The 144,179-nt window shown below is 41.3% G+C and overlaps 1 protein-coding gene and 1 non-coding gene across 8 annotated transcripts; both read right to left on the bottom strand.

Annotated features, from left to right (window-relative positions):
- Positions 1-366: 366 nt before the first annotated feature.
- Positions 367-120,760, bottom strand: CALD1 (caldesmon 1). 7 transcript variants are annotated; one of them, XM_032305844.1, is made up of 14 exons: positions 120,671-120,760; positions 100,012-100,121; positions 40,724-40,870; positions 35,791-36,736; positions 34,451-34,525; positions 29,012-29,154; positions 21,532-21,796; positions 18,852-18,992; positions 13,714-13,757; positions 13,527-13,605; positions 11,121-11,258; positions 10,574-10,669; positions 5,342-5,422; positions 367-2,803 (listed from the first exon to the last, which is right to left on the bottom strand). In XM_032305844.1, exons 2-14 carry the CDS (start codon positions 100,080-100,082, stop codon positions 2,795-2,797), a joined length of 2,235 nt encoding a protein of 744 aa, XP_032161735.1. In that variant the 5' UTR covers positions 100,083-100,121; positions 120,671-120,760; the 3' UTR covers positions 367-2,794. The 7 variants fall into 7 exon arrangements, with proteins under 7 accessions (XP_032161735.1, XP_032161737.1, XP_032161734.1 ...); XM_032305846.1 differs by lacking the exon at positions 120,671-120,760 and adding an exon at positions 100,824-101,094; XM_032305843.1 differs by lacking the exons at positions 100,012-100,121; positions 120,671-120,760 and adding an exon at positions 73,099-73,391 and having other exon boundaries at positions 367-2,800.
- LOC116569752 lies at positions 47,253-47,359 on the bottom strand. Its single transcript, XR_004277179.1, has one exon. It is a non-coding gene; the product is annotated as a U6 spliceosomal RNA (small nuclear RNA).
- Positions 120,761-144,179: the final 23,419 nt, after the last annotated feature.

Genomic DNA, 144,179 nt, shown 5'->3' on the forward strand with positions numbered 1-144,179 from the left:
CATGTTTGATGAGTGGTCCATATCAGAGCAATTTTTGTTAGAAATTGCCAGTAATAAGAATAATTTAAAAAATATGAAATGGCTTTTCTTCTTAAAAAAGAGTGAAACCATAAATAAAATCTTTAAAAAAAAAAAAAGGGCGCCTGGGTGGCTTGGTGGGTTAAGCTTCTGCCTTTGGCTCAGGTCATGATCTCAGGGTTCTGGGATCAAGTCCCGCATCAGGCTCCATGCTCAGCAGGGAACCTGCTTCCCCTGCCTCTTCTCTCTCTCTGCCTACTTGTGATCTCTCTCTGTCAAGTAAATAAATAAAATCTTTAAAAAAAAAAAAAAAGAAGAGTGAAACCAATACTCAATCTGAAATACAAATTTTGCTATGCCACCATCTTTATTAAAACAGATATAACTCTTATTTGTAATCAATACAGTGCATAAAAAATAAGCAAGTCAGAGACATTGGAGGAATTCCATTTATTGTGGATGCATTTTCACAATATATATTTATTGCAGCGATCAATTATCAGTGAAAAATATCAAGTGTTTATAAAATTTTTAGGAATGGCAGATTCACAGAACATGCTAGTCACCTTGCAGTCTTACCTCTTAAAGATAACAGAGAATTATAATCAGACAAGTAAACAAGGAATTTATTTTTTAAAAGATTAAATCCAAACTTAACAAAATTCTACCCTAAAACTTATTCCATCCAATATTGGAATGAAAGTCAGGATCGATACAGTCTCTTCTCAACTTTAGACTTTTTAGGAAAAAAAAAATAATAGTGATCAGGAGAAACTCTTAGTCAGAAATACAACAAAGCAACATTGCTTCACCATGGGCCTTAATTCAAACTCTGATCCATTTCACTCGAATTACGGGAGTGAATGCTAAAATCAGGAACTACGTGCGAATTCTAGTTCACTTTATCATAGACTCATGTCTACTCTGTCATGGATAGATGACCAGTGCAGTCCTCGTGGCTTTCCTTCCTTTGGTCCAGGTGTGCTAAAGCTAGAGGATTCAACAATTCTTTACTGATTTATGAGGAAAATAGACTCTAGAAGGCAGTGGTCACTCTGCATGCCAGCCTTGCCCTGGCTAGCTCTTCTAGGGCAGTACTGTAGATTAGAAAAGAGTCATCTGAGAGTCTCCCTTAATGTGGTAGGAGTTGAGACTAAGAAAATTTTGGTTAAGTCAAATGAGGTATAAGTTTATAGAATTAAACTACATGTATATTTCTATGCTAGAACATACTGCAAGACACTGGAAGACTCTTTTATCATCTATTGTGGAGAATAGATGAGCACTAGTAAGCTAAAATAAGACGTGATATCTAGATTGTGTGTGCAAAATGTAAAAATGACAAGTCAATAGACTCTTGGGGGAAAAGGCAGGACTAAGTTACATTTTTTTTTTTGAAAATTCAACATGTTGTCAGCTACAAGTACCAATGACTAATAAAAGTAGAAAAGTTTAATTTAAAATATGTTTCGGTCTATGAAGAACGGAAATACTGTCATGACTCCTAAATACTGGCTTTTGCTCACTTTTCTTCTCTGCCTCCAAACATTAGCCGAAGTTGGTCTTAGGATACCCACATGTGGAATTCCAATCTGTACGATTTTGTGACAAAAATGCTGGTCTTCAAATTTTGGAGATGGAAGAGACCTCATTTATCATCTAAGCCAACCTACTGTGGACTTGATTTTAAGAAGAGAATAGAGTTCTGAGCAAGCTTTGTGTTTGACCGAGACGGTAGCTTTAGGACAAATTCCCACCGGACTTCAAGATTGTTTTTAATTATAAACTAAATACTATGTTTTATAGAAAATGTCAACTAATTTTGACACTTTTCTCTTTTCTTCTTACAGGTTATCGGGCATTGGAAACATATCAATACCTATTCTGCCATGTATCTATTGGCAAATATGAAATATTAATATAATAGTGTGATTTTTAATTTTTAAAAAGCTGTGATATTGGCTAGTTACAAGGACATACTGCTAAATATAATAGTCTAGCACATAAAAAAGCTTTCTACCATTAGTGTGTTTGTATACGTGTATGCACATACATACATGATCGGGTCATCTAAAATGTGGTTCGCTATCACTACCAAAGAAATCCACAAAGCAACCAACCTAACGAATCAGTACCAATGTCACCTAACATCATTATCCAATTTAGATACTCATCAGCATGAAAAAAGCAATACCTGAACAGTACATCTTTTTTTGTTTGTTTGTTTTAAGACAATCATGATTGCAGTATCTCAAATCTGAAACGGGTTACTTTCAGAGACTGTTACAATTGCCTAGAATAAGATAATTTCTTCCATGCTTTATGCTAAAGTGCAGAAACAACATGACTTCTGTATTTAAAATAAAAACCAAACCAAACCAAACCAAACCACTAGGATTTGTTTTTCTGGACACTGCACACATTTCTCAGGCAATTTTCAATGTGAGGCTCCTTTAGCTGACTTCCGGTGTGGCTGGTGTCACTGCTCAGACAGAGTTAGGCTGATCAGTAGGCAAGTCTCTATTTCACAGCATGGGTTTCTTTAGAAACAGGCTCCTGTGCAAAGGCAGTACTTTTACCATGAACATCTCTAGACTGTGATTATTAAATATAGTGATAATATACATGGGTTTACTGGGATAATGAAAAATAAAACAAGAGGAAATGAACTCAATTTAGTAAATCAACATAAATATAAAACAGAGCAAACTAGCCCTCTCCAACTGAGCTGGTCCAGCATCTTGAGCGGCTACTTTGGGTTCTTTCTTGAACTCTCTCAAACCTGCTAAGAGAAGAGAGCTTTAAATCCGCAGGTCATGGCGTTTCAGCCAGATGTTTTGTGTCATAAGAAGAAAAAAAAAATAATTGAAATACGGCAGGAATAAATATTTAAGAAGGGGAGGATTATTGTTGGTATTCTGTTCAAATATGTTCCTTATCTTCTCGTCTCCCTCTTTTCTGCTGATTTTACCCCTTCCTTTTTCCTTTCCTTTTCCCTCTTTCTTTCTCTCTCCCCCTTCTTTCTTTTCTCTTTGTTTCTTTCTTCTTTATATTCCCCCTTCCCCATCTTGGTCTTTAGCCTTGCTTGTGGTGTTCACAGTCAAGGAACATTTAAAAAACAAAAAACAAAAAACAAAACAAAAGACCTCCACTCGAAGGGCCAGGAATCCCTAGTGCGCTTTCCAAAACAGGCAAACATGGCGAGTGGCTCAGTCTTGGCCACATCAAGGACAATGACGAAATGGAATGTGCTTATCTTTAGTTTTCTCCTATTTTTTTTTTTTGGGGGGGGGGTTTAATTTCTTCCCTCCTATTCTTACACCCGGATCCTTGAAACTTATCTGGCCCACACTCTTATTTGTATACCATTTCTACAACTAACTGCTAGAATTCCTCGCTGATGTATTCACAAGCCTTGGTGTTGTGAATCTGCATTTCCGAGGAATGACGGCCAGACGTGTAGTGAGTCTGACATCTTGCAGCAGAGTTGCTGCCTGCTCTGCTACCTTGTAAACTCAGTTCTGGGCCTCATGGCTGTATTATTATTACTGTACAGAGAGTTCTGTGGTATGACCGAGGACGAGGGGGTGGTACTTGTGGAGACTACCCCGTCACCTTCCCACCTTGTATCACCACACAGCCCAGTTCCAAGGAGCACCAGTCATGTTGCGATGAACATGAGTGGTGTTCTTTGGAGTGTTACCATTCCAGATCGTCTCTGTACTCCACTTCCCAGAACCCTGGCTCAGAGGAATGTTTTCCTGAGAGGCTCTATGAAACCTGTGCGGACGGGCTAGGACAGCTGGCACCTTCCACTCAGAAAGCAGACTATATACACATTCAACTGCCATTTTCAAGAGGTCGGAGATGGATGCTAGAGGGGCCATGATGGCTTAGGCCAACAAAAGTACATTCTTTGTCTTCAAAAAGAAACAATAAACAATCCCCTTACCCTTCCTCCACCAGGAGAAAATCGTGCAAGGAACTTTCAAGATTTCTATTTTCTGCTAACTATGCAATCCTCCAACGAAAGGGCCATGCATAGTGGTTAAGATCGTAGGCTCAGACCGGACGGCCAGAGTTTGGATGCAGGCTTTGCTAACTTATTGTTGGGTCGTTGGGGAAAGTTCATGTCCCTGTGCTTTGCTTCCCTCAGCTCTAGACAAGGGTGAAAGTAAGACCACTTCACAGGGTGGTTGGAAGGTCAAAGGAGATAATGTAGCTTAAGAAGGTGGAACAGTTCCTTGCATAGGGCGGATATAGTGGTTTGTAGTGGTGATAATTATTACCAGGTACTTTAATATATTTAGAAAAGTTATTTAAAAATCACCTTAAATAGAGAGACTGGGCCATTGGATTTTGCTGGAATGTAGAGCAATCAGTAACTAATCAAGACGGAAGAGCACATTAGGCAGCTGTGCCAGACTGAGGAACATGTCAAAGTAGGAAAGGGCAAGTGATTCCCTGACTTCACGGACCTGTAGAGAACCTCTGGTTGCCTTTGAGGTGTTCCCCAGCCCTGGGTTTGCTTGAAAAGTGCTTCTAAATCGACCTGTAAGCAGACTGCTCTAATCCTGCTTATGGTTGCTCTCTGATCTCTCTCTCTCTTCAATTTTCCCTCTGTTAAAGGAAAAAACTGGGCTTATTGCTTGAAGTGGGGAAGGGCTACAATCAGAAGCTGAATTAGCTCCTTGGACAACAGACAGTCCTATTTTCAGTTGGAGTATCATTTAGATATTGTCTAGAGCCTCCTTTATGACGAAATGAGCATACCCATTGATGGGAAGACCAAAAAAAGACAAATCCAAGCACTCTTAGCCATTGGTTTTCTTAGGGTAGCAAGTTTTGTCTGACTTTTAAATATTATTTTAATTTTTTCCCCACAGCAACCTTGGGTCCTAGACTCCTGACAATGTAATGGGTCTAGAAAGCAGCTTTGGGGCCACTCAGGGAGACCGATGTTTCCCCCCTAGGTGATGGTCACGGTCCAAGCCTGGACCGTGTAAGGAAGTATAGAGCATGCTTATTTGTACCATACTACCTCTGTGGTTAACACTCCTACCACGATGGTGCTTCTAGAATGTCTTATTGTGGACCACTCCACAGGTCCGGACTATTTATGTCGCATGACTGACAAGCCGACAATGCAGCAGGCTCTGTGAGCTTTACTTCTCACTGTACCACATGCAACTTTTCAGAAGCTGATGGTCACCTAGACAAGGCTCTGTGGATCAGCGATATTTCTCATTTGACCCTGAGACATCATACTGCACGATACAGCAGGAAAAGAACCTATGAAAAGCAAATCTTCCCAGGAGATTACCTTAGTGGGAGAAGTGACCTTATCCACAGATTGCTTTTCCCAGAGGTTCCGCTTGCCAGATACGTCTCCTGGCCTCAAATCCTAATGATGAAAAAGAAGAAGTTGTTGATAGGTGGCCATTTATATTTTCTGGCCAGCTCTAAATAAATCCCCACTTCTGTAGTTTGTCTGAATTAATTTCTTATTTAATACACTTTATCCTGGTGATTCGAAATGGATGGAATCAAAAGGATCATTAGCCACTGTTTGTTTTTATATAGACCTTGGTCTATGTTATGATAGGAGAATGGGCTGGAATGATCCAGCCTCCACCGAGGGCTTCCTGTTTATTGATCAGTAGAATTGGAATATAAGCACATTTAAAATAATGCAGCCTATTTTCAACTTTTCATGCTCTTAGAAGTGAATAGAATGTAAGTTAGTTTTAACTCTTTTGGGGTTGGATAAGCAGGTCACCTCTTGCAGATCAGCCTTCTTTCAGCATTCTGGTGGATTCCCTACACCTTTAGGACTTCAGTGCAGACCAGCCTGACTTCCAAACGCCAACACTCCCTTTCTTGGCCTGGGGTCTTTCTCTGGGCACCGATGCCCACTCTGCCCACCCAGGAGGTAGGCTGGAAGTTCAGAGAGTTAACACCCCCAGGGGCAGTCCTCAATTCCTCACTGGTGAGATTTGGTGCAAGAGTATTTCTCAGGCTCACGCACGCCTCAGGTGGGAAAACTGGGAAGTGTGTGTTCTATGGTGGTTTCCAGGGTGCCTCAGTGGGATTAAGCTTTGATAGCCCATGTGGTGACTTTAAATAGCATTACTGGCTTCCTTCTTTGCCCTGACTCACTTCCTATAGTGTTTTCTTTGCTTCCCAAGTAAAGTATTTGCATTCAAATTACTATCTTAGAGTCTGGCCCTGGGCAGCTCAACTAACTGCACTTCCGTCAGACTAAAATCATGTTGTTTCCTAAGGAGCAAATGGGCAGTTCGGAAGGACAGTAGTACAAGCTAGCCCACAAAACGAAACATGTACCACAGGGTATACCCGTAAGAGAAGGTGAGTTGATGATATGTGTGAGAGCATGCGGAAATCTTGGGAAGAAAACACTGAAATAATGATTGGCAACAGTCACATAGCTTTGATTCATTATTTACTACCTCAGAATGAATCCGGTTTGGAAAGGGATCCAAATTTCTGTTTCCATGTACTTTTCTTCCAGCATTTGCTTATACTAGTACTTGGCAAAGGTGGTTTGTAGAAAATAAATGTGTTTTACTGAAATAGTAATGTTTATTTTGGCAAAACCTTTTCTCATTAGGAAGGCAAAGCTAATAACGATTGCGTTTATCCACAGACACTGGTCTAAATGGACAGTTTTGATAGATACTATTGAAATCTTGACACTGAAAATTCACTGGGTAAATGGTACCAAGTGAAGCATTTCAGATTTACCTTAATCTTACTGAGTTTCTAGATTTCTGTTGTGGCCTGGATTCCTGATATTCCATTAGAGAGTTACACCTATTTAACTTGGAACCAGAAGCAACACATCAGGTTGTTTTTGAAGAATTCCACTACATTTGCCAATGTAGGTAGAAGCTGCCAAACTGTCTGGACGACTGTTTTAAAATTTGGGAAACTATAATTAGGAACATACTAATGGAAGCTCTGGAAAGTGGCTATTATTACTTTATTTATTTGATTCATATAAAACAATTATTATTCTTTCACATGAATGTTCTTTTACTGAAGAAAGTGAATTGTAGTTCCCTTAAATCCTGACTATTAACCTTTTGAGAGCACTTGCAGAGTTTAAAGAGTCCATCTCAAGAAAATATGAACATCCAGGTGGTAAGCTGGCATGTTAAATCAAAGGGGAAATATAAATGCAATTACCTGGCCAGACTACATTCTAGAGAAAGACCCACTCCAGAAGAAGAGGGAGAAATGAAGTCAGGAGAAGCAGGTTTCCAGTCAACCAGAGATCAGAGAATGAAGAAGAGAATTCAGCTGAGAAAGACATTGTTGGGACTTTTTAAACAAAAAGAAAGACAAATTAGCACTTAATTGCTGTATATAACATGCAGGTTAGACACAACGAACAGTCAAGCCAGATAAAGACGACATACTCAGAACTGAATTCTAGTTATAAAGTTATACCAAAATCCTATAAATTCTGCCCACAAATAGCAGGAGGTGTCCCAGTAAAGAATCAGGTATAGATAGTGTTTAATTCTGAGTAAGTTAATTTTCAGACACCCTAAAAATACTGGTTGACAAACTACTTTGAACACCTTTGATTTTTAGCATATATGAAAATTACTATGTAACTCGTGGTAAAGGGTCGTTTTTCTCTTCGGGGAGTTGTAGAACAGAACTCTAATCCTGTGGATTGCTCCTTCCCTGCTTGAGGCTTCACTGGGTGAGGACTGTTTTGGGAAAGAATTTTCCTCTGATTTTTTTTCCTTAGTGGACATATGCCGCACACTTGCCAAAACAAACCCAGGCTTTCCCCTCCACTCGTGTATACCAAGGACTATAAAAAAGGAGCTGAGGATAAATCACCTCTGATTCCAAATCAGAAGGCCCCTTTGGGGGTCCCCAATGGCTGCTATCTTTAGGTAATCCTCTGACATCCTGGGCTGGGCTCAGAGTCCCAAGGGTGTCAAACTTAGATGCCTAGACGAAGGGCCAGGCTAGAAACATAAATGCCCAAAGAGACCTGATATAAGAAACTCCAAAAAAAAAAAAAAAAAAGTTGGGGCACCTGGGTGGCTCAGTGGGTTAAAGCCTCTGCCTTCAGTTTAGGTCATGATCCCAGGGTCCTGGGATTGAGCCTTGCATCGGGCTCTCTGCCCAGCGGGGAGCCTCCTTTCTCTCTCTCTCTGCCTGCCTCCCTGCCTGCTTGTGATCACTGTCAAATAAATAAATAAAATCTTTTTTTTTAAAAAAAGAGGGAATCAACAAATTCAAGACTGTATACCTCTGCACCTCAATACTGTGTTCAAATTACAATTTTAAAAAGGGAAATAAAGCAGCTCAAACAACCTAGATCTTAGCCCACCAGTGTGAGAACCCCCTGGATAAAACTTGAACAAGTTCCTTGCTTGATCTGTCTATGCTGCTCTCCCAGACTTAATGTTTTCCTGACAAGTTTTATGCAAGATTTCATCTCTTTTCTGCTAGATCCATTCTGTCTCTGAGTTACCATCTTGCCCTTGCTGGGCTGCAAGTCATGTCCTCTCCCAAAGAGACTACCATGTTGCTTATTCAGACTTCAACATGGCACCAGGTGCACTACACCTGGGATGTGCACAAAGCTTAAATCTGCTTACCAAGCACATTCAAACAAGCCGTTATTGACAACAAATTACATTTGTTTTCTTCCAGTCTGACCTTCATCTAGGAAGTCACATTAGTCTACCAAATCCAATGAGACATGGGAAAAAAGATATCACCCCAATCTATACTAATTGATGCATTTCCTTCCTTTCCTCTCCATCCTCTCGGAGATGGTCTGCAAATTGCTTACTAAATCACAGGTAAGGCAGGCAATGGTTTTGTAATTTCCCTGTAATACCTTTTGGTCCTTCCAGAAAATCTGCACAGTTATTATACCTGTTGTAGTAATAACTAAGTTAAATCTCTTAACACTCCCATTAGGACAACATGGATGAAGATAACTTATCAGTTATGGTACTGTTAAAAGAGTAAGGTCAAGTCCTACACCAAACACAGGGGTATAATATGGTTTAGAAATGAGTGAGATTGCCAAACTGTAAATGTGAAAAAGTAACCATCTCGTCTAGTGATGTGCTATACTCATCAAAGAAGAAAAAACATATACCTTTCTCTCTTTAGCCTTTCTATCTCGTGAGACCTTCAGGGGGTCTACGAACTTGCTCAATTAGTATCACATGTGTATTTGAGGGGAGAGTGCCCTTTGATTTCACTGGGTTTTCAAAAGGGCCCAAAATTCAGAAAAGTTAATAATCACTCGTCTGTACACACAAAACTTATATAAGTTACCATTAAAAAAAAGTAATTCCTACTCTTTATGTCACCTTTGGTGCTTGGGAAATTTGAGGCACTAAAGAGAATATACCTTTTGGGTATGATCCCTTGCCTAAACTGTCTCCAGTTACAGACCCCTCTTTCCGTATCTACTTGGATGGGGGAAAGATTTTTTTTCCAATATATTGACTTTTCAGTTTTAACTTGGGTTTACATTAGTTTTATACCTCCCGTGAGCCCTAGTGCAAACAATCTCAGGCTGAAAATTACTTGATTACAAGGAGTTGTACCCATGAAACGTATGGAAATATTTCCATTTTTTCTTTTTAAGTTGGAAAAGTGATAAACTTTACTGACTACTTTGGAGATTAAATGTGGAGTCAATGAATGCAATTAAATGCTCAACAATGCAGAGGCCAGTGATTGAGAAGGTTTTTCTTCTACCTCTGGTTTGGAGTGGTTATACCAATAGAGGCTCTGCTCCCTTGGGCACAACAAAGGTATAAAAGCAACTTAACAGAGAAAGCCCACTAATATATAGTAGGGAGCTTAATAAGGTTTTTGGTTATAATGATAAATGTAAGGCAATTATCACAGACATTCAGTGAAAAATTTAAAAGAACATTTTTATAGTAAGATAGCCACACTTAAGAAGAAAATGTTAGATTTCCAAAAATAACATTCATAACCAGTTTTTATAGTTTCCAGTTTTACTGCCTGTTTTTTTTTTTTTTTTAATGGCTTTCCTTTGGAGGTGTTGACAATAAAATTATAGCAATTATTTCAACAACTGCCCAATAACTGTATTTTTGTGTTAAGTTACAGAAATTAGGCAAATTAGAAAATATGGGTTCAAAATAGCCAACATACACATTCTTTTGGGAATAACTCTAGGAGTGCCCTTGACTGAGAAGCGGCCAAGATAATTCGCCATTTTTACTTTCAAATTCCTAACTGCGATTTATAGAATGGAAGCTAAGCCAACAGACTAGTTAAGAGTGTAAACTGTGGATGCTTCAAGCTCTGGCGAGTTGCCCCGCTCAGGGTGCTGAGGTGACTGTGGCACCATTCTACCCTCTGCGCTGGACTGCTCGCATTCTGAGCCTCTCCTCGTTTGTTGTTCGGGGTGGCAGCAAAGGAGAGAAGCACCTGTCTTTCCCAGGAAAACAGACCTTATGCTGCTGGAAACTGAGATCAAAACACTTCAGAAAAACCCAGAGCTACTTACAGACGGTTTGGGAGCGGGTGACTTATTTCCATCTGGGGTTTTGGTTAGCCATTCATTGATGCGGCTGGAAACCCCCACCTTCAAGCCAGCAGTCTCCTACAAAGTCAATAATCCAATATTACAGAAAAAAAAATAAACCTTACTTGGAAAAAAACCTTTGAAGTAACCTCAAAAATACTACTAGGTATTTCTTCACATAACCATTATGTGACACTAATCAATTATTGATCTCTATCTTTAATATTTTGAGCAAACTAAATCTTAAACTTGATATTTAAAGACAATGTTATCTGGTTTTCTTTTCCCTGCGCCTCACCCCACCCCCACTCCCAGGGGTTGATGATTAATTTCAGGCACTTCATTTAGAATACCGTGGTCAGAGCACAGGACACAGTCTAGCCTCCTGAACACATTGTCTCTGAGAGAATTAACATCTTCTTCACTGCTTTTTATAATTAAGCAGTATGATTCTTTAAAAAAAAAAAAAGGAAAAAAGAAAACAAAAAATCCAGCCTCTCAAATTAAAAGACCCAAATCGTCTACTGACCTTATTCGGTGTGCCTGACACAGTGGGGGATGAAAACACATTCCCTTTCTCCCACATGCTCTTGATGTTGCGGACACCTTCAGCAGGAACGGGAAGATCCGAGGCCGCTGGCTTCAGAGGTTTGGCGGTTTTTGTTCCCTGGAATGTGTGAACTATCTTTAGGGTTCGTGCTGAGAAGTCTGTTCATAAGATTCTGGTGAGCTTGTCTTCTTCAACATGATCATTTAAAATTTGTGGTGACAGTAAAAAAAAAAAAAAATCACCTTCTCCAAAAATTCTGTTGTGAAACTACATTCTGATGACACATATGCCTCAAATAAACCAGAGGACCTACGTCAGAGGGTCTTCCAAAAATGAAATGATGCCTCCTCCTGGGACACCGCTGATAGCGAAGGTGGTATTTCATGTTGTTTCCTTAACAGGTAAGGGCTGTGTGTGTGCAGGGCACTGTGCTAGGCTCTGGGGATACAGAGCTGCTCAAGACAGTCTGCTGTGTGAACAACAGTAACTAGTTATACAAGTATTTATCTCTTAATGTGGAAAGTGCTACGAAAGAGAAATGTAGTATGTAAAGCTCTCCCAGAGGGCAGCCGTGAGGGGAATAACAGTTTAAGGCAGCAAAGATGGCCCCTCTGAAGAAGTGACATTTATTTATTTATTTATTTATTTTTAAAGATTTTATTTATTTATTTGACACAGAGAAATCACAAGTAGATGGAGAGGCAGGCAGAGAAAGAGAGAGAGAGGGAAGCAGGCTCCCCGCTGAGCAGAGAGCCCGATGCAGGACTCGATCCCAGGACCCCGAGATCATGACCTGAGCCGAAGGCAGCGGCTTAACCCACTGAGCCACCCAGGCGCCCAAGAAGTGACATTTAAAGAGAGATGCTACAGAAGGTTTGGAAGTGGCTATGTGAGGAGTGTCATTCCATGTAGAGGGAAGGGCATATACAAAGGACCAAAGGCAGGGACATGTTGAAAAATGGAGATCTGTGTATGGAGAATGTACCAGAAACAGGGAAGAACAATGTAAAAATGGAAGGTGTGCATTCACAGTATGTTTTCAGCAGCAGCGATGGGCATTCCCAGAAGCCTACAGTTTCTCTGGTGGTCCTGCTCTGTGGCCCATGGCATGTGCTGGCAAGGGGGCCAACCAGGGTGAGGCGTACGTACCATCAGTGGCCGCACGTAAGAAAATCTCCCAGGACTGTGTAAGTTCTGAAGCCACAGTCTCGGCTTTCCTATTAAAGCTCTGATCAATTCAACCACAGGAAATAACTATCTGCAATTTGTCTTATATTTTTCTGGACACTTAGTCTTGTGAAAAATCACCTCTTCAGTACTAGGACTTGATTATTCATTTGATAAATCATCCAGACCTCTCTCTTTCTTATTCCCTCTTATCATTTGTTTGTGAACTATTTTATAGGTATCTCTACTCTGCACAAAGGAGAGGAGAAAAATCAAACCAAACGGATCCAATTACTTTATAGCAGGTGTTCTGATACACATTGGGAGGGTAAAACCATTGACTAAAACTACAAAAGGAGAAAAAAACACATCTTCTTCAATGGCCCTGTACCAAGTGCTTTGGTACTTGGAAATATACTCTATTTCCAAATCATGTAGACCCCCCTTTCTGTGGGAATGGGTTGGAAAAAAGTTGGAACAGAAAGAAGCATAAAACTATGGTCTTTCAAGCACATTGATGATGATTAAACCTAGTCTATTGCCTTTATATTAACTTATACTACTACTTTTATTTGATAATAAAAGTTTTTATAGATTAAAAAAGGATTAAGCACAGTTGGAACTGTTTAAACTACATATGGAAATACATTTTAAAAATAATTAAGGAGGGGCGCCTGGGTGGCTCAGTGGGTTAAAAATAATTAAGGATATTGAAGATATACTTATGCCCATACAAGTAACATAGTTCAGTACCAAGGAGCCCGTTCATTAAATGAGTAACAGCTTCATTAAAGAATATTCTGGCTGTGGGGCACCTGGGTGGTTCAGTGGGTTAAGCCTCTGCCTTCGGCTCAGGTTATGATCTCAGGGTCCCGGGATCGAGCCCCGCATCAGGCTCTCTGCTCAGCAGGGAGCCTGCTTCCCCCCTCTCTCTGCTTGCCTCTGGGTGATCTCTCTCTCACTGTGTCAAACAAATAAATAAAATCTTAAAAAAAAAAAAAAAGGAATATTCCGGCTGAAAGTAGAAAACAATTCAGTTAAAATCTTCTATAATTTATCTTTATCACTGCTCTTTTTTGTAACTAGTTTGAAGTATAATGAAGCATCACTAATATTCCAACACAGTGATGTGGTTACTGGACCTGATTACTGTCCTAGGCCTCTCTGGTCATCCACCCACACAGTCTGTCTCTGCCCATGACACTAAGGCCACCTCACCTCAATCGCACTGGTGTACTGCTCCAGTCTGCTGTCAATCTTGGAGACGACTGCTGCTTGATGAGTTGATTTGATGCCACTGTTATGTGAATAAACACACACACATATACACATAAAAATACAAGAGAGAATCTTTCCATATATACAACAGCTGATAATTCTCAACTGAATAATCAACCATATTTACCTTTTTTGTACAGATTTATTCAAAAATTCCGCTCGCTCTTCTATCTAGGAATTGAAAAAAAGAAAGACCCAGTGAATATTTGCAGCTTATAAACAACGTTTCTCAGCCCATGCGCCTTGGGAAGTAAAAGCACCAGAGAGTGTATAGGGTAACAGTAATAATAAAACTACTTACGAGGTATTTGAGAGTGAGATTTGGAGGGGACCAATGGTAGCCGATAGAGAAAGTGTGGGGAAATACAAAGTTCTGGAGCCAAATTAAAGACCAGACAGAAATGGAATAAAAATGCCTCTGAAACAAGGTCACAACCATTTTTTCCAAAAGCACATGCCGTTACCCTTTATGACATATTTATATGAGTATAGATATACCATGGTATTTGATTAACAAAAATTTCCCACAGCATTTTAACTATGTATTTAGTGTGCAATAGGATCGGATGAGCAAGATAACGAGGAACTGTGAACTCTTCCCCTCCTGCTTAGCCTGGCTTCCTAACTGACAGCAGGGAGCCAACGGCTGAATTTAATTGGCCTTGAACATGGAAGATGGGGATGGGAGGAGACTGAGATCTGGGGCACGACTCCTCAAGGCTGACGTCTCCCATGAAACCCCCATTAGCCCAAGTGGGAATGGCTGAAAAAAGCCCAGAAAAACTGATGGGTATATATGAAATGGTAGTCTTTAATAGAAACCCTTTTCTCTTTAAAGCTAGGAACTTCTGGGTGCCTGGGTGGCTCAGTGGGTTAAGCCTCTGCTTTCAGCTCAGGTCATGATCTCAGGGATCCCTGAGTAATTATAACCAAAGCAATAAAGTGCCATTTGTATTTGCTAAAAATTATGATTCCAGGGGTGCCTGGGTGGCTCAGTGGGTTAAAGCCTCTGCCTTCGACTCAGATCATGGTCTCAGGGTCCTGGGATCGAGCCCCGAATTGGGCTCTCTGCTCAGCAGGGAGCCTGCTCCACCTCCCCTCTGCCTGCCTCTCTGCCTACTTGTGATCTCTGTCTGTCAAATAAATAAAATCTTAAAAAAAAAAAAAAAAGCTAGGAAATTCCTTCTACTAAAACTAAAGCTACTAAATCAAACATGGTATTTCACTAAAACTGTATGAATCGAATCAGATGTTCTATGTAAGTCAGCAAGTATCTGTTGACTCCTCTGGATACCCAATGTCAGGGGAGAAATAGCCTCTGTCACTTATCACCTACCAAAATCAGCAAATACTAAAACCTCTGCAAATGACTGCCTGTGCCAAAGCACACACGTGCCCAAGGGGTCCATTTTTTGCCCTGTTCAGGGCAGCCAAGGAATCTACCAGACTTCAGACACTCCAGGCTGCTGTGGTTTAGTGTCCCCTAGAGTCTTCTGAGATGGTAGTGGCTCTTTCTGGCCTGGACTGTCCTGGGACTCATGGACTTTTTAGTAAACACAGTTAAGGTTTTTTGGAAAAATGCTTCACTCCTAATATCAGTTGAGTGACATCTTTAAAGATGTTAGTGGGGGCATTTCATTCTTTTCAATGATTTCTCACAATGATAAATGCAAACTCATTAAAAATAAAACTTCATACAAAAAAGTCTTATCAGTAGCCCTGAGTTTATGGGATGCAAATTGTGTTAAAAATTTTCTTCTGATTTTAATATAACTTAGATCTGCACTTCTGGAGAAAAAGTTCCCAGCTGAGTAAGGTGAAATACATTGAAACCATGCAATGCGCTGCCATTTTTTAATATTATCCATCCATCCATCCATCCATCCATCCATCCATCCATCCTTTAATGCTGACAGCGAGTCAGCTAAACTAACCAATAAGTTACATACTGAGCACTCACTCTATAAAGTTGAACACTCAGCAGTGTGTAAGACAGTGTCCCATTCTTTAAGAAGAACACAATGACTAGGGGAGACTAGTAGAAACAAACAAACAAAATACTTCACACTCAATGACAGGTACCATAGTAAAGAGAAGAAGAAAATAAGGCTTTGGGAGAAGTAAGTCTGTGGGGTCAGTGGAGAAGAGAAGTTTTTCAGTAGTTTGGATTCTGAGCTGAGGTTTTTAGTTTCTAGCTTACACAGGTTCATCAATGAGTTTATGGAAGTTGCGGGGGAGAGAAGTGCATGAGTTACAGTAAACAGGACATTTGGGACAGAGCATGGAGATTTGGGGAGCAGGGCAGGGGGGATGGAGGAATGAAACGCACAGGGGAAGGAGAGAGGCATGAGGAAGGGGCGGCAGAGGTGAGCCTTGGTTTTTGTAGCACTGCCGGCATCCTTCCAACTCTGGGATGAGCCTGCTAACCTTGCCTATCCCATTAATTCAAATGACAGAGATTCTCCAACTCTGACATTTCCTTTTGTACCTATGACATCAAACACAGCTTGACTTCATCATCACATTTTGTCAGGTCTCACCGTCCATTACTGATGCATTCCTATTGGGACATCCTTAACTTCAACTAGATAATGTAACAAGGTGTACTGAATTTATACACTAAACAAAGTTCCGTAAAAGGACTTTAACGAGAGCAATCGGTTCTTCCGCAGACCAAGAGGTGGCAGTGTTGTCTCGATAAAACTGAAGGGAAAGCCCGCATGCTATTCATTTTAGAAAATTGGCTCTCTCCTACTCTACACCCCTTCTACCACCGAAATATGAAAACAACAATAATAAAAACCCAATTTTAAATTTAATTCACTTAAAATTTGCTCTGCGTATGTTTTATGTAAGAAAAACCATTCACTGCTAACAAAATTTTAACTGTGAGAAACCAGATTCAGAGTTTCCCAGACAAGGAATAGGAGTCATGAGAACTTAACAAAATACATGAGTTGATAATACTTTGAGGTCAAATAGCAAATGTTTTCCCTCGCACTGGCATTCTACAATCTTAACTTATGACCACTTATAAAAGTCGCAGGGCCAAGAGTATCAACAACTGTAGGAATTCAATCATAGAATATGAAACTGAGCTCCAAAACCAGAGCCACAGCAAATTCTTCAAGGCACATACTATGGAAAAAAAGCAATAGGCTGCCTGTGCCTGAAAGCATGTCTCTGTTATATAGGAATTAAACAGTTTTTGTTTCTTTTTAACATAAATAATTTGCTCACACATGCTTCTCTAGCAGAGGGAATAGATGAATGGCTTCCCAGGAATGCTGGATGAAATGGGAAGCCAGGAATCTGGCTTAGGGAAAGACCAGAGAAGTTAGTTAAGTTGAATAATTTAGTAGCGAGGAGCTATTTGGAGAAGGAAACGATGAAGGGCTGTAGTTTCTCCTGAAAAGAACAGCAACTAGAAGCTTAGATGACTCTGGCTTTCTTCATGTTATCAAGCCTGTACAAAGAAAGTTTAGCTTGAGTGAGATGTCAAGGAGGGTAGAGAGAGAGAACACAGCTTTCTTTGATTATGGATGAGCCAGAAACACAAGGACCCAGGCTGAGAACAGAACTCTGGTAACTGCATGGAGATAACCTGAATCGCGTGGGGTTTTTGTTTTTTGCTTTTGTGTTTTGCTTTGCTTGTTTTGTTGTTGTTGCTGCTGCCTTTCTGCTCTTTCTTCTACAGCAGGGTCTGCAAACTATGGCCCATGTGCCTATGGGCCTTAGGCAGGCCATAGTTTTCACATAGCTCTCAAGCTAAGAATGAGTTTTATATTTTAAACGGCTTAAAAATCCAAAAAAGAACATTTGGAGACATAGGAAAACTATGAAATCCAAATTTCAGTGTCCAACCATAAACCTCACCCACTCCATAAAGCTTCTTTCTACTCATTGCGCTCTGCTCTGAGATGTCACTGCCTACCAAGTCTGCAGTCGGTTACCTGGTTATTCTTGGGATTCCCCTGACTGTGGTAACGCCTTGGGGGCAAAGACCTTGCTTTGCACTTCTCTCCTTCATAGTACATAGCCACCATTAGGTATGTTATAAATATCAAATATGAAACAATAAAATCCCCCTGTGGCTTAGTTCCGATTCTCCTGGGAGCAGATCTTGAGAAGAGAGGGTTCGAGTATAAGGAGTTTATGTGGGAGGCATCAGACTATGACTGGGACCCAGATGATCATAAAGACTAAGCAGAGCTCCTTAAGGATCAAACACGCTGATTTTCCTGTGAAACAGGTAGTAACTGTAAAATGTAAGTAACTGGGTTTTGTTCACTTTAGTGGGCCACATGAGATGACCTCACACACACAATTATAGACACACACACGTATATTTAAGCAGCTGGAGCCTGGCCATGATTCTCTACTGGTTTTACCCATCATCCACACTTGGTAGCTTTGCTAGTTTGATGGAAAATGAGGGAGAAATAAAAGTGTTAAAAGCTCCAATCTCTGAAGATTCATTCATTTATTTATGCATTCAGCAATCATTCAGCAAATATTTCTTGACTATCTTCACTGTGCCAGGTGCTCAATGAATGTTCATTCTCAAAAAACCCCCCCACATATTTAAAAATAATGGCATTTAGTACAAATAACAGATAGTGCTTTCTTGCTTCTGTTCTCTTTTCTCTGCATGCCAACCCTCCCCTCAAGTCCTTGACTGGGCTCCCTCCTGCTCGTCCTCTCTTCTCTTGCCAGCACTTCCCTCTTCCATCAGTTAGGAGCGGACTCCTCGAAGGCAGTGCCGGGACCAAACTCATCCTGGCAAAGGATCCCCAAGTTACATTTCATCTCCTCCCGGGATAACAGCTTTCAGATATGACCAGTACCGTTTCCAGCTGCCCTACTTTTAATAATGACAAATTAAAAGTGAATGGCTAGTATGAAAAGTGGCTCAAACCTTTATAGTATAGTTGCCCACTTTATAAACTTTTAATGTTTCCATTTTCAACAGCTTGAAGGGATGAGGCATCTGGAGGGCATGGGTCACTGAAATCTAGAGATAATCGTCGAATGTCACTTTAATGCTTACCAAAGCATCTAACAAACAACAGATACAAAGCTCTCTGCTTTATTTCTCTCCTCCCTACATGCTACAAAGAAGAGCTCTGAAAAGGCTGAAAGGAGCAAAAAGCTAAATGAAGCAAAGGCTTTGAACGATGACTAAGTCAGGAACGGGCTAAAATCCAGTTTTCATCACATTATAACGGAGGTGTTACAAGAAAACTTCATGGGAATAAGAAATACCTTGAGAGATGAACCTTTAGGAGTGAAACACTTGAATGGCTTCTTGTCATCTGATAAGCTGTCTTCGGGCATCTTCTGACGTTTCTCGGCAGCTTCTGCCCGTCGCCTTTCAATCTCTTCCTTTAGCCTCCTCTTCTCTTCCTGACGGAGAAAGAACACATAACAAGGACATCAGTATGAGCTTCAAGCCAGAAGGTAGGAGGGCCAGAGGGCAGAAAGCACTAGTCCCAGAGGAAAACGAGCTGGGTTCTGGACTGGATGCCACCCCTTCCTCAAGGGCAGTGGCCAGAGGTTAAGCCTGAGCTGGCAAGTCCAACTGCCTGACTCACACTCTGGTGTGGCCACTTCCCAACTGTGTGACCTTGGCCCCTTCACTTCTCTGCTCATGTACCTCAGTTTATCATCCGTGAAATGAGGCTATGGTAGCTGTCATGAGGCTAAATGAGAAAACCCATGTAAAATGCCAGGCCTCGTGCTCAGCATGAAGCTGATCGTTGTCGTTACCATCCGGTCACGTCATTTAACACTGATCTTCCGTTTCTGTGTACGTAAAAGGGAGGTAAATGTCCCTTCTCCTACCTTGCTAGGAGAGTTGTGAAAGTTGTGAAGGCAAATGAGATAGCTGATGTGCAAAGTTATATAAATCTAAGTTCTTAGAGTCACCAAATTATGTAAGAGATAATTTTATGGTTGTCCCTGCCTCAACTGAGATTATTTTAGATGGTTGGACAAACCTGAAAATATGTAGACACTGCACCACAGAAGTCAGAGATGTTCACAGTGTGTCTCAGTAACCCCTTTGTACCTTCCTTCTGGTCTACGATACTCTCCCCGTCTTCTCTCTCAGGCCAAACATTCAGAGCACTGATCAAGTCACACATCCTCTATGAATGATGGACTGAGAGATGTGTGTGTCTTTTGTAGTTTTCAAACTATATATCCTTAAACAGAGACTGGATGTTCATCTGGCAGAATGATTCTCTGTCTTATGGGCTGAATGTCTGTGCCCACCCCCATTCATCTAATTAAAGTCCTAGCTCTCAAAGTGATGGTTTTAGGAGTTGAGGCCTTTGGAAGGTGATTAGATCATGAGAGTAAAGTCTTCATGAATGGCACTAGTGCCCTTATTAAGGAGAACCCAGAGAGCTCTCTTCCGCCTTCTGCCAAGCGAGGATACGATGGGAAGACTGCTATGAACTGGGAAATGGGGTCTCACCAGGCACAGAATTTGCTGGCCTTGATCTCCAACTCCCCAACTTCCAAAACAGTGAGAAATAAACTTCTGTTATTTATAAGCCACCGAGTCTATAGGAATTTGTTATTGTGGCTCTGCTGACTAATGACTGTTTGGTAGGAGGTTAGATCAAATCATCTCCTAGGTCCAATCCAATTCTAAGAGTCAGTGTTTCTCTTCTGCCTTCATTGATACTCTGCTCCTCTAAATAACAATAACAATGATAACAATAATTATAATTACCAGGCACCATGAACACAATGATCTATTTAATCCTGGCATCAGTGCTGTAAGTAGACATTATTCCACAGGTAAAGAAGTTTTAGCTGATCTTAGTTCAGTAATTGCTGAGGTCCCAACTTGCAGATGGCAAAGGATCCTGGCCCAGGTATGTTTGATTCAAAGGCACTATCATCCCAAGCACTTCCCAACCAAAGGCAACTGGCTCAATGAGAGCTGGAGTTGGAAGAGATCTTGGAATAATTTATCCAAACTTTCTGCAGTGGTCAGCCAATTTTCACAGAGGATCCACGTCAGAAAGCCATCGGAAGTCTTTCTGCATAGTTCAAATCATGGAAGGTCACTATCTCCTAAGACCAAAGGGAACAGCTCTAAGCTGATTTGGAGAATTAAGGTCCAGTACTGATTCTATCACTTACTAGTCAAGTGACTCACAGAAGTCACTCAAATAATCTGATTCTCTTTTTTTTGGTCTACAAAGTGAGGATAATAATACACCTCAGGATAAAAGGAAAGAATGCACCTTGTAAAGCTGTAGTTGGTTAAGTGCTTTTTCAGTGTTCAAACTTTGTCTTCTTGTAACTTTATCTGTTGTTTTTAGTTCTGTCTTAAAAGATGGAATACATTCATCTGTTCATCATTCCTGGGCTCCTGCTACATGCCTGGCACTGTGTTGGCTCCTGGGTTTACAGTAATGGACAAAGCAGATACTGCCCCTGCTTGTGATGACCTCATTTTCTGACTCTTCCATTAAAAAAAGAAAAGCTATTTTAAAAAATCTCCCTATCAAAACTCTCCAAATATCAGAAAACAACTATCATGTGACTCCCGGTTCTTATAACTACTCTGCAGACTTCATCTTTCTCTGCTTCCTGTTCTTTATTGAGAGACAATATAGGGCATGGGTTAAGGCAAATGGGACCATGAAAAAATGACTAATCCACTCTGTGCCTCAATCTCCTCATCTGAAAAATGGGATAACACTACCCACATCAGAAAGTTATAAATGGATGTAAAGTGCTACAGATGAAGGTTTTAGAACTGTGCCCAGTGCATGGTTAGCCTTATTATTCTTCAAATATATTTGTAAGAGTCCATGCTCAAAAGAGCAGGAGCATTCCACCACGAAAAAAATTATTCCCTGGGCTCGAAGGGTCACCAGACATGGACTGGGGGCCCAGGGCAGGCAGGCTGTGCCCTCCTTACCTCCTCTCTGACTTTTCTCTCTGCTTCCTCCTGCTTCCGCTTCTGCTCTTCCTCCTCTAGGACCTTCCTTCGCTCCTCCCGCTTTTTCTTCAGCTCCTCCAGCTCCTGGGCTGCTTCTTGCTGCTTCTGTTTGAGCTTCTCGAACTCCTCGCTCTCGGTTTCCCCGCGGCGACGGCGAAGTTCCTCCAGGCGCTTGCCGGCCTCCACCTGCGAAGCGACTTCGGCCTCCTTGGCCTCGCCAGCCCTTGCTCCCACTCCGGGGCGGCTGTCCGGAAATGCAGAGCCGGGTGACAACCATTAGTCTGGCAGCCTCCCCCAGGGAAGGACTTTGGTCTGCACGCTTTGCACCCCCCACCCAAAAGAAATCTCTATTCCCCCTCATCACACAGTGGGTCTTCACACCAGCCCAAGGGGTCCAGGAGTCTGCCGGCAACCTCAAGGTCTGAATCTGATCCCTCTCTGCCAATTACCCTTGGTTTCCTAGCTGGACAACCAGGCAAACAGACATGGTCAGTGGCAAAATGGTACATGGAAAATGGACAGAAGAGTGCCACCGCTATGGAAAACAGCAGGGAGGTTCCTCAAAAAATTAACAGTGAAAGCACCATATGCACCGGCAACCCCACTTCTGTGTCTATATCCCAGAGAACTGAAAGCAGGATCTTGAGAAGATATTTGTGCACCCTTGTTCCAAGCAGCGTCATTCACAACAGTGGAGAGGTGGAAGCAACCCCAATACCCATCAACAAATGAACAAGTGAACAGAAAGCAGTTCATACATACAGTGTACTATTATGCAGCCTTAAAAAGGAAGGCGATCTGTCACATGGATGAACCTTGAGGATATTACGCTACTTGAAATAAACCCATCCCCAAAAGACAAATCCTGCCTAACGCCGCGTACATGAGTTATCTCAAGTAGTCAGTTCAGGGAAACAAAGCAGAATGGTGGTTACCAGTGGCTGTGGGGAGGGGAGGGGGGGAGTTATCTCATGGGTATAGAGGGTCAGGTTTGCAAGATGACAAAGTTCTGGAGATGTTTCACAACAATGTGATGCACTTCACACTACTGAGTTGTACACTTAAAAATGGCGAAGATAGTAAACTTTATGTGTTTTACCACAATTAAAGAAAAATCCATGATAAATGCACGATACGAAGTGGAAAAACCAGGCAAGTAATATTTGTTCTATTTACCTCCTGGGCTATTCTTTGGATCCCACATATTAAATAATTGTTGACATTTATTATCATAAATACTAGTTATTACTGGCAAGGAAGGCATGTAATGCAAAACAGTGCTATTAGACTGAGTTCTAAAATCTAGGTGTGACCTCCTCTGCCATAAGTTACTGGTTAATTTGGATCTCCCTAGAATCATGGATCAGAACGGAAGACTTGCAGGCTCAGGCGCAGGTGACAAGAAAAGATGGCTGAAACTAGGGCAGGCACCGAAAAAAATCTACTTATCCATTTCTTGAACTTGACTCTGGCTGCCGATTTCTGGAGATGAAATTACTCTTTGCCTCTTGAATAAGAGCTGTAAGTACAGTAATACGTGTCCTTTCTTACACAGCTGTTCCAAGAAAGTTCGTAATGACAGCACTACCTTATGGCTTCAATTTGTGTGGTCTAACATGACAGGAATATTCCTAATTGTGACTTAAAATTACTAAATTAGCCGTGATGTGGTATAGTTAGGGCTGTTACTTATGCTTTATAGGCCCTTTTCACATCATTATCTCATGTAATAGTCTCAATAACTAGGGAGTTAGCCGATTAGGTTAATACTACCACCTGGGTGGCTCAGTCATTAAGCGGCTGCCTTCAGCTCAGGTCATGATACCAGGGTCCTGGGATCAAGCCCTGCCTCGGGCTCCCTGCTCAGTCCCTCTCCCACTCCGCCTGCTTATGTTCCTTCTCTGTGTCTCTTTCTATCAAATATATAAATAAAATCTTTTTAAAAAATACTGCCATTTTACAAATTAGGAATCAATGTGTGAGAGAGAAAACAGTCTGGCCCAACTTTTTTTTTTTTTAAGATTTTGTTTATTTATTTGACAGAGATCACAAGCAGGCAGAGAGGCAGGCAGAGAGAGGGGGAGAAGCAGGCTCCCTGCTGAGCAGAGAGCCCGATGCAGGACTCGATCTCAGAACCTGAGATCATGACCTGAGCCGAAGGCAGAGGCTTTAACCCACTGAGCCACCCAGGCGCCCCTGGCCCAACTTTTGGTAGCAAGAAAGTGGTAGAGCCACAATTAGATTCCAGTGTTTCTCTATTAAGTACACACTTCTTGCCATTGGACTATAATTCTATCAGGAGTTAAATATGGTTTGTCATAAAAATAAAAAATCAACCAAATCAAGCATGTTAGCCTCTAGGACTCACCTCCTACACTGACGACTAGAGAGTTTGGGAGGATGTTTCCTACCTGTAAGTCTCTAGAATCTATACAGTCTAGGCCTGACTACCTTCCATGCTCCAGTGGAAGCAATGCTTCATCAGATGGCAGAGCTTATCAAACAGCAAGAAAATGGGTACTTTTTTATAAGTTACAAATAAAATTGAAATTAGGGGTGCCTGGGTGGCTCAGTTGGTTAGATGTCTGACTCTTGATTTCTGCTCGGCTTAGAATCTCAGGATTGAAAATCGCGTCCCATGTTGGGCTCTGTCCTGGGCGTGAACCCCACTTAAGATTTTCTCTCTCTCTCTGCCCCTCTGACCCTTCTCTCCTCTCTCCCTCTCTTAAAAAAATAACATAAAAAAAAGAAAAGAGATCACCCTTAAAAAAAAAAAAAAAGAAAACTTGCGAATAAGGAATCTCCAGAGGGATTTTACTGTAGAATTGGGAACATGTTAAGAGACAAAACACTATCCCAGGGGTCCTTATGTTAAAATTTCACTTCAGAACTGGCATTCTTAGTGTTTTTACATAAATCATATAAAGAGAGGAGAGAGGTCATTAGCACCTACTGACCCTGAGCTCCTTTAATTAAATTTGCTATCTACTAGAATTATCACATTGGTAATTGTCTTCAAAACACGTTGCTGGGGTGCCTGGGTGGCTCAGAGGGTTAAGCCGCTGCCTTTGGCTCGGTCATGATCTCAGGGTCCTGGGATCGAGTCCCACATCGGGCTCTCTGCTCAGCAGGGAGCCTGCTTCCCTCTCTCTCTCTCTCTGGCTGCCTGTCTACTTGTGATTTCTCTCTGTCAAATTAATAAATAAATCTTTAAAAAAAACACGTTGCTATTGACACAACTGCAGCAGAGCACTGCGTTGTCACTGGAGCAAAATTCCTGTCGGCTGGATCCTCCTGGCCTTTTAGGAGAATTTAGTGGTGTTCTCAAAAGTATACCTAGTTACAGACAGTCCTTATCTAAGAAACAAGGATGTAGCTTGCCAGCTGCTTAAGTACTCATTAACAAGCAGTGAGGTCAAGCTTAACTAGCTCTGAACACAGGTAGCCCATCCCTAACACTTTGTCTAAGGAACAGATGAATTACCACTGTCTGGTATCATTTATTCCATGTAGAGAAGGGGTCAGTGTTTCTAATGATGGAACAAGAAAAAGAGTAAGATAGAAAATGAGTTCAAGACTGCATTGATAATACTGATCTTATGCATACATCTCATGCTTTTTAAACACTGAAGTAGTTCTTTTTTTACCCCCCCAAGACTTTCATTTATTTATTTGAGAGAGCGAGCATGTGTGTGCACAAGCACAGGGTTGGGGAGGCAGAGGGAGAGGGACAAGGAGACTCCCCCTTGAGTGGGAGACCAACTCAGGACTTGATCCCAGGACCTTGAGATCATGACCCGAGCCAAAGGCAGACGCTTAACCAACAAAGGCACCCAGGAACCCTCAAACATTGAGGCATACCACGTCCTTTCCAACCTTTTCAAGCTGCAGGATGGAAAAACAACTCTTGTGGATCACAATCAGCATTAAAACAAAACGAAACAGAAAACACCAGAGTGAACTGCTTGGAACAAGGGAAAGTGCCCTGTCTTGACATGTTTGTTTCAGTGATAAGTCTCTATGCAGCTCTGTACTGGGTCATGATGTAAAATTTATTTCTTACTAAGACTTTAGGTTAGATGTTAAAATATTGTTCTAGGTTCTTGACAGTGTAAGATGAACTTTTTAAATTTTGTACTCAAACAAAGGTTAGAGGGTCCCTTGAAACTTGGATGTTGCCCTTTCAGAGTCTTGTAAGTTCACAGGTCTGTGACGGTAGAGAGACAATCTCTCTGCACTAGTTCAAGGTCTTCACATCTTCAGAAATGAGTTTGCTCTTCCTTTTCCTCCTGTTAGTGGATGGGCATTGGACTGGCAGAATGCATTCCTAGAGAAAGCTCCCTGAACTCCACTAGGTGTCGCTCAGTCTTCATTTTGGACAATGAAAAGGTCCATCATTAGGGACTAGTTCAGTTACTCGCGACACACCCACCCATGCGGGGGAATACGCTAACATTATTAACTGTAAGCTTATATTCACTGGTCCAGAAGGGTAGCTATGATATAATGCAAGAATCAATTAAAAATATATATTTATAGTTATACACACATATACATGCTATATATATTTCTCTATTTTGAATATATACACATAAAAAATATCTGGATAAAATGTTACTGGTAGTTATCTTTGGGTAGTGGGTGCTTATTTTTGTACTTCTATTTTCTGAATGTTTCATAATGAGTATCTTTTTCCCCCTATAATTAGAAAAAACTTTAATTACCATGTTAAAAATAGACCACAAAACAAATACCTGGTTTTACGCTTTTTATAAAGTCCTTGGTATAAACTGCTTTTTCTATACTTTGCTAATTGAGTTGATTTTTAAAAAATTTGATGCTTTAGAGAACACAATATAATCACAAAAAACAGAACTATCAGATGCCTGGGTGGGTCAGTCAGTGAAGCATCTGCCTTCAGCTCAGGTCGTAATCCTAGGGTCCTGGGATCGAGACCCACATTGGCTCCTTGCTCAGGGGGCAGCCTGCTTCTCTCTCTGCTGCCGCTCCCCCTGCTTGTGCGTGCGCACTCTCTCTCTGACAAGTAAATAAAATCTTAAAAAAAAAAAAAAAAGTCCTTTAGAAAAAGAAAAATCAGGGGTGCCTGGGTGGTTCAGGCATTAAGTGTCTGCCTTCGGCTCGGGTCATAATTCCAGAACCGAGCCCTGCATGGGGCTCCCTGCTCAGAGGGAAGCCTGCTTCTCCCTCTTCCAACCCCTCTGCTTCTGTTCCCTCTCCTGCAGTCTCTCTGTCAAATAGATAAATAAAATCTTACAAAAATAAAAGAAAAAAAAGAAAAAACAAATATCAAAGGAGGCAATAATTAAACATAGGAGATTTGGTCAAAACAGTAGCAAGAGCTTTGTCGACGTCACCTCTACTCAGATGTACCAGCATGCCCTCAGCACAAGGGTGACACTAATATGGAAATTTCTTCCAGAAGGTCTCTCCTCTCTCCTTGCTTCCTTAGGTGTATGTCTAGATGAACATCAGATCTTTTATCACGAACACAGTTTGTTCGCAGTTAGGCTAGTAGGCATGAGGCTATTCTAAACAGAGGCGCCCACTCCCTTCTTTATAAAGTTCCTTGCTTTATAAGTATATACAGCAAAACCAGGCCTCTCTGCTTCTGTTGGAAAGTAAAACTAACCTATGTTGGCAGCTAAACAAAAACGAATGATATGGTGGGGGCTTGTTTCTCTCTTTTTTTTCTGCCCAAAGATGGAAAAATTAAGGTCAGAGTCACATTTTAGAATTCTCAGGGCTACACCTGCTGCCATCCTTGCGATTTTTCTCTTTGAGTTCCCAGCTCTCTGGATTTCCACACTCTGGGCATGTTAATTATTAATATGAGTTTGGACTAGAGCTGGTTGGCAAGTTTGCTAATTGCTAACTTCTTTCTACTGAGAGATTTAAAAAAAACATTACTTTTCTTAACAAAAAATTTACTCATACCCCCAAAACCTATTTTAAACTATCAAATAATAAGACAGTAATATTGTTAGGCAATATTCGTCGGATACTTTTCATGAACCTGACACCGTTCTAGGGCCTTGAAATATTAAACTACTGGCATTCCAGCAAGCTTTAGGCTTGCTTTGGACAATCATCAGGAATCAACTCAGTTTCTAGATTTTCTATGAATTCTTAATAAACTCTTACTGCTCTACTTAAAGTCTACTCTCTGGCCAATCACAAGGAACATCTATAGGATTTGCATGTCCTCCTCCTTTTCAGTTTACTTAGGCATTTTCTGCACACATTTTCTTTATAGGCTTGCCCTTGGGTCAATGTGATTCCCCTTCCACTCAAATTTTTATCTAGAGAAATTGTTTGGGGGGGCAATTAAATTTCCCCATTTTAGCTTGCTTAGAGGAGCAGAGCCCTAGTAGCTCTGCTGGCTTCTGAATGCCACAAAGGCTTTGGGATAAGGAATATGTCCAGCTTCTACACAATACCTGCTCGTGGGGGCTTTCTTATTTGAACTGTTCAGAAAAACAGGGTCTACAGGCAAGACTGCTGCCAAAACAAGCCCATGGGAATCCACGTTTCAGGGACCCACAATTTTTCCAGGACATCTGGCACAGCAGCCAGTGACATAACGGAGGTAGGAATTTGGCACCCATGGTTGGAGGGAGTGTATGCGTGGGGGAGGGGCACAAGGCATCTTGTGGCCAGGTGTCCATGGCTGGCTTCTGTAACTTGAGTCCTTCTACAGAACTCGGGGGAGCGCTCAGTATTCAGTGTATCTAGAAGTAAGGATTTACCTGTGCGTACTTGGCTGTCTGTCCTAAAATCAACTGTCCAGATATTCAACTTGATGGGGGGAAGCTGAAGCTATGCCAGAGGGTTGTCCAAAAGGTATTAAATGGAGTACGGGTGCCCTGCCCTATTCCTTCCTCTTTGATATTCCCAATGCATATTAATATCAAGTGCTCTCGAAGTTCTGTGGTAAAGAGATCTAATTAACTTAGTTTAACCTAACATTTCCTGAGTATTTGGCCACAGGACAATCTCAGTTTTAAGCAACATTTATTTATAATCTTTAAAAATATATATATTCTTGAAAATGGTACTGACAAGTGTCTCTTGGGAAACTGGCTGGACCATACAGAGAATCAATGACATTAGCCCCAGTCATAATGCTTTCTAATAAACCGATCTTACTTGAGCATATTAGTCACGGAACAAAAACATGGATCCTAAGCATGATCTGCTTTGCTAAATAATGGGAAAAGCAGATTAAACCTTGTCTGAGCAATGACTGCTGGTCTTCTGTTAGTGATTGATAGCCTGACCTGCTGACTGAGTATCTCTGAGACAATAGTCAATGACTTCACAACAGAAATATGTTGCCCGTTTAGCACGTTTCTGTCTGGAGGCACAGGATAGGGAGGCTGATTATTGTTTTTTCCTCACAGGAGAACACAGTCATTGTTAAGGAGCCTCTGTTTCTTACCTGAAACTATTCTCGGTGTGTTTAAGTTTGTGCGTCATGAATTCTCCATTCTGTGACTTCACTTCTGTAAATCCCTTCTTTCCATCCAAGAAGCTCTTCACTTCTTTGGGCTCTTTGTCCTTCTTAATCTTCTCATCTTTGATCTAACCAACAGTACACATCAGGAAGAAACATAATGATAAAAGTCCCATTAGGTTTTGGTTGGTATCACCAAATAAGACCCAGAATTATTAAGAAGCCAGGAAACTCAGAAGTAAAACAAACCACTGGAGAATGATGTGGTAGAGCCGGGGTCAGAGGAAATTCTTAGAGCGTGAGCTATGGTCCTCCTGCCTCCGTGCAGAGATCTAGATCACAATTTTACGAAACCAAGATCCCTGATTTCACTGGGGTTTTGTTTTTAAGAGCAGTGGAGGTGTTACTGTTTGGAAACTATTATTTTCTGGGAATTCCATGTAAGAGTAGATCTTTGTAGTTCTCACTGAAAGGAGTGATCATTAGTGTGCCAATGATGGGAGAATGGCCTGGTTGGTTTTTATTTTCCTGGATGAAGACTCTGTCTTGGAAAAGGACACAAATGTTTTGAGGAGGGAAAAAGGAAACCTACCAGATCTGCCAAGCCAATTTTGGCCTTTGGCAGAAGTAGCCCACCCTTGTATTTTAATCAAATGAGTAACTAGGGTTCTGAGGACCTGAAGATATAATAACCCTACCTTAGGGGAGACGACTCAGACCTGTGGGACCATGTTGGTAGTCATCTAAACCACTACATTTCTAATGCAACAGGAAACCGAAGTGGTTTTGTGATTGTTGAAGAGACAGAGGAAAGTTTGATATATGGAAAGTGGGTGTTAGCTTTAATTTTTGTGAGTTTTGTCTTACAAGGTCCTTACAATAAACGAGACACATTATTTCAAAACAAAGTGAATTTACATAGCTTGTTAGGGGGTTGAGATTACCTATATCAGCTCACCCATTCCTAAACCATTGAGTGTGAAAACAGGAGAGGTTCATTATTGCTCTATTCAAGACAACCAGGGACAAGACACTCATGTTCTGGAGCAAGCAACAGAGGAAGTGTAGGCATAAGAACTTGGGCCTTCAGGAGATGCCCAAGATGGCCTCCAATTATCCGATCTCACCCTTCCCCAGCTATTCCTCTGATACCCTCTGAACACTTACTCCTGAAGTGCGGGTCTTACTAAGCACAGTACTTTTATTTCTCTTCACTGAAGAGCCTTGAATAGTCCTCTGCCTGATGGCCTTCTTTGGATGTTATTTGATTAAATGACCACTGACTGACTATTCACTACCATGTGGCCCTTAGTTAAGACTTCAGTCTTCCTCCAAGGCTATCCCTTGGACATGCTGAAAAAGGGGGCTGTTCTTCTGCCATTCTGAGAGCTTTGGCTAGAAGTTAGGAAAGCTGAGTTTTTGGTTCAGCGCTGTCAGCAGACTAGCTAAAATGAAATCACCTGGTTTCTCTGGGAGGTTGGCTCTACACATACATTAAGAGAGGTTGGACCAGAGGATTCCTTCCTCATCCTTTATCCTGTCATTTCCCTCTTGGCTCTTGATTTGTTGTGAAAGGCTAGAGAGAAGAGAGGGAAGCTCTGAGCTGTCCTAAAGCTTGACTGCAGCTCCTTGGTGGCGGTTCTTGCCCCATAAAAAATCTGTGTTCTCCGGGCGGGCAGGAGCAGACATTGCCTGTTCTTGTCCTGACCTTCATTGTGGATATTGTCCCAGATACCAGGGACTGGAGTTTATATCCTGGTTAAGAAGTGTCTGGGGATGCAAATTTGGGTCCTGTTTCAGGAATCCACAAAACACATTCTGAGTCAAACCTCATGGTTTTAGGAGCACTATGCAAAGAGAAATTACCTTTAATTCATTTCTCCTATTTTGGGGTCAGAGATATTTCCAATCTCCCAAAATGTATTAACTGACTTATTGACCAAAAATATATATAAAGTAGATTTGTAAAACAATACATGTCTAAGAGAAGAAAAATCCCCCTTCCCTCTTTTCCAGCTCTGCCTTTATTGGCAAAGTCTATAGGGGATGGATATTCTCTCTGGAAGGCTTTCTCAGAAAAATTCCCAATGATGGGGCGCCTGGGTGGCTCGTGAGTTAAAGCCTCTGCCTTGGGCTTAGGTCCTGGTCTCAAGGTCCAAGGATCAAGCCCCACATCAGGCTCTCTGCTCAGCGGGGAGCTTGCTTCTTCCTCTCTCTGCCTGCCTCTCTGCCTACTTGTGATCTCTGTCTGTCAAAAGAATTAGAAAAAAAATCTATTAAAAAAATTCCCAATGAAATGATGATTTGAGTTTGCAAATGGTTTTCTCTTTCTGGGAAATAAATAAATTAAATAAATAAATAAATAATTCATTCATTCATGCCTTTAAATCTTTTTTTTTTTTTTCCCAAGATTTTATTTATTTATCAGAGAGAGAGAGAGAGGGGAGTGAGTGAGCACAGGCAGGCAGAATGGCAGGCAGAGGCAGAGGGAGAAGCAGGCTCCCTGCTGATCAAGGAGCCCGATGTGGGACTCGATCCCAGGACGCCGGGATCATGACCTGAGCCGAAGGCAGCTGCTCAACCAACTGAGCCACCCAGGCGTCCCCATGCCTTTAAATCTTAAGGAGAATAGTGGAATAGATTCGATAGATTCAACCTAAACTCATGAAATTCTGAGGGAAAAGCATTTGATCTGCTAGCATGAAGAAAATCTGTGTCGAGGGGCTCATAGTTATCCTGAAAAGCTAACGTGCTTCACATTCAGATAATATTAGCATATGAGAGGCTCTGGTCAAATGAGACAGTTGGATAAAACTCTGGATATTTGGGATATCCAATGGGCTAACAACACATGGGTGTATGGGAATTCAAGTGACATGTCATGGTGCCAGAGAGACCCTCAAAAGGTCAAGTGCGCAAGTCAAAAAGACTGAGCTGTCAGTCTCTGCAGAATGATGTTTTGCATTATTTGGTTTCAGGAGAGTGACAAGAACCGATGCAAGTTACATTTCACATTAGGTCTGACACATTTCTGTTAGATTCAGAAGCCTCAGTTCTTTTCTGGGTCCAATGTCTGCCACATGGATGTCTTTGCTACTGCAAGTTTGGTCTGTGAACAACACGGACCTCAGTGGTAAGCTCGGACTCCACCCCAGACCCACTGAGGCAGATTTTGCATTTTGTAAGATTCCAGGTAATTTATAAGCATGCCCATGTTTGGGAAACTTTGGTACATGATATGAGTATCAGTTTCAGTATTACATGAACAACTCTGCTGGACACAAGTTTTCTGTTAGAGGCCAGGAAGAAAAAACCAACCAAACAAAAAAACAATTAGGGGGTGAAGAATGAAAAAGAGGCATTATTTAACTGGGGAGGAGAAAAAGAAAGCTAAGTTTCAAGGTTGGTGATGTTCTGCGTTCCATCGCCACGAACAGTTAAAACTGCAGGACTGCAGGGGGAGAAAGACAGTTTTTTCCGAGGTATTAGAGTGACTTCTGGAAATGTTTTCTCTAAGAAGTCTCTCGTGATGTTTGGGTTTCTTGCGGTTGACTGATCCTGTTCAGTTCCTTGAAAGGAAATATTTTTTTGGTTGTTTTTTAACAAAAAAGGAGGTAAAAAAAGGAGGAAGGTGTTGAAATGTAAAATATGATTCAAAGCTGTTTACATAAAGTAACCACACAACTAGCTGGAGGGGGGGAAATCTAGTCATCCAACTAGTAATTGACATATGCAATGTTAAAGCAGAGATGCCAGATTTTTTTCCTTCCTTCCTTCCTTTAGTTTTTTTGAGCCTCGACTTAGTGGCTAATCTGGCCTTGTGTAAAAAAGGGGCCAAAAGTTTTGGGATTCTAGAATGGGGTGTAGAGCAAACTGGGAAAGGGGCAGGTCTGAGATGGTTATACCACTAACACTGTTGGGACTGGGGCCCTCTCTGAAAAGAGGCAGAAGGATGAGCGCCCTTTCTTGCTCAGGGGCACAATACATAGACAGAGAATGTTTGTGTCATTAAAAACAAGTCACATCTTAGGGAAGTCAATTACATTTTAAATACGGAATCCAAACAGTGCTCTTGCAGCTTCCCCTCCCCCACTGAGTTAGGACCTCATGCCCTCTTCCTTCTGTAAAGCTGTCCACCATGAAACACCAGCTTTATCCAAGAGCCTAAGTGGGACATTTTTGTTTGAGTTTAGCTCCCAGTAACTTTCATTTTTTTTGCAGATGAATCTGTAGGTGTTTTTCCACTATGAAATGAGAACAGTGCTTCCCGACAATATTCAACCATTTCCTTAGCCGCCTCGTCTGAACCAAATTCAGCTTTCTAGTTCTCAGCCTTTACGCGTCCACCTTCCTTTAAATGGGTGGTGTCTGCATTCAGTACCGACTCCCAAACCCCCTCAAGTTCCATTAGAAACAGGAAGGTATGTACATCTTAACCAAAATAAACAGAACATGATCTAGGGGTTCTTAACTTTTTTTCTGTGAATCTTATGAAAAAGCATTTAAGAAAATAACCATCCCCCTGCTGAATCTGGTTTACCTAATTTTCTAACTACGGAATTTTCTGTTTCTTAATATATGCCACAATGGGCAGACAAGTGCAGCAGAAGTCGATCTGAGCTGATAACTCAACAGCTCTAATTCAGTCCCATGTGCAAAGTAACCCAAATCTCCCTACCTTCGATAATTTAGTTTTACCACATTTAAGCACTTTGAACTTAGGAGATATTGTTACAGTTTTTAGGATTACTTGGGACTGACACGAGGCCAGGCTTTCTGATGTGGCATTTTGATCACGTGGGGCATGATGACATTCTCTGGACAGCGGCCCTGCCCCCACTGACTCACTCACTTACCTACAAACACCCTGGCACCAGCTCCTGTGTGTGCCTCAGAAATGCAATGCAGAACATTCTGCCAACTTTTCCTTTGAAAATCAAATACCATCTTCAGTTCATCGAATTTTCTACTGAGATGGGGGCGGATAGTGTTTTTCCTTTGGGAAGTTGTTATCATTAATCAAAGCCAGTTGAAAATACCCCACAAGGGAAATTCAAGTAGGATGGTTCAAGGAGAAAAAAAGAGCACTTAGAAGAGCAGAAAGCGGGAAAAATGGATCCGATCAGTGTTTTTCAAGATTTCTGTGACCCACAGCCAGAAGGACAATTTCTGTCATGATGTAGTACTGCTTACAATATCTGTTATCTTCTATTTTTTGGTTTCGTGTCTTAAAATGTCATTGACATATTTAACTACTTTTGAGATGCTTTAAGTTGATTTCACCATTCAGTGAATCATGAAGGTCAAGTCATGGCTTGAAAAACACTGGATTAGAGGTTACACTTTTGAGATCAGCAGATCTGAAAAGTCATGGAATACTCTCTCTGTTGCTTTATGTTTAGGTTACTTCTCAGTAATAGTTACCTCTTTTTTGAAGGTAGGCTTGTCTTCTTGGGATTTTTCTCTTTTAACTTGTGCTTTGGCCCCCTTTTCTTCTTCCTTTTTATTTTCAAGAGTGGCAAGGTCACTTGTTTAAAAGAAGCCCTTTCTAGCTTACAAGAGTGAGAGGGTGCTCAGGTGACTCTGCATGTGGCTCAGGACTTTGCTGACTCAGTGCTCACATAGGCCTGGGTGCCAGTGATTTTGAACAGCAACGTGGGATCGTTTCTTTCCACCAAAACTGTTTCTCACGTGCCTGCCACTGTGCTCCCTGAAACCTGGCGTGACGTGGTGGTCCTTTGTGCATGTTTGCAAACCATGTGTGTGGTTTGGTGCATTTTGTTTCTGATGGTCCCAAATGTAGCTGTGCTCATGAGCCCCATGTAACAAGCAAGAGTGAAAGACAACCTCAGCACAATGCAGACTCAGTGATAAGGGTTCTCTCTGCAAATGAGAATATGCAAGCATCTTTCTTTCTCTCTTCTTTTATGGGAGTAGGGATACAGGCCGTGGTTAGCTAGAATGCTTTTAATGCAGGCTTGCAGACAGAAAAAAAGGTCTTTCACAGCTTGCAAACACCTCCTCCCTCCATTTCCACCCTTCTCAGGCTACATGAATTTATTTATGTCATCCCAACGATAAAAGCAGCAAAATGCATGCTCTAATTACCAGTCAGTTATAAACTGATGCCACCCCAGATGAATGGCTTTCTGCAAGTCTGCATTAAGCTCAGGTCTACATGATGGCAAATTGTGGTTTTGACATACTTAATGAAAGGTCCAAATTGGCTTTTTTCCCTCCTTCGTTACCAGGTGATTTCAAGGGGGTTATTTTTGCCTTCTTAAGATGCAATTTCTGACCATGATTCTTTATGTCATTTTCCCACCCCACCTTTTATAATTTTTAATTAAATGCCAAACATATGGATAAGGGGAGGAGTTACGGTCCTCTTGCCTCATGTAGACCTATGGCTAGAGGTAAATTGTTAAAAGGAAAGAACTGAGATTCAGGTGCAGAATTGTAAGTCAACACACCACTGCCACGCTTATCATCTTTGGGTTAATTCATTTTTCTGGTATTCATAACAAGCAAGCAAGAGCAATTAATCTCTCTCTGGCTGTCCTAGTAAATTGGGTTGATTGACTATTTAGCCATTGACTGACTGCTTCATGCTTGCATATTGCTATGGCCGGAAAAAATGAACAGCTTGCCGACTGAGCAAGCACGTGGGGTTGCAGGAACGTGCCTCGGCCCCAAGTCCGATGTGCATTACATTTCTCCCAAGTCACAGGCATCACACGTTTGGTGCAAAACGCTTACTGTACCTGTTTCTTTTGCACAGCTGTCTGAAGTTTATCTTCTTGCGCTTTCTTTTCATTTACCCATTTCCCTTCCATTTTCTCCTCTACCTTTTCCCCTGTGTGCTTTTTCTCTTGCATTTCGCTTCTGTTCTCTTCTAGCTGCCGGAGCTTCTGCTCTTCTATCTTAGCTTTCTCCTCTTCCTCTGCCTTTGCCCGCTGCCTCTCCTCCGCTGCTCTTCTCTCCCGCTCAGCCCTCTCCCTCTCGGCCGCCTCCCTCCTTTCTCTCTCCTGCGCAGCTGCTCTCTCTTCTGCTTCCAGTCTGGCTTGCTCCTCTGCGACCCTCTGCTCTTGCTCAGCTTTAATTCTGTCTCTTTCTTCCGCTTCCATCCTGGCCCTGTCTGCCTCAGCTTGCTCCCTCCCTTCTGTCTCCAGGCTGCCATTGTGGGCGACCTCATCTGCACCCCGTTCCTGCTCCTCCTCTGTTCTAGGCTCTTCTGCACTGAGCTGCCCCGTTTCCAACGGCGGGACCGCTGTTTCTGTTGTTCCGCCTTGTACGGTCACCTCTACCTGATTTTCTTCCCGGCTCCCATGCTTTGGCTTCTCTTCCTCCTCTTCCTCCTTTTCTTTTTCTTCCTGCTTCTTCTCCTCAGCGTCCCTCCAGTCGTTCTTCTGATAGGACTTGGTGACAATTTCCGTCTCTTCCATCTCGTATCTTTCCTGGCGACGCTCACTCTTTGCTTCCTTCTCGGCGGCCTCGCTGTCGGCCGCACTGTTCTGCATCCTCCTGCTGGGCAGCGACAGGCCCGCGTCCGTGACCGTGGGGTCGAACTCCTTCTGCCGCTCCAGGGCTTCCTGCAAGCGTTTCTGGCGTCTTTCCTCCCGCCGAGCCAGACGCTCCAGGAGCGCAGCCTCGTCGTCGCCCTCCAGCTGCGTGTGTGCGGTGCTTGTCTTGACCTCCTCGTCGGCCACACTGGACAACAGAAACGACACCAAAGACAGCTGCTGATGAATGGGTCAGCGGGATCCGCGCGGCCTGATGTGTGCCGGGGCAAGGCTCACGGTCCCGTGTGTACCTAGGGGACGCCCCCACCCTCAGTACCCATTTTTCTGGTGGCGCTGGCCTGCCTAGTGGTCAGTAGACCGTGCACGCAGGCCTCTGCCCTGGGTCTTTCTCCCGCCACGGGCATCTACTCTACCTGCAGGAAGTGCTTTCGGCATCGGGGCACTGGAGAAGGCTCAGTGTATAAATACCTCCGCTCCCCTCGCCTTTTGCGGTGGATAACTGGGGTGCCTGCCCCGCCCTGGATCTCAGAGTCTCCCGGTAGAGGTAAGCTCTGGATCCCATGAAACCTTTATTTGGTCGCTCTCCCTTCCTTGGTTCACTGTCCCACACTGCGACTGGTGTCTCGGGATCGGTTCCCAAATGAATGACTTGGGCTTAAATCTTTTTTGTTCCAGAATCTGCTTCTTGGGCAACTCAAACTAAGACAAGGACGAAACTGAGAAATGAGCTCCTCTAGTATCATACAGTATTTTCACCTGTCGCCAAGTCACCTAGAAATCCTGAGCTGAATCTGTGGGGTGTAAGGTACTTGGAAAGGAAGCAAGTGTACATCACAGAGTGGTGATGCCGTATTTATGCCAGTGACCCCCGTGGTACAGGCATTTAACCATCCGTCACAAGTCATGCTCCCCCTTCCGCAGTCCCAGGGAAGTCACAGCCAGTCAAGGAGTCTATTTCTGACCCTCCCCTCTTTCTTGCATCTAGGTGGAGCCCTGTGTCCAGTAATTCCCAGTCTAGTGTGAGAAGTGATGTGTCTAGACCAAGACAACTCCGAGGCAGAAGTGCATTCTTCACCATTTCTATTTCTGTTAAGTAGATCAGAAAACTTTAAAGCCCAGGAGTTGACAGAGTCATAAGAGGAAGGAAAGGAGGTGACCAGTTCTGTTTACTACTCAAAAATACCACACTAGACTCATTGGTGTTACTGTGCCAAATTATTAAAATTTGGGGCTCGTTGTTAAACCAGCTGACGTTACCCTAATGCACACACTGTCTTCACTCTTTGTCAAGATTTCCATGAATAGAGGGTCTTTTGCCCTTCTCTGTGGTAGACAAAGAATAGTTAAATTTGATGTTTATTCAAACAGAAAAGCAAAATATCTAAAAACCAAACTGTACCAAACCTATCACCTTACTCACTATTATAGCTCAAAGCCAGAGTACTTGGTCTCCACTGGCATGAAACAACCAGTCATGTGATACCAGAAACTGTGACCAGAGTTGGAAAAATAGATCTTATAAAGTTCAGAAACTCCATCAAATTTCATAGTTCATACTGAACTGGGCCCTTTTGAAGTTCAAGTTCACTTAATTTTGGAAAAACACATCTCACTTTAACAATAAGAAATGGCAGAGTAAAGGCTAGATAGATATTAAGCTTCCTTGGCTTTAACTCTTGCTGTAGGACACTGTCTCCCTGAATTAGACAAGTAAGTATTAAATTTCCCTAAAAATACAAATAGTTTAGAATTTAAGGGGAAACGTCTACACATAAGGAATCTGGATCAACTGAATACAAATAATTTTTAGAAGGTACCAAAAATTCCAAAGCATTAGCCAGATGAAAGTACTCTTGAGTAAAGAAACCAACAGATAGGGTCATCTTGGTGGCTCAGTCGGTTTAGTGTCCGACTCTTGATTTGCCCCAGGTCATGATCTCAGGGTTGTAACAAAGAGCCCTACTTTGGGTTCCATGCTGAATGCGGAGCCTGCTTCTGATTCTCTCCCTCTGCAACCTTCTCCCACCACTGTTCACATGTGCATACTCTCTCTCTCTCTCTCAAAGCAATAAAAACCAGATTCTACTGGATCTTTCTTTGCCTATTTATAATCACAATAATTATCAGTAGAGTTGAGTACCATTTAGGGTCCTTCAGCCCCATGAAGGACACTTCTTGTGGATAATTAATATGTCAGAGATAAATTATATGTTCTCAGATCTGAATATGCTTTATTGAAGGAGCACCTGGGGCTCAGTTGGTTAAATATCTGCCTTCCTCTCAGTCATGATCCCAGGGTCCTAGGATTGAGTCCTGAGTCAGACTCCATGCTCAGCGGGGAATCTGCTTCTCTCTCTCCCTCTGCTCCCTTTGACCTCATGAACTCTTTCGTTCTCAAATAAATAAAGCCTTTAAGAAAAAATATGCTTTACTGAAAAAGAATGTGTGAACCAATCAACAGCATGAAATAATTACTATTAATAAATGTGAAAAAAGAAGAGAAACCACATAGAAGCAAGATTTTAAAAAGCAAGACTACTACTAGTAACTTTTAAGCCACTGTTAATAACCAGATTCAGGAAAGGCCTCAGAATGCCATTTCAAAACTTTCTTTCCCTTCCTGTTCAACTCTAGAATAATAAATATAGTGAATGACTACGTAGACCTCTTCTGTAAGGCTCCGATAACATTTTCCCAGTAATAGTTAAAATCAGGTGCTTATTATGTGCAAGGCACCATGGGTTTCATATGTAGTATCATCTCATTTAAATTAACAACATTCCTAAGAGAGAGGTACAATTTTCATTTCCATTTAACTGAAAAAACACAGTTAGGGAAAGGCCAAATTCGAATTCAGAGACAGTAGGGAACCCTAGAGAACATACCCACAACCTCTTTGCCATACTTCCTCTTTAATTAGGAGCTACCTACCAAAAACAAGGTCTCTATGTCTCCATCTAACCAATAGGTTTCTTTATTGAATTCATCAGGTCTGACAGAATCTTCAAGACTTTTAGAAACCTATGTACCCACTCATACTTAGGTTAAAGAGGCCAGAACTGTTTTCCTTCGATTTTTTCTTGTTGGATTGACTTAAAGGAACTATCAACAATGCCCTCCCAACACACACAAAATAAATAGGCTAAAACCAAAACCATACACAGAAGCTTCTGTCGTAGCTTCACATTTATTTAGCCCATAAATACAAACAAAAATTATTTTTTTCTCCAACCCCACCCCCAAATATTCTCATCTTTTTTATACCTTGGGGCATAAGGTGACATATGTGTGAGCTTAGAAAAGCCCATTTTGAAGAAGTTGAACCGATCAGGAGCTTTCAACTGTCCTGATCGCTACCAAAGCCTGTATAGGAAAAAAATGTGCTAGTAAACTCATAAGCTTGCTTGAATAAATACATCACATTAAGCAGGATTCTGCACCTTGCTGAATATTGTAGTGATCAGAGAATACTGACTGAGACTGTAGATCAGGAAAAATAAGACATCTGCCATTTACATCTACTTTAAAAATCCAAATATTATTTGCTACTAGGAGGCACAGAGGACCTATTAAGCTAATAAATCTTCAGTTCAAAACAGACGACAACACCCTAAAGAATGAATGTCAATGTTTTCCTTACTTAAAGATGTAACCCATCATAGTTAGTAAATAAAAAGATTACTAGAGGGCGCCTGGGTGGCTCAGTGGGTTAAACCTCTGCCTTCGGCTCAGGTCATGATCTCAGGGTCCTGGGATCGAGTCCCACATCGGGCTCTCTGCTCAGCAGGGAGCCTGCTTCCCTTCCTCTCTCTCTCTGCCTGCCTCTCTGCCTACTTGTGATCTCTCTCTCTGTCAAATAAACAAATAAATAAATAAATCTCAAAAAAACAAAAGATTATTAGACTGTAAAATAAAATAAGATAAAGCACTTCAAGTGGGGTGTATGCAGGGGATGGTAGAGGGGAAGAGAAGAAAGTAGTGGTGTCTGAATTTCTAAATCAGTTTGACTATCTTATCTGATTAGGGGCCTACAATGACCACAAAAATGACTGAATAAGTTAGACTGAAAAAGAGTTGAGCCGGGCTGAGAAGGGAATGCTTTGCCCAGCACATTCCATTCATCAGACAGGCTAAGAAGTAACTTAGAAGTTCTCCATTCCGGGAAGGACAGTACCTGTTCTGGGCATTCACCTCCACCTGGTCAGTCACCTGCCCCAAGGATTCTTCCTCCTGCTTCTGCCGCAGCCTCTCCTGCCGGGCGCGGCGGCGCCGTTCACGGGCGGCCTCTTCCTCGTCGTCATCGTTCCTCTGGTAGGCGATCCTGCAACGTCACAAAGACAACCTCTTGAGCATGCCAGCCGCCAACCATCTTCACCAGGATCTCTGCCAGATCGGCTCTGAGTCCTTTCCTGACCTCAACCACTGACTGAACCAGAGAGTTCGAAATGGATCGTTCCATTCCACAGAGACATGATCTGCATAGTTTGCAAACTTCCGAGTATCTGAAAAGCACGAGTCTAATAGCTACACAGGACAATTTTCAGTGATCAAATAATAGCTTAACCTAAAAAAAAAAAAAAACACAAAAGCAGGCTGTGCAGAGACTGTGGGTAAGCAAATTTAAATATCTTTACTAAACTACTTATTCTCATGTTAGGATTTCGAGGCAAAAATCTGAAGCACTGAATCAAAAAATAATCAAAACACTCGCTTAAAAGATTCAGTATGTTGTATAGAAAAGAATCAAGTTACCAATCCAGGATTTTAGCATTAGTAAACCCAAATTGCTAATTAAAATGGAGAGTAGGATCCCCTCTTTGCTTGGATTTTATTTTTTCCTTTCAGTTCCTCATCACTGGAGAGGGAAGGTGTTACTGACAACCGATAGGAGGGTTTCCAAGTCAGTGTGCCTCCCTGTAAGGCCCCCTTTTTTTGCTCTAAAACCCATGCGTTAGGATTCTACCCGCACAAGTTGGGCCCGTCGTGGTAGCCCCCAGGTGTATGTGTAGATAGAAACCCAAGAGCTGAGGCAGGTAGGGGAAGCACAGAGGGCTCTCTCTGTACACATAGATGGTATCAGGCTTTTGTAGTTTGTCTGAAGCAAATACCTATTTAGGAAAATTATACAATCACCATCACTGCATTACGTACATTTCCATTAATTATTCCCAAATCAAGAATTGGAACTGGGGAACTACAGATGTCCAAACTCAAGAGAAAGCGATCTGCATGGTTACCCTGGCTACATGTGAAGGAGCAGCACATCTGAGATACAGAGTCCCAAGGAAGCAGGGCTAGGCTGGCTGGCCCAGGGCCAAGCTGACCCGATGGGGCCATGGGTTGGGATGGAGCCGCAATGCACAGTGGGCTGCTTTTTACATTGGGGAGTTAAAGCCCTTGTCTTATGATATTACTTACACATCTACAAATAGATATCCAGATATATAAACATTTCATGCTTAGAATTCTTACATAATGACAAAACTAAAATAATTTCCAAATGAAAGAAAATAAAATAGCAGAACCATGTAATTTGTACCAACAATAGGAACCTACTATAACTGATGATGGTTTGCTTATGTTAGATTACAGATGAGACATCTTTAGGCTTAGAGCCGACACTTTATTTCGTCTGGGTCTATCTTTTGACTTCAAGAATACGAACACTATGAATGTTTTTTACCTATAAAAAACAAGACTAACCATTCCAAAGTTTGGTTGGTTTGTTCTTTGTTGCTTCAGAAAATCTGACTTCATACTTATTAAAATATGCTAGTGTGCACTACTCAAGTGTCAATGTAAGTAACTAAAATGTCACAGCAATTCTGTGAAACTGACCAGTTTATTTCTACAGATCTGGAGAGAAGGGCACTGTGATCTCGTTGGAGGACGACTAGGTTAGGACTCAGTAAACCTCGTCTCTAGAACTGCTCTCTTACTAGCTGGCAGCCCAGCCCTTTAACCTGAGTTAAAGTCCCTTGCCTGTAACTGTGTGACAGTCAAATGAAATCCTGGATACGTTATGGTATGGCATTTCACAGTGCAATATTCTGTTGTTATTAGCAAAGTTCACTTGAAAAGCTGCTTTGTGAGGAAAGATGAGTTCAATTTTAGACGTGTTCAATTTGAGGTGACAGCATGACATGAATCGAATGTTCCTTTCTAATTCAATCACACTGTAGTTTGCAATCAAAAGCCCTTCCCAGTGGTTTGGCTTTACTCTTCAGATTCTTGGCCTAATGTTCCTTTGGGTTATTTCTCAGTAGACAGCTTTAACCACAGCAGGGAGAAGGAGCCCTTCATGACTGCTTCCCAAGCTAATCAAGCAGAAAGGCTTAATTCATTCTTCTACATCTCTGGATCAGCCGTGAGGTCTTGGCTACTACTTGGGGGCCTTTCTTTTCCAAAACAAGCAAGAGACCTAAAGGCTCCATCTGGGATATCCTATGCTAAAAACAACTCCCCCTGCCTTCCCCTAAATGGAATCTCACATGAAACCCTCAACTTCCCGCTATACTTCAAAGATTTGAGATATTAATTGCCCTCCACATCCCACCTACCCAACTAGATCTGCCATCTCTCTAGGCCAGGTCATACTCAACCCTTCTTCATCTTGGATTTCTCCTCGGAGGGGTGGGCTGACAACCAGACCACTCACTCTTCTGTCTCTCCTAATTCTTCTTGTTTGGTATTCTCCATTGGTAGCTCCCTGCCTAGGCTACGCAGTTATCAGAGCTAGATTTTTAAGGATCTTTTATTACTACCAATAAAGAAACATATTAAAGTTGTTTTCAAAGTTCAAAACAAACAAGGAGCCAAAATACTTTCATGGTATTTTCAATCACAACATGCCCAGTTGCTGGCTCAGTCACATACCACTTGACTTTATAAGTGAAATTCCGTCCCTGCCAAATGACTTGATACGTGTGGAAATTCTTCGACTCTGAGACTTCCTCCATGAGCCTCAGCGGCTGCTTGGCTTTTAGGCCTCACCCGCAGCAGCTCACCCTTCACGCTACTCCCACAGGTTTATTACTTTTCGTTCAAAATGGACAGCAACTCAACTGTTTTAATTTTTTCTGATTCTAAAAGTAACATACATTTCTTATTTGCTTAAACCAGACACTACCAGATGTGTAAAAGAGAAAGTGAGAATCAACTTCCTAATCATACCACTCAGATATGGACACAACTAACATCTGATATATTTTACCACACATTTGTTTTGCATGCGTGGATACTTTTGTTTTTAACAAACTGGGACCATGTTATATGTATCATTTCATAAAGTTTCTTTATTTATGACTGTTTTTAACACATTTGCAAAATCTAATTTTCCACAGCAACACAGTATTCTGTGTATAGAACCACATAGCAATTATATGGATGTACTAGTCTGTAACCTATTTTCTGTAGATGGACAGTTAGGATTTTTCCAACTTTATGTTCTTATAAATGAGGCTGCAAAGGACATCATTATAGATATGCTTTTATGTTCAGCTATTTATCTAGGAAAAATTCTCAGAAGGTAGCATTTCTGAGTTTAAGAGTATCTTCATCTAAAAGGCTTCTTTCTTTTTTAAAAAGATTTTATTTATTTATTTGACAGAGAGAGACACAGTGAGAGAGGGAACACAAGCAGGCGGAGTGGGAGAGGGAGAAGCAGGCTTCCCGCCGAGCAGGGAGCCCGACGTGGGGCTCAATCCCAGGACCCTGGGACCATGACCTGAGCCAAAGGCAGATGCTTAACAACTGAGCCACCCAGGCGGCCCTAAAAGGCTTCTGATACATGTTGGCAAATTGCCCTTAACAGAAAGGTATACAACACCAGCAAAGTAAGTGAGTGCTAATTTCACTCCAAGCAGAATTTGTCCAAAGGACAGGCAGCATCCTTAATATATCAAATGTTAGCACAACCTCTACTTGGAACTCAGTTAAAAACAAAATGTTAACGTTTCTAATCTTCTGTACACTGGACTTAAACATATTTGAAATGCTGCTGACCAGTAAAAATCATACCTAACGCCCACTGGCTTGTATAAAAGTATTCCAATCCCTTTGTTCCTTCTGTGAACCTTCAGCAGATGCCAGCTGAAAGCAGCCCAGTGGTATTCTGCTACTGGTCCCAGATGACTTGGGGCACTGTGGGACCCAAAGTTCCTCGGAATCATCTGAGAATGGTTACACTATGTTTATTAGACATTTAACCATTTTACTACAATCTGTTCTTCTAAGAAACTTGTAACTCACTAATGATAGGTAAGGCACCTGTATTAAATATCAGTTTTGATTGGCCAGAATCCATGGTTTTCTCAACCCTGCTGGGTGTAAGCAGGTTTATTATGGAGTATTATGCTTTGTTTCTGCTAACCACCTTCACTTGTCTCTTAGCGAACACCTGGTGAAAGATATGACTGATCTCACTGCAGGAAGGCCAGTGCTGCTGGTAGCATCAAACATTCGGAAGGAAGAGCACACGTGTGTGTGTGTGTGTGTGTGTGCGCATGTGTGTGAGAGAGAGAGAGAGAGAGAATAAGTGTTAAAAAATCTCAAAAGTCCATAAAAATTCCATGATGTTATTTGATTGTGTCAGTGGTATGAAAAAAGGAGAGAGGACTGGCTTGTCTTTCATTCCCAGAACCAGCAGCTTAAAGGTTCTGGTGTTATAAGAAAAAACAGAAGTATGCAATGGGAAAATTTTCTTGGAATGCTGTGGCTTTCACACCAAAGACGTTTTAAGTTTTTACCATCAGAGCCCCATAGCCTCAGTATATTCAAGTAACAAGATAATCATGTTACATGCTGTGCCGTTTAGACAGAAAGTTCAAATAAATAAAAGTACTGCAGACATGGCAAATAAGAAAGTCACTGAGGAATCAGTGTCTACATTTGGACGGGCTGGGGTCTGCTAGAAGGGAGAAAGGCGAAGTGGCGAGGCTTCTGTAGTAAGACATTGGAGCAAGGCACTAGTCATCTTGCCTCAGTATTTCCCTCACCCCATCTTCCCCAACAAATATTTCTCAAGACTTGCACAACACTGGCAAAATTCTTCTAATTTCACCTAGAGTATAGGTTGTTTCATTTTGTTTGTACCCTGTGTTCCCCACAGTCTAAAGAGTATTGCCCTACTGCCTTTCATTTTGTCTTTTTTTTTTTTCTTTCCATTTTGCAGCTTTCTGATTTGAGACTACAGTAGATCCTTAAAATTTTCAAGCAAAAATGCTGGCAATGTATTTAATTAACCAAACAAGATCTCTTATCGGGAAGTTGGGTTTAAAAATAGGATGAAGAAAAACAAGAACCGTTTTTATGGAGGGGGAGGAAGTTGATGTTACTGCGTGTTTAGGAGCACTGAAGACCTACAGAGAATGAAAAAGAAGTGTGGTTGAGTCTATAATGAGTTTAAATTTACTTATTTTACGTTGATAATCACAGTACTACTCTGAGAAATTAACTGGACAGCCAAATAATCAAGTTTGGATTTGCAATCTTGCTATTGTTTTTTTTCTTTTACATACATGGTATAACATGATACAATATTTTGCAACTTAAAACAATTTAATAATTATTTGATGATTTTCTAAATCAGTTCATCAAGACATAATTTATTCTTATCATCTACTGCACAGGAGCCCTCAGTTTATTTAACCATTTTCCTTTCGACAGACATTTGGGGTTCTCCTAGTTTTTCTCTGTTGCAAATAGTGCTACAACTCTGTTGCATACAGTTCCTTCTTGTGCACGCCTTTTATAGGGTAGATAACTGGGAAGTGGCATAGTGTACGTTCATTTAAAGATTCTGTCCCATCACCCTTCATAGTAGTCACTCCAGATGTTTTGAAGTGAGAATTCCCCATGCTCTGTCACTTCAAATAACCAAGGCACATTAGCATACATTAAGACAGCCCCCTGCTAACTGACAGGACCAGAGAAAATATTTAATCTTCTGTATCTTGTATAGCAGTGGTTTCTACTATTTTAAGAAGGTCGCTTCTCGGCCTTTTGGCTAAGATCAAGTGAAGAAGGTGGATCCTTTTAAAATATTAAGAAGGGGGCCTGGGTGGCACAGTCGGTTAAGAATCCGACTCTTGGTTTCGCCCCAGGTCATGATTGCAGGGTCATGAGGTCGAGCCTCTCATCAGGCTCTTTGCTCAGTGTGGAGCCTGCTTGAGATTCTCTCCCCCTCTCACTCACACTCTCTCTCTAAAATAAATAGATCTTAAAAAAAGTTAAAAAAACAAAATATCAAGAAACATTAAGGTATCATGATAACTGCTTATATTTTTGTTATTTACTAATAAAATGTTTTATAAAATGTCTATAAATTCAACAATACATAAAAGGGTATCTGTCTTCTAAACCACTGCATTTCTATGTATTTGAAGAACAGTTTCTCTCATGCCTGAAACGGTTACTTATCAGACCACAGAAAGTACGGGCGTGGATATGAATCTGGGAATCTCTTCCAGTACCTTCACCACTAGAGAACCACAGGTGTACAACAAGAGATGACAAGAGCGCCACAGAACTGACTCTGAATTGTCACCTTCAAAGCCTTTTGTTTTTCAATATCCCTCATGCTAGTGAGCACACCCATACACAGACACACATGCAGACCCACAGGTTAAGTGAAGAAAGCCACAGAGAAAATAAAAGGCTCAAAGCACTAAAATGAGGCCTATTTATTAAAGACTTTTTTTTTTTTAAAGAAGGAATGTTTCACGAATTTGCAGGTTATCGTTGGGCAGGGGCCATACTAATCTTTCCTGGATTGCCACAATTTCAGTGTCGGTGCTACTGAAGCCAGCACTGCTTACAAAAGACTTAAAGAGGTCCCCATGCAGATCAGTGTCCCGAGTCTTTCTGCCTTCCTTGTCTGTGCCACATTCCCGTATTTTAAAAAGAGAATACTACACCTAAAATTCTAACAGACTGAATAAATTCACTACCAGAGATCCTACCAATAGTTCACCATTTGCAAATTCACAACAACCTGTGGGCTGGTAGGGTTGGCTGAACTCTCAGATCGGCTCTCCCCTCCCTGCAACCCATACTATTTCCACTTTCACACTTTCATATAAGGAGTTGTCTGAGAGAAGGTGGTGTTGGTTGAGGTGGGGAGATTCCAGGATGAACTGAGACACTCAACCACAAACATGATCCTGTCCATAGCATTCTGCAGCTTTCCATTCCTCACAGTGGCCAGATTCAGGAGAAGGCCTTAAGGAAAAATGATTTCTTCTTCTTCTTCTTTTTTTTTTTTTAAAGAAAAACCTCTCAGTCAATTGCTTTCGTCTGATTTCCCTCACTCTTGGCTCTATGTCATTGTCTTAACCTGTGTCTTAATATGGGATCCAACTTAAAGAGTTAAAACCTCTTGTGGGTTACAGATGGATTCAACTATTAGGAGGCAAAATGACGCATACATACTTTCATTATTCTTTTCCATGTACCAAAAACCCTGGTGACTTTCTTTCATAATATGACTTGTAAGCAGAATCTCCAAACATATCCCATCAGCTCTGTGAATTGCTCAAAAGCTCTTAGCAAACTCTCAGGCAATGCTGTGATCAGGAGGGAAAATCCAACCTACTGAAACAAGTCCTATTTGCCCCAGAGATTTACTGTCTGTTCTAAAATTAAAAGAAGTTTATAGCAACATTCCAGGCTCTTAGATATCATTTTGTTTATATGTGGTGTCTGCAAAATGTTGTGGTTTCGTTTAATGAACATAAAGTCCAATTCTGAATGTTTCCCCCTTGAATTCCTTAAAGAAAGGCATTAAAAATGACAATGGAGAAAAAAATCAGTAAAAGAAATTTTTAAGGCAGAATATGTTTAGAAATGGGTTAATAGCTAATAGTCAACTGGTCTGCTAGTAATCAAATTGAATAGAATGAAAGAAAAGTTCCTTTGATTTAGAGTACATATATATTTTAAAATATTGTTATCATTTATTATATATTTATATATTATTTATTTTATATATCTATATAATTATATGGGGTTTTTGGTAGGGAAAGAAGGTAAAAATAAGCTGTCATCATATAATTCACTGCTGTATCAATGGTGTGCCTCTGGCCAGGGTGAAGGCATATAGTCTTACTCTGAAAATTACTCTGAAGAAATTTACCCAGGAAGAGAGGTATGTTCTATTTCAATTATTCCCTTTCTCCACCCCGAACCTTTCCCCTAACACCTTTATGAGAATTACTACAGTTTGCATAGCAACAGTAAGTTTTAGATCCCAACAGTAAGACACTGTGTGCTGACATCCTCCAGGGCTCTGATACATGTCATCGCTGCCAGCTGTCACCCTCCGCCTTCCACATGCTTCATACAATGGTGACATTCCATAATCACATGAGTTTTATAACCACAGACCACGGTGCAAAAACATGTCATGTGCCATGGAGCGGAGTAGAAAACAGCATCAGACAGTGAAAGACGCACACCCCTCCACCTTGCCTTCCTCTGGGTTATTTTAATTATTATTATTAATTATTATTTAATTATTATTGTCAATTATTACTCTCCTACTTTTTATTTTTGGTAGTTTCACTCCCAAGGTATGCATGCCTCAACAATTTATTTTATTTTTTATTTATTTATTTATTTTATTTATTTATTTATTTATTTATGTTAAGATTTTATTTATTTATTTGACAGAGAGAGATCACAAGTAGGCAGAGAGGCAGGCAGAGAGAGAAGGAAGCAGGCTCCCCGCTGAGCAGAGAACCCGATGTGGGGCTCGATCCCAGGACCCTGGGATCACGACCTGAGCCAAAGGCAGAGGCTTTAACCAACTGAGCCACCCAGGCGCCCCAACAATTTATTTTTTAGTTTTACCTTCTTACAACTTTATGTAATTATACTGTATACATTCTACGGTTAGTTTCTTTCTTTCTTTCTTTCTTTTTTTTTAAGATTTTTGTTTATTTATTTGACAGAAACAGACACAGCGAGAGAGGGTATGGAAGCAGGGGGATTGGGAGAGGGAGAAGCAGGCTTCTGACTGAACAGGGAGCTGGATGGGGGGCTCCATCCCAGGAGACTGGGATCACGACCTGAGCTGAAGGTAGACGCTTAACAACTGAGCCACCCAGGTGCCCTCTATGGTTAGCTTTTCACAAAATGATGTTTCCGAGATTCATCTATGTTTATGTGAACAGCTGTAGTTTAGAATGATAGACGAGGCACAGGGTTTTGCAAACATTTCTTGAGGCTGGAATTTCTATCTAAACTCTTTATTCAACTGGTACTATTTTCTTTTTGAAAGTCCACAGATGACTCCTGGGGCAAATAATACATTATATGTTAATAAAATAATTTAAAAAAGAAGTCCATAGATGGTTAGTGATATTCAGCAGAACTAAATGAACAGAATCTGGATTTTCTTTCTTAATGAATTGCTATTTTTTTGAAAAAGATTTATTTATTTGAGAGAGAGTGAGATAGAGAGTGGGGGGCAGGGAGAAGGGGCAGAGGGAGGGAATGCCAAGTTGAGGGGGGAGCCTGACTCGGGGCTCGATCTCAGGACCCCAACATGATGACCTGAGCTGAAATCAACAATCGATGCTTAATGGACCCAGCCACCCAGGCATCTCCACTGAACTGCTATTTTTATCACAGTTATTTTTGAAAGGAACAAGGCATCTGTCAAACCTATTTAGTACAGATTTTGGAGGAATAATTCCATGACAGTTTCCTGAGATTAAACGAAAATCTATTTTGTCACAGACAGGACTGCCTTTGCAACCCTCCCGCTATCCCACCCCGTTAAAACAATAAGCTTGGTCAGATCCAAACAGGTCACCGTTTCATTTATAAATGTTTGGAAAGTGTAGGTATGGAAAGAGCAGGTTGATGATGGAGAAGATCTACTTTGCTCCTCACTTGGTTACTAATGTTGAACTTTGGTCAAAATGAATGAAAAGGAGTGAGAGAAATGTTTAAGTGGTCAATAAGAGAATTAAAATAATCAAACTTTTTTATTTTTTTAAAGATTTTATTTATTTATTTGACAGAGATCACAACTAGGCAGAGAGGCAGGCAGAGAGAGAGAGAGAGGAGGAAACAGGCTCCCTGTTAACAACTGAGCCCGATGCGGGGCTCAATCCCAGGACCCTGAGATCATGACCTGAGCTGAAGGCAGAGGCTTAACCCACTGAGCCACCCAGGCGCCCCTCAAACTTTTCTTTTCCTCTATTTTAACTCTTATCAACTAGTATAAAACATGACTAATAGAGATAAACCCAATTCTGTGTTTTCATTAAGTATGACCTTTTCTTCATCCCCAACCTAGGATTCTTTGTTTACCAAGAAATATTAAATAATAAGAATCTTAAATAAATACAGCCATTAATAAACTTAGGCTTTTTAAAATGTCAACCAAAAGAAAAATCTGACTTGGGGCTGTTTCCTGACTGCTGTATCTATTTTTTTAAAGATCTTATTTATTTGACAGAGAGAGAGAGAGAGGGAGAGAGAGCACAAGTTGGGGGGGGGCAGCAGAGAGAGAAGCAGGTTCCCTGCTGAGCAAGGACCTGCTATGGGGCTCGATCCCAGGACCCTGAGATCATGACCTGGGCTGAAGGCAAACACTTAACTGACTGAGCCACCCAGGCTCCCCGCTATATCTATTAATTAAGACAATCTAGCTTTAATGTGCACAGTAGATGTGGACAAAAAAAGCTTGGCTTTAATTTTTTTCAAATACAACATATTAAAGCAATTCAGACCCAGGTGTCTGTGACGGGCAACACTACATTTTACCAGTCCTTTCTTTTGCACTAGGTCTGCACCTGGATATATAACTGGCTCAACAACTATCCCAGAGCGGGGTGCAGGGAGACCCCCACATTCCCCCGTCAATTTGGAGCAACCGTATCTGACCGTAGATCCATATACAAGCAGGTTCTTTTCATAGCCAAAGACTCCTAGGAACAGAAATTCCCCTTTCCATCTTCGAACGTAAAAATACGAACTCATGTTAGATGAGTCTTAGGCTTAGTGTCTAGAAATTCAGGTCTTAGCCCCAAATTCGAAATATTTGTGTCGTGTGGTACAAAGGGCCACCATTTCACGTGGTGGGGCTTCCAATGATGGTACCGCTGTCACGTTGGTAAGCATCTGACAAAAGGAGTAAGGCGACTGGAAAAAGGAAAACAAGATGTCCTTAAAGTAGAGATTACGAACCTGTGACTAATGAAAGGGAATCCCTGACAGGGGCAAGTGGGATTGCAGACACGCTGACGGAAATGGCGCACGGCCTGCGGACGCTGCTAACGGCCGTCACATGTCCTGTGTCAGCGGAGAGGACTCTCCCCAGCCTCTCCAGACAGGCAGTGCTTACTGGGGGAAAATTCATGGGTAATGGATTTTCATAACAGGCCTTCTATCATCCTCTCCTCCTCCAAAAGTACCCTCTGGAGCTCTTCTGCTTCCACTCTCATTTTTCTTAATTAGAAAAAGACTGACTTCATTTCCTCTTGCCCGGTACTCTCTGTTGGCTCTCCTTCTTTCCGTTCGGCGGCAGAGCCTCCCATCTTCCTCCCCCTTTCATGCTTCCTCGCTTCCTCAGAAACAGAAAGCTCCACTATACTGATAGACAGGACACCAGACCATTGTTTCCAGCACCTCTGCTGAAATGCAGGAGTGTCCCTCTGGCGAGAAAGCATATTTTCGGGTGGTGACTGCCTCCCTGACCCCAGAGGTATTGCACAAACGTACCTAACGTCCAGCTGGCGAGTAGCTCCCCTCCAAGTGCTAGAACTGCAGTTTTGTTTACAAGGGGTAGCAAATAGAAAGACAAACCTTGAGTGGAGACAGGAAATGGAAAATGATGGGCCAAATCCTGGATGTTTGGCTCTTTGGAAAGAACATTTATTCTTGCAGAGGACTTGGGAGCCAACCATCGCTAATGGGTCCAACCTCCCTACTGTTGGGAAAAGAAGTCAAGGAGTTTGCTCTGTGCTTGGTAGATCATCTTCCTAAGTCAACAGAAACCTTACCTAACACTGGCCCTGCTCACTGCAGAGGGAAAAAAGCAAATACCTATTTGTTTTGACTTGGTTAAGAGCCAGCCTGACCAAACCAAACCACATAAAAACCTTCCACACTTAAAGACTCCCTTTGAGTTAATAGAAGACCCCTATAAAAACGAAAACATTTTAACAGAGCAATATTAATAATGAAGCACCTTCATTTGTGTGGGTTAAATGAATTACAATCACCAACAGCTTAAGAATCAGACAGCCAGAGTTCCGAGGGAGGGAAACATGGGCATTAGAGACATTCTGGAACAGTACTTAAAATTACTCGAGGATATTTGTCACACACCAGCAGGTTTCTATCCCAAAAATAGATTATTAACCAATAAGGCTTTATGCTGTCTCTCAGCTAGATACTAAAGCAATCACTAGTTCCTCGAAACTGTTACCTGGTATACAAGGCACTGCTTTCAGTTGGGGAGATAACTGACTTTACCCTAAAGATATCCTATTCTCTAACTACAAATTACAATGTTACAGTACTGGCATTGGCTTGTAGGTTTCTAATCTTGTATACATTCCTCTCCCCAATCAAACTGGTGATCCATGTGAGACCTAAACTTTGAGGGGAGGACAGTTAAATTTGGGTGGGACATCAGGGTGGGGAGCTGTGGGCAGCAAAAGGAGCTGCCTGAGGGGTCTAGATTCTGAGGATGACGTGGTGATTCTGGGCCAGATGGGAAGGTAGGGTCTTCATTTGTGGTTGTGGGAAATTGCTGATGAACCCTCAGGTGGCCAGAATTAGGATGTCCATTCAACAGGTATTTATTGATCATCTACTCTGTTGAAGCCACTGAGAAGGAAACCAAGATGAATTAAACTCCTGAAAGGACTTTCTACTCTGGTAGGGAAGCAAAGACATCTGTAAAAATGCAAGAGCAGATAGAATGTGGAAATATCATAGGAGACTTACTGATACAGTGATGTAGAGTTTAGAGGAAGAAGCTGGCATTGCTGGCTGAGGGATGAGAGAAGGCTTCATGGAGGAAGTGGTGTTTGAGCTGGATCCTTTGGGACTGGGGGTGGCAGGGGACGGAAGAGGCCCCACCCACATACAGAGAGCTCAAATGGTGAGGTTGCGGAGTCAGGAAATATGGACATGGAAAAGCAAACAGTTGAGTCTGGCTGGGGCTTGGAGTGCATGAAGGGCATTAGTGAAGGTCCAGTTGTGCTTGGCAGACACAGAAGACAGCTCCTCATTAACCGCAAGAGTAACCAAACAGTTTACAAAGCTTAAGGAGAGAGGCTCCTTCCGTGGCAGAGGCCCCAGGGTAGCACACAGGAGGGTTTTCTAGTTTCAGTCTCCACTCTGGGTATTTCATTCACACTGCACTTTTCCCAGGAGATAAAGGGCCAGCTCCCCACATCAGAGCTGCAAGACGAGTAGACTGACCATCACTGACAATGCACTGTAAAGGATTTTTCAGGAGCCCTAAGCTGGGACTTCCCAGTTTTTAGAACAGCATTTCTGTCCTCTCTTATTTTTGTCACCTTCTCCACTGTCTTGTACTCACTTTGCCCACAGAGTTAAATCAGATTTTCACAGATTCTGCTTAGAAATCAGGTCCTAGGTAAAAAAAAAAAAATCCACAGATGTGGCGAGGTGATATTAGGGCCATGGAATGATTCAACGAGAAGGTTATTTCGGAGGTTATTTTCAACCCAAGCTCCACATTTTATACATGCAACCTAGGGTCTAAGAGGCGAAGTGATTCATACAAGTAATTACAAAGTCAGGACCAGATGCAAGTCTATGTAGTTCCCATCCTTGTTGTCTTTCTCACCTATGACATGACACTGTATGGGCTTTCTTAGGGCACTCTGTAGATCAGCAAATAGCTCCGTCCTCTAAGCCAGGGACTGGCAAACTATGGCCCAAGGACCAAATCAGCCCACATCCTGTTTTTGTAAATAGTTTTACTGGAATGTAGCCATGCCCATATTGTCTGTGGCTGCTTTCACACTTCAATACCAAAGCTGAGTAATTATAACAGAGGGCACATTTGCCACAAATTTGAAAATGTATACTATCTAGTCCTTCAGAGGAAAAGTGTACCGATCCCGGATCTAACCCAAGGGTCTCAAAAAAATTTTACAGTGTACTCATATCAGTTAAAAAATTAAGCAAACACACACACACACAAACACGCGTGCATGCACGCACTGGTTTATTTATAGTGCTATCATAAATGTTTTATAGATCTATAAAACAAACAGAGGGGCGTCTGAGTGGCTCACTTGGTTAAGTGTTTGACTTCAGTGCAGGCCATGATCTGGCGTTCCTGGGTCAAGCCTGACACTGGGCTCCCCGCTGAGCAGGGAGCCTGCTTCTCCCTCACCCTCTGCCCCTCCCCTTGCTTGTGCTCTCTCTCAAACAAATAAATAAAACATTTAAAAAAAAGAAAAGGAGATTCAAACGGAAAGAACATATTATTGGCTTGGCATATGGAAGCATGATATGAATAGATTCGACCTCCCCACCAAGCATGCGGTTTGATGAAAGTAGCTGAGAAGATTGACGTCGTCCTGATGTCAACCAGTTGTTCATCTGAAGTAATCCAAAGGTGTTTAGTTTTACATCTTTAGGAAACAGCTTCAAATCTACTGAAATGCTTCACTTGGGACATTTTTAAAAGATTAGAAAATGTTTCCAAGGTAGGTGTGAAGCTCTGATCACACCGCTTGGATACACCTCTGATTCTTCTCAACAACAAAATCACAGACAATGGGGTCATTTTTCAGAAGACCTCTCAGTGGCAGGAGTTTCTTCTGAAAAGCAGTTACACTCCCCCTTTCTGTTGGAAATTCGCCTTCACCGAAAGGAACAAGTGAAGTGTGTGGCTGAGGAAGTGAGGGCTCACATGCGCTCCCCGCATCTGGGACAGCTCTGCCACGTTCTCGCTGTCTTTTGGGCTCACAGGATTAGTATTACCTTCCACCCGAAGCTTCTGCAGAAATTCTCTTTTTTCTGAAGTCAACTCTACCCCCAATGCAGTGCTCAAACTCACGACCCGGAGATCAAGAGTTACACGCTCTACAGACAGAGCCAACCGGCCGTCCCTGTGGAAATTCTTTTAAGTCCAGAATTCCAAGTCCATTTTCTGAAGGTTTGTTTCATTTAAACTAGGTAAGCTAGATCACCTGCAAATCCACTTATCCAGTTACGTGCGAAACGGCAGGGGCTGTCGTCCCCTCTGGGCGTGGGAACTCCTGCTCTTCCCTCAGGACCAGTCACATGTGGTTGTAAAGACGGACGGAGTGAAGGTGCCAGGACCAGAAAGCATAATCACTATTAGTCAAGCTTCATTTCCTGTGCTTTTAACTTCATCTCATCCTCTCTTGCTTTCTTTCCTTTGATCAAGCTTCTACTCAGAATGCTCTTTCCTCCTTTCCGTTTATACCTGGAGCGATCTTCTCTATCCCTCAGGCCCAGCTCAAAGGCTACACTTCTCTGTGAAGTCTTACCGGACATAATGGAAGTCAACTGGAAGGGACTCTGGGCCTCCTGTGAAATCTCTGATGTCATTTCAGACATTTGTCACAGATTGCCTTGAAGTTATTTGTGTATCATCTTAACTCTCATGTCATGTTTGTGGAAAGCAAGAGTTACGTTTTATACACATTTTTAGCCCTCTTCCTAATGTGCCTTGCATAAAATAGGTATTTAATAAGGTTGGGGTTTTTTTGTTGTTATTGTAATTGAATTCAAGAAAGGCATATGGCATAAAGCCCTGAGCAAGGGCAATTATGGAGGCTAATTAACAATGATGAAGCCCAGTTCAGTTCCTTGCAATGTGAGGTGAATTGCCCAAGTTCACATGGATTTCTCTGAATCAGCCACGCAAAGGACAGCTAGGCCATTCAAAAGTTCTAGAGTCAAATACAGAACAGCAGTGCCCAAAAGGACAGATCAATGAAATGTGACTCAGTTTCATGACCAAGGAAAGACCAATTAATTCTCTACTAGGCTCCAGAGTATTTACAAAAAAATTAGTGTTATTAAAGCTTTACCAGAGGGAGAAGACTACTCCAAAGCTTCTTCCAAAGGTGCACTTTTTTTTTTTTTTTAAACAATAAAAGCACACACAGTGGAGTCATTTTCCGAAGGCATATTCAGAAGCTTTGTGGGTTGCTAAGGGCAGACGCTCCATACTGGCTTGTGAATATGTCAGGAAAACCTGGCCATGCCTGCTGCCATTGTTGCATGGCCCATAGGGTTTGTTCTCTGATCATGATTTCTAGGAGCTGAAAACTGATCATTCATTGAGGGAAGAAATAATCTCTCAGGTTTAAGCTTCAATACTATGAAGTGATGAAATAGAGCTACATTAAACCAACTTAGGAGTGATAGTGACAGCCCCAAATCTATGGAGACAGACGAGGCTTAGCAAAAAGTACAGGAAGTACAAGTTCAACTATTAATATTTCTCTCAATTCCTTTTCACTGGAAGTTGTAAGCAATCACCAGTCAAAGCCTTCTTGCCAATGTCTGCCTGGGTAGATACCCACAGAATTTTGCTCTTTGGTCCACAATGCAAAAGTTTTAATACATTTATTGCAAATCTGTTTCTCATTTGTATACTACTTTCTCTGTAGGTGGCATTATGTTGCAACTACATACAGAAAGTCCCCCTGAGATAGAGCTGGAAAATGTGTTTTCCTAGTTAAGAAGAACCAAATGGTTATGGACAGGAAAGATATTTGACTTTTGAACCTAGTCAATAATCAGGGGCTAAAGTCAAATTGAGTCAACTGGTGTTTTCCAGGTTGACTGGGGACCCTGGCTTGCTTTTAGAGCTTGTGTGTGTGTGTGTGCGTGTGCACACCTGCCACTGGCCTATCTCTATTCTTGTCAGATGACTGGCCTTGGCTTGGATCATGAACAGAGCAGATGTTCTATATTTTCCTGCTACTCGAGGGTATGTGTTTCCCTCATTATCCCCTTTGTATCATCTTTCCTTGTAATGCCTTATATTCCTCTATATTCTCTCTTCACACTACCAAGCCTAGTGTTGGTTTTCACCTTTTGCAATGTTTGTGGAAAGCAAAAATAATTCAGTATAAGTAGGTGACCCAAGCAAGTTTGATTTAGCTGTTCCTTTAGAAATATTTTCAAGTGCTCTTGAAAAAATATTTTCAAGTGCCAAATTGAAAATGATTCTGCCATTTTTTGGCAATTTGATAGGATAAGCCCAAAATAGCTCATTCCACTGTATCATGGGCTGTCTCGTCCCTTTTACATTTAGTATCAGAATTAGGCTTTTTAAATCAATTTAATAAGAGACCTAAAAGAACAATTCAATTTGGTTATTAAATATCTCAGAATAAAATACTAATTATTTTTGATCCAGACATTAGTAGCCTCAAAATGACATTGTATTACAGACTTGTGCTCTCTAGAGTTACACTTTGAAACAAAGTGCCCAATGGCCCTTTGTAGACTCCATTTTATTTGACCTCACAGAGGCCTTTGACACTGTTGGCCATAGCTTCCTCTCTGAAGCTCTCTGTCTACCATTTATTTTGTAGATTCTTTTGTGTCTTCCATTGGGTGTCTTCCTTGGCTCTATTCTTTTCTTGCTCAACATACTTGCCCAGGCCAATTTCATCTATACTAATAACTTGTTAGTCAGTTTTAAGGTGATGATTTTCTAATTTATCTTCCTTGCTCAGCTGCTCTTCTGAATTTCTAAATGACCTTTCTTCCTTGGTAATTAAATTTCCAGTAAAGAAGTTGCGAGCAATGAGCTATTCTGGACATTAATCTGTGACTCTTTCAAAGTTCAAAACTTCTCCCCATGCAGGTCCTGCACTTCGAGATCCTATTTGTGAAGACGGATGGTTTCAAAGAATTTTTTTAAATTCCCCAGTCATATTGTTCTATCTTTGCCACAGGTGGCAATTACACAATTTCAGGATGTAAAACTGACTTACTATTCAAAGAAAAGCCAAATAAAGAAGCATTTATTAACTAAATTAGATATCAAGGAATGAATAATCTCCATAAAAACAGAGAAAAAATTAAGATTATAACTTCACTATTTGACATTGGAAAAGATACACTGTTTTTTGAATTTCACTTCTTGCATGCAGGAGAAATGAAGTGTAGACAATAACCATGTGTCTAGGAGTTGATTTTGGTTGAAAGCACAATTCCCTACTATTAGGCTTAAAACAACTGAACTGAACCTCCCAATCTGAGAGGAAACCTGTCTGACCTGTTTCATATATATACTGTATTTTCTTTAAAGGCTTCAAAACATCAGAAAGAAAAGGAGCCTGGTTCTGCCATCTGGGGGCTGGATGACACAACAGAGGATACATTCAGAACACTGGTTCTCAGCCTTGGCTATGCATTAGAATCACCTGGGGGAGCTTTTAAAATCCCTCTGCTCTGGGGCACCTGGGTGGCTCGGTCCAGTAAGCGCCCAACTCTTTATTTTGGCTCAAGTCATGGTCTCATGGTTCTGGGATTGAGCCCTGCGGAGTGCAGGGCCTGATGAGATTCTCTCTCCTTTGCCCGCTGCCCCTCCCCCCGGCACTCTCTCTCAAATAAATCAACCTTCAAAAAAAAAAAATCCCTCTGCCCAAGCTGTGCCCCAGACCAATTAAACCAGACCCGCTGGGGTTATGATCCAGGCATTAAAGCTCCCCAATTGAGTCCAGTGTACAACCAAATTGAGAAACACTGATTCATAATGAGTGACTTAGGGAGAGTTGGCGGCAGCTGCAGTTATGTGAAAAGGCAGTGTAGAGTCATTCAGAAAATGGAGAGAGAAGCCATGGGCAAGTATTTAGAGATCAGAGAGGAAACGGATGGTGCCACTCGCCCTTATGATCCTAATGCTAAGTTCTCTTTGTGTATTTTTTGAATTGAGGTATAGCAGTATTTATAAGCAGAAAGTAGGTGTTACTTCATATTGTGCAAATAAGTTTTTTTTACACTTATTAAACACTGGTTAAATACCCTGAGTGATATATTCCTTGTTCTCCCTGTTGACCAGATTTGACTGGGTCTGACGCCACCTTTGCTGGCTGGTGGCGGCCCCTTGGAGGAGCAGGCCTGGCGGCTGGGAGCATTTCACCTCCTCTCATGATAAAGATGTGACCTAACCCCCAATTTCCTATTTCTCCCTATCATGGGTGATCTGTGTTGGGAGGAGGATCTTAAAACCCAGCTCAGGATCTGTGAGGAAACAATTCTTCAGTCTGTTACAGAATTCGAACGGTAAAAAGAAAATTCGGTCGGGAGTCAGCCCCACCAACGGGGTACCTGCCAAACCACACCTTATCCTCCTCAATCAGCAAAAATATCCTCCACCGCCTGACTCCTCTTACCTCAGCAACAGGAGCATGTTCATTCCCTTATTAGGACACTGGCAGTGGCCAGTGAGCTGCTCATGTCTGAGGCCCAGGAGAGTCTTCTAGAACATGTGCACTTCATCAAAAACCAGAAGAGGATAACAGGCACCAAGGGAGGGGACTGGAAAAATTAAATCCTCGCTGTATGGGAGGAGAATCCATCTTGGTAGGCCACAATTATGGTTTTGGATTAAAAAAAAAATTTTTTTTTTAAGGCCAAACCAAAAAAAACACAATCCTAATTTTTTTTTTAATGCATTTTTTTGGAAGGGTGTTTTTGAAACTCAGAAATGCAGTCAAAGAAATTTTAAGTTGAAAGCTTCCATGGAGCTGAATATGTATCATCAGTGAGTACCTGGTCTTAACCTTTGAGAAGGGTTGTCCCAGTTCCAGAGCATACATCTGAACCCAGAGGTGTCATTTGCTTTTTTCTTTAAGCTGCAGCAAAAGAAAAGCCCTGTTCCTCATGTCTTCCTGCTTCTCTTCTCACCTCTCTACAGGGATGCCCTCTCCCTGCTCTGACCTTCACCCTACTTTACTACCTTTCTCCTTTTCTCACATGTACCACCATCCAAACTAGGCTTTGTCTATGGTAATAGTAAAAGCGGGAAGGGCTTCCGGTCAAAATGAGAGGTTGCCTTATTATAATCTGTGTCAGCAGGGCTGTCCTGTTAATCCATCCTGTTTAGTGGCTAAGCAGTTTTCAGAGCCAACTCATGAACTCAGTCAGATCTATCCAAGCAATAATGGACTACAATTCTAACTTCCTGTAATTTACAAAACACCTCCATCATGTACATGTTCTAGTGATCTTTAGAATACCAGTGAGATAAACACTTTTCTACTTCACAGCTGAGGAAATAGTCTTGGTGGTGCCGAGCGATTGCCTTCAGAGCTAGGACATCACTAATCAAATTGGGGCTTTTCTTACTGGAACTCCTTTGTCTCAAAGATGTCATAATATCGTGGTGTTCTGCTCAGATGAGTTGCTCTGATGCCTGCCAGAGAGAACAGAAGTCCTCAAGTTCCCCCAGGAACCTCTACACAATGGGTGTACAGGCCCCTGGGAGATTGTAGGAGGCCCCAGGCCCCTGGGGCTGTTGCTAACAACGAACTCTGCTAAATTTGACTCCTTGTTCAAGTTGTAGGTAACACACTTCTAAGGCTAAAAAAGCCAAACACAACAGCTATTGTCTGTTTAAAAATAAACATAACACAGGTGATTAAAAAAAAAAAAAAAAAAAGGTGGGGGGGGATATACCAGACTAGCCAAACTTGACTTTGAAAGAGTGAAGCAAACAAATTGTTTAAAATGACGAGAAAGCTTATTTAATGGTGAGAACTCCCATCTGTGCGGACCTTACTAGGTGCCAGGCAATGGGCAGGATCCATTTCATCTAACCCTTACAATAACACTCAGACATGATTACTCCTGTCTTACAATCTAGATGAGTAGAGCTGACACAGAGCAATCGAATCACTTTTTCAAGATAAACACACATCAGATTTTAGCCGCCTTCTGGCCGAGCCCAAGGTTTGGGTTCTTCGCACCACTACAACTCACCGTATTCCATTCCTTTCCTCAATTCTCTCACTGTGACGAGACAGGATTTAGAAGTTAAGATATGGAGAAGTCGTTTGGAGATTTTTTTTGCATATAATTGGCATAAAAAAGTCATGTGATATTAATCACAATGAAATGAGAGGAGCTGCTAGTTTTATAGGAGTCTAGGTCTTCCACTGTGGGAAGAGGCATACTCACTACCTCTTTGTAGACCTCTGTCTCAAAGGGAGAGTTATATTTAGTGGCATTTAGTCTCCTGGGCTGGCTATTTAAGGTAAAGGGTCATGGATGATCCCAGACCCTCTAAGACCACTCCTCTCACCCCCTCCAGCCCTCTCTGCCCGGAGGAGAAGCTTGCTCATCAAGCAGGATCTGATGTCATATTACAATTGCTGCCAGAGTCTCCCACGCAGACCAGAGGTTAGAGCTGTGAGAGCACAGGCAGCGGTAACATCCGTTACATGCAAAGCTGGAGAGAGCAAGGGAACCACCAGGAGCCGTGCAGCCTGGGGCCAGGAGCCAGGGGCCAGGGCCAGTACTTATGCACATCCAGGCAGGGAAGAGGTGGCCAGGTCAGGGAAACAACCTCTCTGGCCTCATTTTCATCTATATAATGGAGGCCGTGGTACTTAATTCGTAGTACTGTTTCAGGATGAAATGAACAACTATTTGAAAAGTACTCAGAGCAGTACTTGGCACATGGTACGTTCTAGGTGATTGTTAACCATTTTTATTAACTTTTTTTATTTATCACTATCCTCCTCATGATATGGGATATAGGTTCTGCGCTTGTATGTATCCCAAAGCATGCTGCTGTTTCCAAGCATGAAGGGGGTAACTGGGCAGAAAGGTTTTTCTAACTTGAGAATCTTTAACTCCTTTTCATCACACATAGTGACATAAGAAAAGGCTCCGAAATGCAGAAGAAAGCAGGGGAGGGGTCTCATCTTCTGTTTGTATTCCCTTATTCCTCTCCTAGTGACTCACTTTTCTCTGGCTTTCTATTTTGAGGGTGGAGGGACAGAGCTGTGGCTAAAAATGTCCAATAAATGGAATGCCATTTATCTCGCATTTTCTCTGTCGCACTCATAATCCATGTCACTTCTCATTAAAATGCAGATGGAAATTTATCATCAGACAGCTTTATCTTCCCATGCCAGAAAATGCACATGTCCTCCTGGAAGAGGATAATCCCCTTCTCTAGCCATCTTTGGGGCTGGCTTAACACCCAACCTTAGTGAAGAATTGATGGTTCAGAGCTTTACGTGTGGAGGTTAGTTCTGACTTTCAACTGGAAAGACCGACAGCCTATCAGTGGAGAACCCATAAGTCCTCAATGCCCAAATATCCTTCAGCCAGCTGGCATTTTAATTATCCTGGGAAACTATCCTACATATTGCTTATGAATTAAACTAGGAAATGTCATGTTAAATTATTTTAAATCTTTCAGTACTTGCTATGGATTAAATGGTGTTCTCTAAAAATGATGTCGATGACCTACATCCCTTGTACCTCAAAATGTGATCTTATGTAGAAATAAGGCCTCTACAGAGGTAATCAGGTAATGCTGAGGTCATTGGGGTGGCCTTCACCCAGTGTGACAGGAGTCCTTATAGAAGGGGGAAATTTGGATACAAAGGACATCATGGAAGGTAGACTATGTGAAGAAGACAGAGTGTCATGCGAAGGTAGAGATTAGACTGATGAATCTACACACCAAAGGCTGCCAAAGATGGCCAGCAAACCACCCAGGGAGAGGCCTCCAAGAGTCTCCCTCACAGCCCTCAGAAGGAAACCCTGCCAGTTCTGTCAAACCACTCAGGATATGGTAGTTTTTTACAGCAGTCCTAAGAAACTAATACAGCATTCAATTTAAGGATTCAATGACTCTACTTCATTAGCAATTTTTTTCCCCACAATTTCCAGCATTTTCCACTGTTTATTTAGGTGAGTGGTTCATTACATTGGGCCAGTATTCCATCCGATTTCTTAAAATACCTATTGCAACTTGTAAATTTATCCTCTTAAATGCTCAGTTTCTACTTCTGCTGTGTTCCTTTTGCTCTTCTGGTATCTGAGGATCTTGGTTAGGGATTTACCTGTAGCTCTGAGGGGGATTCGTGAAACCCTGGCCTTCTTGGGCTCCTCGGGCCAGCTGGGTGACTGAGCCTCGTTCCCAGGGTGGGGAGGGGGGTGGATATTTGACATGATCTCTCTCCCAGGCCCAACATCTTCAGATCCAGGAGAGGCAGACTCGTAACACTTCCCTGGGTCAAGTCTGATGTTTAAGTAAGGTCAAAAATTTTAAAAGTGATTACAAGAGAGAGGGAGAAAGTGGAAGATAAATCTTTCCCATTATTCTAACCCCCTAGGGATCTGGCACGGTTCAATCTATGACTTCAGGACTGTTTCCGTGGGGATGAGCAGAGGCTGTACGCAATTCCTGTCTGCCCTTCACTTAGTGAGGTGAAAATGAGAGCTCCCAGCGAGGCTTGAGTCTGAGGGCCTTTTGCCCTTTTGTGATGAGGAAAGTGTTCACTACTTAGCCAATACCAGAATACCGCTGTCCTGCTAGTCCTCTCTTAGATGCCCTAATTTGCCCAACTTCCGGAAACCTGCAAACTTTAAAACAGAAGTAATGGCCAGGTTTGCTGCATTCGAATCTAGGAAGTCTGTATACTCACTCTATGGGCTGACCTGTGTCTGCTCCAAAAGTATATGAAGTTCTAACCCCCAGTACCTCAGGATGTAACCTTATTTGGAAATAATACTTTTACAGACACATCAAGTTAAGGTGAGGTCATTAGGGTGAGCCCTAATCTGTCTAGCCTTCTCATAAAAAAGGGGACGTTTGGACACAGAGACACACACAGAGGGAAGATGATGTGGAGAGAACTACGGAGAATGTTGCATGAAGTCATGGAAGCACTGGGTCTATGTTGCCACGAAACAAGAAATGTCTGGGGTTACCAGAATCTGGAAGAGGCAAGGAAAGATTCTCCCACTACGGGATTCAGAGGGAACATGTTCCTGGAGATACCTTAACTTCAGACTGCTAGCCTTCAGAATTGTGACAATTAGTTACTGTTGTGCAAAGCCCCCCAGTCTGTGGTACTTTGTCATGGCAGCCCCAGGACTGTGTTTTTGTGCTTATCCAGAAGCTATCTGAGATTCATCCCTCTGGCACCAAGTTCATGTTGATAATGACCACTGTCAATCACCCCCCAACCCCAAAACTTTCCTGAACACTTAACTAAGTGCCAGGCACTGTGCTAACCATTTCATAAACGGTTTCCTCTTTTTGTACGTGAATAAAACTGAAAAACTCAGCAAGATTAAGTAATTCTGGGCACCTGGGTGGCTCAGTGGGTTAAGCCGCTGCCTTCGGCTTGGGTCATGATCTCAGGGTCCTGGGATCGAGTCCCGCATCGGGTTCTCTGCTCAGCAGGGAGCCTGCTTCCTCCTCTCTCTCTCTGCCTGCCTCTCTGCCTACTTGTGATCTCTCTCTGTCAAATAAATAAATAAAATCTTTAAAAAAAAAATCTTAAAAAAAAAAAAGATTAAGTAATTCTCTCAAGGGCACACAGTTAATAAGAAGACGCGATGAGAACTGGAATCCAAGTTTATCTGGATTGTGAAGTCAATATTCTTTGTTTATACTTGTGAGGGTCACTTAAAGACTGCTGGCATTCGAATCTCTGGCCAACAGATCCCTACATCTTACTACATCCTCCTTTATAATGTGTCCAGTTTGTGCCAAGTCGGAAAAGTAGTAATTCAGTATTTTGCCCCCAAAGTCCGCTTTTAGCAAGTTTCCTTTAACTTCAGAGTTATCCAAAGTATAGCAGTACGGGTTATCTTTTTTTTTTTTTTTTTTTTAAAGATTTATTTACTTATTTGAGAGACAGAGAGTGAGAGCACGCATGCACCTGGGGGAGAGGCAGAGAGCAAGAACCTTCGAACAGACCCCTCACTGAGCACAGACCCCAAGGTGGGGCTTGGTTTCACCACCCATGAGATCACGACCTGAGCCAAACCAAGCGTCGGATGCTTAACCAACTGAGCCACCCAGGTGCCCCTGGGTTATCATCTTTAGGTAGTTAGTAAATGGAACAACTAAAATCTGAGATGAAGATTTCCTCTGATTCTTCTGGTGTAGATGGATGTTTTAGTGCATACAAGTCAATCATAAACCGAATTCAGCTGCCTTTTGCCCCAGCATCAGTAGTTCTGTTGACGTAAGATATGAAGTCACCTGTCTTCCGGGGGCTTTAGGAAGGGGGTGCTCAGAAGGAACATGTTTGCATAGCTGGTTCTTTTACTTTTCACTACACCTGCAAGGAAGATATTATATAGTCTTTTTTTTTTTTTTTTTTTTTTAAACAGATGAAAAAACTTAGACATAGTGAAACTAAGTGACCTTCCCAAGGTCACACACTTAGTAATGAGTAAAGTCTAAACACAGATATGGGAGTCAGGATATCTGGCTCTTAATTTCTCATCTGTCAAGAATGTGCCCACTTTGTACTGTGACAGCTGTGCCTGCCCAAGAGCAGGTGTGCTGAGACCCTTTTCCTAACCAGCAGCAACGCTTCCCTCCAGAAAGGTTACCTGCAAGATGGCAGAGGTGAGCAAAAGGTTCCTCTTTACTTTTTTATTATTTTAAAAAATATTTATTTGCATTAAGAGAGAGAGTTCAAGTAGGCAGAGCAAGAGGGAAAAGAAGCAGCAGCCTCCCCGCTGAGCAGGGAGCCGATATGGGACTCTGTCCCAGGACTCTGGGATCATGATCTGAGCCAAAGGCAGCCGCTTCACTGCCTTAGTCACCCAGGCACCCCAACAGGTTCCTCTTTAAAGCCATCCCTTCTTCTCCAAAGGTTCAGTATGCTTCAGCGCCCCTAGGCATCACCTGTTCACTATAATGTTGTGTGAATACAGTCTTTTTCAATTCAGTGCTTAAGCATACCACACAAATGTATTACATAGCTATGGAGAGTATCTATGCAGAAGCTATAAAGGTCATGGTATCAGCTTAAAGCTAGCTTTAAAGAGTTGCTTAAATTTTACGCCCTTTATATATTTTTTTCTCTGGAATACACAGGGTAGTTATGAGCTATGGCTTATTGCTGAACTGTGTAAAGAACGTTTTCACTCTTTAGAGAATAAGAGTGTCACATCTATTTCCCTCTCTTTGGAGTGAACGTAGTCCTTATTATATTACTATTTGATTTGTCCTCTGTTATGTACAAGGTGAAAGAGATGGTATTTTGGAGAACTGAATTCTAGCAAAGGTGAGTGTAGAGATTCCTTGTAAGGATCAGAAAGTAGTCATGGAGAGATAAAGAAAAGATATGGAGAGCTAATGGGACGGGCTGAGCTAGCATGGAAGGGGCAACTAACACAGAAAATATCAGACTAGAGTAAGAGGCTTTAAATAGGAACATCACAACCTAACAGATGCATTCTCATCAATGTCTGTGTGACATGAGGTTTACAATAAAGTTATAAAGAAAAAGGGAAAGATCAATGAGAAAAGTGCCATATTTCCTCTAGGAGTTTACATTTTTAAACCCTTCTTAACAAAATTATCTCCTTTGCTGGTTACTTTTGTTTAATGTCTATTGTTTTCAGTTAAAAAAAAAAGTAGCCTTATAAACAGAAAAAATTAGTGTTTCTAAATCCAGCAGGTTGGAGGAGATCCTATCAGGCAAAGCACACAAATGGGCTCATGAGTCAGAAGCCCACTGACCACCAGCTGCTTCCTTGGTTGTGTAACTTTTTCTGGTTAAAGAAATGGCAGAGGACGGAGGATGACCCAGCTGAGCTCCTAAATACAAACCTAGTTACAACATCACAAACAAACGCCGCTCGGAGATTTTCATTTATGAAATTGCATAATATTATAGCCCATGCAAGGATCTTTTTCCAAGTCTATAAAAGAAACAAATGGTCCCTCCAAGTTGTTCCTCTGATATTAAATTTTAATTGGGAAAAACAAGGCTATTCAACAATAACTTGCATTTGTTTTGTTCTTAATATTTTCCATATACTTTAATTCACGTCACTGTAGTGGATGACCTTGCCATCCTGCAAGTCACACACGGCAAGCATGACTATCTCCATTTTATAGCTGCGTGGCGGCAACTTGCAGCAGCTTCCTTGGGATCACAGTGCTGGTCACCGGGGGAGCCAGACCAGAATCCAGACCATCTGATTCCCCTCTGAGAAGCCCCTCCTTGTGCTGACTCCTGCTACAGGAGCCAGGTGGTCACTAGGCTGGCAGAGCTTCCTAAGCTGCCCCGAAGGCAGCCAGCCGTCCCAAGACCACGTGATAGGTTCAGTGGTTTTTGAACTCAGTTTGTGACTCATTTGCAGCTTCTGAAATCTATTTAATGTGTCACGAACAGCATTTTTAAAGGAAATTAAAAAGAACAGAAAATATTAGAGGGCAAGAAACTCAGTCAGTATCTTGAAAAGATATGTGCACTCCCATGTTCACTGAAGCATTATGCATAATAGCCAAGGTATGGAAATAATCCAAGTGTCTGCTGATGGAGGAATGGACAAAAGAAAATGTGATTATTTATATATATATAAGTATATATATATACACACACATACACACACGTATATGTATATGTACATATGTATATATGTGATTATTTATATATGTATATATACACACGTATATGTATATACATGTACGTGTACATGTATATACATATACGTGTGTGTATATATATGTATTCAATATATATATTGAATATAATATTCAACCATATATATGGTTGAATATTATTTGGCCTTAAAAAGGAAGAAAATCTTGCCCTTTCCAACAACACGGATGAACCTGGAAGGCATTATGCTAAGTGACACAAACCAGACAGAGGAAAACAAATATTGTATTGAGAGAAAAAACAGGTCAAACTAGAATAGTGGCTGCCAGGGGTTGGAGGGTGGGCGAAACAGGGAGAGGCTGTTAAAAGGGTGCACACTTTCAGTTAGAAAGGTCTGGGATCTAACGTGTAACACGGTGACTATAGTGGATAATACTGTATTGTAGAACTGAAATTTGCTGAGAGAGTAAAACTTAAGTGTTGTCACACAAAAAAAAACAAAAAAAACCGAAGGAAAAAATAAAGGTAAGTATGGGAGGTGATGCACATGTTAATTCACTTGATGGGGTTAATCTTTCACAATGTATATGTCTATCAAATCCAATCACCACACTCAATGCTTGAAAGATATTTTAATTTTATCTACCAATTATACCCCAATAAAGCTGAAAACAAGAGAAAGGGCAATACAACTTAAAAAACAGAGAAATATAGGGTTGCCTGGGTGGCTAATTGGTTAAGCATCTGACTCAGGTTGTGATCTCCAAGTCCTAGGACTGAGCCCCACCTCGGGCTCCACACTCAGTGTGGAGTCTGCCTGAGTTTCTCTCTCTCCCTCTGCCTCTCCCCTCGCTCACACACTCTCTCTCAAATCAATCAATCAATCTTAAAAAAAAGAAAGAAATATCCAAGGGGACTGTACATAGTAAGAGTGCACACTGCTTTGTCAACTATTTGTTTCCAATACATTTATGTGTTTGTATATACATATGATACCGAGTCACAAAATGAACTTAAGTTTATTGTACTTCAGTTGTTTTAAGTAGTAGTTAAAAGAAACTTGTATTTCTTGCAGACGGTCAGAGGAAAAAAGGAAAGAGGAAAACACTAACGTAGCTAAGGCTGATGAGGCAGTCAGCTGCTCTGCGGGCAGCCACAGCCAGGAGCTGACTGGGGAGTGCGTGAGTCGTGCAGGGCAGGAGGGTTGAGGAAAGATTCCTACAGCCCCACATTGGGTGAGAGGTTAAAAGACTAGATCGTCGTGAAGCCAGAACCTGTGTTTTGTCCTTTTTTATGTTCTTAGTGCTTAGTCCAGCACCAGCAACTGGCAGAGAAAACCTTCAATGAATATTTGTTGAATGAATGCATGGAAATGAGTAAGGTTTACAGAGTTTTAAAGGCTCCTCTTAAAAATTCAATTAGGCTTGGAAATGAATCCAAGCAGTCCTGCATTTATGAAAAGCTTGTTTCCAAACCTTAATTTGCAAATTGGTTTTTGGAACTTCAAACATCATTATACATGGCAGTTGGGAACTCAGGCCAGCCCACAACCACCTTTTTAAGCCTGAGATGTATCTGAAACAAATACTGAGAAGCAAGGCCGCCTTTCCTTGGGAAAAACGCATCCTCACCATTTCAGCTGGGAATGCCAGGAGCAAATGAGCCTCCAGATGGTAGAGGAGCACCTCCCCTGACCCCATTCCTCTGACCCCAGCTAGAGCTGCCTCTGCAAAGCCATTTTTGATGGGCTGGGAGGCACATGAGAAGCGGCATAAACTGAGACTCATTTCCTATATAACTTCCTTTTTTTTTTTTTTGATCCCATGGTTTTAAACTTTATATGCTCTTCCACATTTGTTACAAAACGTGACACAAGAACAAAACTTTTTTATCGTCAGGATCTATAAAAGCGTATTTCTTTATGAGAAACATAACTCTTAATGGACTAAAGCATGAATATTTATAAGAAATGTGCAATTCTGCCTTAAGGAGACTTCATGAGGGCTTCGGGGAGATGAGAAAAGTAGCGATGAAAATATTAGACTGCAAGTGACAGTATCTCACCAGGAATAGATTACACAGCACCTTGAAGTCTAAAGAACTGAGAGGCCGTTCACACCTGCCCTGAAGATAACACGGCTCTGTGCAGGGCTTGGCATTCAGGAATTTTAATGTGGCTCATAAAAAAAAAATAAAATACTGCCAATCTTGCTCTGTAGGCAATGAAACTCAGATAAATTATCTGGTGCAAATATCAAGGAATTTAGAAACCATTCTGTTGGGCACCTGTTTAGGCCTTTAACCTAATACTTCTCCCAAAGCAAAAAGTGCAGAAATTTCCTGTGTTCAGAGGAATCAAATGGAAAGTGTGAACTTGGATAAACTGAGTTTGGTTTACTCAATAATAGGACATTTAAAGATTTTTTTTTCTTCCCACCAGCACAGTGCTGGAAATTGAAGATTCAAAGATTCAAAAAAGTTCCGGTCCACAAGTGAACTGCTATGTACTGGGAAGCTATGTATTGGGAACTGCTATGTATTGGGAAGGACAGGCGCGCTCGCCCCAAATGTAGTCCAAAGCTAATCATAGAAGGTTGGACATAACTTACTCGCATAGAGAGAAAACAGAACTGAGGAAGGTTTGTGAAGGAAGGTTTGACTGGGGCTTTGAAGGACAGGACGGAAGTAGGCAGAAGCAGGTGAGGTAGACCTCATGCCCACCTCACTCTCATCGCTTCTCTACCCCACCTCACCCTACCCCTCCAAAACTTCTCTGGAATCCCACATTTTCATGGACTAGTTCAGGAACCCCTAATCTTGTTTAAGGCCTTTATTCCAGATGAGGGGGCTGAGGTACACAGAGTGTTCCCGTGTAGGGACCAGAGTGAGCCAAGGCATGGAGGTGGTCTGCCCACCATGTATTTGGGGAAGAGTGAGTGGTCTGACTCAGCTGCAGCAGGGGCAGGTCAAAACGGCAAGGGATACTGAGGCAGACTGTAGAGAACTTCATTTGTTTTTAAGATTAATTTGACAGAGAGATAGAGAGCACAAGTAGGCAAAGCAGCAGGCAGAGGGGAGAAGCAGGCTCTCGGCTGAGCAGAGAGCCCCACACAGGGCTCGATCCCAGGATTCAGGGATCATGACCTGAGCCGAAGGCAGACAATTAACCAACGGGAGCCACCCAGGGGCCCCAGATTGTGGAGAACTTTGAATGTCACATTAAGGAGAAGGGGTTCCATCCTCAAAGTGGGCAGAGGCGGCGGCTGAGGATGGAATCAGAAAGGGGACCAAGACTGAGGGCAGGATGGGAGGAGAGGCAATTATAATCGTCCATGTGAGAGGCAAGAACTCGAAATTCAGGAAATGGAGTGAGTGAAGAGGGGAGAGAGATGGAGAAAGTAAACTGACAGAACCACAGGCAGGATGGAGTGGGGCAAGTCAGAACCTGGGGGTTGAGAGAGAAACACAGGACATTTGGGCATGTGTGGACACACGGATGGGGCTCTCTCCCAGCATTCCGAGCTCTTTTTGTGGCCAGCTGTGCAACACTGGGCAAACCTTTCCCTACTGTGTGCATCACTTTCCTTATCGGAAATAAAGGAATTAAACAAGACCAGCAGTTTCTGCACTGTTCATGGAGATCTAGGATTTCAAGGAAGTTTTAGTGGAGTGGGCAGAGTCGGGGGAAGTGGAAAAAAGATGGGGAGTAGAGCGGAGGTAAGCAGTGGGGCATGATGTGGGAGTGTCGTAGGAGTGAGGAGCTCTAGATCTACACCCACCCATTCAACCAGAACATCTCCTTTATGTAACAGAAGTCCTTGTAACATTAGAGTTGCTAAGAAAAACAAAACAAAAAAACCAAAACAACTAGTTTGATAACCATTGGCCTACACAGATAACCTCTAAAACCCCTTGGAGCGCTCATACTTGAGTGAGTGATCACACTTACAGAAAGGGGTGATCCAAGAGATCTGCTCATGTGGTGGAGGTAGGTCCCGTTTTTAGGACCCCACTGAGTCCCTCTGTTTATCTGATTAACTGTTGCACAAATGCTAGAACAACTGGAACAACAATTGTCATGCTGAATCGGTGCCAAAACTCTCAAAAATGGGAAAGATTTACTGAAAGGCCATTTGGTATTCTCACTCTTGTGCGGTACCTTTTCCCAAGACCCAGTCAGTTTTCCAAACCTCATAAACACCAACATGAAAAGGGCTCTTGCCTGCGACTACAAAGACATTCGCTTCGTTACCGACAGTTGTCTGGCTTTGGGTAAGTTGAGTTACCCTCTGGGTTTCACCTCCTTGTCTACAGAATGAGAACATCGCAGCGAACAATCCTAGAGGCCCCATGTAGCTTTAACATTCCAGGGTTTCATGATCCTAAACCTTGGAGCCTGTTATCTGAACAATTCCCTGATCAATTGCATGTGCTCTCAATCTTCTTCGGTCACAGTCAGATGGTCAGTATATTAAGGGCTTTGGGCTGTTGACTTTAAGGATTGGGCAATGTGTGCTTTAGCCAAAATCTCTGACTCCTGCAAATGGATCATTCTGAGCAAAGGGCTCAGGTCTAAATTAACAGCAGATCTTTAGAAACACAATACTTTGTGGCCCAGTATTTGCAGTAGAGAAATCCCGTACCTAAGCATTATAAACCCTTGCAAATGGTCTACAAACCACCATAAAAAATGGCAAAGAGGAAAACCAATCAGAACAACTATAAAGTTTAGACCAGAAAGTTTCAGACAGGTCTGAAATTTACATACTGCCTGCCTGCCTTGGCCTCCTGATTTCTCCTCTCCCCTCCCACTCCCACAATTAAATTTTTTCCTTTCCTTTCTTTTTTTTTCTTTCTTCTTTTTAAAAACAATTCCCTTATTTAAAAAAAAAAAAAAAAGAGCAAGAAAGAAAGAAAGAAAAGTTTAAAGCGAAGAGGTAAAGCGAGCACTCACTGGGAGAGGGCGGCCAGGCTGCGTCTTCCCTGCAATCCCGATCCCCCGAGCATGTCCGCAGCTGGAAGGGTTGGAGGGTTATTGGAGGTGCTGAGACCCTCCCGGCGGTTAGGACGTGGGCCGGGCCCCCGGAGGTGCCATGTTTTCTGTGGCTGAAATGCAGGGTGCAGGATGCTCCCGTGTTCTCCCTTTGTGTTAACACTTTGGTCTGTCCCTGTGACGAAAGTCTGGGCTTGTCCTCTGCCAAATCTACTCCTCCCCACCCTTTCCCTCCGCATAGGATCATCAGAGAGCTGATTGTTATTTTTTACTGTAATCTCTCTAATAGAGGCCCATCCTGTTTAGACTGCAAAGGGCACAGATTGCTTGGAGATTTCCAGACTATTAATACTAGGTAGTAGGGGCCAGGAGTCTCAGTAGCTTTCATGATGAAGACCTTATATAATTAATTACAAATAATTACAGCGAGGGAGAGAACTAGTCAAAGGAAAGTACACCAATCCATGTGCGCAGCCTTTTGGAAAATGGTTGATCATGGGATCACTTGCAGGCACAATCCAACCAAGGAGAGATCAGCAGAAATCAGCCCACCAATAAGTTCGCAGGGGTGCAGTTTTCAGGCCCTCAATCTGAGCTCTGTTCTCAATTAACATGGGTGTAGGTGCTTTCCAAAGTAAACATTTCCCACTGAGAAATCAAATCTGAGAAACTCCTCTTATCCCTTTTATCCAAGGAAAGATGGATGCAGGATATAAAAATGTAAACCCAGGGCAAAGGGGAGAAGAGAGACCGCCCTGTCAGTGAACTGCCGGATCATACAGGGTGTTTGGTGCTCACGGCCCTCGATAGACTGAGGGCAACAGCCTGCCTGGGAACATGTTGCAACAGCCGGGCCTGGTCTGTACCCAGAGCGTGCTGGTATGGTGATCTCATCAGCCACGCCAGGCAAGACAGCCTGGTCAGCAACAGTTTGGGAGGCAACCAACTCCTCACCGCTGAGGAGGGGGTGGTGTTGATTCGATCTGGAGACGACTCTCTGACTGGGTTTGAGTGATGAAGGCCCTTCTTCATCTCCAAGCTGCAATGGTCAGACTGGTGCTGGGGAACGCGGGTACTTATGGGGCGGGCTCTCTGTCAAATAAGCAGAGCAACTCGGATCTCCACAACACAAGATGATTCTTCCGGTAAAGAGCCAGCGGGAGAAGCAATCAGCTGCCCACACTGAGAGCCCCTTTACAGAGTGAAAAACAGCTTGGAGATGTTTCTTGTCACAAACAAGGGCTCAGAAGCCCAGAGCACGTGAACAGGTCGCCCAGTGCCCGTGGAGCAGAGCTGTAGCCGCAGCTCTTGTGCTTGATTTAAAGAAGTTTAATTCGGTTAGATTTGATACTTTTGTCATTTCAAGTCCCTAAAAGATTTGGGGTGTCTTCCTGCTTAAATACTATGCTCTCATCAAGTCATGGTTTCTAGAGCAAATACAGTTTAGCGAATTTCTAAGTTAATTATCCCCATGTATCATGATATGTACACATTTAAAGATCTCTTTGCCGTATGTTGATATATATGTATGTCTCAACGTATATTGACTACTAAAGTGCATGAGCCCCTCATGAAAACAGAGCTATGTCTGCCCTCACACGAGAGGCCTCAGTAGAATACTGACTTGGCCTGAGTTGCTTGTTCCAGAGCTGAGACAGACACGTGTACTGAGGCATGCTGCTATTCCTCTTACTACCAAAGTTTGCCCATTCAATTTTTTTCCCTTCAAAAAGTTCAGCGACTTGCTGTGGCAGGCAGAATCACACTCCTCCCAAAGACATCCATGTCCTAATCTCCAGAAGTTATGAATAGGTACGTGGCAAAAAGGGACTCGGCCCAGATGTAATTAAGTTACAGGCACTGAGATGGAGATGATCCTGGATGTTCCAGATGTGTCCAGTCTAATCACCTGGTCTTTAACGTCAGACAGCCGTCTGGCTGTGGTCAGGGAGAGATGCGATTACAGAGGAATGGTCAGGGAAATGCACGTTGCTGCCGATGAAGATGGAGGAAGGGGGCCAAGGTCGAGGCCAGCCTCTAGAAGCTGGAAAGGCAAGGAAATGGATTCTGCCCTGGAGCCTCCAGAAGAATGCAGCCCTGCCCATGCCTTGCTTTTAGCCCAGGGCGACCTGTGTTGGACTTTGAACCTCTAGGGGGGGTAATCAGTTTGTGCTGTTTGAAGCCACCAAGTCTGTGGTTGGTTGCTGTAGCAGTGATAGCAAACTAATATATTTGATTACAGGACTCATTTGCCCTTGGGAATTCGTTTCAATGCCTGATTTCCCCCCACTTCCCAATACACTCCAATTTTAAGGTAGCAAGCAGAGTTTTGGTATATTTGAAATAAGCTCATAAAACAGTAGCTTAGAAGAAAAGTGATTCTTCCAGGCCAATCTTATCTCTCTCTCTTTCTTACAACACACACATACACATACACACCCTTACCTTCCAAGGCAGAGAGCAAGAATTTAGTAATCTTCCACTGATATGCTGGTATTCATATACTAAAGGCATGCTAATGGCAAGCTATACAAAGGCTATTCACCAAGCTCTTTTCCTAGCTGTAAAGATAAGAAGAGGGAAATCATGCACATTCTTTGCTGGCTCCTTGTTATTAATGGAATGCATCTGGGAAGTAGCTGTCTGTCTTCAGTTTGCGGTAGTAAAAGGAGCAGGTGTCATGACTCATGCTACTTAGTAGGGTACTGACATGGTGATAGTGAAGCGAGAAGTGAGTTTTGGACCTGGGTCAGACACCAGTGGGGAAACAGGAAGAACACAAAGGCCCATGAAAGGGAGACTGGATGCATTTGAGAGGCGGGGAGAGAAGTGAACCATGAGCTCAGAGCAGGGCTGGCATCCACAACTTCCAAGTAGCCCTCTGGTGTCTGGCTAGATAGGGCTAGAGAGGAGAGAGGAGGGAAATTAGGGAGACATAGCAAAGATTCATTTGTGCACAGTGTTATGTTCCTGCAGAGACCAGCAGGCATCCATGCTTTCACCCTATAGCACAGACAGGGTGCTCAGCATCCAGCTTCCAGAACTGGAGTTTCTGAAAACTGGATTAATCCGCTGGTACTGCGAACCACTGAGGCAGTCATCCATCCTTCAGCAAGAGCGTGGGGAATCACACGTCGGACATTTCAGGACTCTTACTAGGGAAAATGGAAGTCTGGGCCAGTCTCAAATTACTCAGAGCATCCTTCATTTCTGGATACTATATTTAATTTTTTATCAAAGAGAGCCTGTGCTGAGAAGATCTGGAGGAGGTCAGTGAGATAGAAGGAACAGCTCCCACCACAGGGTGGTCCTTTATTAATAAAATATGATTTAAAAAAATAACTTCATGGAGGTAGGAGACTGGACCACATGATCTGTTCCAGACTTTACAGTCTGAAATGGTTGTTTGAGAACAGCTTCTACCTTGGAACAATTCCCTAGGGAAAAGAGAGGTATGTGGGAAGCGCCTGTGTACTGGCCTAATGCACTTTAGAGACACACGCGCGCACACACACACACACACACACACACAGCCACTTACTTCCTTCAGAAACTCAAACCCCAAAGACATCTACTCACTTGAAAGGCAACAGTTCAATAATGTAAAGGGAGTTTTTAAAAAGCCTCCTGAACAATATTTTCTTACAGAGAAATTCATAGACTCTATATCCTTAGAATGAGGGCATTTGCAACATTTTACCCAGACAGCTACTCATCAAGGGGTGGATAGGAATGGAATGAAAGGGGTTAACTACCTCTCTGCAGGCAGACCCTCTTTCCTACTTTCCTTGAGCCCCTTTTCATCTTCCCTCCACAGCTCAAGGCCTCTCTACCCCCATAACACTGAGCTTGTGCACTTGAACGATACTGCTTTGTATTGCCTGGTGATCGTGCATTTTAATGTACCCTCCTAAGAAAGCTTGACATGAAATACTCCTCCCTTTATCCAGGTCCCACTGCAGAAATTACAGATGCCTCTTCTCTCTTTCTTCTGCTTTCTCCCTTCCAGTAGTGCCTTTTCCTTGCCTCTCCTGCCCCATTGTGTCTTGGCTGATGTCTTCCTAGTTCCGGCTGGGTCTTCCTGTAGGGGTCTGTGGTGTGTTGGCTGCGGCTGGAGGAACAAACGGATTGCTATGGAAAAGTCACCGTTTACCCCTCACCCTACTCTTTCTGTGCAACAACCTGTCCTTCACTAGTATCCTTGTGGCCTTGGCTGACACAATTCTCTGAACTACTCCTTGTGAGATCTGTCCATAGGCCTGCAACAGGTCTTGGGCACTACCCTCTCTTATCTCCCTTACGATGGTGGCGATGTAGTTTGTCCCAACTGGTACCCCCTTACCCCTCCTCACGTGATACCATTTGAATACATACTACGAGCCGATCACCTAGGTACCTGCTGTAGGGGATCCAAAGATGAGAAGGTCGCCCCAAAGGAAGGCAAGATATGCATACAAAAATTGTAATACAAGATAGGAAGTGAACCGTACTCTGCAAGCAGCAGGGCTGAAGAACTTGTGCTTCAAAGACGACATCCCGCGATCAAGGCCCCCGTGTTTAATCGCCCTTATGCTCAATTTATTCTGTTACTGAACTACACTTCCTGTTGCTGAAATATCTCTATCAGGGCCACAGGTATTAAATCATCCTGTAGCCTCGTCTTTTCTAGGCTAGATGCCAGTGCCTATTTTCCATTCTTTTAATATCAGCCTGAAATACAACAACTCTTCAAGCAGGAAACCAAAATTGGACATAATAAAGGTCTGACCAAGGCTGAATGTGCCTGGATGAAGGCCCAGCGCTGCCTGCCATGTTCCTGTTAACACATCTTAATGTCATTTTCGCATTGATAACAGCATCTCTTACAGAGATCACTCATTCATTTCTGTGCTAAATCCAGGACTTTTTTTTTTTTTTTCCCTCTCCTTCCTCTCTAGATCTGTCACTTCATCAGTCTACTTCCAGCATTTACTGTGAAGCTAGTTTTGTTGTTGTTATTTGCCCCTCACAGAGAAAGCTCCAGACTGTTTTCAGAGGCCCATCTTTCAACTCTTTCAGGATATTGTTTTGTATTTTTTTGGTCAAAGGTCTCGGGAACTGAGGAACACAAAACCTGATTTCAAAAAGGGAGGAAAAGATCTTTCAAAGGGCACATCCCTGAATTTCAAAAGCTAGGAAGTCTATTGATTTGAGGCAACACTGAGTTCAAGGTTCTAGGTTGAACTAACAGTATACTGATGTATTTCTTGCTCCACTTGCTAGGCTGTGAGCTCCTAGAGCAGGGGTACTGTGTCCCAGCCATCTTTCTGACCCTTCCATTGTTCCAGTTAGCACAGTGCCTGGCAGAGAGCAGGCCTTCTATATGTGCTGCATAAAAGATTTAGTGCATGTGGCTTCATAATGAGCAAATCATTACTTTGACCAAGTGGATTTATTTTGTTTGTAATTGAGTCAAAATGGAAGGTGAGTGATGGGAATGGTGGCCTGGCCTCAAGTTTTATTGTGCCCACCAATGGAATTGACTGGAATTGAGATGCATCTGGGTGTGACTGAGTAATAATGACATGGGTAGAGGGTGGGGGGCAATTTGCATGGGGGTCTGGATAGTTGTTGGCTCTCACATGCCTTGGAATTGGCCCCTCAGCCCCCAGCCCCAACTGCCACATATCTGTGCCCTGAGGAAAAGCAGAGTGCAGAGAAGCTGAAGCTGTTTCCACAACGTGTTTGCTGAGTCTAGGCCAACCTTTGGTGCCTGAATGACAAAGAGTAGCAGAGCAGAGGACAGAGTTACCAGTCCTATATCTGTCCAGAGCACAACATGGTTCTGAAATTCTAGAGGGCTGAAGGGAATGTGGGGCCACTTTGGTAGCTTGAAAGTCTAGAGGCACAAGGATACCGGATGGTGCCTTTGACACAGAGGCCCAGGGTCTCAGGGTGGGCAACGGGGCTGAGGCAGTGGAGGCACCTCTGAAATGACTTGGTGGCAGAGCAGGGGCCGGGGCCTCACGGGGATAGGGGCCTAGCAGCAAGGAGCCATGGGAGGCTGCATGTGGCACATGATCTTGTGTGAGACAGACTTCCAGAAACAATCAGAGAGGACCTTTTCTTTTTTTCTTTTTTTAAATTGGTAGTGGGGTGGTCATCCTGCATGAGCAGGAGCATTAAGAAGTATATTACTAGTAATGTGATTCTATTGATAATCATAGGCAGATTCTGATTGAAGATACATGGATAACAGCTATCAGCGTTCTGCACCTTTTTTTTTTTAATTTTTTATTTTTTATAAACATATATTTTTATCCCCAGGGGTACAGGTCTGTGAATCACCAGGTTTACACACTTCACAGCACTCACCAAAGCACATACCCTTCCCAATGTCCATAACCCCACCCCCCTTCTGCATTCTGCACCTTTTTAAACTTACATTTTGCTCTTTTTATTTTATTTTATTTTATTTTATTTTTTAAGGATTTTATTTATTCGAGAGAGAGCAAGAGAGAGAGAACACAAACAGGGGGAGGGGTGGAGGGGAGAGGGAGAAGCAGACCCCCCTCTGAGCAGGGAGCCCAACAACACAGGACTTGATCCTAGGACCCTGAGATCATGACCTGAGCCAAAGGCAATCACTTTACCAACTGAGCCACCCAGGCGCCCCATTCTGAAATCTTTTAGACAAACAAAAAGGAATATGGAAAAATCATAATGAACATCTATGTGCTCACCATCTGGCTGAGAAATAAAAATTTCAAAGTAACTTAGTGCCCCTGTGCTCGTTTAGAATAGCATTCTCTCCCTTCCCTCCTGGAGGCAGTGCTTCTCCTGAATCTGTGTTCAATCCACTTTCTTGCAAGCTACTCCTTTGGGCCACTTGCCGCATTCCAGGGGGATCACCATCAATGCCACCATCGTGTGTATTTGGTTCTAGGATGAATCGGGATGGGAGTGCAGGAATGAGACATCCTTTCACTCTGTCTTGATGCTTCTGTTATTTCTCGTGGGGAAATGCTGGTCCCCTCACCATGACGCTACCACTCCATGAAAAGGAGGGCATTCTCTTCTTCTCAAGGCCAATCCTTGAGGCCCAGCATTCCACTGCTGGCTCTTCCCCTTAGGCATATCCTGACCTCTAGTTGTATCCCACTGTCAACCTAACACACGTCTTCAATCAGTGCACTGCATCCTAACATTTATCATAAAGGGGACTTTTGTTCGGTGAAAAGATTATTAGCATTTGCCACCATTTGCCCGTTATTTCCCGAAGCTTTCTGGTTTTGACCCAACAAAGCTGTTCCTTTTTCTTTTGCTTAGCCTTTTAAAATCCCCTTTACGTCTCTGAATTCTAGTGATTCTTGAAGAACCAGTGTCCAGCCCGAACCTGCATGAAGTTTCCGCACATGAGACTACTTCTTCATACTTTGCCATCTCAGGAGGAAAGATGAGAATATTTGAGCCTATCCTTATATGCGTGCATTTGAGAAATAGTTATGTTGTCACGTGTGAGTCAGCCCTTCCAGCTAACTTGCTGTGAGGCTCCCCATTTCTGTTTAAACCCATTTGCAGCAATTATTTAGGTCTACTCCTTTTTTTTTTTTAAGATTTTTTATTTTTTTTAATTTATTTGACAGAGAGACATCACAAGTAGGCAGAGAGGCAGGCAGAGAGAGAGAGAGAGGAGGAAGCAGGCTCCCTGCTGAGCAGAGCGCCCCATGCGGGACTCGATCCCAGGACCCTAAGATCATGAAAATCTTTTTCTTTTTTCTTTTTTGTAAAGATTATTTATTTATTTATTTGACAGACAGATCACAAGTAGGCAGAGAGAGAGAGGAAGGGAAGCAGGCTCCCTGCCAAGCAGAGAGCCCAACTGGGGGCTCGATCCCAGAACTCTGGGATCATGACCTGAGCCGAAGGCAGAGGCTTTAACCCACTGAGCCACCCAGGTGCCCCCTAGGTCTACTCTTTAAGCTCTTTGTAAAGTCTTGGATTTTTACCAGCCAGACTATTCTCTTTCCCTGGAGAGAAAAGTTTCTACCTAAAAAGGATCATGCCTCCAACTCCTCCTTTGCCCTCCAGCTTGAAATATATCTTAAAAAATAATAAAATAGTGCTTGGAAACAGTAGGGTTCTAACAACAGCTATTTGACCGTATGCTTGCTAGTGCATATCTATAAAACCCTGGTTCTAGTCTCAGTGAAAATAATTATATATATCTTATATAATTCTAGGAAAGAAGTATGTACAGGAAGGATATGATTTCTACCCAAAGGAAGCTGAATCCAGGCCATAGTTAAATGCTTTAGAATGTAGAATTTGTGGGGTGCATGGGTGGCTCAGTCAGGTAAATAACCAACTCTTAATTTTGGCTCAGGTCATGATCCCAGGGTTGTGAGACTGCTGGATGTGGGGCTTAAGATTCTCTCTCCCTCTCCTTCCATCCACCCACCCCTAAAAAAGAAAAAAAAAAAAAAAAGGAATGTGCACTTTATTATCCATAGATAGAACTGATGGGAAGGAAATTAAGATACTAGTATTCTAACTCTAAGGATATAATTTGGGTGTAAGAAAAAAGGTCAGATCTTCAAAGGAAGCATGTTCATTCATAAGTCACAGGTTTCTCAGTGTATATCACTCTTGTTCAAAGTATCTAAATAGTTCCACGACCATAAATTTATTTGCTGGTGTCCACTTTCTGCATCTAGATATTAAATTTACACATGGCTTTTATAGCTAGAATCAAATCCAGATTTTTTTCCGGGGGTGGGGAGGACAGGATTGGATTAAAACATGTATTTGTTCTATTGCTAGAAAAAGAGTCCATTATTTCGGATACTTGGGGTGTAGAGATTACTATTATATTATAAAAATGATACTTGGTTAGGTACTGTCCTATTTTGGACTTAATAAATAAATAAATTATAACTTTTCGCTGAGAGATTTTTCCTAAAACCTCACTTGCACCTGAAAAAGCCTAGAACAGTGTTAGACATGTAGACACTTGACAAATACTTGTCATTTGCTCTCCCAGGTTGAAGAGTGACAACAATAGAGTAGAGATGCTGCCACAATCAGGCCTGTTGGCTGGTCCTCCTAGAGGCTTCCCCTGACTGGCCTTTTTTGGAGCATTCAGTATAGTACAGGATCTAGAAGCTCTGCTGCACCGCCAAATGGATTTTGGGAGTTCTTGAAGTGGATAGGTCTCAGGGAGACCTACTGGCTTCCAGACTCACAAGGCACTGATGTGTACATCAGAATGCTAATTAATGCCAATTAGTTAAGGGAATGAATGACCTCCCTCTTTAGTGCCTGGAGAGCTCTCATACTCTCACCATTCCCCAAAGCCATAATATAAGAAAGTCTCACAGTCCCCAGAGAATGCTTCATGAGGGTGAAGTCAGAGCAAAGGGAGGCAAAATTGTCATGAGGAATAGTCTACCCAAGCCAAGGGAAGACGTGAGGAAATACCTCCCTCAGGGGGGAGAATACTTCTCATGTCACAAGACTGAACGAACCCTGAAATTCCGTCTATTTCATCTGGATAGTCCCAGATGCCACCACCAACCCTGGGCTTGGACTTGGTATTCATGCAAACCTCTTCCACTGGCCCATTCTTGGTTCAGACTTGCTAACACACAGATGATTTAGACTGAATATTCTTGTCCTTGAAAAATTCATATGTTGAAATTCTAATCCCCCTCCCCCCCCCAGTGATGGTATAAGGAGGTGGGAACTCTGGGAGGTAATTAGAGGTCATGAAAGTGAGGTCCTCACAAGTGGGATTAGTGCCCTTTTAAGAAAAGACACAAGGCGGCTTGCTTTTTTTCGCCACCAAATGAGGATACAACAAGAAAACGGCCAACTACAAATTAGGAAGTGGGCCCTTGCTAGATAATGGATCTGCCGGCACCTTGATCTTGGATTTCTCAGCCTTCAGAATTGCAAGAAATAAATGTCTGTTGTTTAAGCTATCCGGTCTATGATATTCTCTTATAGCAGCCCCAAATGACTAAGACAGTAGATTACAGTTAGCTTACACTTGATTACATCTGGGAGACCTAATGTAATTCAACACTTATGTGTTGAATTTATTATTAGAAATTGTCTTTTGTAGAATTCTTGCATGACTTTATGGTGGCAGCTTGAGAGAGGAGATTAGAAATAGACTAGGAGAAAAGCTTTTCAGCTTTAAGATGCTATTTTACTTTGAAGTTATTGAGCAATGAAATCAAGCTATCATTAGGATCAAGGCAGGAAAAGCAAATGGAGCTCTTCTTTTGTTCATTAATTATAGAATAGAACCAGGCAGGTTTTTTCAGTGAAAACATTTAATAAAAAAAGCATATTCATTTTTCTCATTTAAAAGCCAAAATCCTTCTGGGAAGCTTTTTAATTTTAAGACCTCATGAAGACAACAAAGAAAAGAAAATAGATAACACTTACACAAAAAATAGCAGACATTTTAAATTCGAGAGCCAATGATCTGAAATACACATCCAGCTTTCTAATCTATGTTGCAGAGTAGAGAGTGCTGATGTAATTTAAGATTCTCCTAGGTATTTCAGAATTCAGAGGCTTTCTAGGATAACTTCAAATTATCTTTCCTTCTAACCTTTTTCAGTGGACCTAAGAATTAAAAATGAAATTAAAAATGAAAAGATACAGTTTTGAGGGTGTGCTATGGGTGTACTTTGGGTATTACCTGTCCTGGGCTATTTCAACGCACTAACTTTATCCTAAATGTAAATTTTATGCTAACAAATTAACCAAAGGGCATACTTTTATAATAAAGAAACTCAGTGCCTCTTGTAGAATGTGTTGTATCACAGTCAATGTGAACTGAATTAATCTGAATCCTAATCTAGAGTTCTGACTAATAGTTATTTATAACCCCTCCCCCCTTTCTTCTAAATCATACTTTTTGAGGTATATGTATTTATTAAAATAAAAAAAATCCTACTTCACTGAAAATAAAATTAACCTCCCATATCTTGCTTGGATAAATGAACTCTCATGTATTTCTTTATTCTTTCGTTTCTTGGTTCATTACTACATTCTAATACTAGAAAATCTGCTATTTAGAGTCCAATCTTGAGATTTAATTTGCATGTTAAATACTCTTTACTTCAGAAAGAGTATTTCTGAATACTCTTTCTGAAGAGTGTTCAGATGAATGCTAGCCTGAGGTTGGTCCTACTCCTCCTCTACTTTGGCCCATCCTCCTGGGATTAACCGAAGGTTACTAAGACAACAGACTTGGTCTTCCATTAGAAGCTAGAAATTAGGGGCACCTGGGTGGCTCAGTGAGTTAAAGCCTCTGCCTTCGGCTCGGGTCGGGATCCCAGGGTCCTGGGATCGAGCCCCGCATCGGGCTCTCTGCTCCGTGGAGAGCCTGCTTCCTCCTGTCTCTCTGCCTGCCTCTCTGCCTACTTGTCATCTCTATCAAATAAATAAATAAAATCTTTTAAAAAAAAAAAAAAGAAAGAAAAAGAAGCTAGAAATTAGAAAATTGGGGGGTAATATAGCTTGTTCACTGTTGGATTGCTTAGGGTTTGGTATGAAACCTATAATTTGATAATTATCTGTCCTGATAATGCAAATGTTAATTACAAATAATACTAAAGGGTTTGAGCACCAGAGCAAATAGGCCCACTAAAGGGAATTAATTCTTACCACATTAATATTATTTGCCTCCATGATGCAACTGAATAAGCATAACGGTCAAAAGTTTGCGAGGTAATGGTTCAATAATCCTTAGTAATCAGAGAAACCCATGAGATGAGTTTCTTCATATCTCTAGATAAAAGATAGGGAGTCAAAATTCCAGTGGCACAGCAAGGGAGTGATAGAATCCCAAGGAAGACATGGATGGTGTCAGTATTTGGGGAACATCACAAAGATCACTAACATTTCTGCCCCCTATAAATATCTTGGCAACGTGAACAAGATTCTGCCTTGGCACACAGATGTGAACTGAAGTAGCCATTAGCTTCTTCCTTGATTCATACTGCATACTGGTCTTTGGGGAAATAAAAGTAAGATGTAGTTTTTAATGCAGAGTTGCTCTTAATTTGGTGGGATGAAACAGACCTATGAACAAATAACCATATGAAATAGTCAAAATAAAAATAGTAATAATTGATATAAGCGATGTTAATAATAACATAAGACCATAATCAATATACGTTTAAAGAGCCATGGGCAACTCAAGGTGGGAAATCAGTCACTTTGACAGGGGACCTCTGGGAAGATGTTTTCCAGAGGATGGCAGCCGAGCTGGGCCTTCTGGCTGAGTAAGAGTTCACCAGTTACAAGAGGTTCAGGAGGGAAAAGACAGTGGTGTGGAAGAGCATAGAATCCTGCTGAGCCTGAAGACCTTTGCTAAGTTAGATGCAAAACCAGAAAAGGAAATAACCCACAGACAGCACGGTTTAATTTTGATTGGGATAAAGCCATCATTTTAAATCTTCTGAATTTTCTCCTTAATTGATGACTAAAGGAAAGGGCAGATAAAATGGCTTGGCTTTTTCCAATCTGCAGTTGAGCCCTCTCCAGAGCGATGGGATCTAGGGAAAGTGACAGGTAACATTTTACAGCATTTTCTCTGTGTCTGATTTTTGGAAGCCTAGAATGCCTGAGGGCCAGTGATATTACAGAAGATAGCCAAGCATGAAGTATGAAAATTCCTTTGGAACCCAGGATACGATCAGAATGAAACTTGCAACTCAACAGAGAGTGAAATAGAAGTGAATCCGATTTAATGAATCATACAGGCTCCTCTACATAAGAAACATGTCATGTGAACCACCCTATATGTTTTTTATGGCATCTGTTCCTATCTCATTTGATTTTCTCAGCCACCCTGAGAAGTGCTAGTTCTGTTTGACAGGTGAGGAAGTCCAGATCTGCTAGTTTTATCCAGTGTCTTCTTTTACCCTTGATCTAAAAGGTAATTTTGTGCAGTCAGAGGCACTTGTATGGGTTGGGCACAGCCAAATGCAGAGGAACAAGTACCGGAGTTGGAATAAATGACAGTTTCCAGATCTGGTCCAGGCACCGACTGCATGCTCTTCGACACGTTACCCATCAAGTCCAGGTCTAGTGATCTGCATTTGCAAACTCTTTTCCAAGAATGTAGAACAGAGAATCTCAATTTCTGACCATAGAACCCAATGGGAGACAAGAATATGCCTCCTAGCAGTAATTGCACTCAGGAGGCGTTCTCAGGGAAAACCAGCTTCTTCCTACAGGCTATGCCTCCCCGATTCAGCTCTTCCACAGCTCTGACAAATCCCACAATGAGAGAGAATTTATAGGCAGGTTCCTGGGATGCGAGGCACTTAGATACGAGAGCATTAGGAATTTCCGTCCTGCCTCAGCCCTGAGTTTTACAGAACTTCATTCTGTTTGGTTTGTCAGCCCTGGAGCTTTTGTGGTCCTGAGACTCTCCTAGCAGCCAGGATATACTCTGAGGATGCTGGCTCGGAAAGCAGACACATATTTGGGATATTTGGCTTTCATGGTTGGGTAGGAAGAGTTATGGCCTTTTAAAAGGGGAAGAGCAGAAAGGAAGGGCATCAGGTATCAACTCTTTCTAGACCACAGTTTTTGTCCAAGGCCCTTCAACAGTAGCTTCTCATCTTCTTCCTCAAGAGAGGACAGGGGTGCCTGGGTGGCTCAGTGGGTTAAAGCCTCTGCCTTCAGCTCAGGTCATGATCCCAGGGTCCTGGGATCCAGCCCCTCATCAGGCTTTCTGCTCTGCAGGGAGCCTGCTTCCCCGCCCCACCCCCCACCTCTCTGCCTACTTGTAATCTCTTTTACATAAATAAATAAAGTCGTTAAAAAAAAAGAGAGAGAGGAGAAATGGTGAGGGGATATTAGATCCCCCAAAAGGGCCACACACACACACACACACACACACACACATACACACACAAAATCAAGATTTACACAAGACTTGGTGAGAGAAACAGAAGGACTGTTCAAGGAAGGAGTGGGCAGAGGTATACAACTAGTAGCATTGCCAACAGTGACTTGGGGAAGATGGCTGTGCCATTACACCTGCCGAGGCTGCTTGTCTTTGAACCAGCACGATACCCCATCACCTCATCCTGCTCGTCTGTCTGTTCACTTACTGCCCACTTATTTTCCACATTGGTCTCTTGAGTTCCCCAGAAAGATCTGCCAATAGTGCAAGGTTTTCTGTGGGAATCAAAAATGGGTTGCCTGCTGTTTTTCTAAGTAGGCACAGCAGAGCTATGAACTCCAGAAAGAAAGGACCCTTTCATTATCTTGTTGCTGGTGCCAGCTCTAGGAGTTACCTAGCTTTCATCTGGAGAGCCCCTAAGTATGCAATGTTCGCACTGGACAATAAAATGCAGGTTAACCTTAGGCAAATAAATAGCACATATTGAGCAATCTTCTGGAAACTTATCAGTTGGCTTCCTAAATGGTATAGGAAAAAGGAAGCTTGTGAAGATGTGATACAGGATTGTCCATGTCACCCACAGTGGAAAATATGAATATTGGAAGAATTTCCTATTCTAAACAACGTGCAGTTTAAAATACACTCTCCGGAGACTCTCCTGAATGTACAGGCTCATGGGTGCTATTTATAGTGGCTGATGTGTACTTTTACCAAGATTTTTATTCCAACAAAGGAACTGTATGTGATGCAGGGAGTTATTAAAATGGAAAATAAACTCTCACATTTTGACTTAGTCCATTGGTACTAAACTCAAATGCAAGGTCAGATCTCACTAATTTAGACTAACTGGAAGAAAGGCCAATATAAATTCTAGAATATTTTATTTATTTATTTATTTTTAAAGACTTTATTTACTTATTTGACTGACAGAGATCACAAGTAGGCAGAGAGGTAGGCAGAGAGAGAGAAAGAAGCAGGCTCCCTGCTGAGCAGAGAGCCCAAGGCGGGGCTCCATCCTAGGACCCTGAGATCATGACCTGAGCCGAAGGCACAGGCTTTAACCCACTGAGCCACCCAGGAGCCCGTAGAATATTTTAAAAGAAATTCAGTTTTGGGGTGCCTGGGTGGCTCAGTAGTTAAGTGTCTGCGTATGGCTTGGGACATGATCCCGGGGTCCTGGGATCAAGCCCCGTCTTGGGCTAGCCCCGCATCGAGTTGGGCTTCCCTGCTTGGCAGAGAGTCTGCTTCCCTCTCCAACTCCCCCTGCTCGTGTTTCCTCTCTCACTGCATTTCTCTCTGTCAAATAAATAAATAAAATCTTAAAAAAAAAAAAAGAAATTCAGTTTTGAAAATATGTTTGAGCATATCTGCTGACTACCACTAGGCTAAGAAAACATTACAAACTTGTTTAACAGTTGCATGCATGAAAATGATTTATAATTAGAAAATTAAACTTAAAAATAAGTGAATGTTTCTAAAGTTTTTTAAAAATTACATTCTTAAGAAACTGTTGATGAACACTGCTTACTAGACAGCACTCTAGTGAAAAGAACTAGTAATATTCACAAAGTATGCACATTATTCCTCTTTAACCTCATTCACAGATGAATGAAAATCTACTTATACAGCCTCTACATCATTCCAACATGCTCATGTCTCATCTCCAGTGGTACTTTCTTGTATTACTGCTAAGGACCTCTGGGATCATAAAGGTCAAGAACTTGGAGTTCCTGGGTGGCTCAGTTGGTTAAGTGACTGCCTTCAGCCCAGGTCATGATCCTGGAGTCCTGGGATCAAATCCCATATTGGGGTTCCTGCTTGCCAGGAAGTCTGCTTCTCCCTCTGACCCTCCCCTTCTCATGAGCTCTCTCTCTTCTCTCCCTCTCAAATAAATAAATAAAATCTTAAAAAAAAAAAAAAAAAAGGTCAAGAACTTCCCTAGAAGACTTGAGATAGATTTCCCTTGACTAAGAACTTGGAATAGTCTGGAATCAAATCATTCCTGTCTGCCATTCCCACCCAGCCAGATGAAGGCTGCAAATGAAGATCTCTTGTATCTGCCTGGTCAGTGAGAAAATCAATGGGCAGAATAGATAGATTCAACATACATATTTGATAGGCTTCATTACATTTTTATTTGATTTTGATGAAAATTCTTTGTTTGTAGAGAATTCTTGGTCTGCAAAACTTCTCCAAAGTTCCCAGCCTTACATGGCAGAGGGACCCCTTTGATCCTGTGTGTTCGGAAAGACAAACTTCTTGCACTCTCATGGAACTGTGGTCTCTCATTAACACCTTCAACTGAGTCTGGAGAGAATCTTTGGAATGCTCTGATCACAGGGTCCTAGAAAAACTATCGCCTAATTCATATTTTCTTATTTAGAATTTTATTTAAAAATAAATGAATTATGGGGCACCTGGGTGGTTCAGTTGGTTAAGCACCCAACTCTTGATCTCAGTTCAGGTCTTGATCTCAGGGTCATGAGTTCAAGCCCTATGTTGGGCTCCACACCGAGCATGGAGCCTATACTAAAACAAACAAAAAAATTATTCAGGATACTAATTAATTATATTGATGAAGAAGCAAGGGGATGGGATTAGAGAGGGGTCAGGAGAAAGTGTCAGTGGCATTGGAAATGTTCTAGATGTGAAGCTCAGTGATAAGCTTATAACATGCATTATAATGATTTACAACTTCTGTATAAATTATATTATTTTGCATGTATCAGCTTCTCATAATTAAAATGAATAAAATCACAAATTTAGAATAAAATGATTAAAAATTATTTTGTGAAAAATGGGTACATACTTTCTTTATATTATTAGTACAGTATTTATATATATGGTTGAGAGGGTTTTGGTTACTACCATAGTTATGTAATATGAAAAATAAAGTGATAATTCCACAAGGCAAAAGAAAACTATTTAAAATACATGATTAACTGAGTATTAGATATATAATTTTTTAAGATAAAGACCTTGCTACATTAGATACCAAACTATCCTGTATTTTTATCTTGATTTAAAACCAGTAGGGAAAATGAAAAAAGACTGTTAGAAATAAGGAGGTTGATTTTCTTTTCAGCATAGAGACTTCATATCCATAATTCTGCCATGGCTTTCAAGACAGGCTGCTAAAACAGATTTGAAGCATAGTGAAGACTAGACCAAACTGTCTAATATGATAACTAAGCACATATTCATTGATTCTTGGGGATATGACCTGGAGAGGGCTTTCCTGATAGCTCCTTCCTTACCATGTCCTCTAGCCAGCCCCAAACCAGCAAACACAGGTCACATTTACTGAGCACTAGTCGAATATTAATATATATTATTTGTTTCTTTCTACCTACCTACCCTCTATCCATCTGGTGCTACGTGAAACCTTATAAGGCTGTTTTCCTCATGAGAAAATGTGATGAGAGAAGCGAAGGGTTGTCTTTGGTAACCCTGCGAGAATTCAAACCCAAATCTGAGCGATCCTGTTTTCTGGAAAGCATCAGGTCTGTGTCTCCCTTCGATGTGCCCCATCCTCTCAAAAAATGGTAGTAATAATAATGAAACACAAAATCCTCTTTAAGGAATCAAATTCGCTCTTATCTTTTACATATTTCATGAGAAAAATCCTTTGAGGGGTTTGAATCGCTAAAATGAAACTCGTAAGGATGAAGAAATCCTACATAATAACTTAGTATCATAATTAAGATTTGTTTAAAGAAATCTTGCCAAGATCCTATATGCCAAATAGAAGAATCTCAAAATTGATGGCAGATAAAGTTCTATTTGCAAAATCAACAGGGTTTTTTTTTTTTCTTGACTTGGCAAAATTGGATTTCCAGTTCCTAACAATGAATTGTTTTCATTCTGCCTATCCACTTATCTTTCTTTTCTTTTCATTTTATCTCCCCATGAAGTAATCTGACCTAATCTCCTTTTATTTAGAAATATTATCCATAGGGGTGCCTGGGTGGCTCAGTCATTAAGCACCTGCCTTCGCCTCAGGTCATGATCCCGGGGTCCCTGGATCGAGCCCTGCATCGAGCTCCCCGCTCAGCAGAAATCCTGGTTCTCCCTCTCCCACTCCCCCTGCTTTATTCCTTCTCTTACTGTTTGTCTCTTTCAAATATATAAATAAAATCTTTAAAAAAAGAAATATTATTCATAAATTGTTTTCAAATTAAAGAAACCCACTCTACGTACAATACTTTCCAGCATATATACTTTCCCAGAAGTATGCTCAAATGTCCTAATCGATAGCCAGAGCACTTGTTCCAGACAGCTCCATTCATTCAGGGAGATGAATAACGTACAAGAAGGCTTAGTTGGATGATCTTGAGAAAGTCAGCATCCCTATACTCAAGTTCCGTAAAATGAAACTTTTACAATTCATTAGGTCAGGGATTCTTGGCCCAGCGTTTCACGGGCCCCCAGCAGGTCTGTGGGTGGAGGTCCATGATGCCACTGGAAGTAAGTGCCAAGTTTTGTGGGTACGCGTGTGCATTCTTCTTGGAGGAGGATCTACAGCTTTCATCAGAGACTCAGAGTAGTGTGTGGTCCAAAAATGAAAAAGTCACTTTCCATTGCAGAAGATTATCTGTAAGGTCAGTGACAGCCGTAAGTTTTTATGAGTGATGATGTGACTAAGTCCCTATCCTAATGGTGACTATAGTCTTATTGGGAAAAATCCAAAGAAAAGCCAAGAGCAGCGATGCCAACAGCCTTCCTTGGCTTGAGGGGGGAAAACTCGATCTTCTCTGTTTCTATTTTTCTGTGAAATGGGAATAACACAGAAGAGTTTTAGAGGGCAAATAAAACAATCACTGTGTCTACATATGCAAGCAAGTCACCTGAATAAGCATAAAGAACAGTTCAATTAGGCCCCCAATTCTCATTTATAGTTTGTTGCTTTGAATGTTTTCTCCCCATCTTAGGGAGTTACTCTGGCATTGTAGAGAGGATGGACCTTCAGTCAAGACAACCAGTTAAAACTGAAACATGAAAAATTCCATTGATCTATCTGTTACTGTAGAAAGGCTTTGAGATTTGGGGCAGGCAGAACCGCACTACACTCCTTAGCTTTATGAAGCTGGACACGTTACTTAAACTTTCAGCTCTACAGATGCCTCAACCATAAAATAGGGACAGTAATACCCGGGTCTGCTCTAGGATAAATGTTTGTTGCCTTCCCCTGCATTCCTATATTGACATCTATCCCCCAGTGTGAAGGTACTTAGAGCTGAGGATTGGGGGGAGGGTGATTAGAGCACGGGGATGGCATCCTCATGAAAGGGATAGGTGTCCTTGTATAAAAGCAACCCCAGAGAACAGCCCTGCCCATCCGACCATGTGAGGACACAGTGAGAAGGCAGCTGTCTAGGAACCCGGAAGCAGAACCTCATAGATCCTGATCTTGCTGGCGCCTTGATCTTGGACTGCCCAGCCTCCAGAGAGGTTTCTGTTGTTTATAAGCCACGCCATCTATGGTATTCAGCCTGAACAGACTAAACAAGGCATAGGGTTGTTGTGACAATCAAATTATGTAAGGTAAATAGAGTGTACCGCTTAAGCTGGCACTTGGCTGATAATGAACAAAGACAGTTCCTTCCTTATAACACTGGATGAGATATTTGGCTGATACTCTTTTCCATTTGAGAACTACTTTGCTGAACTGAACTCTTGAGGTAAAATTCTGAGTTTTTACACACTTACTGTTTTAAATAAAAAAACATATCATTAATGAATTAGAAAATTAACCACATGGCTAGTCTGTGATTTTTAAATCTCATATAGCAATTACATTTGTGCAGTAGACTTAGATGGAACCAAAGATTAAATTCTTTTTTTTTTTTTTTTAATTTTATTTATTTGACACAGAGAGAGAGCACAGCAGGGGGAGCAGCCCAGGGAGGGAGAGGGAGAAGCAGGTTTGCTGAGCAGGAAGCCCTACGCGGGGCTCAACCCCAGGACCCTGGAACCATGACCTGAGCTAAAGGCAGACACCTAACAACTGGGCTACCCAAGCACTCCAAAAAGATTTAACTCTTTCCCAGCCTCAACAGAAACATCTTAGCAACTACTGAGATCAGCACAGGAGAGAAGCTTTGCAGTAAGGATGCGGCATATCATAATGAATGAACTGACATGAATAAAAATTCAAATTCAGTAAAATATTATTTTGTGCCAAAGATACACTAAAACATTAATATGGTTTTAATAATAACATCTAACATATATTGAGCATATAGTATATACCAGGCTTTGTGTTAGTTTCTCTACACAGGTTAACTAGTCTAATCTTCACAGTGACTATGAGGCAGAATAATTATTCCCATTTTTATACATAAAGAAATAGAAGCAAAGTATGTTTAAGTAATTCGTCACAAGGCCACCCAACTAGTAGTTGTCAAAGTTAGGATTTGAACTCAGGTCTGTCAGACTTTGTCGCCCATATGCTTAAAAAACACATCATTCTGATTTTCCTCAGGTGACTAAAGACTGATAAATTGTGTCACACACACAGCCTATAAGAAAAATTCACTAATTTAAGTGTCAAGTGTACTGGTGTGTATATATATATATATATATCACAATTTTCCTAAGAAGGAAGTTATAAGTCAGCATATGAGGTCCTCAAGAATCTAGATTTTCTTTGTACACCTGAAACTAAGAGCACTGTATGTTAATTACACTTGAATAAAAATATGTTAAAACATTTTTTAAAAAAGATTTTATTTATTTATTTGACAGACCAAGATCACAAGTAGGCAGAGAGGCAGGCGGGAGTGTGGGGGAAGCAGGCTCCCGGTTGAGCAGAGAGTCAGATGCAGGGCTCGATCCCAGGACCCTGAGATCATGACCTGAGCTGAAGGCAGAGGCTTTAACCCACTGAGCCACCCAGGTACCCCAGGCTGAGAAAAACACTTTTTAAAAGAATCTAGATTTTCAAGTTCGATTGAATGGCTGCCATGTTGGGTAGAGCCTTGATGCTCCACGCCACCTTAAAGTGGGATACTTTAGTGGCAGAGGAATTTACTAGGCTAGTGGAAACTGGTTCAAGTATGCCATCTTCACCATTTATAATCTCACCAATTATAAACTGACAGAGAATAAATAATGTCTATTTAGAATGAGAGAGAACACGAGAGGGAGGATATGCATATGTATATATATTTTGATTCTTTATGTGGCTGGACACAAACAAATAAGCAAAGATCTCTCAGGTGAAGATTATCCATCTCATTTTGTCCGTGCCCCCACATTCAAGTGGGGCTGACCCTAAATAATATCAAATAAATATAAAAACTTTACAGAAATCATTTAAAATCTCTTTCAAAAAGTTACTTGAAAAGAACTTTTAACTCAAAGCAGAAATGTAGATACAAGTCCTAACACTTGTTTTGCCCCTTGGAGTGACTTGAGAGGTGAAGGATAGTTTTGAACAAATTTAGATGCTCTAATAATTTAGACAGTTCCAAAGGAATGTTTTATTTCATTTCCTAATGAGAAATAATTTTCTGATTACAGAATAACAAAAAATTGCATTTGAAAAATTCTGATTTAAAATTTCAAGACCTCGGGGCACCTGGGTGGCTCAGTGGGTTAAGCCTCTGCCTTCGGCTCAGGTCATGATCTCGGGGTTCTGGGATCGAGCCCCGCATCGGGCTCTCTGCTCAGCAGGGAGCCTGCTTCCTACTCTCTCTCTGCCTGCCTGTCTGCCTACTTGTGATCTCTATCTGTCAAGTAAATAAATAAAAATCTTTAAGAAAAAAATAAAAAATAAATAAAATTTCAAGACCTCAATGCTAAGCACTGTAAATAAAAGCATTTTTGTGTTTGTGTGTCGTATAACCATTGATTGGCTACACTATTAAATCAGGTAAAAACCTTTTAGTGTCCAAGTCCTGGGAGGGAACTACTTAGACTCAGTGGATTTAAAAAAATTGTTTGTTTTTCTACTATAGTAAAAACATTTACTTTCAAAATGTCTAATCATCAGTGTATTTCAGAGGCTCATAAAAATGTATGAATGATGACAACAGCAAGAGTGTTTCCATTCTCTTTATTTATGTCTTTGAGCCTCTGAATCTGATAACGCCACTCTACAATAGGGGCCTTTCTTCTGATCAAAAAGAGAAACTCAGTGTTGGATGTGGACGGCATGAGCTGGGAATGTAATGAGTTCACGTCTTGAAAAGTGGGAGAGCTGCTTGTTGTGTGAACAAGCCCAGCACTGGGAAAAGTGTGACCGACTGAAGACCTCATGGAGAAAACTTCACTGCTGGTTTCTCAGCAGACAAACCCAAGCTCAAAACCCTTTTGGCCACATGTAAAAGAGGAACTCCACCGGAATGGGTGTCGACTTTTGTGGCTGAGACACCATCTAGCAGTCCTTCCTTGAGCCCTGATACCCATCACCTCCACTCGAAATTCATCACTAAGTAGCAAATTCCTGCTCTTCATTTTGCCTAAGGTTCCTGGAGCCTCTGAGGAGTGCAGAAAGAAAAGCTTCATATTTTTTATTTTGTTCTGTTTTATGGTAAATGTAAAATAGTATCTTTAATTCTTTGTGTGTTTTGAGAATCAAATTAGATAACTATAGTAATAATTAATAGAGATGCTTATTGAATAACACTCAATAGACAAAAATGATCATTCAGGAAGTGGTTAGGTAATAAATACTAGGTAATTAGTACTGTGTTAATACCTCCATGTATTACCTCTTTGTTTTCCCGCAAAAGCACGATAAGGTGAATATTATGTCCCCCATTTAAGAGAGGAGAAAACAAAGTTAGAAATACTGAATAATTTTTAAGCTCATTTGGGTAATTAAGTGGTAGACCTGGGATCTGAAAGCACAGGCACACCCTTGACTGCTAAGCTCTACTGTCTCCCACTGCTAATGCCTTCTTGTGTGTCTTCATTTATATAGGACATATATGTTCTACTCAGACATACTGACTGCTGGTGCTGTAATCAGTCCATCTTTGCCAGATACATATGAAAGGCCCAGCATTTTTTTCTACTTCTACTTTCTACTTGAGCAGGAAAAGAGCTGAATTTGACCCCTTCGAAAATATTTCCTCTTCCCTACGTTTTCCCCCTTGAAATGTATGTATGCCCTGATGATACAAAAGCACCTGCGTAAATCATCCAGGGTAAGATGGATTAGGTATGCAGATAGGAGAAGAAATGGAAACACACGAGTCAAGGGTTAATGAAGAAGCACACAGGCCAGTGGAAAACACATTTAAGACGCACTGAGAAACACAGAGACAAAGGCAGAGAGGGACTGAAACAAAAGATAGATATAGGAAGGGAAGCAGAATAAACACATTAATTTTTTTTAATCTCATGATATAGATGAAAAATAATAAAGAGCAAAACTATTATTTGTTGGGGCGCCTGGGTGGCTCAGTGGGTTAAGCCACTGCCTTCGGCTCAGGTCATGATCTCAGGGTCCTGGGATCGAGTCCCGCATCGGGCTCTCTGCTCAGCAGGGAGCCTGCTTCCTTCTCTCTCTCTCTCTGCCTGCCTCTCTGCCTACTTGTGATCTCTCTCTGTCAAATAAATAAATAAAATCTTTAAAAAAAACCTATTATTTGTTCAAATAGGTAACTACTTTAAAAATACAGTTTAATTTGAGGTGTGTACAAATAGTATCTTTTACTTAGAAACAATGCACTTAGAATTTTCACTGATTCCTTGTTCAATCTATTTTGTCTATTGCAATGTTTTTGCCCCTTTTTGCTCAAGATTGCTCTGAAGTTACTAATCCACCAAGGATATGAGGTTTGTGACTATTGGGACACTGCTTGGACTGGGACCACTTATCCCTGTGATTCAGTGTAATACCTTGTGCTTTATAAAGAGTCAATACATTTTTTTTTTTGATGATGATGAAATGAAGTACTTCCTTCTACCAAATCATCTTAAGGACTCAAGAATGATATAGCCAAATGTAGGACAAGGACAAGCTGAGTAACAAAAAGATGCGCAGGCTAAGGGAAGGACAAGTCAGGCTACGGAAAGCCACATGATTTCAAAGAGCCCAGATGAGAACCAGTAGAGCGAGGTGGGTGTACGACGGTCCCGGGGCAGCGTGATGCAGTGACGGCATTCTGGTCCCAAACCCGTAAAAGCCAGCAAGGCACAAAACGTATGGTTAGCTTTTTAAATAATCTTTTAAATTTATTCTGAAGAATGAAATGTGTAAGAATCTGGGTTGTTTTAATTTGTGGTTATAACATCTGGTGAAAGTACAAGTTTTCAATTATTTATCACTGCAAAGCTGAACTGCACCTGCTCGTCAAGCCCAATAACAACTACTTGAAATAACAGGGTGTTTTTATCTGGAGAGCCTTTGTGTGCAGGCAGTGGAAGTCAATAGACTTTCTCTTCTCTGTGGTGTCCCTTTCCTCACACTGTCTGCAGGGGTATAGCATACAAAGGGCACAAGCCATCTTTAATACTTTTTAAGGAGTACTGGGGTATAAATTATACTTGAGGATATAATATGTAGTGTCTTGATCATCATTTGGTTTTGACAGGTTGAAAAGCATGAAGCATACTTTTCCCAATTCTGTCATTCTGTTGGTTTACCCTCAGTGCCCAAAATAGGGCTTAGAACAGAGTAGATGCCCACCAAAAATTTATGGGAAGTGTGAATGAATGAATCTGCAGCTCTGAGCCTTGAGGCCACTCTATTTTTGCTAATTTATACCACCAGCACTCCTGGTCTGGGTTGAGTCCTTTCTTTTAGTTCCCTAAATCCAAAGGCCATTTAGGTCTTCTCTAGTCTGACCCTGGGAAATTATATCTAAGGCCATAGGGTCACATTTTCCAAAATGCAAAATGCCTTATTGTTTTAAATAAAGTAATATATGACCATTAGTGAAAAAAAAAAAAAGTTAGACAATACCAAAAGCAAAAGGAATGTGAAAATGACCACCAATCCCCTAGAGAAAAACCGACTCCTGCTACAGATGAGGAAGCCAGGGCTAAAGATAAAGGAAGAGGGATTTGCTCAGGGTCTTCTATGTCCTTTATCTTCAGATCAAAACCATGAATTTGGATGGTCCCTGATTTTTGGCTCAGGCCATCTGTTTCCTGTACACACCCTGAACTTTACCATCAAAGTTGGTTGGACCATAAAACCTGACCTTCACTTTCCCATAAACGATTAGATTTTATAAAATCCTAAAGAGTGAACACGGACTTATTTAACACATCACAGAATAACAGACCTAGAAGGTTCATCTTGAAACATGAAAAGGTAAACAGTACAAGTATAAGGAAATGCTTAAATGCTTCCTTTGGGGAAAAAAAATAAAGAAAAGGAATCAGATGGAACATAATACCCCAATTAGGATAAATTTGTATAAATTTACTTTAGATTATTAAGGGTACCTAACTAAGCTTCACTGAGTACATTCATTTAATGACTGACTTTAAAGGAAAATATGTCCTTGTACACAAAACAAAAAACTAGAAGGGATGAACCATGTAGATGTGTAGAAAATTCTTAGGCAAAATTCTGGTTCTAAGGAAACCAAGTTTGTTCACTGTAATTAGAGCATTTGAAATCACAGCAATTTGGTATTAGTGCTCCTTGCACATTGATTTCCCATCTCCCTGCTCACCTGGAAAAGCAAAGATGCTGAAGATACTGATCTAGCCTGATGCCCAATTTCCTGTCCTCATTCCTGAGTCCCTCTAGACCCAGACGCTGGCCTGGTCTGTTTTTTGATCTTGCTTTATGTTGGTTTCCTAGAAAGCCATGAGGGACATAAAAGCAGAAGCACATCTATGTGTATCTCATCACTGCTTCCCCTGTCCCTAACACAGACATGGAAATTTGATTGATGCTTAATAAATATTTGTTGGGTCAAGGTATTCCATTGACTTTCAGTTGGATCGAGGCCATGTAACACATCACTGGGAAGAGTAAGAGGTATGGCCCCCTGGGCTCGGAATTGCCTCTAAGATGGTGATGGCCGCTCAGCATGGATGCTCTCCTTAGTTCTCCCCATCTCCTTGACACTTTGTCTCCTCTGATGGCTTCTGTTACATCTTTATGACCTCTCACTCTCCCTACGCTTGCTTTCTTGACATTATCACTACTGTCCACTTGCCACCCCACACTGGGTGTTTCCAAACTTATCCTCTAATAATCATTTCTTTCCCTTTCTGAACAAAGACAGAACATTTCTATCTCCAAATGCCTGGAGAGAATCTCCATTTACATGTGGTTTCTCCCTGAAATAAAATACTTCCCTCTGGTCAGGTACACCCAAGAATGCCTACTCTGTCTGATCTAAGTCACATTATATGTCCTTTGCCCTGAGGCCCAAATTTTACAAGATGCATTTATGCCCCATACCTCGTATGTCATTGCTTCACTGCCCCAACCTGTCCTTGAAGTCACCACAACAGAGGCCTCAAACAACACAACAGCTTTCAACTACACTCAGAATCTCCATTAACTATTAACCTTTAATATGTGGATTACTGGATTTGGTTACTTTTCTAATAAGAATAAAAATTTGTCACAAGATCCATCTGGGTCTTATAGCCTTTACATTTTTAGACCAAAGACTCCCATTTCCTAGTTGGTTTCATAGTCAGCATTTGTCATTTTTTCTGTCATTTCAACATTATAACTGCTTTTAAAACTTTTATCCACACATTGCCTTTGTTATTCAAAAATTCCAGTGTAGGCTCTGACTTCATGCAACTATTTGCTTCCTCTAGAATCTCTCTCTTCCTTGATGTTGGTTTTCTTTTTTTTTTTTTTTTTTTACACAGCATTTAGAATCATAACAGGAGAATTTTCCATAACTACTTTGGCAAACAGTTTAGTGTGCGATATATTTGGCTCTTCAGAGTGATGATCTTTGGAGCATGAAACCAGCACTATTAGTAACAGAATACAAATACTGTCCAACTTAGATCCTTACCTTTCTGCTTCCAGACGCATCTCTTCCCGCTTTTGCCTCCTGAGTTCTCTGCGACGTTCAAAATCATCCATGGTGTGGCTTCAGGTCTAGGGAGACAGGAGAATCTGGACCTAACAGGGAGGAGGTAGGTCAATATCACAGATGAATCAAAGTGTTTCCCATGAATCACTTTCAGCTTTGGCCCCCTGCCATTTCTTCACCCTCTCTCTTCTTCTTTACTCTGAAGAAAAACACCTTAGAAGGCTGGCAAGGTGGCTAGTGACCAATTTCTGGCTCCCGAGCTGAGTCCTTCATGTACTAAATTGAGTCTCATTCATGAAACTTACTTATTAGAGACAAATAAGTAAAGATCCCAGGATTACAGTTAAAAATCAATAAGTAAAAACCTCAGGAGACAGAGAGACTTTGAAGATTTGAAATCCTGGTAATAACACTTAAGAGCTACTGAATGATTTTATTCTTTGTAACTTTCTGAGCCACAGACAAAGGTTATGAAAAAGTGAACAAAGAAAGAGGAAAAGAGAAAAAAGAAAAAAAGAAGTGGCGCAAAAAGGAATATGTAGGTACTAAGAGAAAAGGAAAAGGAAAAGAATGAAAATAAGTAATAAAATAATAGAAGTATCCAGGCATAATTTGTATATTCTGAAAGAATATTAATATCAGAATGATAAAAAAAAAAAAAAGACCACAACAATAATACCATGAATAAACGTAAGTCAGCAGCATTTTTAAAAGCAGTTGCAGATGCTCAAGCTGTTTCAGAGCTCCAAAGTCCCGGCTCTTTGTGACCAAACCGCTTTATCCTCGCCTACCTCCTCCGTGACGGTTTTAGTCCCAGAAAGATCTTCCCTTTGCAGCTCTTCAACTGAGGAACTCGCTTCCCTTGAGCTCCTGTGCCATGAAGCCAAGGATTCCAGAATTCCCCTGCAGCCCCCAAACCCAAAATGACTACCAGAAAAGGGGAAGCGGGCGCTTTTTGTCCTTGCTTTGTTTACAGAGCTGTCAGTGGTTAGTTAAACTCGGCCTGGAATCTGGCATTTAAGGCCTGCTTGAAGATTGTTTCCTGTGTGGAGCGGGAGGCCTCCACTTCCTCTGGAATCCTAGACTCTCTGCTGCACTCAGATCACAAAAAATATTTTCCAGCCCTTTCTGTGCACATGAGACGAGCCATTTGCCCTGAGTAGGAAAATAAGGAGCTGTGCAAAACGTAAAGCCATCGCCTAATGAGAGTTTTGCTTGAGGGGTGCAAAAAGCAAAACTCGGAGTTTGAAGCCAGGCTCAGAAAGTATCCTAAATAAATTGTCAGATTCTTTAATTTTTCAAGCATTTTCCCCTGAAAAAAACTCACAAAAACAAAAATAAAATCTCTGCCAACAAAAACACAACTACGCAATGTTTGCATTTTTCCCCCTTTCTTATCCCTCAGGGTATTATTTATACTGCTTATAAATCTTTAAGAAATTTGAATTTTGGTGTTTATTGGGAATTTTAAAATTTGAAGGCGTTTCTCCATCTTACTCTTAACAAGAGTACTTTCTAAGTACTTTGTTGGTTATGAAGAAAAGAAACTGTTTTCCTTTACTATTTCATCAACCATAAATATCTTTTCGTTTTCCAGCTTGATCTCTCCATAGTTATCAGAATGGACAACAAGTGATTTGAGCATCCCTTAAGAGGTAGTGGTGGGGGGGGGTGTGTCTCCGCCCCCCCGCCCCACCCCCAAGTGGGCTCCCATTCTGAGTGCAGTGCAGGAAGAGAAGGGCCCTATGGGCAGGGACTGAACTTCGGGGATTGAATCCTAGGTGCAGGGAGAGAGTAAACTCTTCTCATCCCTGTTTCCGCGCAGTCTTTTGTTGTAGACGAACCACTTGGCTGATAACTATAGCAACAGCAAACAGAAATGGGAGAAAGAGGTCTGTCTGTAAGTAAACAATTTAACTTTTTTTTTTTTTAAAGATTTTATTTATTTACTTGACAGAGATCACAAGATCTTTCTTGAGAGAGGCAGAGAGGCAGGCAGAGAGAGGAGGAAGCAGGCTCCCCAGCGAGCAGAGAGCCCAATGGAGGGCTCGATCCCAGGACCCTGGGATCATGACCTGAGCCAAAGGCAGAGGCTTAACCCACTGAGCCACCCAGGTGCCCCTCACTTTTCTTAATTTATCCAAGTAGCTTGAAAAGCATCCCCGAAACCCTCTGCTCCTTCCTCCACCAAGCTCTGTTGGCCTGTGGGCTGCTTGGTTAGTAGCCACGCCTTGAGTTCCCCAGGCTACACAGGTGTGCAGGTGCTAACAGCAGCGAAGTCAGTACCCCCAAGCAGGCTGGGGACACGCACGGTTGCCAGAGCCTGGCCATGTCTCGGAGTGCTCACAGGGCAGGGAGACTGAGTAAGAGCATGTGGCCCCTTTAGCTACTCGCCCTCCCCGGCTCTCTCCCCACGCAATTTCTTCTTTGGTTACCCATTGTCTCCACCTACTCCTCACCTTTTAGTACTTACTTGGGTGCTTTTTGTTTTCTTTCCCAGCCCTAGACAAAGTCTTATCTGTCCATTTATTCATGTGAAAGCTGCGGAGCATGTACGTGGGGGCACTAGGGGTGGGGGAGGGGGTCACTGTTGGATGCATCTACGCAGACACGTACCTTTCTGGGTTACAGTTTGTGGACATGTGGCAAGAGCATCTGAGAGAGAGGAGAGCGCACACGTGCATGATGGAGGTAGGACCCTCCATTAGGGTATACGAGGTTGTGCAGGAGAGGGAAGGTGTGTATGATTATGAAAATGGTTCTCAGTTGCTCTCCCACCAGGCTGGGGCTGGAGGTCTTCCTTAATCATCACACTCTTATCCCCCAGAGGTCCTCCAAACTTCTCTAGCACTGTCCTATTAAGGCAAGCCATGTCTGGGGAGACTGTAAGTGATTTTCCCCCCTTTACTGGGGAGCAGTGGCTTCCATGTCCCCAGCTCCTAATCTCTCATTTCCTCCCCTACCCTCAGTCAATGCTGAGTCTCTTCCAGCAACACTGGTTGGGAAACAAACTCTCAACCAATGTCAAGGCAAAGAGATTCTGTAAACTGTGGAGCTCTAGAGGGTCACAAATGGTCAGGTTAGCCTGAAGAGAAGTATACGCTGGGGAAGGTATATACCCATCAGTGTGACAGAAGGGTTCTTGAAAGTTTTTTTTTTTAATTTTTTATTTTTTATAAACATATATTTTTATCCCCAGGGGTACAGGTCTGTGAATCACCAGGTTTATACACTTCACAGCACTCACCAAAGGGGTTCTTGAAAGTTTTATGAGAAAAATTAAATTTTTGTATTGTAAGGGAGGATCGTAGTCATGCTATTGAAAAGACTCCGACATGACTTCTGCTGATGAATCATTAGCTAGGATACCTGTGTCTTTTCATTAACGGCTCCCAAATACTAGATTTTCTTTCTTTCTTTCTTTCTTTTTTAAGATTTTATTTATTTATTTGACAGAGATCGCAAGTAGGCAGAGAGGCAGGCAGAGAGAGAGAGGAGGAAGTAGGCTCCCTGCTGGGCAGAGAGCCCAATGCGGAACTCGATCCCAGGACCCTGGAATCATGACCCGAGCCAAAGGCAGAGGCTTTATAACCCACTGAGCCACCCAGGTGCCCCCAAATACTAGATTTTCTTAAGACAGGGCACAATCTATGCTGCTGTAGTTAAGAAATAAGTCAGTGTTACAGATTCCAAATCAGTTAACATGCAGCCCTTTCCTTCTGGTAATGACACCACAAAATCCAGTTAAGGGCAGGAGAACACTGTGAGCAGACAGCTTTCTAATCTACCACTCAGTTATTATGATGAGAAGCCAGGGAGAAAACTAAGTCCTATCTACCTTCAAATCATCACAAACTGAACAATGAATGGGTTGGGGAAAGCCTTGGGATCTTTGGGCAATGTTACTGCTCATCTTGGAATGCATCAAGAATAAAATCTATTGTGTCAGGGACACTGGAGAAGTTAATGCAGCATCCAGAAGACTCTAACGTTTACTGAATATGTACAATGTGTTGGGTTTTTTCTTACTTTTTTTTTTTATGAATGGATATCATTCCTTAGAATAGTTTCAAGTTTAAAGACAAAATGAACAGAAAGTACAGATTTCCCATCCTTTCCTCTCCCCTGCCCAGTTTCCTTTATGTTCATACTGAATTATGTAACCCCACCCCTAAAAAATATATTGAAGACCTAAAGCCTCAGAATATGAGTTTATTTGGAAAGAGTGCCTTTGTAGATCTAAGTCAAGCTAAGATGAGTGGGCCCTAATCTGATATTGTTAGTGTTCTCATAGAGAAGGGAAATCTAGACACAGGAGCAGACATACACAGAGAGAAGACAGTGTAAAGACACAGGGAGAATGCCTGGAGAAGGCAGAGGGCAGAGCTGAGAGAGAGAGATGGAACAGCTTAGTGAGAGGGAGCCCTGATGACACCTTGATTTTGGATGTCTAACTTCTAGAACTTTGAAGACAATGCTTGTGCTGTCCTAAGCCCTTCCTTTTGTGGTACTGTGTTATGGCAGCCCTAGAAAACTAGTACAGCCTAATTCACACCTTGTAGCTGTGCAGTGCATTTGTTACAACTGATGAACCACTACTGACACATTATTATTAACTAAAATCTATAGATCACATTAGGTTCCACACCTGATGTTGTATCATGTATCAACCATCATAGTATCAGAACAGTTTCCCTGCACTGAACAGCCCCTGTTCTCCATCTCCTCACCCTTCCCTCCCTCCCCTGCCCCAACCTTTGGCAACCACTGATCCTTTTACTGTTTCTGTAATAACTATGCCTTTTCCAGAATGTCATATAGTTGAAATCATACAGTATATAGCCTGTTCAAACTGGCTTTTTGCATTAGCAATAGGCATTTAAGTTTCCTCTATGTTTTTTTTTTTTTTTTTTTGTGGCTTGACAGCTCTGCTGGGCCATTTAAAAATATGTTAAATTATTTTATCTACATAATAAACCTGTAAAGTAGCTATTAAAATCCCTGTTTTGCAGATTTCAAAGTGTGTGCTTTTAACCACTATAATATTCTTGGACTAATCCATTATTTCCCTCTAGGAATTGTTTCCCCTTTCAGGAAATAAATGAGAGTGCCCTGGGAAAGTTCTGACAAGACTATTGTCAGTGACCTTTGGTCTAATTCATTGGATCATATAAACTTAGGTAAGAAGTGATCTTCAAAATTACCATGCCTCTACAATTGTACACCCATTTGGTTTAAATAACAGAATTATCACATCTCAGAGATCTCAATTAAATTAAACCTTGCAGATATCGATTAAGCCTCTATTATTTTGTTGTTACTTTTATTTATTTATTTATTTATTTATTTTTGTTACTTCTTTATAATACTCATAAACCAGGATGCTCGGATTCTGGACAGTATCACTGCATACTTTTGTCATATTAGAGTTTCTTCTCTTGCACTGCACCTTCCTTATCATATACCTTCCTCTTCTGACCACTATAACTTCATCCCCAATCTAACTATTTTTCTTTTATTGCAAGGAACCCTAATGTTTTAAGGCCCATACCATTATTATACAGATCTTTCTGACTAGTCACCATTATTTACCCACTGCAAATTTCATTCAGTGAAGTCCCACCAAAAACACATGTATACCATCAATATGCAATAAGCATTTACTGAGCACCTACTGTGGTCCCAAGTTTTATCACATGCCCTGGGGATAAAACAGTGAACAAGACTGAAAAGGCCCCTGTCCTCCTAGAACTTGTATTTCAGACTTTCTTGTTACTTTAAACTTCTACCAGGTCTATCATACCCATCTTCAATTTTGGATCACAACTATGAGCTGTATTCTGGTTTTATTCTTGAGATTCAGGGCTTTGTGGGAGGATCCATGTTTCCCTGCCTCAAAGTTCTGTGTGAATTTCAGCTGGGTGCTCACTGTGGCTAAGTGATGCTTCTCTCCAACCTACATGTACTGGGTGATTCCTGGGTGTCACATCTCCCGCAGGATTCCTCACCTCTGCCCTTCGAATGGTCTTCACTCACTTCAATCCTTCGGTTGTCTTTCTCCACAAACCCTTGGCAAACAGTGATCTGGACTCAGACTTAGGAATGTGAAATGAGGTGCTTGGACTAGACAAGGTCCAAGGTTTCATCCTACTCTATGTAATACTATGGTTCCATGCCTGCTCTCCCATCCAGCAAAGATGGATGCATCAAACATGATATGTCCATGTTTCCTCCTTTTCAGGTCTAAATGATATCCAAGTACATGCTCTTCTGATTTTTTAATTTAGAAAGCATTAACTTTCTTTCCAAGCACATTGTCTGATGGCATCCTAGATAAAACTATTTTATTGCTTCTCAACCACGTCATTCAATTTTCCTTCTCTGCACTTGCAATTCACACATCGCATCCATCTGGAATGGGCTCCCCATTTCACTGTCCATATTCTATTTAGTCATGAATTCCTAGCTCAGATTTCACTTTTTCATTTTGGCTTTCCTGAGGACTCTAGCTTAGAAGTGACTATCTCTCTCCTCAAACATCTATCATTTATTTTGGTAATTAATAAATGTACTGCTTTGCCACTGCTCGATTGTTCTAACTAGTATTTAAATATTTTATTTGAGATCATATTTTCTGTATATTTTCATTCTTAAGGCCACTTATGAATATAGATAACCATTGCTTAAAAATCTCTTCACTATCGGGACATAGTAGGCACCCAGGAATTATAGCTGATTTGAACCATCAGATTTTTATTCTAGATTTTACCATTCTGAGTATGGAAAATGTAATTCCAGCTGATTCATCTCTATATTTTATTGACTGATCAGTGTTTGCAAAGTGAATTAAAGACTTTGGTAAAAGACTATATATGAATCTCAAAAGTTATATAAACCCACATTTGCAGTAGTTACACAGTAAATCTGGCAGTGTTTTCTCTTTGACTGCAGAAAATGAACTTTTGTCCTTTTTAAAAAAATTCAATTTATCAACCTGCTTTGCTCTTTTCTGAACAGAATAGTTCATTTGGGACTCAAAAACCAAATAAACACATGGATTGTAACATACAGTTTGGACTTAACTTTAGCTCAACCTTCACCATCTTGTTCCAAAAATCTGTGCTACTTAAAAAAAAAAAAAATACATGCAATCACCAAGGCACATTTGTCAAGACCAGCAACACTGAAGAAGAATCAAGGGGATCAACCTGAAGAGCTCTATCTTCTCAAGTTGTTTCTGTTCTCCAGTCAGTGGAATCTAAAACATGAAGCCCCACTAAGAGCAGGCTAACAGATTATGGCCTGTTTTGTTTTGTTTTTTTCTCTCCATTCCTGCTCAGTCTTTTATCATTACTTTTTCTCTATTTGTATTTCTCCATTTGCAAAACACTGACAGACTTAACATGACTAAAATCAATGTCTTTGTGTCCTCTCTTCACCTTAGTTAAGACTGGACAGTTTGGGCATTTAAGACTTATGAAGCGATGGTGTTTATGTACACTGATTCCAGCACTTGGGAAGACAACACATTTAGGGACTTATGTTAGCATAAACATTTCTGCTCTATTTGGAGCACTTCTGATCTCTAGGGCAATCATTGTTTGACCCTCTCGTAGGAAAAGCAGATTCATCTCCATTTAAAGAAAGAAGACTGAGACGTATAGAACTTTGGCAAGAGCTCCTGAACCACAGCCAATCAGTGGGAAACCACCACTGGTATTTAGAATAATCTCTACATCATTTTGAGAAGAGTGAGGAGAAGTGAAAATGTGGAACACAATTACTTCTGTGCCCCCCCCCCCCAGAGTTTAAAATACTTTTCCTTGGTAAGCTCAAGGAAACTACACTGAAAGGCATAGGTTAATACCAATTTAGAACAGGCATGGGGCCACTTCTGCTCTTGGCCCCTAGAGAGAGGTCAAAGGCATAGGTGAGAACGCTGAGGCAAAGATGGAACTTCTTTACCAGTCTGTGTCTGTGTGAGAACCAAAAATGCTCTTTGGCAGAAGAAATGTGTAAATGTGTTTTCTAAATATATGCCTGATAACAGAAGCTAATTCTGATGTAAAAGGATGGGGTCCTTGCCCCAGCAGAACTATCCAATAATAGGTAGGGCTGTAGTGAAAGATAGTTTTTAAGATTCTATGGCTGTGCTGTCCAAAATGGTAGTCACTAGTCATGTGAGACAATTCAAGTGAAAAATAATGAAAAGTAAATAAAATAAAGAATTCCGTTTCTCAGCTTCACTATCCCCATTTCAAGTGCTCTGTGGTTACCATATAAGACAACGCGGAGAACGTTTTCATCACCACAGAAAGTTCTGTTAGAGAGCTCTCCCGGAAGGCCTTCTAACTCCCTGCATGAAATGACTGCATTGTGTGAAGTAATGTTCCGCAGCTCAGAGATAAGACGGTGTGTGTAAGACATGGTCTCAAACTTGAAAGACCCGATAGTCTCATAGAGGAGTTGTAGTAATACGTGGGCTGTGGTACAGGACAGCTTCTGGAAGCCTGGATGTGCTCTTTTAATTCCTTCATGAGTAACCTCTCTGTTCTCCTGCAGAGGGTTACTGGGTGAGACAGTCTCACTGTGACTAAGCACTTGCTACCGAGTAAGTAAAGTGCTCAGCACAAGCAAAAGCAGCCGAGACGGGGTCTGAAGAAAGATCACACTTTTAACTATGTAACAGGAACCACGGATGGTTTATTTGCAACACAAGATCAGAGCTCATAGGTCTTTACCAACGGTTACCAACGGTAAACATGGAACAAAGATTATCCATATTTTACACAATAGTGATTTGACTTGCACAACCCTTTGGCCTTTCTGGTCTACTCAGCTGTAAAAAGATCGGCAACCTGGGAGTCGGCTCTTTGTGACTGGTTTTCCAACTAACATTTCCAATTTAGGGATCAAAAACTAGATCCAGGGGCACCTGGATAGCTCAGTCAGTTAAGCATCTGACTCTTGATTTTGGCTCAGGTCATGATCTCAGGATCGTGAGATTGAGCCCCACGTCAGGTTCGTGCTGGCCATGGATCCTGCTTAAGATTCTCTTCCTCTCTTGCTCCCCACTGCCCCCCCCAAGCTCCCCTCCCCCACCACCATCTAGATCCAGAGCCTTAGCCAGCTATCATGTTGATACAAGGTATTATTAGCAAGGTCAGACAGTTCGGATGGCAGGATATATATCCAGTTACATTGCCGGAGACAATTCAGAGTCATGTGCCAGTGGAAACAGGTTTGTACATGAAAGACATGCTATTATTAATTGGGGACAAATCATTCCCTAGTGAATTTTTCAACTTCTTTTTTTTTTTTTTTTTTTTAAGATTTTATTTATTTATTTGACAGAGAGAGATCACAAGTAGGCAGAGAGGCAGGCAGAGAGAGAGAGAGGAGGAAGCAGGCTCCCTGCCGAGCAGAGAGCCCGATGCGGGACTCGATCCCAGGACCCTGAGATCATGACCTGAGCCGAAGGCAGCGGCTTAACCCACTGAGCCACCCAGGCGCCCTGAATTTTTCAACTTCTATTCATGATGATCTTCAAATGCATTTATTGTGTTCTAGAATTACAAAGCAAGTTAGAGGCTATCTTCTAGGAGTTTATAATCTTAGATGAAAAGCTCTGAAACAAACCAAAGGACATTATCCATGAGATCCCTCGGCCATAATACATAAATTTACACAGAAGTTAAATAATAATTTGAAAAGTGCTTAGACTGCTTCCTCTTTCCTTTCACATGAATCATGTAGATGATAGTTTGCCCAGTTGTGAGTTTGGAGAGTTCTGGACTTTTCTTCACGTAAGAAATGACTCATGGTATAGGCTTAAGACTAGCATAAGACTACAGGATCCCTGAACAACTTACTCACTGACATGAGTTTGTATGGATACCTACAGATTTCTACTGGAGCACTTAATCTACGACTTGTATTTTAATTTCTAGGTACATATCTGTCTTTCCTAGAAGATGGTAATCTCCTTGAGGTTACTGCTTGTTTTCGTGATCCTTTGAAGTAGTATTAAGGAGTCGATCTGAGAGTCCCTTAACTATTTTTTCTTATAGTCAGCAAGGTTGAAGACTTGTTGAATTGGAATGGATTCCAGGGCATTTCTTTCATTGTACTTAAATGGTAAATGGAGGAACTTGGCTGAGGCCCTTTCAAAAGGCCGTGTGTGTCTCCAGGCCAGCTTTTAGTACTGCCTTGGGATGGATGGAGGCTCACTATGGAGCTCTATTTTATATTGCGATTTGTAGCTGTGCTTGTTTCCTCTGGTGGAAAAGAATCCTGTCTTAGAAAGACACTCTGGCTTCAGGAGAGGGATATGAGGCATTTGTAACTGAGGGAATAGGCTAGTTCTGGAACATGGAAAGAGAAAGAAGGACAAAGAAGACATAGGATGAATAAAAAAAGAAAAGAATCAGGGTTGGGCTGAAACTCTCTAAATTGCCAAGGTCTTTGGAGATTCCTTGCCACTCCTCCATCATAATTAGAAAATACTGACATTCAGAGCCGATTTAAATGCTTCCATCAGTCTTAAAAAAAAAAAAAAAAAAGTGTTGCCTGATTTTGCTCTCTAACCATGTTCAGTAATTAGAAACATAAGGCACTGTTCTGGATGTTTGCTTGGGAACCCACCCCTCCCAAGCCTGGTGTCATTACCCATTGGCAAGAGGACTTTTATCTTTTCTCACCATCTCTCTCAGGAGTCCCAGCCCAGGTCACAGGAAGAGTGTGAGGTTGCCACAAGCATTCCTGGAAAAACCTGGAGACCTCCGGCGCCACCTCAAACTCTAAACCACTCGGAAGAGACTCATTTTGCCTGCCTGCTTCCTTGTTGGAGCTCTATAAATCTGTGCTGCCTTTGGAAGGCAGTAGTTCCAGTGTGGTAAGGTAGGTATTCAAACCAAAAGAGGCAAAGGGAGGACCTGGGTGTCAACCAACTTGAAAGGACATCCTCGTTTGTTTCAGAGAGAAAGCAAGCTGCTCTTACAGCTGATTCTAGCGTTCCTCACCCTCTTGCTGGGAAACCTGCACTTTGCAAAATGCAGAAGAACGTAGTCTGGGAAGCTGCAGCAGCACGTTTTTACTTCTTACAAAATCCACAAGGAAAACGGAGAAATACTTGTAATCAAGGACTTCAACTCAACAGGCACCTAGCTTGTCCAATTAAAACATGTGGCGACCACCTGCTAAGCATCTTGCAAAAATGATACCTTCTTGTTTTTCTACCTGATCTAAAGTCTCTTTGGAGCACATGTGCATTTCCCAGCTTTTCACACTCAAACAATGCTGTCCACACTAGGTATAAAGATGACTAAGCAATTTTGTATTAAGTAACCAAAGCAAGTCCTGCCAATTTTAGAATAATTAAGTTTCTGCTGTCTAATATAAACAGTTCCAAGAACTACATGCAGCCTACCAAAAGTATATATTACAAGTAGTCAACACTGTGGCCAGCTGGCAGACAGCTCAACCTAGTAAAGCAGAATTGTTCAGAATTCAGAGTATTATTTTTCTCTTCTTTCATTATTTTTTCTGCATCCAACTTTGTTTCTTTGGGAATGTTTTCAAGTACACAAAGCAAGAAACTGTTGTGGAATTGCACCTCCTGTAAACGAAGGAGCATTTCTCTTGAGATCCTCTGGAACACACAAATCATTCCCATTTCAGCCCTGTCTATGCAGACAGCCAAAGCAAAATGGAGCAAGTGATTCTACTTTGTTCCCCCTTCAAGCTGAAGTGTTCCTGCTTGCTTGATCATAAGAAAGGCATACATGACCACCAGACAAACAAATATGCACATTAAACTGTATGTCCAGTGGGCACCAAAAATGCCTTCTTTCTGACCACAGATACTTGTACTGCCTTTACCAAGTAGCTCAGTGGGCCAGAATTTATTGCTAATAAGGCTGAAGTCATAGATTGAATACCACCAGGAATGAGTTAACTGTTTGAGAGAAAAAAAGCCCTGAAACTATTGCCATGTGCTATGACACTGATCTTGGCCAGCTATAATGGCAGATGTGGCTCAAAAACTTCAACTTGAGAAAACAGAGATGGTTAGACTAACCCATTCCACCATAACTTTCAATAGCGTCAAATGAGTGTGTGTCATCACACAAAAGGTCTCTGCATATTCAACTGTATTATAAGCCCTGTTGTCTTCACTGAGATTAAATTCATACAGAGTCAAGAGTGGTTAAGGCTCTACAACGATCATCACAACGAAAACATCAGGAAAAACAATCAACAAATACTGTGAAGTAATATTCACATACTAGCCACCTTGCTTGATGTAGCAAATGAGCCGTGAACATGATGACTCTGCCCTTGTTGGGCTTATAGTCTAATGGTAGAGATAGGCAATAAATAAATAAAATACAAATTGGGATAAGGGTTAGAAAGGAAAAACACACGGCTCCAAGAGAGTGACGGGAGTGACCTAATGCTTTTCTTTGGACTGAAATAGGACATCAGCAGTAACAGCTTTTTCAGACAAGAATGATATTAATACACGCACAGACAAGGATTCATAAAGAGAATGTGAGTTCATAAGACCAGAGTTTATATTCATTAAACAAACACATATATAAAGACATCTGTTTTGAGCCAACACTCACTCTTCTGGGTGCTGATGAATCAAACTTTTTTTCTGTTTGTCTCTCCTAAATAAGTGCGTGAGGAATAAAGTAGCTTAGTCAGGTTTGAGGGATGGCGAACTAGTCTCACCCCTTCTTTCCCACCTCAGGTCCTGTGTAAGTGATATAAAAATAATGATCTATCAGATGATGTCTGCCAAAATTTATATAGATTTGGAGAATTCACTTAAGATAACTTCACGTGGCTGAAGTAGGAGGCACATGTGAGGGCATCTTTTTGGAAACCATCCAGCTCAGTGACCTTCTGACAAGAAAAGCACATTTCCCACCCACGATTAAGCCAAAATTTGCTGATTGAAACAAAGCTGGACTACTTTGTTTTTTCATGATTCCAAGAAATGAACAGTCCATAATAAATTTACCCCAGTGGCAGAACATCGCACAACCAGCTTTTCCCCTTTGAATACCACAAACAGACCTTTCATTTGTTGACACACAGCCCCTGGACATTCATGAAAACAAGATGTTCTCTTGCTGCTTTTTAAGTTAAATGGATTTAAGTCAGGGTCTCAGCCGAATTTCAAAAACAGATGTTACATAGCAGAAAGGCTGAATTGACCCCAGAAATGAGAGGCCATTTCACTTGAACTTGAATATTCTTTGTTAGCAGGAGGAGCAATCAAAGATGCCTTTAACTGGAAACAGCAGCAACCCAAGGTTTACTACTGTCTCTGTTCAGTGACAGCCTGTGGGTCTGGGAAGCTGTTGGGCATGTAGGACTCCTGGTTTGGGGAATAAGCAGGTGAGGGATTATGATTGGGAAGGCTTACATGACTTGGTCATTGAAGGGTCTGGTGAGGAAGAATGATCTGCTTCCCACACACCACCATCCTGGTTCCTGGAATCCCCCTGGGGCCTTCCATGAAATGGCTTCCCTACACCCATCACATGACTCCTCTTCAGACCCCGCCCTTAATTTGAAAACACAGCTCACAGCCCAGGCCACACTCCTTTGCCCTGCAATAATACAGCCTTTGTTTCTGCCTCTGGGCCTTTGACTCTGCTTCTTCTCTCCGATTACCTGAGGTGCCTTCACTTGGAGAAGAATGGATGACTTCTAAGAGCATTCAAATTCAAATTAAAAAAAAACAACAACTACAAAAAACCCATGCTGAGCAAGAGAAGTACATATATGCAGGTCAGTGTGCGCCTCAGGTTGCCAGTTTGTGACCCCTGATTATAGGGCCATGAATTAATGGCTGATCATGGGCCGGGCTACACCCTGTGACGGGATGTAAGAGTAAACCCATAAAAGAACCCATACAAGCTTACAGTCCACCTGGAGAAGTTTATTTACCTAGCCTGTGGTTAAATGGCACCTACTCTGTACCAAGCACAGTTCTCAGAATTTTATAAATATCATCTAAATGGTTGTTAGATGATATCATCTAAATTGGATTTAGATCATCTAAATCTAAATCTTTGTTAGATGATATTTATAAAATTCTCACCCAGAGAGGGTGAGTCATGTCTCCAAGGTCACAGAGCTAGGAAATGATGGAGCTGGTATTTACATCCAGGCAGCCTGGCCCCAGAGTCTGTGCTTCTAATCACACTCATCTCAAAAGACTGGTAAGTGGATCATACAAGGTAGACTCTGGCAAGAACCTTGATGATGAAATGACTGTGTGATTGTCTAGAAGGATCTATGCTCCTGTACAAATGTCCTTTAGCAGGCGCTGTTTCCTGGCCCAAGGATTTGGCCTGCTCCATGTTAGGGTAAGCTCCATTTATGATGTTTATTAGTGAAGTAAAAATGAATCTCCTGTGCTTGTGGGTTTTGTGTTTTTTTTTAAGATTTTATTTATTTAACACAGAGAGAAAGAGCAAGCACAAGCAGGGAGAAGGCAGAGGGAGAAGCAGGCTCCCTGCTGAACAAGGAGCCTGATGAGGGACTTAATCCAGAACTCCAAGATCATGACCTGAGCCAAAGCCAGATGCCCAACCAACTGAGCCACCCAGGCATCCCTGAAACTCCTATTTATGTTCATTTGTGTTTTGGCAAACTGATTTATTATTTCACTTAAGTGGGATTAACTTTAGAAAATAGGCTGAATTCATTCTAAGGTCTTCAAAAATAAAATACAGTACTTCATACTTTGACTATTTCTTTGCTTTTTAAAAAATGTAATTAGTTTTAAACGTGAAGATCAGTCATCTAAGTTTATCTGTTTGTGTCAGTCTCAGGGCAGAGCCATGTTTGTGAGATGTGAAGATTGTTTGGGAGGCCTTCTTTAAGAAAGAGAATACAGGATTAAATGTAAAAGAAATTAGCAGAAGGGCTGTGGCAGAGATGTGTCCAAGGGAGGGGTCCTTCAATTTCAGCTCTGCTGAAAGACCTTAGGGTCTTCTGAGCATTCCATAAAAATGTCACAGTTTCCTTACTTTGCTTTTAATTTTCGATGGCTTTGAAACTACAGTTATGTTCCCCGTCTAAAAAGTGTTTCCTGAAAACCAGAATTTAGGAAACAAATAATACTGGGTACAATTATGCATCATTCTTCAAAGCAATTTGCAGCAAAGTAGGATTATAGATATAGCCAGCACACTGCTATGTTTTGTGTATAAACAACATAATTAAGCATGACAGGTGGACAAGAGGGCAGAGAAATTTTAAAATATTATGACTCTTTGCCAAGATGAAGCCAACAAAAAACAAAAGTATTGGAAATCACAATTTATGTCACTGAGTGCATCATTGGATTCACCAAAGTTTCCATTGCATTGAATAAAAATTAGTCTGTTTTATAGGAGAGAATGAAGGAATGGTAGAATTGCTAATGTAGTCAAGACCTAACAAAGCACCTGAGATGGAGAGGGTCCAGGTTGCTATGCTCCGGAAACAGTAAATTAATGAGTGATTGAATATGTATGTTTGAGGAACAAGAGAAAGGACAGATGGTACGAACGGTGGTCACAAGCCTCCACCTTAAACTTCAACTTACAACTGCATCTTTATTTCCAAACCATTAGCCAGCCTTCTGAGGGAGGCAGTCAGATGTACTCCCAGAGTCTCTCATTACACGTCTTTATGTTTACACACTGCGTAAGTCTGAGAAGGAGTCATATTCACAATCACGGGTATAATATACTTATGGAAGGAATTCTTTGAAGAACGTGGAGAAAATGTTTTTAGACGATGTCTTTCCTTCAATCTCAGCCTGTGTGTGTGAATTCGCTCCCCCTCCGCGTCGTCTGGGTGTGATCAACACACTTTCCCCAGACGGAGGATGCCCCATTCCATGATAGAGCCTCCCTGGTCATTCAGTAACAGGACTCAATATTAATGTTGGCCTTCTCCATCCCTTTATAAGAAAGTGTTTTCAGCCAAAGATATTAAACTAGTCAACCCCTCTTTTCTCCTGTCAGAGAAACAGCCAGCATCCTGAAATCACAGCTCATTTGTACTACATTGGCGTGAATATTCAGACTCCATTTGTCTCCAGCTCTTAAACGCTGGTGTCAGAGTGAATGATAGACATTTTGTTTTGAAAAAGGAGGAGGAAAAAAAGGCGAAAGTAATAATTTTGGCCCAAAATATCTGTTTCAGGGAATGCAGCTCTCCCTTTTCCTTAGTAAAAGTCGATTCAGAAAAAAGAAATATCTAGATTTAATTTGGCATTTAGTTGGACTTGGGATATAGAGAATGGTGGGAAGGAAACTGTTTCAGATGTGCCCCCTAAAAGTGAGTGCTTGTTCTACGTAAGCCCTCTTGGAGTATGGCTGCACGTAGCACAAGTCATCCACAACTGCATTTTATTAAACAGCCCAAAGTAGAGTTCAGAAGCTGCCTGGTCTATGTCCTTCCACTGTATATATCCACTCCTAGTTATACACTCAGGTAAGACTTTTGATCATTTTGGTTGAAAGCTGCTGAACAGCACAATCATTCTTTTTTTTTTTTCTTTACTCATACTCATTAGAACAAAAAGTCTGAAGAGGAATTCTAGAAGAGACTTTCTTCTAGAAAGTGCTCCTGGCACCACTGTCTGTTTTACCCTGTCCTCCATGGCCCTCATCTTGGTTTGTCTACCCTGGTACAACCCCCCTTCACTAAGAGCTTTGCTAGGCAGGAGTGCATACTTCCACAGAGACACCTCTTAAAGCCAGCTGCAATTCCCTGGCCTGGAAACCTTCATCATTTGGCCAAAGTTCCAAAATCTGCATAAGGTGATGCTGGAATGTCCTCGTACCCTGCCTAATGTGAAGGTTTCCAGAATGTTGAGATGACCATGGGACTGTGTTCCTCTTGTCCTTTCAAGCCTTCACCGAACTTGGGCTCACGGTGTATTTTCTTCCTTATACCACATGACAAGAACCTAAGTGTGGACTCCTAAAGGTGAGATTCTTGGGGAAGGAGTGGATTCAAGATATTCTCACATATGAGGCTGGTTCTAGAGCCAAGACCCAGAAATCTATAGGAAAGGTTCTTAGTTGTAAGAAAGCCCCCTTCAGATCCTGTGATAACAAGCTTGGGCACACTTGAACTAAACAAGAGACTGAGCACTTTATTAAAGGTACCCAGGGAGACTCGTTCTGCAAAACTCAAGAAAAAAGAAAGAAAAAAAGAAACTTCTCTTTCCACTCCATCTGGAGCTTCAACTGACTCCAAAAATACTGGCCCACAGTGGTTATAAAATCTCCCATTTATGCTGTTCTTAAACAAGGGCAAAGGCTTACAACTCAAAGCACTTCTTTTACATGCTCATAGGAAAATCCTCTTTCTCTCCAAACCTTGTAGCTGACTGAAATTAATGAAACCCAGTCAGGAGGCACCTCTGCTGGCCACTGGCCACCATTCATTTGGAACACCCCACCTAGGCCATTCATGGATTGTCGAGCTATTTTCTCTTGACTACAAAATTTCTCTTTTCTCATGTTATGTAAATAACAATTTGAGTAAAAATCACTGACTCAGGTGTCACTGGTTTTCTGGATAGCTGCATAAAAATTGGCATCTTTTTCCTGGCTCCTCAAAGAACACCAAGAGGGAAGTGAGGGTGTGGGTACATCAAGAAAGTTGGTATCTCATAGTCATTAAAGAACATGGGTGGGGTGTGTAGACAAGGAGGAAGTTTCCAGACCTTAGAAAGCCTCTTCCACTGATAATCAGACAATCCAAGGAAAAATCAAGGTTCTGCTAAAGAAAGAGAACTAAGAGAGGAGAAAAAAAGAAAAAAATTGCAAGGAGAGAATTCAAAGGAAGAAAAGTAATACTTCAAAAAATAGAAGAAATGAATAAATATCTGTCTTTCTTTTGTTTGTATCAAAGAAAGCAGGAAAAATTAAGGAAACTGGTGCTGGGATGAACAGGTCCTGTGAGAAATGACATTTGCTGGTGGGGCTTAGGAGAAGATTGTTATGGCCATCATGGCCCGTCCACGCTCCCCTACCCCCCATTCTGATCTGGCCGTGAAATTCTAAAATATTGCCAAAGCCTCCTTGAGAGCACAGGTAGAGGAGGGGGGAAACCAGCAGGTATCAATGGACTAAGGAAGGAGATCAGTGTGAAAGTGGCCCCCTCCCCCCTACTGAGTCCTTTACTGGCTGTGTAGACAAGATGCACCTGACCCTGAGAAGGATCTACTTTCTGTCTCTCTGGACATTGAGGAATCTAATCCCAAGGCTCCCCTACTGTCCAGTCTGATCAGCTCTGATTGGCTGATGGAAGAGAATGGCCACAAAGGAAGGACTGAGGTGTGAGACCCCATTGGCAGAAACCTGGGGAGTCAAACACAAGCTCATGGATATAGTTAGCTAGATGTTGGCAAAGTTGGGGAGGGCAAGCCCCACAGTAATGGTTTGGGCATAGACCCAAAGGAGAGGACAGAAGAAGAAATAAAATAGGTCAAAATAAATGAGAGAGAAATAGGTAGGCATATATCAGTTAATATATATGTTCTTACAAACCCTCATTAGAGGTAGCATGTGGATTTCTTTTTCACAGGAGGGTTCTTCTGTAATTTACCAAGAAAACCTTCTGCATACAATTTCTGGTGGCATTTTGGAAACATTGCTCTTCTATTTCCACACAATCTCTCTGGATGACATCCTCCATTCTCATGGTTCTAATTCTTTTTTTTTAAAATTAATTTATTTATTTGACAGACAGAGATCACAAGTAGGCAGAGAGGCAGGCAGAGAGAGAGGAGGAAGCAGGCTCCCGGCGGAGCAGAGAGCCTGATGCAGGACTCGATCCCAGGACCCTGGGATCATGACCTGAGACAAAGGCAGAGGCTTTAACCCGCTGAGCCACCCAGGCGCCCTCTGTTTCTAATTCTTAAGCAGAGGTTTTGACAGGGAACATCTGTCTCCAGCTCTCTCTCACCTGCCTTCAGACTGGAGTATGCCCTTGAAGTCCCACAAGTCCTCACACTCAGTAAATCCCAATCTAAACTCATCAGTCTTCCCTCCTATCTCTGGAACAGTGCTCTCATGGAAGAGTGATGGAATCTTGGGGCAGGCTCGTGCTATTTACTGTCTCCTACTTTTTTGAAGAGAGAGGTAAGTCTCCTGGGGTCAGCTAATCATATTTTTCTTTCAGTCCCTCTCCAATGTTCATTTCCACTTGGGCAGCAAATGAGGAGAAAGTACCACTAATAGTTATCATTTGCACAGTCTTAGAGCAAATAAATTGTAAGTTCAGAGGCTATATCTAAGCATCTATGTATTCATTCATTCAATAAATATTAAATGTCTTACTATATATAAAACTTACTTACCTATACCTGTGAGACACGTAAAAGGCATACTCTTCAATTTTAAAAATAACACTATGTTATTGGAAAATGAGAGCTGCACACAAAGGACTACAACACATCACAGCACAACCAAATGTTCTCAGAGTGATGTCCATGCTACGGAAGTCAGGTGAGGAGAATCAGAGGGAAGTGCATCTTCAATAAACCAGAAATCTGCATATTAGAAACAAAGGATGCTGGGGCGTTATAGATTGAATTACAGTGCCCCAAATTCATATGTTCAAGTCCTATCCCCCAGGACTTTAAAACATAAATGTATATGAAGATTGAGTTTTTAAAGAGGTGATTAACTAAAAATGAGGTGTTTAGGGTGAGCCCTAATGTGAAATGACTGGTGTCCTTGTCGGAAGAGTAAACGGGCAGAGAGAGAGACACCAAACATGCAAACATGTGTGCGCGCTGAGGATGGCCACGTGAAGACACAGGGAGAAGACAGCCATCTGCAAGCCAAGCAGCGAGGCCTCAGGAGAAGCCAGCCCTGCTGACATCTTGATCTCAGACTTCTAGCCTCCAGAACTGTGGGGAAATTTCTGTTGTTTAGGCCACCCGGTCTGTGGTATGTTGCTATGGCAACCGAGCAAACTAATACAGGGTGCAAGGGATATAATCCGGAAATAACACTTGCCTGGGAACCACGCTAAATTCCTCAAAAACTTTCCCTCCTACCGGTGCCAGCCTGGGCAACACTGTGAACCAATAAAGTTTCCTTTATTTTCTACATCCTCTCCCTTCTGAAATCCCCTCTTTCTGCTCCCCAGCAGACCTTTGGCCTGTGGAAGTTCTCCTTCTGGCTGAGGAGGGCTCACGGGCAGTGAAAAGTACTTATTGCCCCTGAAATCACCAGCGTCTGTGCAAAGGTGAGTTTATGCCCTGGGGAAGACTGACTCATCATCTCCCCAGTCCCTCAAGTCATCAGCATTCTCTGCAGGAAGTGAGGATTTCATTACTATTGATCTGGGACTGTTGTACTTAAGGTATTATATATGTGGGAAAAAATAAAGCAAGAAATCAAATTACAAAGCAGAAAAAAAAAGCTCTTCCAAACTTGATAGATTAATTGGTAAATAAGCTATGAGGAGCACAGCAGAAGGCCTGGCTTCTCACAGTGCATCTTTAGGCATAAGAATTTAAAAAATCAGGCACAGAGTGGCTATGTAATTGCTAAAAAGAAAGCCTCCCCTCCCCCTCAATAATATAAATGCTACTCACAGGTGTACAATCAGATGTCGCTTCTGAGCCTTCTGGTTGATCACCAATCCTTGTAGAATTTGATTGAAGGATCTTAAAATGTTTTAATGAAAGCTGGTATAAAAGGAGAATGGAAACATGATTAAATGGAATGAATTTTAGTTAATGTAATCTGTATGTTTTAAAACATAATTTTTTACTCAGGTTTTATTATAAGTTAGGACCTTAAAGGGGAAATAAGGCACTGATGGATGTTGTGCAATTGGATTTTAAAGAAAATGAATATAATGACTCCAGTGTCAACCCCTAACTTATTGTAAATAATGGGGTAGAGAAAGTGGTACAGTTAAGACAGAACAGGGAGTACTACAAATGCCAATAATCAAAGACAAAGGCTTTGGAACATAGTTAAGGACACCTTCTAAGCCCAAACCTCAATCCTCCCAAGCTTCAGACTCTCAAAGACCATCTGGACCCTTTGCTTTGTCCAGAGTCTTCTGTTGATGATGTTCAGGAACTTGAGTAATTGGTAGGAGAGAGTCTAGAGGATTACGATGATAGAAATGTACTAGTAGATAATCTAGAGTTGACTCTTTTGTACTTGAAATACAGCAATAAATATTAAACATTAGAAAAGACCAGAGAAATAATAACTGTGACAGTAAATCACCATCACACCCTTAAACCTTTCCCAACATGATGCAACAAGGACTTCTAATAAGTATGAGTATGAAATGCAATTTTACGCTTTTAATGTTTGCCTTTAATCGAGTAATGAATTGGATTGTAAAGAAAATGAAGGGGACCTTAAGAATATAGCTTGCTTTCATCCATCCCCAGCCTCTGCCACTGGGCATTGGAAGAAAACAGAAGCTCACAGAGGTGAAGGAACTGGCTTGGAATCTCATGCTAGAACCTGGATCTGGATTCCTAGATCCTCATTTCAGTTTTCACAGGTAAAACAAGACAAATCAAAGCGAAACAAAACGAAACGAAAAGCTGCCTAGCATGTTAACTTATGGTTTGTATCCATCTGAGGAAGGCTGTTTTGCAGACTAAGGATCAGGGAACCTTGAGGGGCTCACAGATTCGTCAGCAAATCTGGGTGTCACCCCTTTCCTTAATCTTGAACGGCCACTCAGGCTATCCATAGCTCCCCTCCCTCAACCTCTACCACCTCTTCCCATAGATGTGCAAACATCTATGGTACTGTCCTACAGCTAAAGTTCCCGGCTCAGCATCCTGGGAATGTGGCCCTCATCTTAAGGAGACTAAAATCCAGTTGGAATGATAAAACATATAAGTACACTTCTGGGTTACAAAGCCAGAAAGTGACAAGAGCTCCAAATCCCACTTAGATTCCTTTTCTTCTACTGTGGGTCCAACTTTGGAGATCTTTTCTATAAACGTGAGGAGAAGAGGACAATAATAGTGAGACATTTCCTAGATGGAAAGCCTGCCTAAAGCTGCTTCATAATCTGGTTCCTTATAGTTCCTAGTCCCCCACCAGAATGTAGTAGGACAAAAAGAAGTATCTGTTGGATGAATGAATGGAAACCATGGATGAGTTTCCCAAAACCACAGGCCAAAGTTTGTGTATATTAGTGTTCATTAGCTTTCAAGGCAGTCTCTGTTCCCTTTTTCTTTCCATCAAAATAAGAACCACTTGCTAAAAACTTAGCAGAGTACTTGAGGATGGAGTTTAGATGAGAACTGATTTCAAAGAGTGCTCCTATAAATTAATTTATAGACACACACACACACACACATATATATATATATATATTGAGTGCCCTGTGTCCCAGGAATATATCAGGAACATGAAAATGAACAAACAGTCCTGGTGCTTGGCCTTATGGTGTTTATGGTATATTGAACCCCTAGAAGTGGAGTTCTCAGTCTGGCTGCACATCAGAATCCTCTGGGGGGGGTGGGCTTTGAAAAAATATATGGGATACTCTAGAGAGGTGCCCAGGAATCTGCAACTTAAAAATAGTTGCCTATATTTGGAATGTGATATAGATTATCAGACCCTCCCCACAGAGACCGCCCATCCTTGACCTTCCAGCTTCAACAAAGACATCAGAGACTAGAAGGAAGCAAGAGTTGTATGCCTGGACTGAAACTGAACATACTGAGAGACACTGAAATTGGCAGAGAAAACAGTTCCCAGTATCTTCCCCAAACCCTCTGGCAGGATCAGTATTTATGTGCCTAGTTTTCCTTTCCCTACATTCAATTCCCTCAGCATTTTTATTTTTAATTTTAGGAAAGAATAAAGGAAAAATAGAGGAAGAAAATGCTACTAGTGGGAAAAACTGGTTTTGGTCTATAGTGGCCAGGTCTACGTTCATGAACTTTCTTGTTCTTGAGGCAAAGAGAGAAAAGGAAGGCTTCCAAGAGGAATGGCAAAGTGACTGAGAAGTGGAGTTTGCCTTCAGACATACCCTCCTTTTTATTTTCCAAGTTTGAATCGAAGGGCCACAAAACCAATGAAGTGCTTACTCCCTGTTTTAAAATCTTTTTCTACCATTAGTTACCGTGCAACTTCCAATAGTTTCCAGGGCGAACTGTTATTCACTGGACCCCTTTACGCTTTTAATTCAGTGCCCAACGCATGGATTCTGGCTGACCTGGCTCAGAGGCAGTTACCGAAATTCTCTGCAGGCAAAGCTGAGTCTAGACCGGATGGTAAAGAAGGAAAAGCCCTGAGATGAAGGACGAGGGAAAGCGACAGAGAGAAGGATTGTGTTAGGCAAGTGAGCCCGTCTTCTTCCCACAACCCCCTTCCCAGCCCATGGCAAACAGCCAGGTGCTATTTATTGCTCCTTTGATTGAACCGTCTGCTCAGGCATATGAAGACATTTGGGTTTTATATGAAAGCATTCGCTCTGGGAGAATCAAGGTGTAATAAAAGGAAAGAAGAAATTTCTCTTCTCTCAATCAGATTTCTAATGCCCAAGAGTAGTGATTTTCTTAAAAACCTAAAAAAAAAAAAAAAAAAAAAAACCAAAAACCTCTAGCTAAAACCAGACGGTAGCATGAGAAACAGAAACCAGCACCTTCCTAGGTTACATTGCCAGTACAAATTTGCAAAAAGTGATTACAATTCTACCTTAAAATCCCTACCGCAAGTATTCACAGAAAGATGTCATTTTCTAAATGGATACCAAAGGGTTGGGTGAAGGGGAGGGTCTTCAAAGGTAATTATAATAGGTAGTTACTGCAAAGGTTAAATTAGGGTTCTTTATTAAAAAATGAATAACTTTGTAGAGCCAACGAGAACCAGGTTTTAATTACTTTAAAATTTTATGTAGTTGTAAAAAAAAAAAATTTATGTAGTTGTATTAGGACCCTTTATTTTAACATTAATATTTATCTTTAAAAATCTGCCATGATTCTTATAATATGCCCTGCTTTCCTTAAGGACACGATAAATACTAGGTATTAAGGACTTTTAGTGCCAACCCTTGTGCTAAGCATCTGGTACACGTCTATCTGGTCTGATCTCTATAGCAACCTAGTGAGGTTCAGTCTTAGCCCTAAAAAGCTCATTGTATTTAAGTCATTTGCCTCGATTCACCCAGCGAGTAAGTAGTGAAGCGAGTACTGAAACCCAAGGGCTGATCCAGTTTGCTGGGTGTATTTAAAGGACCACGCCCACATTCACTGATTCACTGAATGAGTACTCTGCACCAGGATGGGGCCCACGGGGATGAGCAAGGATGGCTTGCCCAGAGCCTGTGTTCTGGTGGAGTAGAGACAATACACGTACTTCTGATAGTGAATAAAACCACAAGTTGAAATAGAGGGCCAATGGAAGTCCACCAGAGTTGCATGGTGAAAGATGGTCTCTCCAAAGAGAAGACACTGAGGCTGCAGATCCATTTCTAGGAAGAAGTAGCCCATGTGAAGATCTAGGGAAAGAGTGTACCAGGAGGAGTCCTTGAGAATCCTGGCATGAGGTAGAGGCTTTTATAAGATGGCTCTGTGCTCTGTGATCGTGTAAATTCTTTCAAGTTACTTCGCCCATAAGGGGCTCAGGCCTATCTGTCTGTTGGCAGAGAACACAATGCTGAAATGAGCTGAACAAGGGACTTACCAAAAAATGATCCTTAAAATACTGCCTTTGCTGGAAATGATGACAGTGGCAGTGGTGCTGGTAATCTGGCCCTACCCACAGAGGAGAGTGCCAGGGACACACATGGCCACCTTTGCATTCAGTGCCCAGAATGATGGAGGTCCCCTGCACCCCCTCTCACTTGGCAAACTTGAAGAGAGCTGCTGTCCGTGGGTCTATGTGAGCTCCTTTCAGTCTTATGCATTGGAGGGTAAGGCAGAGTACTTCTTAATAACAGGACGAAAAGCTACAGGACATAATCCTTGGAATGGGAAAGGAATGATAAGTAGCTATGTCAGTCGTAGTTGGCAGGAAGTCACATAATTTGTGGGGATGGAAATTAAAATAAAATATTTAAAAATAGATCTATGGGTTTTAGTCAGAATGAGCCAGTAACAATAAAACATCACTAATTGTCTCTTGTGAATTGTCTCTGTTTTTCATTTATAGTTGAATATGGGAGCTGGGAGTGTTTTATAAGGGAAGAAATATGTGATCTTAGGGAATTTGGTCACTTAAATAAATACTAACGAGAGAACTGACCTTGACCAAGTCATTTAGCCACTTTAGGGCCCTCAATTCCTTCATCTGTAACATGAGTTTTTTTGGAACAGAGATTTAAGATCCCTCCAATTCACATGGTTTGTATATAATTCTATGATTTTCCAAGGGGGGAAAAATGTCTTGAGCATGTCTCAGTATCTGTGAATGACTTTGTTCTGGTTGTGAATAAAACAAGTTCAGCTGAGCTCACCCCTTTTAGCGTCTAACAGGCTGCTCAACAAAGGATACTGTGTTGCAGGGACCACTGAGCCTCCCACCCCCCTCCCCATCATTTCTAAGGATGAGTGTACTTTATAGCTCCAAGAGAAATGATAATACATTACAAAATAATATCTATCAGTTATTGAATACCTACTATGTGCAAGGTACTTGACATCTGTTATCTCATTTAATCTTCAAAAGAAAACTAGGAAACCAGTTGTTTTTATTAGCCCCATCTGAAGGCAAGTTAAGATTCAGATTCACTATCACATAGTTAATAAGTAGCAGAGTTGGAATCGTACCCAGATTTGTTTGATTCCAAAGCTCTTCCCATGACTGTACACTTGGAGTAGTCATGGCTGCCAATAATGACACTTTTACTCTTTTGAGATTTATACCCAAGAAAAAATTTGGGGAGGTTCTTAAATGAGTCTGTTTAATGCAGATTGATCGACTTATGCATTTGCCTATAAACAAGTAGCTTGTGGCAGTTTAGTGCTCACGAGAATAGCTAGAAAATCTGGGTAAAATTCCAAAAATCTGTTGGAAGGCATCAGAGTGCTGTTGCAGTAACCAACATCCTAGAGAGAAAGAAGGCCTGGAAAAGTGGCCTCACATTCAGTGATTTCTCCCTCAAGGCATTTGCTGAATCCTTAAGACACAAAAACATGACAGAGAACAAGAAACCAAGCAGGACACTTCTTCGCAGCACAGTTTTCAGCAGCTGCACAGAGCTGAGTAGGAAACACTTCAAGGAGGAATCATTTTGGACTCAACAGAGGTACTCTATATCTAACCGTGGTGGTTTTTACACAGCCGTATGCATTTGTCAAAACTTAATGGAATTCTACTAAAAGGAGCAAATGTTACTATATGTAAATTATGCCTTGATTAAAAAAATGGAAGCAAGGAAAAAAAAAAAAAGAAGAAAATGTCTAGGGACACAATCGCAATAGAACCCTTGGAGAGTTTGCTCAAGGAGAAGGGGCAGAATGAAGATCCACAGAGTGATACAAACTGACCTCAGCCCTAATTCAGCTAAAGTTAACTTTCCAAATCTATCAAACTACTAGAACATAGGTTAACCCCACGTGGAAGAAAACAACATCAAACAGTACTTCAACTGGGTGTGCGTATGGAAAAAAAGAAAGCTAAGTCTTGACCTCTGTTTAACATCATACCCTTCACCCCACACCCTTCAAAAATTCCAGATTGAGTATAGATCTAAATGTGAAAGCTGACACATAAAAGCTTTCAGAAAAAAAGTAGAAGATATGTCCAGGTTCTTGAGATGGGCAAAGATTTTGTAAATCACTAACCATAAGGAAATTAAAATTGATAAGTTTCACTGCATTAAAATTAAGAACCATAAATAGAAGGAAAAGTCAAACCACAGGTTGAGAAAAAAATATTAGCAATACATATATCTGACAAAGGGCTTATATCCAGAATATAAAAAGAATTCCCAAAATCAGTAAGAAAAAGGTAAATGACCCGGTAGGAAAATGGGTAAAGGTTTTGATAGGCACTTCACAAAAGAGGATCTCAATCACTAGAAAAATTCAAATTAAAACCATACACTGTTAGAATAGCTGAAATTTACAAGACGGACAATTCAAAGTGTTGGTGAGCAGCTGGAACTCTCAGGCACTGCTGTGGGAGTGTAAACTGGTACAAACACTAGGAAAAACATGTGGCAGTTTCAGCTACTGAAGTGGAGTATTTGTGTATCCTGTGACCAAGATATCTTACTCTTAGGTATGTACACAACAAAAATCCAGGGGTATCTGTGTGGCTCAGTTGGTTGCTTGTCTGATCTTAGTATCGGCACAGGTCATTTTCTTGGGGTCCTGGGATTGAGCCCTGCATCAGCTTTGTGCGCAGTGGGGAGTGTGCTTGAGGATTCTCACTCCCTCACCCTCTGCCCGTCCCTCCCTTGCACTCTCGCTCTCAAATAAACAAACAAATCTTAAAAGTCTAAGTTGAGGGAGGCAAACAATGAAATACTGTATAACAATTAGAATGATCTAAGTATTGCTCAGGCAATGAATCTCAGAAGCATGATGTTAAATAACAAAAGTCTCTCTCTCTCTCTCTCTCTCACACACACACACACACACACACACACACACACAGAAGAGGATTCCATTAACATAAAATTAAAAAACACACAGAACTAATACTTGGTGTTACAAATCAGAATAACTGTTATCCTGAGGTAGTGAGGGTAAGGGGGCAAAGGTTGACTATAAAAGGGGGCACAAAGGGGGCTTTTGGGTGCTAGTAATGTTCTGGGTTTTGTTTTTGTTTTTGTTTTTAAGATTTTATTTACTTATTTGAGAGAGAGCATGCACACACATGGGGAGTAAGGGCAGAGGGAGAGAGAGAGAAGCAGACTCCCTACGGAGCATGGACCCTGAGGCTCGGCCCAATCTGGGACCCTGGGATCATGACCTGAGCTTAAAGCAGACCCTTAACCGAATGAGCCACCTAGGCGCCCTGTAATATTCTGTCTCTTGATCTGGAAGGGGATTCTATCATTATACTCATTTTGTGAAAATTCAATATGCTGTACAAGTATGATCTGTACACTTTCCAGTACATTATACATCAATAAAAATATTATTTTTATAACATGTGAAGAGAAAAAGATGAAGCCTCACTCGGAAAAGATGACAACTAAAGGGAATTTATGAGCTCAAAATACATAAAATCATGCATGTTCAATATTTCTGGTCATATATTATACCAGTAGGAAAATACAATAACAAAAAGAAAGACAAACAATGAGAGAAAACAAGAAGGTAATACAAATCAATGTACTCTGTAGGGGGAAAACCGTAGTCAGAAAGGCTGGGATCAATTTGGCCAGTTATTTCTAAATTAAAAGTCAACATGGGATTATTTACCAATGACTTAGTGAACTTTCCATAGATATATTTTGGCTTACTATATCTTAGAAGGGAAAGTTTGAATGTTTTTGCAAGTGGCCCATACCAAAGCAATTCAAATACAGGGGCTACTTATCATCTTAAGATGTGGTGAAACTTCACATCCATTCAGCCCCTTGCTCACTAACCACACTGTTTCTTCTGTTCACTTTCAATCACCCACCTTCCCAAATCTACCTCCAGTGCTGCACGTGTGCATCAAGCTCTTGCACAAGGTTTCCTCTTTACTTGTTTAAATCGTATGTTTCCATTTAAGTTTTTGCCTATGTATCTTGAGTAATATTTATTCACAGTACACTTGTATTTCAGTGTAAATTGTTAGGTCTGCGGGATGGAGTCTCTTGGTTTTCGTAAGTTACATTTTTCATATTACTATGGAATTATGCATAGGACATATAAAGATACTCAGAGAACACAGTATATGAGAGAGACAAGGTGCATTAACAGGATTCCATATTAGGAATTTATTTAGCCAAGCAGATTAAATAAAGCAAGAAACTATGGAAATTGTTCATACAATTCAAGAAAAAGTCAATGATTTAATGAAAGTAAAAGTTCTGTTGGCATTCTGCAACAAACAGATTCACCACATTGCTGACTGAAAAAGCTTCAAACTATTTGGATGGGTTGGACATTGGTCTTTTCCTTGAAAGCAGCATGGAATTGTGAGAGAGTACAGCCTGTGGGGTCATAATAGAGGTATGACCTTAAGGAAATTTTTTGTTGGATATAAGTCACTTGTTTTAAAATCAAAATGATTAGAAATAACAAGTGTTGGCAAGGTTGTGGAGAGAAAGGAACCCTTGTGCACAGCTGGTGGGAATATAAACTGGTACAGCCACTCTGGGAAATGGTATGGAGGTTCCTCAAAAAGTTAAAAATAGAAATCTGTATAATCTAATAATTTCACTATTCGGTATTTACCCAAAGAAATCAAAAACACTAATTTGAAAAGATATAGGCACCCCAATGTTTATTACACCATTATTTACAATAGCCAAGACATGGAAACAACCTGAGTGTCCAACAACAGACAAGGAAATTTGGTATATACACACATGCATGTGCACACACGCAGACACAGGATATTATTCAGCCATAAAAAGGTTAAGATCATGCCATGTGAGACAGCACAGATGAACCTAGTTGGTGTGATGGTTAAGTGAAAGAGGTCAGACTGAGAAAGAAAAATACCGTATGGTTCCACTCATAAGTGAAATCTTAAAAAAAGAAAGAAAGAAAAAAAACGACAAGTGAACAAACAAACAGCCAAATCAGACCTATAAATTCAGAGGACAAACTGAAGGTTGTCAGAGGGAAGGGGGTGAAAGTTTGGGAAAAATGGGTGAAGGGGAGAGGGAGACACAACCTGCAATTATAGAACAAATATGCCACGGGAATAAAAGGCACAGCATAAGGAATATAGTCAATGATACTGTAATAGTGATGTAATGGGACAGCCAGTAGCTTCACTTGTGGTGAACACAGCATAACATATAAATTTGTCAAATCACTAAGTTGTACATCTGAAACTAATGTAACACTGTATGTCAACTATACTAAAAAAAAATGAGAATGATAATCTATCTTGAAGGGTTTTTCTTCCTCTGTGTCCCATAGTATTTTGTTAATGCCTCTATGATGGCATTGTCACAGTGGACTGTCATTGTATGTGGACAGACTTCTTGATAGCAAGGACAAGGTCTTTATCAATAACTCTATCCCAAGCATTTTGCATATGCCATGGCATATAACATATGCTCCATAAAAGTGTGTTGGGGGAGTGAGGGAGTAAATGAATGAGAAAATGTATAATGAGCATAGTATTGGACCTAGAATCCTATAGGTTCCAAATGAACTTACCGCCTTTCTTTTTCTCCTTCCTTGTGATTCTGTCTCTGGAAAGCATAATGAATCAAATCAACCCTTCGCTTATTTCTATACCACTAGAGATATAGAATTTTGTTGAATTTCCCTTAAAATTTCAAAGACTATAAAGGATATAGCTTAGAGGTATGTTCTCAGAGGAGCCATTTTTTTTTTTAAAGATTTTATTTATTTATTTATTTGACAGAGAGAAATCACAAGTAGATGGAGAGGCAGGCAGAGAGAGAGAGAGGGAAGCAGGCTCTCCGCTGAGCAGAGAGCCCGATGCGGGACTCGATCCCAGGACTCTGAGATCATGACCTGAGCCGAAGGCAGCGGCTTAACCCACTGAGCCACCCAGGCGCCCTCAGAGGAGCCATTTTATACAACTATGAAGAAGAAAAAAATTCTTAATGGAACAGAAAAGATTACATAAGAATATGAAGGAAGGGCCTTGATGTCTTTAAACAGTGTGTTTGCTACAGCCTTTCCTATTTTTTCTTGAACAATTAATGAATTAAGAATAATCCATGATGCTATTTGTACTGGCCAAAATCTTTCAATTGTTAATAGAAGAATGGGTGGATTTTTACAGGCAAGATAATTTCTGATTGGAGAAGCAGTAAGAATGTATCCATGGCAGGGTAAAGGTCAGATGTTTATTTTTAAGCATTATGAAAACTTTTCTACTTGTCTGAAGCAAATGGGAAAGAGAAAGTCATTTATGGCATTATGAAATTTCTAGACTTCTCATGGGAAAGCAGCTGACGTCAGTGTTTGATAAGCTTCCTGTGGCTACAAACATATGAGACGTTAACTCCTGAGAAAAATGTAACTTTCTCTTTACAGACTCCTGGTATACCCACAGCTGGACTTCGATGTAACTACCATACAAAAAAAAGACCCGATGATGCAGATACTAACTAGTCCAAAGACTGGAGAGGCAGTTGGTTTGGTTGCTGTCATTGCCAACATCATGATCATTATCAACAAGCACTGATGTTTGTTGTATCGTTTAGAATGCACTATGTTATGTTAAATGTTTGGGTTCCAATGCATGATAAGAAACAGTGCACTTAAATTTTATGTATGTTTAATTTCCCAATAAATGCGGTCTTCCTGCCTCTCTTCTGTACATGTATGGCTTCTTTGCTTTTTAAATTGAGAATATATTATTTTTCAAGTATTATTTTATTTTATTTTAAAAAGAATAGTGTTATTAAGATAGAGTTTGCATACTATGCAAATCACCTATCTCAAGTGTATGATTCAATAGTGTTCAGGATATTCAGAGTTGAGCAACCAACACCAAAATCAATATAGAACATATTCATTGAAAATAATTAAAATATTATACACTATAGCCATCACCCTCCTCCCAGTTTCCCTTACCTCTCCCAGACCGAAGCAACTATTAATCTATAGTCGGTCTCTACAGAGTTCCCTCCTCTGAACATTCCGTATGAATGGAATCATATAATATGTGGTCTTTCGTGACTGCATTCTTTTACTTAGCAAAATGTTTTCAAAGTTGATTGATATGGTAGCAGGTATTAGTACTTCATTAACTTTACGGCCAGTAATACTCCACCAAGTGGCTCTATCATATTTTGTTCATCCGTCCATCCACCGGTGAACATTCGGGTTGTTTCCATCTTCTGGCTATTATGAATAATGCTGCTATAAATATGTGTGTCCAAGTTTTTGTGTGGACACATTTTTTTATTTCCCTTGGGTATATACCTAGGAGTGGAATTGAAGGGTCATATGGTAATTTTATGTTTAACTGAGGGACTGCAGGGCATTTTCTCAAAGTGGCTGCACTATTTTTATCTTAGGGCTCTGATTTTTTCTACATCCTTGCCAGCAAGGTTGTAGAGATCTGCTGTACAGCACAATGCCTACAGTTAATAATATAGCATTGTGCACCTAAAAATTTGTTAAGAGGGTACATCTATGTTATTACCACACACACACATGCACAAAAAGGAACTGTGAATAGCTTCTCAAATAAAGAGAACTTACATATAGAGAGAAGCAACTACAAAGATTAGAAGATTCATAATCAAATCCCTTCAATTCCAGTAGACTCAATTTACTAACAGTCCATCCATGAAGTGGGTCTTGAGGAATTCCGGATATTCACAAAGAAGCAGTGTCCTAAGTTCAATGCTTTCCAGTTCAAACTACAGGCCATCCGAGCAACTGGATTATTTATTCAATTCAGTCAACTCATTATACTTGATTGATTCAGTGAATTGAATTTCATGTTCCTATTGTATAATATATACTTGTTTATTTAAAGTATTCTTAAAGCTTTTTCTAGTATTCATTTGATTGCTGCTTGAAATTTGAGGACCTGAGGACAGGGCTACATATTATATTTCTATATTTTGCTCATCTTAAGGCCAGTTGCTTAGATGAGCAAAAATACAAAGCAAAATAATACCTGAAGTGGAATGATCCTGCTCCTCTTCCCCAGTTTCCAACCAGCTAGCCCTGCCCACCACGCCCCTCCACCCCAGAGCTATGTGCTTGCGACCCACTCCAGAGCCTTGAGCTCTGTTGGTATGAAGAATAAAATGCTGACATAGGGTATCTGGGCAGCAGGAGGGCTCAGGGCTTATGCCAGAACCTAGAATCATCTTGTCCAACCCATGTAATAAAAGGTGAAACTGAAAAAAAAATCACTGGTTGATGTCATTCCTCAGCATTTTAGAGAAAATCAGCTTCGGCATTATCTTTTGGCATATCCGGCTGAAAGAGCAGCTAGTGAAAGCTACAGTCCCATGTACGAGATGCTGAGTCCTTTGCACTAGAAAATTGGTATAACATCATCACACTTACTCTGTCTGTTCATCATCACCCAGTTATCAGTCTGTTATTGTCTTGGAAACTGTGGACATAGGCAAAAACAGCAAAATAACAATGCACGGGGGACCATTTTGTGCACAGGGCCCTGGGAAGGGCCAGTGGAATTCCTCTGATCAGTCTCCTTTTGACTTTTTCCCATAGATCTTGTTCCTGCACTGAAATGTCTGGAATGCTTGGTAGGGACAAAGTGGGTTGGTCATAGGGCAATTATGCTTCTATCATCAGTGAGATCAGTTTGTGGGCTAATTTTCAAGCGACTAGTGACATCACAAGTGGGTTAAGAATACAAATACATAGTACTTTTATAATAAACACAGCTTTTATATCCCTTTCCTCAAATGATTTTCATGGCAACTCCAGAGGTCAGTAAGACAAGTATCATTTGCAACACTTTATAAATGGGACTTAGAGAGGTCTAGCAAGGTTAAAAGGTTTATCCAAACTCCTTTTCAGCCAGTGGTGGGTACATCAAGTTCATCCAATCTGTTCTTTTTACAGAACACCATTGTTTTATTTTGTTATTTAACAACAAAATTTATTAGCAGGAGCTGGTTATTTTTTTTTATCTTTTTCTTTTTTTCACTCATATGAGGAATTTTTTAAAATGCCTTTTCAGTGTAACAGAATTCATTGTTTATGCACCACACCCAGTGCTCCATGCAATACATGCCCTCCATAATACCCACCACCTGGCTCCCCCAACCTCCCACCCCCCACCCCTTCAAAACCCTCAGGTTGTTTTTCAGAGTCCATAGTCTCTCATGGTTCATCTCCCCTTCCAATTTCCCTCAACTCCCTTCTCCTCTCCATCTCCCCTTGTCCTCCATGCTATTTGTTATGCTCCACAAATAAGTGAAACCATATGATAATTGACTCTCTCTGCTTGACTTATTTCACTCAGCATAATCTCTTCCAGTCCCATCCATGTTGATACAAAAGTTGGGTATTCATCCTTTCTGATGGAGGCGTAATACTCCATAGTGTATATGGACCACATCTTCCTTATCCATTCGTCTGTTGAAGGGCATCTTGGTTCTTTCCACAGTTTGGCGGCCATGGCCATTGCTGCTATAAACATTGGGGTGCAGATGGCCCTTCTTTTCACTACATCTGTATCTTTGGGGTAAATACTCAGTAGTGCAATTGCAGGGTCATAGGGAAGCTCTATTTTTAATTTCTTAAGGAATCTCCACACTGTTCTCCAAAGTGGCTGCACCAACTTGCATTCCCACCAACAGTGTAAGAGGGTTCCCCTTTCTCCACAGCCTCTCCAACACATGTTGTTTCCTGTCTTGCTAATTTTGGCCATTCTAACTGGTGTAAGGTGGTATCTCAATGTGGTTTTAATTTGAATCTCCCTGATGGTTAGTGATGATGAACATTTTTTCATGTGTCTGATAGCCATTTGTATGTCTTCATCAGAGAAGTGTCTGTTCATGTCTTCTGCCCATTTTTTGACATGATTATCTGTTTTGTGTGTGTTGAGTTTGAGAAGTTCTTTATAGATCCTGGATATCAACCTTTTGTCTGTACTGTCATTTGTAAATATCTTCTCCCATTCCGTGGGTTGCCTCTTTGTTTTGCTGACTGTTTCCTTTGCTGTGGAGAAGCTTTTGATCTTGATGAAATCCCAAAAGTTCATTTTCGCTTTTGTTTCCTTTGCCTCTGGAGACTTATCTTGAAAGAAGATGCTGTGGCTGATATTGAAGAGGTTACTGCCTATGTTCTCCTCTAGGATTCTGATGGATTCCTGTCTCACGTTGAGGTCTTTTATCCATTTCGAGTCTATCTTTGTGTACAGAGATGGTTATTTATTATCTTAGGGCAAATCAATCACTATATTTGTTTTTAGAAATCAGATCAATCCACTGTTTAATTCCCAAATGGTACCATGGGCTAAAAGTTAAAAAATAACAATCTCAGGACACCTGGGTGGCTCAGTGGGTTAAGCCTCTGCCTTCAGCTCAGGTCATGATCCCAGTGTCCTGGGATCGAGCCCTGTATTGGGCTCTCTGCTCAGCGGGGAGCCTGCTTCCCCCCCTCTCTGCCTGCCTCTCTGCCTACTTGTGGTCTCTCTCTCTGTTAAATAAAGAAATCTAAAAAATCTTTTAAAAAAATAAAATAAAAGTAACAATCTCAAGGAATGATTCTTTGTGGGCCTTTCAATCTAACCTTTGTATTTTCAGTAATCCCATAGCAGGGAGAGTGTGACAAGTGACAATTCCTTCAAGCAACTGTCCTTACCTCAAAGTACTTGAACATCAAATAGATCTATCAAGGCATGGTGAACACCACAGTGGCTTTCCATACAGAGTCTCAATTACAGCATGATTACTGGTGACATGTGTCATCAAAAATTTCAGATTCCACATGATTTACTTTTTAAAACATTAGGAAGTATTCAAGGTTATCCCTATAAACTTAACTTTCACTCAATTATATTCTAAGAATCTTTTTTGAGTGGAAGAGAAAGGCCTACCTACATGTGTTCCTGTGAATATTATTCTTTGTGTATGTCATATGGAGAAAAAATTCTGAGGCTGTCTCTTCTACTGTTCTTATTTCATGAGACAGTAAGTCAGACCCAACTTGGGATTCTACATCCAGTTATTAAATGGAAGTTGTTGGGGAGCCTGGGTGGCTCAGTCAGCATCGGAGTCTTGGTTCTGGCTCAGGAGTCGTATAACAGAGTGCCACACTGGGCTCCATGCTCAGTGTGGTTCAGCTTGAGATTCTCTTACTCTCCTTCTCCTTCTGCCCTTCTCCCCACTTGCACATGCTCTAGTTCTCTCAAAGAAATAAACAAACAAATAAAATCTTTTAAAAAATAAATGGAAGTTGTTAAGGATATAGCAGAGATGAAGAGAGATCTCTGTCCTCACAGAGCTAACTCTTTAGTAGGACATAAATATTTCCATTTATGTCTTATTCACTTCTTCTTTCTTTGGGTTGAGTTCTATTTATTTATTTAGTATGTATGTATGTATGTATTTATTTGAGAGAGAGAGAGAGAGAGAGAATGAGCAGGGGGCAGGGAGAGGCAGAGAAGGAGATCATGACCTGAGCAGAAACCAAGAGCTGGACACTTAACTGACTGAGCCACCCAGGTTCTCCTGGGTTGAGTTCTCTCTCTTTTTTTTTTTTTTTTTTAAATTTTATTGTGGTAAGGACACTGAATATGAGATCTACCTTCTTAATGTCTATCTTACTTCTGTATCCCCAGTGCTTAACATAGCTCTGAGTACATATTAAGTTCTCAATAAATATATGTTAAGTGAATAAATAATTGAGGTCCCCACATGCTCATACTTTTACAGTTCTAAATCTTGATTCATTAGCCAGTGTTCTTCTTCCTGGGACCAGATTGAAAGCCAATGCAAGGCGGACAATCAGAATATCAACTGCAGTCTGGTACTGACATTTTTATGAGCAATTATATTAGATGGTTGATGGTAATGTGGACAATATCTCAGCTTCAATCTGTTATAGTCACAAACTTAAAACCAGGCTGCTATCTTTTAAAAAATGATGTGTATTATTAACCCAATGGAGGATGGAATGAAGACACAGATGGGTCAATGAAACCACTTACACACTAATACAACATTTCAAATTGAACAGCCCAATCATTTTATCTCCAATGGACAGAATTGTTTAAATGTAGCGATGCCTCTATTTACATGCCAACAAAAATACCAACAGAAACCTCATCAGTTTTAACATTAATAGCTGAGTTGACTGAATTAAATGAAAACGACAAATTATTCAATAAAACCTTTTGGGCAATTGCCATCAACTAACTACTGGGGGGCTCTCTCTCTCTCTCTCTCTTGAAATGGCAATTCTGCCAATATTCAGACACAATTATAGGATAAACAGAGCTGAAATATATAACAGTAAAACATGTCTTCCAGCTTCAAAAGGAAAAAGTCCTAAAATATGTTTTCCAGAGACAACAATTCTTACATGTTTGGAGCATAAAAATGTGATTGTGACAAATTATTGTGCAAGAATGAGAAACAAATGACTGCAAGCAACAGAACTGAGGCTACATACAAGCGCCATCCCAGAACCTTGAACAGAACTACAAATACATTATGTGGAATATACTAGAAGACTGAGAGAGGAAAATATTACATTTAGCCAGAATTTAAATGCTTTTGAGGCTGCAGAGATACACTGTTTAGGGAGTGTTTTTTCTTCCCTCTGTGCCCTTTCATTTCCTGATATGGCTCAAAAGGAAAAACTCAAGAAATGAAAACCAAAAGTGTCCTTATTATATTTTTAGGCTGTCTGAATCCAAAGGAGGGAAATCCAGGAGTGCTGGCACTTGATCATAAGCTCCCTGAGTGAGCAATTACATTTTTATACTGCTTCGTGTTCTCATAGAAACTCATACAGTCCTTGACAATTATTTACTGACAGAATGAAATACTGATGGTTTTCAAGACTACTTTTATTTCTGTTTTACTCTGTTGTAAAAGGTCCCAAATCATCAAATCTGTAAAGTCAGACCTATCTCTGATGCTATATCGATATACATCTTATTAATGGAGAATACATAAGTATACATTTCATTACAGAAAATTTATAAAATACAGAGATATATGTAGAACAATGATAAAGTCTGTTTTAATCCCTCCTGCCTTGAGATTAAAGTTTCAAATACTTCCTTCTACTTGTTTTTTAGCAACACAAATGATTCTATTTTAAAAGCAAATTTCATGTCATGTATTTAACTTTTCACTTATGCATGTTTTCCTACATCATTCTTGTAACATGATTAATAACACCATCGTTTATATAAATATTCCTTGATCACTGTGCATGTAAAGTACTTCAAGTTTCAAATAATGTTATGATGGTCATTCTTGTACATAAATCTTTATTCCTAAATCTCAACTGCTGTGTTTCAAGTTGCTAACTAATATAGAGAGCTTAGTGACACTGGAGGGTGAGACTGATCATTCTTTCTGTGAATTCTTCTTGCTTCAAATAACCAACTTGAAAAGCTGGAACAGTATTTGCAATGCTACCAAAATATCTGGAGCTGAGTTATAGCAAATAACAAATAACTAGTATCATCCATTCACTGTCAAGATTAGAGAAGATTCCCTGCCTCCCCACCCCCACCAAAAAAAGTTGAATTTAAAAACCTGATTTTTAATGAGAGACTGTGGACTCTCAGAAACAAACTGAGGGTTTGGAAGGGAACAGGGGTGGGGGTAGGGAGAGCCTGGTGGTGGGTATTAAGGAGGGCACGTATTGCATGGAGCACTGGGTGTGGTGCATAGGCAATGAATCTTGGAACACTGAAAAAATAAAATAAAACTAAAAACAAAACCAAACAAAAACCCCTGATTTTAAAGACTGACCAAGTTGAGCCTTTAGAAATGAGGTAATTCACAAGTGTGGCAAGCTAAACCACTAAAATCAAGCACGTTCTATGTAGGCACATACAGTGTGAGGCAGGAAAGAAAACCAGTGCTGATAGTGGTAATCCACAGCATCACAGCAGAGCCTCTGGTAGACTGAGAAGATCTGTTAAGGAAGAGGCAATAGTGGGTCTAACGGCTGGGGCACAAGCACTCTAAAGATGGGGATTATATTTCATACTTTTGTCTCCTCTCTACAATTCACTGAACATTCCAGAACTGCTACTTTTTTTCTTTTAGCCAAAAGACTATAATTGAACATGACCCATGTTCCCTGAGCTTTTCCCATCTTAGTAAAGGGCACCGGCCTTCACCTGGTTGCTGTAGCCCCGGACCCAGAAATCACGTCCCTGCTTCTTCACCGTCCAGTCTACGTCGTCCCCCCGTGCCAAAATTTACTAAATCCCGGTGATTCTCCCTTAGGAATATTTAACTGAAATGGTCCACTTATCTTCATCATTGTTGCTACCACCCTAAATCAAGCCACTGTATCTCATCTGGACCATTCCAGGAACCTCCTGACTCATCTCTCTGTTCAAATCTTCTAGCTTTCTGCAAAGAACAGCATTTCTGGAAACACTGATCTGATCATGTCACTGCCCTGCTTAAAACACTTCAAGAGCCTGACAGCGCATTCAGAATATAGAGTCAATTCTTTACCATGGCCCCCAATACCGTATATGATCTGGCCTTTCTTTTAATTTCTTGCATGGATCCAATTCCTGCAGGCCACAGAGTCTTTGGGACACGCTCTTCGCTAACACTGCAATGACTGCCCCACCCCTCACCCTGACAATAGCACATTTCTCATTTGGGTAATTCTTCACTTTCCCTAAACTCACAAGCTCAAAGCTGAATATTATTTGCCATATCCCTGAAACACTAATTTTGTGTTACAGCACAAGCATAGGATGTATGTTAAAGACTTCAGTTATCCTAGCTATTTTTTGTTATGATCTGATAAATGAAGAATACACAGATTTTGAAGATTTTTACCTTCATATTATTCTCTTACAGTGCTCTGTCATTTATCTACATGTACTATTACAATTTGCAGTGACGTTTATTTACTGTTTGTCTTCCCTAAAAGATGGAAAGCTCTATGAGGGCGTGTCTGGGTTTTGTTGTTATTGTGTTTAACCTCTGGTTCCTTAGCACTCTGCTGTTGCCTACGGAATGTTATCCATGCAATAAATAGGACAGCGAATGAGTGGCCAACAGTCAAAATATCTGAAAGGAGTGTCTAATGGTAAGATGGGAGCACTAAAGGTCTATCACCTATTTGCTGGGAGGATATTCATTAACAGCTTGACACTTGTTAACAGCTCAAAACAATGAACAACGAATGAATGCATGGATAAATTATCTGTGAGCTCTCGAGACAGAATGCAGTGAGCTCTGAATGAAGGGCAGACAACTATGTCACAGCAACCAGTTAAATGACCTAAAAGGTCTTTCTCTGCTGCTGCAACTTTTCACTGAAAGTTGTAGTTTAAAAGGGAAAGTACAGGAAGCACATAAATATGCTTTCCACTGTGCTAGTCAGATCATGCATGATCTCACTTGATTCTTGCAACCCTGTGAGATAGACCGCATATCATCTCTGTTTGACAAACAATGAAATTAAGCAAGTGTCCATAATTACTTCAGAATGTAATCCAGAACTCAAATCCTGGCTTTTCAACCCAAGGGACTAAGTAATAAGAGCACGAGTGGAAAATCATGGGATGGCTGATGTGATTTTATTCTGATTTCTTCCACTGCATCTGTGATAAGGTTGGTTGGGCTTTTAATTAATTGATTCTGCCTTTCAATAAGAAACAAACAAATACCCAAATCTTTCCCAAGTTTTTCAACCTAAAAAAATCTGATTTTGGTCTCAATTGCTATTACTAATACTTTTGGGATTGGTGAGATTTTGTTCTTCCTTCCAGACATGCTTCAAAATATATTCTGAGCCACATCTGTCTCTATCCCTTTCAAACCAGTGAGGAAAGGCTCTCAAGAAATTGCATCGGTGCCGAGGACCTACTCATACACCAGCTGCGATCTGGCTTATTTCCATATAACCTAATATGGCTAAGAAAATGTTTGACTGGAACAGAGTGAGGATTGCCAAACTTAACTTTTAGTAAGAAAAGTGCCACAGAGTCCTCTGTTTAGATGTGGTGCAATTTCAGTTCAGCTGCAATGCTTATAGGTTCACATCAACGACATGGTAATTGTGCTTCTACGCAGTAACAAAAACCAGATACCTGCCCCTTCGGCCCACTCGCAGGCGAGATGAAGACATAAAAGCTGCCCAAAAAGGTTCTTGGTGACAGTCTATTGAACATGTTGCCCTTCATGGATTATAGAAGATGGGTGGGGATACCTAATTCAGATTCTGTACGAGGTCCTCTGAGTTTGTGGAAAAGAAAGAGCTTTCAACAGAAGGAAGGATAAAAGGAAATTCGCCTCCTCCATCTCCCATCTCAGCCCATCATGGATTTACCATCACCTTCCTCAAATAGCATCTCTGACTGACATTCCTATTTCTTCTTACTCTCAGTACACTGGCAGACTTGAAATACCGGTATTATCTTCAAGGTTGCCCTTTCTCTCACCAGAAAGGCAATCAATAAGCACCAGATCGAGGATTCTACTTGGGCTGTTTTGGTCTCGAGGGCTTCCTTGGGCTCCCCTCCCACCCTTGTTTCCGTCATTCGCACACTCTTGTGTCCGCCCATGATGGCCGTCCTCTGGCCAGGCACTGCAGTTTCTTCAGGAATAAATGCTTTAACATCAGACAGGTCTGGGTTTGAAGTCCAGGTCTGCTGCTTCTATGCTGGGTGACCTTTGCAGAGTGTTTCGTTCCTTTGTTAAAGTAGAAAATATCTGCCTTGCACTGATGTGACAATTAAATGAGGGACCATGCAGTAGTATGGTCCCAGACATGAAGATAAGTGCTGGGTAAACGTCAGCAGGTCCCTATGTTCTGTTTCTGTCCTCTTTGTAATCTCAAGTCTGCACAATATTGCTGGATTCTTCTTCCCAACTATGTATGTACAAATTGAAAGGGAAAAATGCAACCACTGGCTCCTGAAATTTGCCCTGTCAGTGAGAAAGGGAGCACCACCTAAACATTCAATCAGGCCCAAATTAAAGAAAAACTAACATCAAAACTTCTATTGTTTCCTAGAGTTACTAAGGACATAAGCCCAGGGTAGATGACTGTTTTCTTTATGTAAACACCCTGACCTTCCTCTGTGGCTGTAAAAGGTGACTACTTCCCCACCCCCAGCAATCATTTGGGAGAGAATTAGGACCAAGAGTTTAAAAACTGACTTTCTCCTCAGCCATACCAGTGTCAGGTAACTCATTAGCTCCTCTGTAGGCCCCACGGAATACCATCTCAAATATTAATTTTAAACTGTGATCTAGTCTCGGCTGCACTGTAATGTCTCTCTATCACCTCAAATCATTCATCAAATTCTGTTAAACATAGCAGCTTTGGGACGCCGGGGTGGCTCAGTTGGTTAAGCAGCTGCCTCCGGCTCAGGTCATGATCCCAGCGTCCTGGGATCGAGTCCCACATCCGGCTCCTTGCTCAGCAGGGAGCCTGCTTCTCCCTCTGCCTCTGCCTGTGCTCGCTCTCTCCCCCTCTCTCTCTCTGATAAATAAATAAAATCTTAAAAAAAAAAAAAACATAGCAGCTTTGTGGGAATGAGGGGAAAAAAGAATTTTTCCATGGTCAGGATGAATCTGAGAGAGACTGGAAAGGATTGGAGCAGGAGTTGACAGGAAAATACAGGCGTTCCCACCACTTTCTCTCTTGCTTGGGGACTCCCAGAAATACTGAGATGGAGGGCCTAATAATCTTATTCATTTATGAAAGCAAAGAGCAGCCCAGGAAGAACTTGGTCGTTCGGGGTTACATACTTAAGAACAATTAACCAATAATACAAAAACAATACTAGGAGTTAAATATTTGTTTCTCATGATGATCAGACAATAGTTGCTGTGAGGTGAAAAGTCCCAGGAAGGTGTTAAAAAGACCCAGATTTTTACTTCTGCTGATATTCCTAACTAGCCATGTGACCTTGAGCAAATCACAGATTCTGCAGGCCTCTATCTCTGTAAAAGGAGGAAGAATGGACTGGAAAAGACTGGCTTTCTGTTAAGCAGATGGGCTGCAATACTCAGGAAAAGCTTTGAAAAGAAGAGTTAAGATTCGGGTAAGTAGAAAGGAAGAGTAAAGATATTTCACTTCTGCTCAGGAAAAGAGCAGTGCTTTGGTTAGAAACACGCAAGTTGTACTGATGGGGGACCATGTTCAGAAGCCCAGCTGGGAGGGTAGTGAGAAAGTGAGTTGTTTTGATGAGTCCATGGATCTCAATTTTGTACTTTATCCTTTGGAGTAGACAATAGGTGCTAGGATATTTGATGTAAATGGTAGTTTGGTGAAGATTCAATCAGATTCAAAATATGGAATGAGGGGTGCCCGAGTGACTCACTCAGTTAAGCGTCCGCCTTTGGCTTGGGTCATGATCTCAGGGTCCTGGGATGAAGTTCCCACATTGGCCTCCCTGCTAAGTGGAAAGCCTGCTTCTCCCACTCCCTCTGCCTGCTGCTCCCCCTGCTTGTGTTCTCCCTCTCCCACTCAAATAAATATATAAAATCTTTTAATAAATAAAAAATAAAAATATTATCAAAATATGGAATGAGATGGGCCACAGAGGGGACTAAATCAAAGAAGAGAAAGGTCTGGAAATCAGTTTGGCTATTCTTGCAACCTGCCTTAAGATGGTGACAATAAAGCTATAAAGGAAAAGAAAGTCAGTGAAGAATCAACAAATGTGCCTTATTTCTCCTTAATATATCCCAGTCTCTTCTGGTTGGTCTGTAGACCCAGATGCAAAACTGAACTCTGACTCATGGGTCAAAGAATTGTGCTGTGAATGACTAATAAATCATTTGGGAGATTAATCTACAGAAAGGGCCAAGATCATTTTTTATTGTAAGTATAAAATGACCGTGGGTTATTTTGTGATTAAAGGTCTTTACATTAACTGCATAATTGAATATAATTTTGTAAGTGGTACAAATCAATAATCAACTACAAATTACTTTACTAAAGCAGAAATTTCCACATTATCCTGAAAGAATACATGTAAGGTTTGAACAAATCTGAAAGTTAGGCTATGGAATTATCCTTACACAGAGAGAAATATACTAATTTCTCTCCTTCTTTAACACTTAAATATTTTATAACAATTTAAAGACCGTGCGCTACCTTAATTACTCATTAAAATCAAAGCTTTGAAAAAAAAATCCAAAGATAACTTTCTAATAGTGTTAACGAAGTTGTTTAACAAAGCAAACGTGCTTTGACTGGATATATAATGCCCCCTCAGCAACCTTATGCATTAGAATGAGACAGAGCCCGAGTCAGGGTCCAAGTTAAGAGATTTAAAAGAGCCTCTGAAGGGTTACTGGAGGGGAGGTGGGTGGGGCCAGAGGGATGGGTTAAATGGGTG

This window comes from Mustela erminea, chromosome 11 (assembly GCF_009829155.1).
Source record: "Mustela erminea isolate mMusErm1 chromosome 11, mMusErm1.Pri, whole genome shotgun sequence".
NCBI lineage: Eukaryota > Metazoa > Chordata > Mammalia > Carnivora > Mustelidae > Mustela > Mustela erminea.

Coding starts and splice junctions, on each gene's coding strand:
- CALD1 (XM_032305842.1), bottom strand. CDS start 73,376: ATGCGGAGGGAAAGGGTGGGGAGGAGTAGATTTGGCAGAGGACAAGCC. Junction 40,871..73,098: donor AGCCTGGCCGCCCTCTCCCA/GTGAGTGCTCGC, acceptor GTGACGTTGCAG/GATCGCCTACCAGAGGAACG. Junction 29,155..34,450: donor AGCCTACCTTCAAAAAAGAG/GTAACTATTACT, acceptor ACTGTTGGTTAG/ATCAAAGATGAGAAGATTAA.